This window comes from Corella eumyota, chromosome 7, assembly GCF_963082875.1.
Source record: "Corella eumyota chromosome 7, kaCorEumy4.1, whole genome shotgun sequence".
In the NCBI taxonomy this organism is placed as follows: Eukaryota; Metazoa; Chordata; class Ascidiacea; order Phlebobranchia; family Corellidae; genus Corella; species Corella eumyota.
Window position 1 is genome coordinate 3,940,706 of NC_137496.1, and position 139,367 is coordinate 4,080,072.

The window sequence follows — 139,367 nt, forward strand, 5'->3', positions numbered from 1 at the left end:
ATGTAAAAATGGCGCCAATAAGATATAGCCTACAAAATGGCCGATTTAACATCATACCAATCCATTTGAAATTGCATTTACTACTACACACAATTGAATAAAATTAATAAAAAAGATTTATTGTTCAACCAAAGAAAATTAGTATTAAAAATAAACTTACAAAACTACGAACAATAAAGTGGTTTTAAAAATGGGATTAGAGTGCTGCAAAGTTATTAGGCGCCCGCATTTGTTTATGTAATTTTCTAATTAGGTCGATCCCAATGTTAAACAAGCTTAAGTTAATCTACACACTAAACTATTAGCACATTTTAATATAGCAAAGTTTAATACATTAATGTACACACCATACTATAAATTTTAAGACCATATTTTGAAATGTTTTGGCTTAGTAAATTACGTTTTCTAAGTGAGTTAACAAAAAAGGTAAGTGAATTAAAAAATTTTAAATAAATTTTCATAAACCAAATTTAATCCTTAACTCTGAATCAATTTTTTTGAATTTTTGAACTAATTTTTTTGAACCAAATCCATTCCTAAAAGTAGACCATTTTGATGAAATTTTTGACCCCTTTTTATGAACCAAAATCCAATCCTTAAACGATTTTATCTTTGCAATTTTAAGAATGACGTCATTATGTAAGATTACATCTGACAGGAATTAAATAAGTATTTAAGATGTATCTTAAGCATATAAACACTCGTGTTTTATTCGAGGTATTAGGTCTTGATTGCTCATAAACAACGGCCTACCAGACCTTAACTCCAAAAGGCGATTTATGTTATCAATAAAACATACTGTACATTAATGCCAGTTCAATGACTGGGCTATAAAAGCGAAGTCGTAAAGTCGTATAAGCACCTTTAGTGCCGTTGTACGAACCTTATTATTAAGGTAAGTATAAACGGGCGTTGACAGCAAAGCAATCAAAAACGGCTTAATCATGGGCATAAGGCGACAGAGTCTTAACGCCGCTTTCTGTTTACTGAAACGTCGAAAACGGCGATAAGCCAAAAGTAACGCCATTATTATTAAAATGTTCGCCCGTATCTTGTTATGCATCGCAGCCAGCTTTACTTCGTTTCTGATAAAACTTAATAAGATCGAGCGGTTTACGGCATTAGCGAGCTGTGTATCTCTTGTTTGTTTAAATGAACTGGGTTACAACCAAATTAAATTGAAAGTTTTTTAATCAATCATCTGTCAAGCAACTTTGCACAATCTTTATGCGCACATATATGCATCAAACAAGCCTTTACGTCTTTAAACGAGAGTCCAGCTCACAAAATAAATACATGTAACTATGCCACGAAGAGCTATGTTATCAAAACTCAATTTTGAAGCCAGTTGAAAATTATTCTGATGAAGGTTGTTGGTTTAATAACATGTTAATTAAACTAATTATAGGGTTACTTAGTTCTCTTGTCGAATTTATAAGCTTACTTTAAACAATGTAAACAAAAACACAAATGTCGGCAAGTTATCTGATCAAGTTTAAATTAAATCTTGTAATCTAATAAACAAACATAAGTTGTGAAGACTTAAACTTTAATTGTTCGTTTATAGAAAACATGATAATACTAATTTAAAAATTTGTAATCAGTTTGAAAGTGAAATTACAATTATGAACGGGTTTGTTTTTATCGAAAAAACAAATACTTATAAAAATATTTTTTTTTACATAATTATTAAATAAAAAAAACATTTTTTTACCCATAGAAAACTGGGATTTTTTTAATGCTTTGCACAAATACTGTTTATAATAACATAATACTGTCTTAAACCAAGCTTTAAAGGAAATATACTTATAAATAAAAACAAAATCTGTCATCAGTTCACATTGAATATCTTGTATTTTAGTTGCCATATCCGATATCAGAAAAAGTAATTCTTTAAACCGTTGAAAGCTGCCTTTGATGGTATAAGTTATTTATAACTGACGTAAATCATATGAAAACCACGTTTTATTACAATAAGCTAAAATACAAACAATCAAATACATTGGACAAACCTATGACAAAGGTTATAGGTTACGTTACCCAAAAACGTAATCCAACAGTATTCAAATTTTGCTTAACTATCTAAATTAATATCTTTCCGCATATTAATCTACAACCGCACGAGGTACGTAAATATAAATATTTCAAAACCTTAAACAAGACTTAATTTGCCAAATAAAGAAGCGTTGTAAGACTTAGTCTAAATTTTGAAAAATCTATAAAGAACACTATATATTATTATTTAACGTGATTTAAGTAGTGGATTAAATTTTTAACAGGCCAGACCACATAAATACAAAAGTACTTTTAATATAAACAAATTGGCATTTGAGTCTTGTAGACTTAAGCACCGTTACATTGCCATAATTGGACGAGGTGACGTCATGAATTTTCGATAAAAGGAGTATCAAATAAAAAGCAGATACTTAGAAATACGTAAACTATTTATAGAATCATTTAGTTAAATTTTTATTTGTTAAAAAATATTTGGTTTACAATTTTGTATTTTATGAAAAGTTGCTCAAGGCATCGAACTTAGGACCGGAGGGTTTCGGGTTCAAGCCCCATTGTTCGCCCTTAAACCTGGCGTGTACATGCTCTATTAGCACACCTTTTCCACCAAATAAACTTAAAACACCAAAAACATTGTAAAAACAATCAAGATCAAAAGTTGAATAAAAATTATTTGAACCCTAATGCACTACAATTTGAATTTGTCGTTATAACATAAACACTTAACGAACATCTTAGGTTTATGCTGTAATCATATGAGCACAACAAACAGATTAAAAATGTAATAAGATATAACAGTTTTGTTGTAATATGATATGAATATAACTAAGAAATTAAATAATCCGAATTAGAAATTACATACACAATGTCGACATAAATTTTTTTAAATTGTTTTTTAATACCTTTTACGTAGGTATGTTATGCAACTATTTTATCTCCAATAACGTACGAATACGTCAAGCATTTTGTTTAAGATAAAAATCTACAATATCAGAAAAATTTTGTAAGTTGAAGGTATTTTGTAAGAAGACATGTTAAGACATTAAACATAGGCAACACGTTTTGCATTTATTGCTTATAATTGGATTACATGATTTTAGTCTTACGTTATCGTTGGGTATACAGATGCGTAACGTGATCGGACAAAAATTTATTGAATAAAAAATCTACAAGGTTATATATAAATGTCTTCATTACCAAAACTATTTAATGATATAGTTTTTTTAAATAACTTTATAATGTAATATTTGCATTTAATTATGACGTCATTTTGACATCTGACGTCACCGCTGTTTTAGTATTTACTCCTGTGTTAAGATCAAACTAATTTGTGTTTGACTACAAATAGCAAATATATCGTGACGTCATTTTACATTTTCTTATCGGGAAAATGACGTCACTGATTCAGTGTATCCCCCAACAAAAGGTAGGCTTCAAAAACCGAACTACCTAAGTTATATATTTGAATTTTATGATTTTCAGTGGAAAATAGTAAATATTTTTGATTATTTTTTTATTTTGACACTGCATTTTAACGCAAAGCATAATCACAAAAGCAAAAAAAATATTGCAAAGAACATGAAAAGCAAAAAATTTTAACAAATTCTGAAAATGCAACGATGGTGTAGTGGTTTGACTACAAGTAACGTGAATTTTTTGTCTATACGACGTATAAAAATACAGAAATTTTTCAGAATGTATAAAAAATGTAAAAATATTTATATTAAAAGGAAAAAATTATATTCCAAAGCCAGAAAAAATTTTAATTAAATAATATATATTTTTAAATAACAAAATAAATTATTTTTAATTATCGTTTAAAATTTTCGCAAAAGAATAAAAATTTCTTAAGTTGTACAAATAATTTTAATGAGATTTTAGGTTATCAAAATTAGCCTAATTAATTAACAGCCAAAAACATATAACCAATTAATTAAAACTGCTAGTCTTTTATATATATATATAAAAAAATTACCAAAAACTATAAAAATGCTGATTTGAAATGCAACTTTTGATCAAAACTTATATTTTAATTCAGACAGCTTGTGATAAAAAATGTTTAAATGTTTGGTATTATGAAGCACCTCCCATACAAAACATATTTAAGTTCATATTTCGCCATCGACCCCTCTGCCTTTTTTGCTTTAACTCCGTCGCGTCTTTACCAGTCTGCCAAGACAGGACTGAACCGTTGGGACTCTGACTTTTAAGCCGACCTTTTGTACCCCAATAACTAGGCCTTAACTCCCCTTTGACTGGGCCTGGCATTAGAGAAGCCGGTGATTGAATACAAGAAAGAATACTGAATTTTAAAGGAGTACATTTCGTAAGTGATGATAGACGATCACTTTTATCGTAGTTGTTAGTATCCTTGCGACCTCCTGGGTCTGACTTAGTGGAGTTTAAATTAGCGGGAAGACATCTGGCCGACGGTCTGAGCGATATCGAAGAGTTTCGCTTCGATTTAGCCTCCTGGGAGTTAGATCTTTTCGACTTTGATATCTCCAATTCGCGGTACAACTTTTTGTGTCGTCTTTTCTTGCGCGGCGAGAGTTTGGATTTCTTCTTCGACGTTTTAGGGTAGTTTTCATCGCACAAAGACGGTGTACGCGATGACGATATAGAGTCCGTGCTCCACGAATCACAACGCGTTATTCTGCGTTTAATATTTTGTAATGGATTATAAGGTCTGTCCGATAACCTGTCGAATTCCGAAGTGCCGTCATTCCGCGGAAACAGTTCTCCTTTTCTTAAGCTGAATTCGTTCGATTTAACTTTCTTGCGCGGCACAAAGTCAGGCTTGCGTCGCGACGAAGTCTTGACAATCACGCTGGAACAATCTGATTCATATGAGCTCGTTTCTTTCGTATCACTTAACGACGACTTCCTACTGTGCGCAATTAACTTGTGCTTTTTTGCGGGAGAAATTTGCTTTTTAGTGAGAGCGTCGATCAATTTTCGCTTTCGACCTTTCTGAGTGGCTTGAGCTTCCAAAGCGGGCGATCGGGCTGTCGGCCGTGGCAATCTATGTTTATCGTACGGTGCTTTCGACTTTGATTTAAGTTGTTTATTTGTAATATCGTGGCTGTTTTGGCGACTTTCTCTCGCGGTTGATGACAGTTTCTCGAACGATACTTCCCGCATGAACGAGCCAAAGGTTGCCGCGCTATTTGAGTGCATATTATCCGATAAAACTGTCGTTTGTGGTTGGCAATTTTGCGGTAAAAACCTAAATTCGGCAGGCTTTGATTTGCCGGCAACGAATCCCAACGGCGCCTTGCTCATGATCTGTGAAGAAATTGATGCGCACTCACCCGTATCCTGGCTTTGTGACATCACGCTTAATCTCCTCGGTTTAGCCGTGATGTCATCTGCTCCCTTGCCTTGCCCGCTGAACGTGAAAGTTGCCTTCTTGATTCGAAAACCAGGCTTAGGAGACGGCGCGCGAGGTACTCGCTCGGAAGTAATGCGATAATCTGTTACCTTTGTTGAACTTAGATCGCTCAGATCGTTTTTGTTGAAATTGAAATACTTTTGATCTTTTGCAGATTTGGAGGTCTGGAATGCGGGCGTGGTGAAACCGAACTTGGTATGCGACTTGTTACAAGAAATCGCACTTTTATTGGGTAAAGAAAATTTGGGCTTACTAAGTATAAACGATGGTTTCTTAAGGTAAGTATCTTGTGACTTTTCCTCAATAAGTTCCAAATTGTTTTGACGCTCTTCTTCTTGAGTAATATTTTCTTCCTCTTCTTCATCGCTTTCACTTGAGTATTCACTGCTCAAATCTGACTCGATGGCGTAATCTTCTTGGTCGGAGTCGCCAATGGACTCAGTTGATGACTCATCTTGAGTTAAAGAATTTCGATACAAGTTTGAGTGGAGTTTGGACTTCGAGCGATCCTTGCTTGGGGGCTTTGACTCTTTAATTATATTTTCAATGGAGTTTGCCTTTTGTAATTGTTTCGATGGTTTTGGTTTACTGTCTTGTTTAACTGAATAGGTATTTAATACAAGCGTTTTATTATTTGTGTTTTTAAGCGACGATGTTTGTTTGTTATGTTCTCCAAAATTACTTTTCTTAAACTCGGCTTCTGAGTTTTTTACTAAGTCGCTATTTTCAGAGACGCCATTTTTGTTTTTAACATCAGACATCGTATTTTGTTTGGCGGAAATTTGAGGCTCGTTTTCCGGTAGAATTGTTTGTGGTAACAGCGGTGTAGGTTGGTCCAAAGACTGTGCAAATTTTCGGCAAAACGCTTTTTTGAAGTGAAACTTATTAGCAACATCATCCTTGACAGGGGTTAGAGGTATGTCCTTAACGTCACTGTTTTCATATTGGTTACCCTGTAAGATATTATCACTCATGCTAGTTAAACGTGGTGTTGAGGTGTAAGAATTGTGATTTTCACTTACAACTGGAATTGAATTTTGCGTTTTAAATTCATAAGACTTAAACGCTTCCTTGGATAATGTTTTGGAACTATTGTTATTATCGTTATGTGCAGCGGTACTATCTGTATGAAAGATTCCTTCGCTTAAATCAAGTAATGCCTCTGCAGCGTCAGAAGCTCCAAATTTGCTTATATCATGACTAGCTACAAAACTTAAATCATTACGAGAAGGTGTTTTTTCAATTTGCTGTAATGTTTTGAAGGCCTTGCAACTTTGAGTGAAGCGCTCTTTGGAAGTTGTGCTACGGCTTTCAACTGACTCAAAAGCTTTGTTTAGGTTCTTGACAGGACCTTCAAAACTTTTTCGAAGATCAATATAATCTTCTTTTTGCAAATTTTGTGCAGATTTTTGATTTTGGGATCCGCCATTTTGTGAATAATTGTTCTGCTTAGAAAAAACATTTGATGATGAAGGATTGATTGTTATTGGATAGTACGAGTTTGTGGGCAGGACCTTGGCTAAAAATCCAGAATTTTCCCGTTTTTCATCTAAATCAGGTTGTGTTTTATTAAGTAAATCTGTTGTATTAGCTGAAATACCATTCGATAATGGATTACTAATATGTGGCCCATCAATGCTATGTAATTTCCTACGCTTTGGAGATACATGTAGACCTGCTACTGGCCAGTTAGTTCTGACCTCAGAATGCATACATCCACCATTAGTACAATTAAGACAGTCTGGACTGTATACCGTATCTGGGCTCGAAGCCAACGGTGCATACGGTTGTGAGGTGGTAGATAATGGACTAAATCCAGTACGTCCTTGGCTTAGCCTATCAAGTGAGTCTGGGGAACAACTACTAGTGTGACGTTCGATGTCGCTTAACTCGTCATTGAATCTTCCGACCTCGGGAGAAGCGCGCTGCAGTTGACGGGGGTTTGAGTACGAGTTGCAGGCGGTGGCGAGACTCCAAAGGCCGATCTCACCAGCTTCAAAGCTTGTCGCCATATTTGATTCCTAGTACATTGTCAGATGAAGTAATAATCCAAATTTAATACGATCCAAAGGTAATAATGTCACTTTGACACAAAGATTTATAACAAAATCTGCAAATAAAATAACAATGCGTCAAATATTGCCAAAACTTTTATTCGCCACATCAAAATTCTTAGCCATCACTGAAAACTATTAAAAAATCATAACACTTATAAAAACTAACAATTTTTTAAACTCTTCTACGTTACTTACGTTTATATAATCTCAATGAGAAAAAATTATAAGTTCATTAAGAACATGTGCCAGTTTAAGCCGAGGCGAATGCCACTATAAACAGTGCGTCTTGCTGATCCGTGCGTGTTTGTTTATTATTTATTTCGTGACGCAAAGTGCAAAATTCCCACTTGGCCAGTCGTGTAAGATACTAATGTGATATTTATAAACGAAACAAGAGCGCGTACTTTCATATCTCGGAGTTTATGGCAAAAATTAAATTAATCAGAAGCGATTCTTTCGTTCAAATCACCGCAAGAGGAGGCGATTTTTACCAGGCCAAAAAGGTAGGGACGAAATTTGTGCAATAATGACAAATGCAGGTAATCATTGGCCGTTTTTATCGCATTAACGAACCATAAACAACGCTGCATCTCGAATTACGGCAAAATGCCACACAAAGCACCCGGCCCAATAAATCTCAATCTGACACGAGTGACGTCACGCCCGGGATGACAGATGACGTCATTAACGGCGCCTTTATTAAGCTTCGCACTTCGCTATCATGTGCGCCGATCGTGTTTGCAAAAGCACTCTGCGGTGCTATTTCGGGTATGACGTCACGACACGGGGTTTTACGTCATAATCTAAGCATCGGAGCGTGTAGAAAACGTGACCGAACTTGTTTTTGTTTTGTCTTAGCATTCAAGTTTTATCTTTAAACCACGTGACTACTTAAAAAGGGCAAACGTTATCTTAATGTAATTTTGAACGATGTTTTTAATTAAAAAGTTCACATTTCTTATTTTAAACTCATTAAAAAAATTTTAAATTAAAAATATTATATTTAGCCTATGCAATATTTAATTTTTTACTGATCTTTGGTCTTTTTGGGGGGGTTAACGAGAAGCATATATGCTTTATATAATCCCTAATCCAAATAATCATTCGTCTTATGTTATAATCTTGTCATTCTGAGAAATCGAACTTTAATTCGAACACGCTTTCGCGAGTAAAAAACTTATAAATTATGTATTTTATTTATTATTACGGCTCGAATCGATTAGTCAAAGGCCCTCCACGGTGTAAATATACGTCTTACAAACTAAACAGATAAGAAAAATTAGGCGCCCTTACACTGCTGCGCAGAGAATAATAATTCAAGTGAAAGATGCTTAAGAAATTACAGCGTATTAACCAAATAAACAACATGAATATTTAAAGAACTTACCCTCATATAGGTTTAAATATGTATTCCACGAAACTTTGGTGTATATCCAACTTTTAAAATGAGGTTTCCTGTTTGTTATTATTATTATTACTTTCTACAAAAATACAAAATCGTATTTAAAGTTTATTAAAATAAAATACCTAATCACAAATCTTTTGTGCTATCTTGTCCCTGAATATATATTTTTTAATAAAAAATACAGAAATGTATTCCTCCGCCATTTTAACGTCTAATATTATCTTAAAAACAATACTGTCTTTGAACTTTTCTTTATCTTTCAACTTTATTCGAATATAAACAACGATGGAGAATCAATTCATAACTGCCAACAATAGACCGAAGCCACACAGTTTCAATCGTAAACAACAGAACTACGTAGCGCGTAAATAACAAGCGACTCGATGTGTGCGCGATGTTTAGTCGCAGCTGTATTCGAGAATATAAAAACTCGCAATAAACCTCTCGGCTGAGACTGACGTGAATGAAATAGTGAAATTACGATTCTCTCCGCTGGGAGAGCAATAGGAGAGAGAAACAAGGAGAATCGGAAGCCGGGAGAGAAGGCAAGAGAAAGAGACTCCTCTCTCTTCTTTCTGGTAAGTCGATAAAAAAGAGAGAATTCAATCGCACGCGACAGGGCAAATCCTGTTTGCACGTGACTTAACGGCGGCTTTTGATTGGCCGTGCATCGATAAGTAATAAATCCTCGAAGATATCGGCTTACCGTCGCCTGTCGAGATTTGAAAAAGAAAATTAACCCACTATGAGCCTGCGATCCTTTTGTCAGCAAAAAAGGAAAAACAATATGGCCGACTTACAACTTTCACTCAAAGTAATGCGCGATTTCTGTTCCAGACAAGAAACACGAATTTAACTAAGCACAATCTATAGCTACGCCATGCATAAACTACAAATTTATTAAGGATAATTATTGATTAAATTTTTACCAAAAAAAAAGAGTAAAAATACCAGCTAATAATATTTTTTTAACTGACCCATATTTTAACAATTTTTAAAAAAAAAAGTTTAAAAAAAATTTATGAATTTACACTGTTCCTTATATTACATCCATATATAAAAACTCGTAAAACTATTTATTCCGAACTGGCATCCTCTTTTTATATAGTAGACAGACGCCCACACCAAATGAACTAAGGTTATTGACTTGTCGTTAAACCAATATTGCAGAATTTATAATCCATATCCGTTATAAAAGAGCGCACACATTAATTTTAAAAACAAAATCACAAATGAAACGAATTTAAATAAAGTACAAGCAATTTGAATACAACAAAATGTTTATCCAAAAAAATTTGGAATAATTTTATAATTTAAGTGACTTTTTAGTTAGCCCAACAATTAAACCACACATACTTAAATTTTTCCAATTTACTGGAAAAAGTTATAAATATTTTGTGTTTTTTAAATAATTATACAATAATTTACCATAACTTTGTATCACAACAGTTAGAAATTGTAAATGCGTAACACTCTATATGTAAAACCATTAGGAAAAATTTATTCAGCCAAAAATTAAGTCCTCGGCTCGCAATTTATCGATGCAAACTTCATTTTGTGTGACGGAAAGCCTAGATTAACCTAATTGAAGTTTGACTAATAAAACTCACGCAGTGAAGTCAAAAAAGGTTTTTTACTTAAGCCCATGTTTAAACAAAGAAAAGACAATCTTGGATAAATTATAAAGTTAAACAAATGCAAAAATTATAAGGTTGAACTGATGTGTATATTATAAAATACAATTACTTATATTTAACTGCATGTAAGCATATATTACAATGCGACGTTGTATTCAGACAGTGGCTAAGCCGTAATTCATACAAACTAAAGACAATCATAAAACAATTAAGTAACAAACTAACGGTCAAAACAATTTGATAATAGCAACAGTATTTACGAAAAACTTTAACAACTTGTTTGACCCAAGCAAACAGTGGCCTTATAAGCATGTAATATTTACAGCAAATTTACACATTTAATACAGCATATTTTTTTGGTTTATTAAAAATGCAAAACAATAGCCCTAATTGGCCAAGACAAGCTGCAAAACACTAATTATATTTATTGGCAATTAGTCGTCAATTTAACAGTGAATGCGTAAAAGATGAAATTTGTGTGATCTTGAGAAACAGCTTTACAGTTTGCATATATGGCCCTTAAGTAGTGTGATATTTTATCAATAACAAGCAATATACCTAATGTTATAACACAAATTAATTAAAAAAGAATTCTCATTTAGGAATATCAAGTTATATCTAACAACAAACATTTGCGGTTTTAACATCAAAGCGGTTTTAACATTTTTAGCACATTGTAGTGTCTTAGAGTGGATATGGAGGTTATTATAAATAAGTTTTAAGTGTCTGAGACCATTACAAACTTTATAACATAAACAACCTCGCCTTATATTCACTTTGTAAAGTAAGTTTAACATGAAACGTATTAATTATTAAATATAAATCAAAGCATTGTTATGTATATGCTCGCATTGCTTCAAAACCTATTTTGAGATACAAAAAAACGCTTAAAATTAATAAAAAGTTAAACTACCCAAGTATAACATAAAATCTGCTGAAAAATAAATAATTAGAAACTTTGAAAATTGTTATAGATTGCTCATAAAAGGGAGTAAAAATGAAATGTAACATTTTCCCAGGCAATCTGTTATCGAGCGAACGGTATTAAAGCTGTTATGGCTATATAGAAAACTCTTTAACACAACAACAAGTTAATTGTATTCAAAATCCGAAGCATAAATTTTTTTTTTTACAATCATAATCAAAAAAAATTGTGAAATTTTTTTGTGAGTTAATTGAAATAAAAATAAATTTGAATAGAAATCAAAAAAAAAATTAAATAGCTCATTATGTTTTTGTTTTTTTTTATATTACATCATGCCTAAAAATGTGCAATCGAAGCACATAACCTAATATGTATGTCATTGTAAATGCCTTTTTTAAATATTTTTTGCTTAAAAATAAATTTATTTAACGTAGAACTCAATCGCTTAAGTATTTACTTTTGTTAGGATGCAGTTTATAATCCGAAACAAAATCAACTTTTGTAACAAAATATAAACTGAGGCCCGCGGGGCTACAAGCACTTTGTACTTACGAGTAAATATCTTAAAATTACGCTCTAAGTAAACAAAAATTCGCAATGAATTATTTTCGATTTTTATTTTTATCAAAAAAATAAAAATTCGTCCAACAAAAATAAACAACTATTGACACATAACGGTTTTCAATCTATCATATCTAAATTTAACTTTACGTTTTCGAATGTTACTTCAGAACGAACGCTACAACTTGCAAAACGTTTTTACATACATGATTTAATACAAAAATCGACTCTCATGAAGTAAAAATTTCGTTGACTCGTTATAAAAATATTGGCGAAATAATAACCGTACGTTTGATATTCCTGTGGGATACAGTGACATATATTTCATTGTTTAACGCATATACTAAATTAGAAAACACAATTCTCAATGCATTATAACACAAAAAACATATGCTTTATAATACAATAGATAACCGCAAGCAGAGTGTATTTAAATTCAAGCATTCAAATAATATTTTTAGACATTAACAAAATATATAATCGGACCGCAGTATATAAAATACATTTAAATAAAAAAAAAAAAATTTTTTTTAAATAAAATATTAGCAAAATTGGCATTAAAAGTTTAACATGAAGAATGCCGAAATTAATTTTGATGTTAAGTTTATTTATAAAACATGGAATCTAGCCTGCGATAACAGCAAGATATAACACAACCTAACTTTTACAGACAAAATTCTGTTTTAAGATTATTTCATTAATTATGCACAAATGAATGATCGATTTAAAACAAGTCACTAACTGTAAAACATTTGTGAGAATCCATTTTACCAAATACAAAACAAGTTTACATTTTAGTTTTACAACAAAAAAATAAAATCTTTAAAAAAATCCACAAAAGAATTTAAAAAGTGTCTCATATTAATATGACAATTTAACATCAGGCTTTAGAACCAAAAAATAAATAAAATCTCCATTAAAAATTTACAAACAAATTTAAAAAAGGTTTTATTCTAACATGACATTCTTATAATACTTTAATTTTGAATTTAATTTTTTTTTAAATTTTATTAAGTATTATTTTTTGTAAATTTTATAATTTATGACTTCGACATCACGTAAGTTAAGAGCGCTTTAAAGTCTTTGAACATACCATCAACTTATCATTTAACAATATGAACACCAACATCAAAAGCGAGATACGGCTCAATGCACACCAATGTATTCATCCGCTGTCGAGTGACAGGTCGACAATGAGCGATGACGTCAAAATCCAAATTACTAAAATCAACAACGCTTCGAAAATAGCAACAATCAAATTTCTAAATTAATTTAATCAAATCTATTTTTACTGTGCAAACAGCATACCAGAAGAGCAAGGACAAATACACACATTACCTAATACATTTATATTCGGATATTACGCAGGTCCTTTTTAATTAAAATCGAAATCCTAATCCATTTCCGTTCTTACGCAAATGAAAAACCACGCTTCTTATTCAAATATGTGTAAGCGCTGGTTCAATGGGCCGATTAAAACTAATACAATCCGATAATATCATACCTAGCCTTATATTGAAACTCAAATCACAAGCAAAACTGTACAGTTTGTTTCATTAGCTATAGTTGTACTTACAGCGCGTAAATTGCCTCGTTTTACCGCATAATAACATAGTAGGCTCAGTGACCTTAATGACCTGGCAATTCGCGGTGATGGCGACTTTATATGGTCGAGTATTTATAGAAACTGTCCAAGGCAGAATTTTGTCGAAAACATATTTGACAGACTGCTGGATTTACAAAGTGACGCACCTTAAACAAATATTGAGCTAAAACGCAAAACAAAAAACTTAAAGGTGGCTTCAATTCTTTCTGAATTTGCATTTTATCGCAATAGACAACTGACTTGACGAAACCTTAAAAAATACAAAATAATGTGTTTGCAAAAAAGTTAATTATACTGTGCTTATTAGGTTAAGTTGGTTTCATGTTTAATGCATTTACCTACTAAGAAGCGCATATTGAAAACTGAACCTTACTGAATAAAAAATTCTGCCGTACGTCTGTGTGTCTGGTAAGGCAAACATGCTAAGTCTTAAAAGTAATCTGCAAATCTAAAATCTTGTACTCCATTTTATAAAACGCGCGAAAAAACATCAAACGTTTACGAATATCATCAAATAATTCATTTATATTCCCCAAACACACTCTGCAAGTGGGGGGTACCAATAAAACTGAACAGACCGAATTTGACAGCCTTTTCCGCTCAAGAAAGAGAAAAATAAGCTCAAGACTTTAAGAAAGTAAAAAGCTATCCGCGCTTTTGCGTGAAATAAAAATTTAAAATGGCGGATTGCAGCACCCTAAGTTTTCCACTAACATACTATTAAACAACACAACGTGTAGTACCACAACGCGTAACGTAAATAAATAAAACCAATAATTAATAAATCAATAAGTTGTACATAACGTTGTTCAAAATTTCATAAAATAATATTTAAATATTGTTGAAAATTGTGAACCAAATTATACATCTAAGGCATAACACTTAGCTTACCTATTTAAAGTCAATCTAAACACTTAAATTTACCCTTTATAACATCTAAAACCATACATTACTATTGTGGGCAACTGTACTTTATTATTCCATGCACACTGTACTACTGTGACATCATAATGCCCGACTCTCCATCTCCATTGTTTTCGCCGCGCCGATCGCGATATCGCTTGTGACATCACACAGACCTCGACGCCATTTTCTTTCTTTTTATTTTCAAAGTTAAAATAGTTAAAGTAGTGTAATTTTAACTAAGAATTTAAACCTATTGAAAAGGTATATATTGTTGTATAAATCTTATTATGATTATATCAAATTTTTAGGTTCAACATTTTGTAAAAAAAACGTATACAAAAAAGGTTAAAGCGCACATGCAAACCTGATATATCAATAGAATTGTTTTATTTAAACACTCTATTACCAAAAAAATATGTCTTTAAATATATACGTTAATTATATATTTTGTTGCGCAAGGCACTTTAAACTGTTACAAATATTGACTTGCTTACCAAGCCGGTTTAAGAGGAAGTTGCCATTCTAAATCATTCATTCACTTAATACATCAAAACACAGCCAACATTAAATTGTATTACATAAGAAATTTGCATTTTAATAAATGATTCCATTATGTAACACGATATCAGACTTATGCAATGGTTCAACATAAAATAATTGATCAAACCAATGGCATCAATGACAAACGTATATAAAGTAGTGAGTTCTGAAAAGCAAAATCGAAAATTTTCGGCTTGTTGTATATTTATTCCCCTGGAAGTCGTAATTTGAATTCCAATATATGTAAAAAGCCTTAAAGTAAACAAAGAAGCATTATTATTACCGTGTAGGCTTGTCCCATTGGACTCAAAACCTTTCTTTCAACCCCGTCTAACAACTTATTACGCTACCACATCAGAAAGTAATTCGAATATAATACTGTATATTAAAACATAATGTTTTATCCGTAGGGGCTGCCACGTAAATCAGTTATAGGCTTACCAAAAAGTTGGTATTATGTTAAAATTTTCGAAATTTTCATGCACAAATAACGTACACTACGCTATAAATAAACAATCCAAATGTAGAGGAAGTTATAAAAGAGTTCATTCCAAACTCTAGTAAGTTATAACTGCAACCTAAACAACGGCAAAAAAATTGATTTAGTAACTAATTGGAAATTTGTAATTTTGAACCACTAATTTTTATATTTTTTACATATATCCACCAAAAAAAGTTACTTGTGCATTTGTACCACCATTATGTTTATTGTAGTCTTCGATTGCGATAAAGCTTACGCGAGCAAATAAGTCTCCGTGTTAGCAAGATTACACTCTGATTAAAGTTTGTGTTTCTCCGAAGCTTTAAACTGCGGCGCCGTTCTGTCTGTATTGCAACGGCTTAGCAATTTTCCTCCTATAAACACTTTTACGGCTGAATTAAGGTTAAAATGATATGGAATTCGAGATGGAAACAACATCGCAAGTGAAAGTGTAATGTGAAAACATATTTTTATACCGCGGTTTATGCGAAGTTTATGTATATCTGTTATCAAATCGCGTAATGCCTTTGCAAAATTTGGTAAGCGGTGAAAAATATTGGGTCTGAGATCGGTAATTACAGCAACATTGTCTGAATGGTGATCAGTAGTGAAATATGTTAAAATATGGGGTTGCTTTATTTCGCCTTATGTTTGAGGTCTGTATATTTCGGGACTCAAAACCAGTTTATCAGGAAGAGAAAACGATTCAAAAGCAAACAAAGATGAAAAAATCAAACAAGGAAAGAGAACAGAACCGATCAATAACCCATCGAAGCGAAAAGGAATGTTTAAGTGCTTTGCCCGAGCGCTCGCTTTTGCGGTAAGAGGATTTCGTCAGCTAGTATTTACGATGTTTATAGAAAGCCTCAAGTCATAAACAACAATATTAGAAACCAGACATGGGCGCACTTTTATTAAAAACTTACGCAAATATAACAATGTAGAATTGCCAAGATATTAAGTCGCTTAAGTTTGAGTAAATATGAAGTGAAGTGTAGATATCCAAGGCTTGTTAATTATTAGCTGTATTTGGGTTAGATCTATGATGTAATAGCTAGAAGTGAACGAATTTTTAACACGCCATTAACATGGAATGAGCTTGTCACAAACGCAATCTATTTTACAAGCTCGTTTAGACTTAGACAAATACAGTCTAGTCAGATTAAATGTACTTTTACGACGGAGATAGGATATCCGTATTTGCTTTTTCATGTAACCCCTAATAGCTAATTACCAGTAACTTGATAGTTATTGCTTTCGAGTTTCGCACTATCAGACTATGATCCAAAAAAACACGAAATTCGAGTGAAACAGTTCAGCAAATGCTATGTTATGGATTGGATATTACAGGTCGCAAAAGATGTAAATTTTTAAGTGCAAAATAATCCTCTCAAAATTAGTAAGCACAGAAAATGAGGAAATTCTAAATAGTAGTTGATGACCGCCCGAGGGTATACGACGTAATGTTATATTTTGCTCTTATCGTACAAACAATCACAGGGGCCAACATAAGGAAGGCATTTAGTTTCTTGTCGATACAAATTTTTTTAAAAGGGAATTTGCTAAAACTTTTAAAAAAAATCAAACAGATTTTTATAGATTTTTATGCCAAAAATTACCTTTTTAGATGTAATTTTGTATATTAACATTCGTACCACTTTTATTTAAAAATCGTATGTAAAAATTAATATACTTTATAATAAAAAGTAAACGGACTCAGTGCACATTTAAAAAGTATATAATTTAGATAGATTTGGCGTCCCCCTAATTATTTAAAAATAAAGCAGAATTTGTTAAATAAAATTTTCTCAGTCATTTATAAATAAACAAACAACAAACAAAGTTTTTCAATTTTAACGACTTAATTTTATTCCAAAAACGTATAACTTAAACACAGAATTCTACTTTTTTGGGCATATTTGAAGCATTTTTTTATATTTTACTAAATTTTATTTTGTTAAATTTAATATTCTGTAAAAAACATTTAATTTTTTACATTTAGCATTAACTTTTTATATTTTATGTAAAAAAATAGCTTAAAATGATCAAAATAATTAAGTCCTTCACAACAACAACAACAACTGCTTGAAGAAATACAAGTGGATATTATAATTTTAAAAGGTAAATTACGTTGAAATGTATACTACTTTATAATAACTGAAATTGAATTTTAATAGCTTATGTTTTTAGACTAAAACTCCAATAAAACATTTAAAACTAGCATTTCATTGCTAAGTAACAAAATACAATTATTACAAAATGAAAGCATAGTCAAACTAAATAGAAGACAATTTTTATAATCACGTTGGCCTCTTGTGAATAATTTATAAGCGTGTAACGTGATTGTAGGCTAATGTACTAAAACTACTTTTTAAGCTGATTTACCATTTCAAAATTGACGAAAATTGTTCAAGTATTGACCGATAAGATATTTTAAATGTTAAAGTTTGCAAAAGTTCGTAAAACACCGTTTAATTTATAGAATATACAAATTTTGTTATGTAAAGTTAGTAATTTATCTTAAATATTGTATTTATGATATAGATATCATGTAGTGTTTTGTACCTTCAAAAACATTAAAAATGCGATTATTGAATGTGTTTCTTGACATTGCCTGTTGCATTTGTTAATTAAATAATTGTAAAAATCCAACTAGACATTAACTGTAACAACCACATATCTTTATTGTGCACTTTTCCACACTGGTCATACTGAAATTACTTTTTGAGATAAATTTGAAGTTACAGGTATATAAGTTGGCGTTTTAAGCGATATAATAGGCTGTTAAAATTAAGTCCCCATTAAGCCAAACAGTAACAAAGTAGTTGACCGTAAAGGTTAGTTCTGTGTCGTGTGAATGGTGACTCTTAATACCTTGTTGTTTTAGTGGAAAAGCTGAAAAACAAAGGCATGCCCAGGGTCGTGGGTTTTTGTCACGCAACTTTACTATGTTTCGTCAAATGTTAAATTTCGATAAACTAACTAAAACTTTTAAAAAATTCGGCAAAATTTTTGTCGTTTATTGATCATGTTAAAAAAAGTAGATGCAGATACCTTGTTACTGATGGTTTAAATTCAAGCAATACAATAATTACAATTCGTGAATAAAATATATACCCGTTTAAATTTTGTAAAAATTTAGCGTATTCTTAATTTAATAACAATAAGTACATAACTTCCAGTGTGCTTCAATTTTTTAAAATTAATCTTTAGAGCGTTGTTTATTGGAAGTTATGTCCAATATTTAGCGTCCACCATTTTGTTAAGCGCTAAACTTAACTTCAGGTTATTGCTGGTGTTTACTTTTTATTGTAATCAACGAATAAATATTTTCTTTTAATAAATGTCAAGTAGGGTGATATCAAAATTCCTGAATACGGATGTTATGGAAAAATTTAGAAAAAGAGTCAAACCAAAGTTTCCAACAAAAGAATAAAACAGAATACCGATATTTTTCGACAACGTTGTGAAAGGTTTAAATATTTAATTTAAAACCGCATAACAAAATTCTAAAAACCTTTTTTTTATTAATATAAGTTCACCAACAGTTTGATATCATTGACTAACGCAAATATTTTTCGCTTTGCTCATATCGAGATTACACATTTTTTTGTGTATTAACCTTCGAAAGGTAGGCTTGGTTATACGAAATTATTGGATTATAATTTATTGAATAGTAAACACAGCGTGCGTCATAAAAGTTGCTACAGTACCATAATTAACCTTGCAAAGTAAATTGGTATGACAGAAAAATTTATGTTCGCTAACCTATGGCACAGTAAAACATAGTTAAACAAAGGTATCGTCGCCAAAATGAAAATTTTGAATTTCCCCCAAAAATAATAAAAAAATTCCCCAAACTTTTTATTTATCACATTTTAAACCCTATTATATATAATGTTGTGACGTGTTTTGTCTAAAAATTATTGTGCCCCCAAAAAAATATTTACTTTTCTAAAAAATTTAAAAATTTTGCTTATTTTTCTCATCGTTATAGGAAAACCGTAATATATATTTGGGCAACAATTTAACTAGAGTATTATAGCTCGTAAAGTGATTTTATGATGATATTAAACTTAATATTTTAAACTTTTCAGATTACTTAAATAACCGGGCAACCAAAATTTTAATTTATATTTGCAAAAGTTGCAAACTTTTAAAAAGACCAATAAAATTCAATTCCAAAAAAAATTTGATTTATATTTGGAAAAGCTGCAACATTTATTATACCAACAATATTTAAATGTAAATTATTTTTTAATTTTCTCAACTCAAAAATTTTTTTTCAAATCTTTATTTTCAAAATTCTGACAAAATTTTTTGAAATCTGTTTTTTCAAAATTTTTTCTAGAAAATGTCGGCCATTATGACGTAACATTCCACTAAACCGGGATTATTAATCGGGTCACACAGACGAAATCGGAGCTCTCTATTTTTGGAAATGATTAATCGTGACATCATTTCCGGTTGGAAGCACAAAGTGTTTGCGTGAGTAAATTGTTGTCAACTAAACCTAATGAGCACAACGTATAGTAAAAACCCACCACAACAAGAGTTATAAACACCTAAACAATTTTATTTGTGCGAAATTCTGCTAGTTAGGGATAAGGAAAGGTTTGCAAAAACTAAAAGTGGTTTCGGTAGAGTCTTTTTCCGAATCCCTTGAAAATTTTTGGTTTTTGTTAAACTGTTGTTACTTTACGGTGTGCATTTATAATATATTTACTTTGTTTAAAGTATATTTGCTTAATTGGTAAATACAAAGTCTTAAACATTTTAAGAACGCAGCTACAGGCTTAAGGCTTGTGTAAAATATTACATTTTTCTCAGTGCATTTAACCTAACAAATCGTGTGGTATAACTATTATAACAACCAACCTTCTTAAGATATTATTTTAAGGATTTTTTTCCAAACTAGCATTTTTGCAACACTAACAATATTATAGAACTAAAAATTTTAAACATATCAAGTTTGTGATTTAAAATTCCAAGGCTTATGTGATTAAACAAATTTTAAAAACATAGGGATAGAAAAGAAGTATATATATCAAAAAGTTACTAGTTACATTAGGTCAAATTAATATTGGTTGGCGCATATGGTTTATAAGTATTGGTTTGATATCGTCTTCTATTTCAAAGAACATTTTAAAATTACTATGTTAAAGTACTTAAACTTCTATAATTTAGTGCTTATCTGTGGATAGTATTTGGTTTGGTTTGTTTATTATTAGAACCAGTAAAATTGCAGTAAAGTGTTAACATATATATAGAAGAACCTTTTTCTGTTTGTTTTTTTTTTGTGTGGCGATTTATTAACAAATTGAGTTTTAAAAAATGACAATTTGAAAATTATTTTATTAATTTTGGTTTGAAATTGTAAAAATGTTGTTTAAAATTTTCCTAATTCTGTTTAAAAACTAAACCCTTTTATGTATCTGCTATAAAAAAAACTATTTTGTAGTGTGTCAAATTTTGTTGTAATTTAAATTAACAAAATAATATTTAGATATTTATTTTTTCACTATTTAAAGTTGAACAAAATGGGCGTAAAAAAATAGCCACAAACCTAGTATCTTAAAAAGCAAAATTTTACTAAAAATTGCAACGTTTGCATTTCAGACTAACCCAAACAAAAATTTCAATATTTTGTCCAAATCGCAAAGCAATTGCATTTATTAATAACTACACACCAAGGGGTCACTCCAATTTGTTATTAATTGAACAAGTTTGTGTTTAAATATAACTTATTCGCGTGCAGAGTATTATTATTACTGTACGATATTGGATTTTAAAAATAGATTTTTAAATGCCCTCGGCAGTAATTGAACTGTTGTTAACATTTTTTTTCTAATTATTCTGAGAAATGGTGTGCGAATTAATAAAAGGGGTTAAATTTTTAAGACAAATTCGTTTATATATTAAACAGATTTCTAAAAACTTCACAAAATGTTTATAGAACATAATATTTACAAAAGTTTAACAAATTTAATGACAAAAATTTAACAAATTTAATGAAAAAAATCTAACAAATATTATGACGAAAATTTAACAAATGTCATGACGAAAATTTAACATGTGAACATTAAACCAAATGACATAAAACATAAATTTCTGAATAAAAACAAACAAAAATCAGCTTATTGCAACTAGAACTACTTGGCCAATATTCCGGTATGTCAAATTCTATTACCAACAACGCAGAAAAACTCGATATACCAGCACACGGTATTTGTTTTATCAGGCCGTTGTCCGTATCGATTTCCGAGTTGAAATTATGTCCAGCTAAGTTGTTAAAGGTCTGGATAATCTCATTAAAGCGTGGTGCACTTGTTTTGGTAACGCACAGAGGATGAATACCACGGGCAAATGCTTTTTTTGTTATATACTTGGTAGGTTAAAAATAAGTATGTCAAAAAATTTATGGAATCAATACAACCAATCTATGAAGTTCTTTTTACTACATTTTTTTCAAAAGATAAAGCAATTTAAATGAAACAAAGTAGATGCACTTTAAAAAAACTGCAAATACAAATTAATAGATTAAAACCGACTATATTTAATATTTTACACAGGTCGTTATTTTAAATACCGGTTTGGTCAAAAAGTTTAGGTTTAATTATTTTTCATTACCAACTAACTTAACCTTGCCGAATTAATAAAACATCCCATCAAGACTCGGATTACCAAAATTCACGATACGAAGGTAATTATCATAAATCAAAACTTGAGTTTGGTAATTATTTACTAATTTAACCTGGCCTACTTGGGTAGGCTCATTTGTAAAAACAACTAGGGTTTAGACACAATTTCAAGATCTCGTCTAAGCTATATGTTGAGTTTTACATTTTGAAAAATCCAAATTAAATAAAAAAAATTATTACAAAAAATTTAAAAAAAAATTTATTAAAAACTTGCAAACAAAAAATTAATATTTGATTTAATTTTAATTAATTACACTCAAAATGAAGTAAGCACGTTTCATTTGCAAACATAAACCATTTTAACTAATCACGGGTCGGAAACGGGGTGAAAGGTCAAATTAGGGACCTCTAACGACGAACTTTTTTGTTTGTCGATATCAAGTTAATAAATTCCTAACCCTTTCGCAACCGGGGGTCAACTTTTAAAGCCGATGGGAGGTAACGTTGCCCAGTGATTGGTTGTAAAGTCAACTTTTTCGTATTGTAGGAAAAAGTAGAACAAAAAAATAAACATTGTTTATTAGTAAAACATACAAATAACACAAAGTCTTAAAACTTTTAAAATCTAACTAAAAAATATTAAAAAATATTATATTTCATTGTTCAGTTCGTCTTAAGATTACGAATAAATGTTCTTCTTTAAAAATAAATTAGGCAGTGCTTTAAAAAAATATATTTATATACTGCGAACATTATGAACAAAAGCGTTATTATATAAGGTTTATTTAAAGCAAATACACATGCGCGGTTTTAAGTTGAGCCGAACTTTAATTGAAAACTTCTCATAAATATTTTAGGCCATAATAACGGGTTTTATTAAATTGATGAACGAGCCAAAAAAATTAAGAAATTATCTGACAAGTTATATTGATAACGCTACGGATTAAATTACTAATATTTATTAAAAAACGTTTTATTTAAAAGGATCGTTAAATATCTCATTCATTAGCAGTTATTACCAATTTCATGGATATAAAATTTAAATCACAAAAATATAAAATTTAAACCTTTAAAATTATAAATACTTAGAAATTTTTTAATATTTAATGATTAATATTATTTTTTTTTCATATTGAAAATTAAAAATCTTTTTTTTTAATCTAAATAAAGCATATAAAAAAGGGTTCACCTGGACTTAACAAAAACGTCCTTTGTCCCTTCTTTGAGCGAGAATTTTATTCACAAAACGGGCAGTTAATTTGTTCGGCAAATAACCAGATTTAATTATTCGCCTTTATTTGCAATTACTCGCGAGCAGACCAAAAAATCATTCATCATATTTTTGACTTTTTTCATAAAAAATATTTACCTAATGTTGTGAATAGACGCAAAGGTCGAATATTTATTAAATGTATACGTTGTGAAATGACTCACAGATTTTGACATCATTTCAACACAAAATAAATATACAATATTTAAAAAACTTCAAGTTAAAACACAGAATCCCAAAACTGTAATGACTTAAAAAAACTTTTAACTTTACCATTTATTCTATATTTAATACATTTCTGAATTACAACTTTTAAAATAAATTTAAAGCCACAATGTACTATTTATAAATTAGTACGTACATACTTTTTAATTAGTAGGCGTTGTATATTTGCTATCAAATAAGACATTAGTACAATTCCAAGAAACATTTACTTTTTCTAAACGCCACGATTTGAGTAATATTTTTTGTTTGTTCTATATATTTTATAAATACTATTTGGCTGATTATGGTAAACTGAGTGTTCTATTTAAGTGGTTAATGTTTAAGTTATTTGTTTCTGCATTCGATAAATATTTACGCCATTTTGTTTTTTCTTTGTAGGGAGAATGCAAATATTTAATTAGTATTACTTGAAAATTTATGGATTAAAATTTTAAATATGTTATAAGCCTTGTAAAAGTTAGAACAAATTATTTACGAAAATAGGAATTTTAAAAACATTGGAAAAATTATCTTTAAACACTGGATAAGGCTAAGCAATACTACGTTAAGCAACTTACTGCATTAAAAAACAGATTCTGTGAAAAACTATAAAATTTTTTAAAGGCTAATATAATATAAATTTTACAATAACTTAACCTGAATTTACAAAATTAATTATTTTTTTACAGACAGTCAGGGAAATCGACAAGACACTGCACATAAATGGGCCAATTTTTTCGACAAAATCTACAGTATTTTTTCTGACTAATTTACAATCTTTTTTATTTTATGTATTGTATATGTTTAGCTATTTTGATATTAAGTTAATATAATATAAGTTTTACAATCACTATAACTTTACTGGTAATACCAAAATTTATTATTTTTTTACAGACATCAAGTGGAATGGGGAATATAATGCACCAAAATTAATGAAAATTTTTACATAAAATCTACAGTATTTTTTCTGAATAATTCACATCATATCTTATTTTGTGTAAAGTATTTGTTTAGCTATTTTAATATTGACTTTTTGTGTCTGTAGAAATAAAAATAAAATTTTTGGCAATATTTTCAAATAAATAAATACAAGCTTACCTGTCAAAATGTCACACAAAACAAAATTTTTAATTTAAAATTATGTCGAAACTAATACCCGTGAAATTACAATAGATAAATATAAACAAACCAAGTTACCGAAAGTTATTGAAATTAAAACTTGTAAGAATTATGAGCAGGTTTAGATAAATCATATCTAAAAAAGAAACATTCCTTTACAAATATACAAAAATTTAATATTGGGCTAATATGCTCTTGGCAATAAAATAAGATACGGCTAATTTTAAAAGTTAAATGAAAAGCCATCCATCAAAACAGAGTAATAGGACAAGGTTAGCCAACTGTATACACAAACTACTTAAGTCAAGCCACTTAAAATGGATGTATTTAAACGAGAACGTTATCACCCGATCTTTATTTTATGCTCGGCCTTGCAAACGAAAACATTTTAGGCTCGGGTGAAAATTTAAAATATCTGGAAAGTCAAAAACAATAATAAAATTACCATGAGGGTTAAAATTTACAACATTTTAAAACTGAATATTTAGCAATTTAATTCTTTATTAGGGAAAATTTTCACAGGAGCACGCTATATCATTTAAATTTAATATACCGGGTTAGAATATTTAAAATGCTCTATCTAAACGATCTGTTCTAGTCCTGGGGGGTTATCGTCATTTGTTTTAATAGGGCAGGGTTGTAACCATGGCTTTGGTTACGGGTCAAGGCACGTCGTGTCACATTGCGGCGACAACGCTTGTTTGCTTAAGATTAGTGAGCCAACGGCGTGACTAATCCAGGCGTTTCCTTATTTCTAAGTTTTACTTAAATCTTATTCCAAGATCTTAAACTTGATATGCGAGTTGTTTTATTAAGGTATCTGATAGCCTAAGCAAACGACTGTAATAGTTGTTGTTGGTTCGATATCTTGCCGTATAATAATTTGAGCAATTGTGGATATTTCACGTGTGCAAATAATAAATAAAACACGCCTAATTGGAAACGACAACAAACACAAAACTTAATTTAAACAAGGCTATAATTTTCCCCAATTATTACTAAAGGAAGTTAAGGTACCAAACAATTTTCTGTTAAATAAATTTTTTTGCAATAATTTGACTCCAGAAATTGAAAACAACAAATTAATAAAGCCTTCTTTGACAAGTTTTAGGGTTTATTGAAACTTTAAACACAGAATTTTTAATGAAAAAATATTTAACAAAAAATAGAACAAGTTAGCAAGCAAGCAGCTGCATGCAATTTAAAACAAAAACTTAAATTTTCTACAATTTTTCCACTTAAAATTGTTTAAATAATTTTCATGATTAAGATGACCCTTCTGCGACACAAAATCAAATAAATATATTTTGTGAACTTTAACGAGCACCGAAAAGAAATCGTTTTTAGAAAAAATTGTTCAGATCCAAGTTAGTGTGATGCTACCTAGTCGTTGTGGCATCATCTTTGCTAGCTGGCATCTGCACAATTTTATAAAAACATTTATTACAAAAACTATACACGACTTAAACAAATATTCTTATTAGTCATTTAAACAAAAAATTTTATTGACGAAAATATTTAAAAGAATAATTTGCTATATAAATACACAAGCTTTTACTACAGTTAAGTTTTTATCTGATGCAGTTAATATAGTTCTGTTAACCTTTAGGTTTTATCTTTCATCTTTAATTTTGTCTGACTTGAGTTAGGTCTATCCATTGTTTTTTCAATGTTTGCATTGTTTATTGTACATCTATACAGTCCTGGATAAATTTTCTTCTTGAATCAAACTGCATCAATAATATAAATTCCAAAATAATATCATAACTTTTTATTATAAGCTATCTCTTATTATTTCTTCATAATCTTTTACTTTGTAATGAATCTGTTACTCACTGAAAAACTTCTACTAACATTTTTACTTCCATTACTTTTCCTCTGCTTCTATTACAGGTGTAGCAGGGATCTTTATTAAAATGGTTTTAACTGAGTGATTAATTCCACACTAACTAAATAGTTACTTCTATATATATATTTATTATAAATCAATTTCACAAAAATGAAATTATTCTACAAAATTTTAGTTTCTTTTTTGTTTAATTTGTCTTATAATGAAACATTAAACAACGAGATACAACACCAATTATACAGAATCTTACAACCTTTTTAGCTCAAATATCCATTTCCGTGCAATATTAAGTTTGCCAGTAAAATAATAAAAAAAACTTTTTATATAATAATTTATCAATGACGAAAAATAGCAACCTTACTAAAATTTTTGGATTTTGCAAAAATACAAGTATAAAAGCTGTTTTCTACAATTACTTTTAAGAAACTAAGAACAATATACTACCCTTAACCAAACCTTTAAATAAACCACCAAATTTCACTTACTTGGACTGAGATATTGTTTCTGATGACGGCGTTCCTCACAATCAGGGCTCTAGTGCGATGCAAGTATTCCTTTCCTACCTCCATTGTCTTTGAAAATGTCAAACTTCGGTGATCTGTCTCCCTAGAGTGTAGAATCTAACAGAAACTAGTATTATTACATGTCACTTAAAAAAAGGTAACTATAAGCCTTGGTAATTAATAAAAGGTTATCTATGATAGGACTAGGCAGCCTGGCTTTAAAAGTTAAAAGTTTTAACCTTGTTTTGTGAATCGATTCTGGCCTGAATTTGTCCACTCAGAATAAGCGGCATCAATTCGTCCTCCAGCTCAGTAACCGAACAGTTGAAAGCGCTTGCCATTTTGTGCATGTCAGCTAGTTTGTAGGGACTAAAATACTATAGAAATATAACAATAGTTGACATAAGAATTTGAATAAAGCTATAGCCTATTTAGAAATGAATTGGTTAATTTTTTAAAAAGTGGCCTTCTTTAATAGAAGAAAAATAAATATCTTAAAAAATAGTAAAAAAGAATAAAACCTGAACCAAAGCTCTTGATCTGATCTGGGCATAAAGTTTGTTGAGATGTGGGGATAAATACAAGTCTAGCAGAGAGTTACTGTGCATGTCTTGCAACATTTTTAAACATTTTCCATACTGGGATTTGTAAAATGCAAACACCACTTCCCGTATTGTAGGCTCAAGCTCCAGCAACAATTTAAAAGAACTAAATAAAAAGATTTATAAATATCGATTGGAGATCATCTACTTTACGTTTTTAAAACAGCAATTACTACTACCTGCTGGTTATTAATTGTGTTTCCAATTCTTGTCTGTTAAAGGTAGCCAAAGCACACAATCCACCATAAATGGCAACACTGTTGGGACAAATTATCTGTAAAAATAAACTAAAATAAACTCATTGTTTCAATGTAAACCGAATTTCATACGTAAAATTAAAGTAGAAATATAGCTAAATTAGAAAATATATTTTAAAAGTCACGACAAAATGGCCGACCTCAGAAAAGTCACAATGATCTACAGATACTAGCAAAAAACTTTTGGCAGCAGCTCGATATTTCTTGGTAGCCAGCAAAGCCAATCCCGAAGCACATCTACAAATAAAAAAAAAACATAACTATCAAATTATACCCATTAACACATTGCCTAAAAATGTTATAGAAAAACACTTACTTTAATTTATTGAAAGTGACAAGATTCTGATTATCTCGATCCTTCTCGGTCAAATCACAAGAGTTTTCAGCCTTGTTCACGTAGGTTAGCACATGTGTCCAATTACCAAGATAAACACAAACCTTAAAGACCAAACTTACATGATTTAATATTGATTACATATATTGGAAATTTTGCTAATAACAAATGCTAATAAATTTTTCCAAACCTCTTAAACTATAAGGAACTGTTTAATACACCTTATTTTAGTAATATTACCTTGATAACATTTAGACACATGTTGACAATATGTTTAGGCGAGGTGCAGTAGTCTCTTGCTCTGCTGTAACACTTCAAAGCATTATTCAGATCACCCATGTTTAAATAGTGGCATCCTATATCGTCAAACCCTCTCCTAAATTATAAGAAAACTTATATAGATTTTTTTTAAATTCAACTTTTTTAAACATATTTTATTTTTAGGCTGTAGCCTGTGAGGTCTGCTAGCTTACATTAAGAACTAATAAATATAAAAACAATATTTTTAAACAGAAAGCAATAGTTTTACCTTATGCTTTCCTTAATAGAATTTCCCTTATAGTTCCTCAAGTCAATATCAAGTTTTTCCAAGAGTGTGTTAGCATGCTTAGTGGTTTGTTCCACCCATGTTGTATCTAGTGGTGGAATTTGGTTTGTAATGCCAGCTATTGCATCAGGTAAGACTGAAGATGCTCTATGCACGACAATGTATTAAATATAGCAATATTATTAGATTTAGTATTTAAAAATAGTCAGTTTAAACACAAGACAAAATGACTTAAAAATAGAATTTATTTTTATGGCAACAATGGTTTTACCTTATTGCTTCTACTAATCTTTCGTGGATGTCCTGATAGTAAGTAACATTCAAAGTTTTCTTAGCATACTTCATTGCCATTCTAAACAAACACATGAATTTTTATTTAAACATCGTTATTAACTCTTAGCTTAGAAAGCCAAGTATATAAGCCCTGTCATAAGGTAACAATTAATGGTCTATTGCCCGAACATAATAATCTGCTGTTTGTTTTTTGTTGATGAAAGCAGAAAATATTTTTAGCACCCTACTTGAAGAGGTTTTGCATAGAAAGCAGATCATTATGTGAAAGACCACAATTTTTTTCAATTTCAATTAAAATAAATTGAAAATAAAAATATACTTTAAGGCTTCAACTCGAAGTGAAGGGGCATGAGCAGCAACAAACAACAATCTGTCGATTCTCATCAGGCCAGTGTATCCCATAATACCAGGGTGCATGTCTAAGTCCTAAAATAAAAGCATTTCAAGTGTTAAAAACAATTTTAAAACTTATAACAATTTTTGTATGTCAAAATAAGTTAAATAAAATTTCCCTAAAAGAAATGTAAGACTTTTTAAGCAACATCCAAAATTGATGCAACAATTTTTCATGCAAAAACAATTAATAAATATTCTAATTTAAGTCTTTAAAACAAATATCGTAATTTATTTATGGCTTGCCACAAAAATTATTTAAACAAGATAGATTAATTATTCTTACCAAGTTAGGATTGTCAACAGTGAAGTTCCTTTCAATAACATGTTGATCAACATCATTGTCCTGTGGATCAGCATCTATTTGCATTGGTTCGATTACCTTTCATATAAAATGCCACATTATTAATACAGTTTTGATTTTTTGGAACACAAATAATATTTTAATAAAGAATAAAAAGTTCACCGGCATTGAGGCTGATTGAAAGATTCCAAGAGAGGGTAAAGGCATAATCAAAAGTTAAAAAAACCCTTCTAATATTTTACTTTCTTACAATTTCTTTACTTATTTTTTATTTACGTCGTGTAACTTTCGCTTTCTGTACAACGTGTTATGCAAACTGTGACATATTTGTGCTTAAACAAGACGTAATTGCCTCGTTAAACCATTTATTTAAAACCTATCATTTAACAGGAAAAACACTATAAAACATGCCTTAAATTATATAAAAAAATTAAAATAAGTTTTCTTAATAAATTTATTAGTGAATATGATCTCTGAGTTTGCTATGAGTAAGTTTTTGAGACAAGGAAATGAATAAAGATTATGCTTTTTACATTTCTTGTACCGGGATTTAAAGGCACATTGCAGTGAAAACTTTAATTTTGTCGTCAGAACCATAATACGAAAATGAAAACTGGGTTGCAATATTATAAACACGTTTAGATAAGTAATATTCTAAGACAAAAAGAAGTTTTTTTTGTACAATTTGTAGCTACTCAACAAAGATAATAAACCACTTTTATTACACCAAATAACCTGGGAAATGTGTAGTTGTTAAGAGCAAGGCAGAAGGCTTAACTGCATAGACAGATAGAGTGTAGTGGCATTCGTGGATTCAATTTTCATTTTCTACTGGTTCTTTCTTTTATTTTTTTAACTAAGGTATAAAACAACTCGAGACAGGTAGCATAATTGTTATTAAAGTTTCTTAAACAGCAGTTTTATGACTAAAACAAAATTCACTTTTATTTTTTAGCTATCTTTAAGATTAACTTACAAAAATAAAACAAGCATCATAGCGTTACACAATAGCGGGGCAGTTTGGGTGAAAACAAGGGGCAAAGATGCCTGTCAAGTACCCAAATGGACCCACAGTGGTGCGTGGGATACAGGACCCCATGTTTGATTCAGAGTTTGAGGCAAATTCCTATTTGCTGAAACTGGAGAGAGGAAACATGATGGTCAAGTTTTCCATGAAACGAAAACCAGAACAAAGAACATTTCAAGTAATATTTCGTGACTTTTGTTTTAAACTTTATAATAAATTTTCACTTTTGATATAAACATCAAATATATACACTAAAATATAAATACTTATTAAATGTTGAATTAAACAAAAATATACAAGTATTTTTATATATTATTTTAATTTATTTTTCCAAGGTTAAAAAAGACACAAGGCAACTGGTTTGGATGAGAAATTTCAATGTTGAAGGATCCAGTGAGTTTTTTTTATATATATCTCATTTGTTTAATTTAAATTTAAATCAGGTAAAGGTTATAATCGAAAATTTACAAATAAAAATTAAATCTTCTAATCGAAACTATGAAATTTTATGTAACTGTTTCGTTAGGAAATTATTTCTTATTAAACTTTGCAAAGCCCTTAAATTCCCAATTTTATTTATAAATATATCACATTTGTTTAAATAAAAACTTATTATACAATAAAAATTCAACTGTTTAATCAGAAACTTACAAATAAAATTTAACTGTTTCGTTAACAAATCATGTCTTATTAAACTTTTGCAAAGACCTTAAATTAACAATTTGTAATATTATTTAGTTGACATAAGCGAGATAAAAGAAATAAGACCGGGCAAAAATTCAAAGGATTTTGATCGCATGCTGGATGAAGCGAGAAGATTGGATTCAATGGTCTGCTTTACAATCTTATACGGAAGTGAATTTAATCTGAAAATTTTATCCATAGCAGGTATAATTACTTTTTAAAAATGGTAAAAATGTATTTACTCACCATTTACCTAAAGGAACAGCTTTAAAAGCCTATAAATTGAGTTCATAATCCTAAAAAAATATTTCAATTCTTGTTAAAAAGTGGTAAGGTAATATTTTTTTTGTTATCTTGTTGTTAATCAATAACAAACTAAGTGACTTGTGTTTTAAAAAATAGGAGGATGTAAGTACAAAGAAATTAAACTAGGTGTACAACATCCTGTCTCTATACCGTGTACCGCACCAAGCACTTACTACTAGTTTCCTTTAAAATAATAAAGTGCAAATATATATAGAAACATTTTTTTAGTTAAATTTTGTTGAATACAAAATTTTTAATTTATTTGCAATGATATGTCGAAAAAAATTTAGACAAATATTGTTTGATTAATTTCAATCAATTTAAACAACCATTAAAATGTTAAATTGATAATTACAGCGTGTTAAAAAGTCGCACACATGTTATTAAACAGTCTATATTGACTTGTAATCAAATGAACTTCCCGAGCCAGATAAAAAATCATGTTGAAAGATTATTATGCAACCAATCAAAACCTAGTAATGTAACCAAATCAAATAAAATATTGACTTTTAAATTAATATTAATATCACACACAAAAATATTAAAATATTTTTTTATATATATTGGGTTATTTTATGATAATTTTTTTTTCTTTAGCTAAACAACCGAATGAAAGGGAAGTATGGATTAGAGGCCTTTCTTACCTTGTTATCGATACCTTAAAATCACATTACCCTTTGCAAATCAACCGGTATGTTATCAGTTCTAATACATTATTGATTTGTATGTTTTCTTGAACAAAAACCCAAATACCATCCCAATGTCTTTTCAATTGATTTATGCTTTTTAGCAAATTCAATTTTTCTTTGTACTATTTATTAGATTTGTTATATCCTGTGTGGATTGATGGTATCCTTACATGTTATTGGTTCATGTATATACCATTTACATTATTTATATCACTTGGAATAAATTTTATTTTTTTAAATAACAGATGGCTTAAAAAAGAATTCGATCAGATCTCGAGAAGAAACCAGTAAGTAAAAAATAAACAAAAACACAAATAAAAATAATTTTTCATGATCTTTTATACAAAAATTTCCAGTTTGCTTTTATAGTTTGATTAAGTATGGTAGATAAGCATGTATTTTTAAACCTAATAAAATAGGAATTAAAAACAAAGTCTTACTGAAATATTAAGCAAAACTTGAAAAGCGAAATATTTTTTTCATTCTACTCCACTTTTATTTAATTTTTCTATTTTATTTTTATTACATATTCACTTAAATAATTTTGTATACAAAATATTTTTAAACTATATGTATCAGTTAATTTTTTAACCTTTCATGAACATTTTAAACAAAAAAATTTGCAAAAAAAGTACTTTTAGTCTATTATTTTTCACCATCACTCTAAGTTAGTTGCATGTTATTTGATTTTATTTGCAAAGGAGACGCAGTAATTCAGACAATGACGAACCAAGGTAAGAGCTTTTGTTTGTTTGTTTGTCAGAAATTTTGTAGTTTGTTTTCTATGTTATAAAAGTGTTATATGGTTTGTAATTTAACAGTTGGTTTCTAATTTAATACATGATTTTTTGTTTAAAAATTAACAAATACTTTTATCACTAATTGTTTTGCTTGTCACTTAATTGCATGCTATATTCATTGTTTTTTTCATTATCAAGCATTATTTCATTACACATTAAATGAAATAATTATTAATTTTCCTTTTTGGTGATTAACTATATTTAAATGTGCAATTTTTTTACAGAATAAACTTAAGAACAACTAAAGCTTGGCTTCCAAATGTTAACATGAAACCTCCCACAACTGCCAAACTAAGAGAAATATTTCAAGTTAGTTGCTAAAAAAACAAACATAAATATAATGAGCTAATCCATGTCCAAAAAATTATTCATTTTGGATTAAAATTTTATTTTTTATAGGAGGTAGATGGTAGAAAAAAAGGAGACATCGGTTTTAACCAATTTGTTCAGTTTTATTATTCACTTATGTTCCACAGCCAGAAGTCAATTTCTTCTTTTGTAGAAGTGTATTCGACAGCTACCAACAAGTAGGACAAATAATTATAAACAATATTATCTAATGACCATATTTAAACTATATTTTTTGCTGATATATTTTGGTAATCTTTATCATACGATTAAAAAATGATTTTAGTTAGAATATTGTCTGTTTCAGATTAAGATATTCATCAAGGGATTTCCAAAACTTTTTACTACAAGAACAAAAGGTATTGTATTAATAATGTCTGCAAAACTTAGATCTATTTTAACCTAGTTAATATTATGACACATCACCAATTAATAATCACAAAGTAAAAAGGAACCAGTTTGTCTTATAAGTGAAATTTAACATGCTTTATATGTACAATATGCCAAATTAACTTGATGTATTATCAATAAAAATACAAGAAATTTCTAAGGAAGTCCTGTATGTTATCTATTACCACTTTTATTCAGTAAACTTAAGGCATAAATGGCAACGCGTGCTTTTATTACAAAAAAAAAAAACATAAAAAAATTGACCAAAACAAAGTATTTTGCTGCGGAATTAAAGGTTTTAAATCACTTTAATTTTGTCCATATATGTCCTGGCCTCCTGCGTAAAGTGATTGCCCCAATATTAACCTTATTGAAATTCACTTGTATCCTGTTTCTATGTGTCAAGTGCCTGCATATTCAGCGCATAAGAGAAGCAAAACAAAAGCATGGCAATATCATGTCAGATTTTTGCATTAAACACATTCCAGCATGACACACTATTTTATACAACCCTGACTTTTGTGCATAGTCTTTGAAAAACCATATAAAACACTTTTAAAAAATTTTGCTGATTAAGTTGACATTGTTGTTTTATTTGCAGGAAAATTGGGCAAGGGATTTGGGTACCGTGCAATCTTTCATGGTCGATTATCTGTCAGACAAAAACCGAAGCGACAACAGCGTTTACTTTGATAACAAAGAAGTAATTTTGTGTTTTTTATCCTTTTTAATTTAAGACGAATATTGTAAATAACAACCCTAAAAATTTGCATAAAAACAGTAAATATTTATGGCCCCTAAATTTTATTTCTGCAGATGTTGGCGTATTTATTCTCGAAGGAGAACTCAATTTGGGATGAGAAGTTTAACAATATTCCTAATGGGATGCTTGATCATCCGATGTCCCATTACTGGATCTCCTCATCTCATAACACGTAAGTTTTAATTTAAATAAGTCCAAACATTAAAAAAAATTAAAGTATGAAATATACATAAAAAATTGAAGCTTTTTAAAAACAACCGCCTTTTAACTTTGATTGTCATTTAAAATATTATTTTTAAAAAAGGGTTTAAAAATCATTTAAAATTAGTAAATCTTTTTTTTTCTGACCAAATTTTGTATTTTTATACTCTATTTTGGCTGATAATTATAGAATTAAAAATAAGGTATCGGCGTCGTAATCTAATAAACATAACCTTCCGACATCTTGGCTACAAACCATCTTATTAAATATTTATAAACATAATAAGCATTGATTTTCCAAGCCTAAATCAATAACATTACATCAACAGGAGAGGCTTTGAAAATACCGGCAAAAAATTTCCAAAATTGACATTTTTTGTGTATTGTGTTTGCAGGTATCTGACTGGTGATCAGATAAGCAGTGATTCATCTTGCGAGGCTTATGCTCGTGCTTTAAGAATGGGATGTAGGTGTATTGAATGTAAGTAATTTCGTAATAGTGTTTACAAAATTTTATTTTAACAAATTGCATAAAAACACAAAAAAAATAAAAAAACGACATTTAATGGTTAAAAAAAATTAATAATTGGTCAGAATAATGGTTATTAATTGGTTAAAATAATATTTAAATAATTGGTCAAAACAATGTTTATTGATTGGTTAAAACAATGTTTAATAATTTGTTAAAACAATGTTTAATAACTGGTTAAAATAATATTTAAATAATTGGTCAAAACAATGTTGATGAATGGTTAAAACAATGTTTAATAATTGGTTAAAACGATGTTGATGAATGGTTAAAACAATGTTTAATAATTGGTTAAAACCATGTTGATGAATGGTTAAAACAATGTTTAATAATTGGTTAAAACGATGTTGATGAATGGTTAAAACAATGTTTAATAATTGGTTAAAACGATGTTGATGAATGGTTAAAACAATATTTAATAATTGGTTAAAACGATGTTGATGAATGGTTAAAACAATGTTTAATAATTGGTTAAAACGATGTTGATGAATGGTTAAAACAATGTTTAATAATTGGTTAAAACGATGTTGATGAATGGTTAAAATAATGTTTAATAATTTGTTAAAACAATGTTTAATAATTGGTTAAAATAATATTTAAATAATTGGTCAAAACAATGTTGATGAATGGTTAAAACAATGTTGATGAATGGTTAAAACAATGTTTAATAATTGGTTAAAACGATGTTGATGAATGGTTAAAACAATGTTTAATAATTGGTTAAAACGATGTTGATGAATGGTTAAAACAATGTTTAATAATTGGTTAAAACGATGTTGATGAATGGTTAAAACAATGTTTAATAATTGGTCAAAACAATGTTTAATGATTGGTTAAATCAATGTTTTTTAATTAGTCAAAATTTTGTTTATAAATTGGTTAAATCAGTGTTTATTAGTTGGTTAAAACAATGTTTGTTAATTGGTCAAAATCAAAATTGTAAGTAAACCATACAAATTATAAAAAGACCATAAAATGTAATTTAGCATCATAAACAAATTCTTTTTGCCAATGAACAATGTATTATAAATATAAATTAAAACAATCGCATTTGTTTTGCATTTAACATAAAGTTGAGTCACGGTGAAACTCTTCAAACCAGGGTGACTCACATGAAGTGAAACTAGGCCTGAATAGAGAAACTCACTTTCCAAATTTAATGCAATTTAGGAATTTTTATTGTGTATATAAGGACAACTAAACATGGAAAATTTACACCCAGTTTCCTTGTATATTTATTGTAATGTATAAAAGTGTTGCAGTACCTACTAATCAAGAATCTTATTTATTTCTTATACCAACTAACTGTATAATGTATTTGTTAAACCTGATTTTTACAAAGCGATTGGTGTTGTAACATATTGAGCTATTAGAATAACATATAAGGTGCTTATTCAATCATTGTAAACCTATGTTACCTGTGCTATATAAATAAACAACCTTTTTAATTGATTATTTTACTACAGGAATTAGCTTACCAGATGTTATAAGAAAATTAAACTTGAATTGTAACAGTTTTTATAGCTTAAATAAACACTTTTTTTTTTTTGCTTATTAAAATTCTTTTTTTTTTGCTTATTAAAAATTTTTAACTTTTAATTAACAGTGGACTGCTGGGATGGGCCTGATTGTATGCCAATTATTTACCATGGACATACCTTGACCTCAAAAATTAAATTTCTTGACGTGTTGAAGACTATTCGAGATCATGCTTTTGTGGTATCAGAGTAAGCTTTCTTTCATATACTAAAAAAATATAAGTATCGCAATTCAAAACCTATTCTTGGCTATATACACTAACAGTAGTTTTGAAAACACTTGCAATAATGTACTTGAATTATTTTAAGGCTAATTTTAATATTTTCAATAAAAATTTAAAATTTTGTTTTTAGTTTGCCGCTGATATTGTCAATAGAAAATCACTGTAAGGTTGCACAGCAAAGACACATGGCCACAATGTTTGTTGATGTATTCGGAGGTAAGAACTAACTTAATACAGATAAATAATGTCACAGTATTCATATATACAAGGTTGATTGACTGTCTGCCTTCAACTAACATATACTTGTGTGTGATATATATATATTTTTTTTGTTTATATCCTTATCCTCGATGTGGGAAGGTCAAATACGTGACCTAAACATAGAGTAACATTGGTTACTCCGACTCAGTCTTGAGTTGCCTTTAGCAGTTTGGTATATTATAGATTATAATTGCCTGGTGATTATGCTACTGATTAACTGCTGGCTTAGCAGGAGTTTACACAGTTTATAGCGCCTTATTCATGGGGACTACAGCCTGAGAACAGTGGGAATTGAACCCACGATCTCATGGTGGTGTAGCAAGTGTTCTTACCACTACTGCTTGTGATATATTAAGCACTTAACACAATTTGCATTTTTTTTATTGTAAAAGCCTTTAAATTAAACATACATGTACATATCTTTTACAAAGTTTTAATATTTATAAATTGATTTACTTAAAGATAGGCACTAAGTGTTGTTAAACATCTTTGTTTCCACAGACATGTTAGTAAAAAGCGTTGTTTCTAATGATGACAAAAACTTACCCACACCCAACCAACTTAGAAGAAAAATAATCATTAAAGTAAATAAAAAATCACTTTTATATAACTTTAAACTACATTTATATATGCTTGGTTTTTAATTTTATACCAGCAGCTTGGTGTAGTGGTAAGAACACTTGCTACACCACACATGAGGTCGTGGGTTCAATCCCCACTGATCTCATGCTGTAGCTCCCTTGAGTAAGGCGCTATAAACGGGAAGAACTCCTGCTGAGCCAGCACTTAATCAGCAGCATAATTATCGGGCAATTATAATCTATAATATCCCGAACTGCCACAGGCAACTCGAGACTGGGTCGGAGTAACTAATGTTACTCTATGTTTAAGTCGCGCATTCCACTTTCCCACATCGAGGATAAAAATATATACAAAAAAAAAATTATTTAATTTTATTATTTGTTGGGCTTTAATTTATATCGAGTGTTTTAATGTGAATTTTTAGCACAAAAAGTTAAGTGAACAAAACAGACAGACTGAAGAATTTACCGAAGCCTCTCCCTCAGGTAAAGTAAATTAAATCTAAACATTTTATTTTTGATCTATTATCTTAGCATAGGCTACATTTAAATACTAATAACCTTTCTATGTAGTTAATTTTTAGCTTTGTTTTATACAGAGGTAGCCATGGATATTAGTAATTCAGTAAGGAATGGAATGATGTATTTCGAGGACCCTACGTTCAAGGTAAATTCAGCAAATTTCCTTTGGTTTTATTTCTTAAAAGTAACCCAATTAGTGCACTTAACATTTTTTGGTTTTAGCATTATGTTCTTTTGAAAAAATGTTTTTTTGGTTCATAGGACATTCAGTAATATTGGTTATTCGTTATTGGTTGAAATATTGGTCATAATTTTAAAATATTGGTTATTACTAAAAATGGTTATTTGTTATTGGTTGAAATAATGGTTATAATTTTAAAATATTGGTTATTAGTAAGAATGGTTATTTGATATTGGTAAAAATTATTGGTTATAATTTTTTTCAAAATGGTTATTAGTAAATTGGTTTTGGTAAAAATCGTTTCTTGTTGTTAGTAAATTTTGATCATAATAAAAAAAAATGGTTACTTAGCAAAATGGTTTTTAGAAGGATTTTACCTCACAGAAATCAATACCAAACTTTTCAATAAATCTATCTTATTCAGAATTTAATTTGTATTTCAGGAGTGGAATTTACATTATTTTGTGTTAACGGACAACAAGTTAGTCTACACAGAGGAGAGACATTCAAATCCCAACGAAGATGACAGCGAATCTGAACCGGAGAACAACAATGAAGCAAAAGAAGCTGTAAGAAGTTTACTCGGCAAACCAATTTTTTAACTCCTTAAAAAGATCACAGTTAACATATCATTTTCACATACAAGTTACAATTTGTATTCACAAAACTGTCATAACTGTTAAATACTTTTCTACTTGTCTGTAATACATTTACAAATTCAGTTTTGGGTTTGTAGCTGGACCATATTATAACTAAAAAACAAATTTTTGGGAAAAAAAGTCCTACTAAAACCTAGGGTCTTCCCATTTCGATAAGGCAACAGCTATGATCGAACCCAAGACCTTATGCACCGTTTATGTTTTCTAGGTAACGGATACCACAGAATTACATTATGGTGAAAAGTGGTTTCATGGGTGCATGACAAGAGACGAATCAGAGAAAATATTGAGAGAATACAAAGGTCCTAATGGATCTTTTCTTGTGAGATATTCAGGCACTTTTGTGGGCAGCTGCAGCCTGTCTTTCATGTAAGTTATTTTTCGGTTGACTAAAAAGTTAGGAATCATGTGTAGTTTATTGTGCTCTTTTAGGTTTGTAGAAGCAATAAGATGTAAGATGTAAGATTTGTAGAAACAACGTGATTTAATGCAATTATAAAATAGTGACAACCTATTATTAGGTATACAAGTTCATACCCTATGATTGGGATTTTAATCAATGTAAAATAGTTGCAGCTTTTAAAGTCATATATTAGCAATATTTTTATACTTAAAAATTAATAAAGTTAGTGTCATTGAACACAAAAATGATTTTAACTTTAAATAACTTTACCTACTTTTTAAGTTATAAAACTTAAAAAAAAAAAATTAAAATTAGTTAAAAATAAACAGAAAAGGGAAGCCCTGTTTTTGATGAAGTAGAAAGTACTAGCTTGTATACATTTACTACGCTACTTGGGTACTTTCTACGTCACATAAAAAACTATGGTAACCTGATTTTTTTTATGTTATTCATTTTCCAGTATTTTTCAAAAATAAATTGTAAGTACCACAGACATTTTTTTTAAGGTTCTAAAGGCATTTTGTGATTCATTGTCAACCATACTAATGTGCTATATATACATCACTTTAAAATTGCAAAACTCTGTAACATAACACTTTAACTAAGGTTTGCTCACAACAATTTACCGACGTACCACAAAAAACATATTTTTTATATTGAAGAGCTCTATAAATTGAACCGATATACATATATATATATATTGTCCCATAAGTTTCGTTATTATTTAACAGTTACTTAGAATAAGTGTAAAATAAAAGAAATTTAGTGCAGACGGGTTTACAAGTTATTTAGAGGACTGTAAGCTACACATGTTTCAAAATATGGTAAATTAAAAAAAAAATTTAAAATATTTTTAATTTATTTAGAAATAATAATCGGGTCAACCACTGTAGAATCCACTCGGAACATGGCAACGGCCACGTCTATTATTACCTCATCAACAACTTGCACTTTGACAGTTTATATAGCCTTATATCACACTACAGACAGTGCCCACTTAAAAATGAAAGAATGGCGTTTGAACTGCAACTAACCGAAGCTGTCCCGCAACCTAATGCCCACGAGCAAAAAGAGTACGAAATTTTAAACATGTTTTATGTAATTTTGGCTTATTTTTAAACACTTATTAGTAAGGTTTAAATTTTATTTTTTAAGTAATATGTATAAATTTTTTTTTTAAGTAATATGTATAAAAAAAAAATTTAAGTAATATGTATAAATTTTAAATTTAACTTATTTTCATTTTATACCAGAATTTTTTAATTTTTTCTTTCTAGGTGGTACCATGAAAGAATGACGAGAACTGAAGCAGAAAATATTTTAATTCGGATTCCCAGAGATGGAGCTTTTCTTGTTCGAAAATGTAGTGACACCAACACAAACGGATCCATGTTCGCCATATCATTCAGGTATGTTGCTAGTCTATAAAAAAAAAACATTTATAACTTCACATAAACCTGTCAGCAGATTAAGTTTAAATAATTCATATATAATAGAACTTAGTTGACAATTTATATATGTATGTCTAATTTATAGGCCTTTGAAAAAATAAAACTATTATTTGTGGTGGTAGGGTGAATAAAACAATTAAAATCTAGACCATAAGGCAGGTTGTCGACTAGAGTGGTCAATAATATCAAAATATTTTAAAGGCAATTTGAGCCTAGGTTGGGGAGGGGCAGTTACACTAAGTTTAGGGTTGTGATAGCCTTAGATTAAATAAATATAAATCTATATATAAGCCCAGTTTGCTTAGGAAAAATTTTTGTTAAATCTTTTCTAGATCTGAAGGTAAAATTAAGCATTGTCGAATCAAACAAGACGACCGGTTGTTTGTGATCGGCAACGCAACATTCGAATCGTTGTGTGACGTGATTTCTTTCTACGAGAAAAACACGTTGTATCGAAAGATGAAGTTAAAGTACCCAGCCACTTCAGAGCAAATAAGAAATATTTTACAGGTAAAGTTTGGAGGTTTAACTTTGTTTTGATATAATAATACTTGTTTAAGTCTTTTTTTTTAATATTTAGGGTCTTATACAATGTTGTATTAAAAACTATTGCAGAAATAAAAAATTTAAAGAATAAAAAAAACATTAAAAAATTGTTTTTTTTAAATTACCAGCATTTAAAATTTATTTTACCCTACAGCACCCTGATTTTTATTCCCAAGAGGTAGACCCCAGCGAGGGGCCCTCTTACGTCCCCCCCAATTTTATGACAGTGACAGTAAAGGCATTGTATGATTACAAAGCAGTAAGAGAGGATGAATTATCTTTCTGCAAACATGCAATTATTTCCAATGTCACTAAACAGGATGGAGGATGGTAAGAAAATCAAAAATATTTTATTTTAAGTTCCAATTTTAACTCTGTTTTATTTATTTCTTGTAAATTTTATATATTTATTTATCCTTGATGTGGAAAGGTCGACTTCACCACCTAAACATTCAGTAACATTAGTAAATTCGACCCACTCTTGAGTTGATTTCAGTAGTTTGAGATATTATTGGTCATATTTGCTGCAGATTGTGTTTTAAGTCCTAAAAGGTTCATATTGTTTAAAATGCCTTTGTTTTGGCTGATGCAGTGCATGGAATCAGTAAGGATCAAACCCAGGACTTCATGTACTATGTATAAAAGTAAAGTATTCTAACCATTACATTATGCTGCAGGCTTTCTATATTTTATACTTTTTAACCTCTTTAAAAACTATAACAATTATTACCTATTATTGTATTTTATGTAAATTTTTTTTTTACTTGAATCCAGGTGGCGTGGGGATTACGGGGGCAAAAAGAATCTTTATTTACCAAGTAATTATGTGGAAGAATTTGATCCGGCTAATAACAAAGAAGATACCGTAAGTTTATTAAAATTTAAAACCTATTTGTATTAAGTCAACCACAACACCAAATTTTTAATTTATTTACAGAAAGTTTTTGCTAACAACCTACTTGGTGAGATGCAGAAAGGAATCATCGATTTAACAAACTGCACGATCGGTTTGTAATTTTTTTTTAAAGATTCACAGTTACTAAAATTGCATAAAAATCTAAATATATTATTTCGGGTATAAATAAGTGATGTGCCTATCGCCGTTTTTTTTTGTGGAAATCGTCTCGTAATTGTATTTATTAGTTTCAATCAGATCTGGATCGCGATTTGATCACTTGCCCCCTCCCCCCAAAAAAACGTTAACTTTATCTTCATTAAATTACCATAAAAATGACCGTTATTGTTAAAAACTTCCTCTAACTTAATTACACCTATAGAAAATTGTATAGTTTATGCTTATTAACTAAAATCATATAGTTTATGCATATTTTTATTTTTATTATTAATTGGGTGTTTGCAAAATACCTTTAAAAATTCGCATTTTATGACACTTATTTTAATCGCCACATCACCCAATTCTGCCTACACCTAAACAGAAATGTCAAAATTTAATTTTTTTTAACAGAGTTATTGCCGCATGGGTCTGGAGGGCATCAAAGCAATTCATTCAGAATACGAAAACCGAACGGAGAGTCATTACACTTAGCAACAGAGGGCAAGGATGATATGGTGGACTGGCTCACAAGTCTTAAACAGGCCATTGACAAACAGGACAACCAGGTAGATATAGCCAAGCCTTAATAACTTTTTAGAGGATTTTTAGCAAATTTTTCTGGTAGTATTATTTGTACAAGTTCTCAGTTAGTCTAGTAGTTTGGTTTTGGTTCTGGCTTTATATTACGAGCCAAAAGGTTTCAGGTTTAAGCCTTATCAATTTCAGATTTTTATCTTTTAACTTGGCATTAACAGATAGCTCAAACACATTGCAACACCTTTTTCAAATAAATAAAAGATAATTACTTTATGAAAGAAATAAAACAAAACATTCTTAATGGATAATTTTATGTATATTTTTCTAGGCAAAAAAATGGAAAGATATTGAAAGATTAAAGAAAATTGCCGTCGAACTTTCTGACTTGGTTGTGTACTGCAGACCTGTCCAATTCAGAGAAGACAACACAAGTAAATACAAAAATAAAATATATATTCTAAAAAATTATAGGTTAACAATGCAAGTGTTACTAAATTATGTAGATATTTATGTAAAATAAACCTATGCCGTTTGGCATTATTTTTTATTTTTTTAAATAACCTCCTAAAGCAATACTGTCCTTTTGTCAATTCATGTAATGGAGCTTAGTGGGCAATAAATATGTTTAATTAATAGGCTTTTAAATAAGAAGTACCCAGCCTCATTGGTGAAATTAGATAGAAAAGTAGGTAGTAAAAGGGTATTTACTAGCATGTCTAATTTGATTACTTTGTTTTGTAGGGGGGCATTGTTTTGAAATGTCATCTTTTCCCGAATCAAAAGCTGAAAGGTTTGCTTGTAGGGATAAAGCTAGTTTCTTTTTGCAATACAACACCAGGCAATTTTCAAGAATCTATCCAAAGGTAACTGCTTTATTTTTCACAAACTTAAAACAAAAATCATAAAAAATTAAAGACGCTATTGGAAAATTAATTCTGATTTCGCCTGTCTAAAAAAAAAATTAACTCTTTAAGTATTATATTTAATTATGAGAAACTTTTTACAGGGCTCTAGAGTAGAGTCTTCAAACTACAACCCAATTCCTTTTTGGAATTGTGGCTCTCAACTTGTTGCTATCAACTTTCAAACTGGTGGTAAGGGTTAACCTTTTAAATATTACAATAAATTAATTATATTATACTGGTAGCATGGTGTATTTGTTAGAACACTTTTACGCTGCATGAATTCGAGAAATTGATCGCCACAGCTTTCATGCTGTAGTGCTTGAGTAAGGCACCATAAATGGTTAAACTCCTGTTGAGCCAGCACTTAATCAGCAGATGAATTATCATGCAATTATATTGTATAATATCCCAAACTGACAAGGGCAACTCGAGACTGGGCCGGGGTAACAGTTGTTTCTCTATGTTTAGGTCGTAAAGTCGACCTTCTCACGTCAAGAAAAATATATATAAAAACATACAAAACGCTTAAAATTCATGCTATAATAAATTAACAAAAACGAAAACAAAAACGTATATGACCAAGTATATGTAATTAATCACTTTTTAGTACCACTATAAATTCCTCAAAAACCGACAATAAAGACTGTGTATAAGTAGTTAAGTAGTAAAACTTTTGTTTGATTAATTAAATTTATGACCCGGTCTTAGATCGCGCAATGCAGTTAAATGAGGCAAGGTTTGAGATGTACAATAGATGTGGTTTTGTGTTAAAACCGGGATGTCAACGGGATAATATGTACCATCCTTACAATAAGAACGCACTGCCAGGTGTTGAACCAATCATAATGAATATACAGGTGCTTAAACACTGCTTTTTTTGACCATTTATAAATAATGCCTAACTATATAAATTTAACAGATATGCATTTGGGGCTATTATAAAATTAAGAACACTAGTCAATAGCCTGCCCTATGGCCGACATTTTAATTGTCATAATATGGTCACAACACTTAACTAAAATTTACCTGTGATAATTTACTCACGCACCACAAATGGCAGTTGTACTTATGTTGTAGGCCCTTAAAAATTGGACATACGTATATATATATAAATTGTCTACTAAGCTCTATCATATATAAATTACAACTTGTATATTTTAAATAAGTCTTTTTTTTTAGATAATTGCTGCAAGACACTTACCAAAGTCCGGCAGAGGTCTAACTTGTCCATTTGTTGAAGTTGAAATTATCGGATGTGAATTTGATGATGGAAAAGTTAAAACTCCAAAAAAAGGTAAAAAATATAGTTTAATATTTTTTTATATATGTATCTTTATATGATGTGGGAAGGTCGACTTCGTGACCTAAACATAGAGTAACATCAGTTACCCCGACCCAGTCTTAAGTTACCTAAGATATTATTAATTAAAATTGTTCGATAATTAAGCTGCTGATTGTGCTGGCTCAGCAGGAGTTCATACGTATATAGTGGTTTACTCAAGGGAGCTACAGCATAAAAGCAGTAGGGATCGAACCCACGACCTTCATGTAGGGTAGCAAGTGTTCTGACTACTACACCATGCTGGCAGTTAATAAATTCAAACTGCTTTATCTATATATTTGTTCTCTTTGTTTAAATAAGAATTTTTTATGTCAGATGACAATGGGTTTAACCCTGTATGGGAAAACAGTAGCAACCGTAACACCGACAGTTCGTTTGACTTTGACATCAACTGCCCAGACACAGCATTTATCAAGTTTACCGTCTACGATCAAGACATGTTTGGCGATCCTAATTTTCTTGCCTTAGCTACTTTCCCTGTTACATGTGTAAAAACAGGTAGGTAGCCTAACCAGAAATTATATTGTCATTTTAGCGATTAATAACTCTTTAAAATGTGTTTACTTTTTTTAGGATTAAGATCTGTGCCTTTAAAAAACATCTACAGCGAAGATATACCGCTTTCAAGTTTGCTGGTTCACTTAGATATCAGAAATGCAAAGGTATTTATTGTTAACCATAGATTACTATGACAAACTTGTTTGTTTAACTGAAGTGAAAGGAGTTTTATAAGCGTACCGACTGGTGCCATGAAATAGCTCGTAATTTAAAAACTTAATAAATTTAGGGTGATTTTAATAAACTAAATGTGTGATATAATATATAAGTCTTGGTTATTTAAAAATGGTACCCTGGCGAATAAAAGAAAAATTGTAAATCAAAAAAAAAAATTTTTTAAAATGCACATCTAATATTTAAACTTAAATGTGTTTTTTTTTTTGGAAGGACGAAGATGCAGGACTCTATGATTCCATCCAGATGCTGAGAGACCAAACCAAAGATCTGCAAAGTAAGATAAGCATGATGGACCTCAACCAAACTGAGTCAGCGAGGTATCATCAGCAGTTAACCGAAACTCAGATTGCGCTTTTCATGCAAAATGAACAGAGAAGAGAAAGGTAATAGAATAAATTTTGAACTTTAAAAAAAAAATTTACTGAATTGAACTTTGTTTTTAAAAAGCCCTACAGGTTTGTGGTGAGATATATATGTGTATATTTTATGTAAGTTTTTTGCTTATTTAAATGTCATTGGGTCTTTAGTTTAATATGTCAACCGGCAGCGTGGTGTAGTGGTGAGAACACTTGCTACACCACACATGAGGTCGTGGGTTCAATCCCCACTGCTCTCATGCTGTAGTGCCCTTGAGTAAGGCGCTATAAACGGTATAAACTCCTGCTGAGCCAGCACTTAATCAGCAGCATAATTTTTGAGCAATTATAATCTATATAATATCCCAAACTGCCACAGGCAACTCGAGACTGGGTCGGAGTAACTAATGTTACTCTATGTTTAAGTCGCGCATTCGACTTTCCCACATCGAGGATAAAGATATACAAAAAAAAATGTCCATGAATATGTATGTCAAATTAAAAGACCCTTAAGTTATAAAAACTAACATTTGTATTCTGCAGATAAATTATCACAGACCGATATTAGTTAGAATTGCAACCATATTATAGCAATAAAAAGGCAGCCTGTAAAAAAATTGTTATAGATTCAATTGACTAGTTTTACAATGTAAAATTTATTTTTAAGGAATATTCAAAGAATGAAGCAAAATCGAGGGGCAAACGGATAATTTCTCATCAAGTGCTATAACCTTCCAGTGTAAAATTCTTCAAGATTTTCCTTCTACTAACTTGCCTGTCATCAGGCCTTTATCTTTCCCTGAACACTGTCAGATGGTGACTAATATCTGTATCTGGTATTGCTGTATCACATCAAACCACTGTACTGAACATTTCTCATGAGACAGGTGGAATGTTGAATTGATCAAAAAAGGTAACAACTTTTTGTGCTATTTTTAAAGTTCTTGCTCGATCAACATAGTGTTTCAAGCTTATATTGGACAAAAAATTGTAAATATATTAACAAATTCATCCTAATGAAATTTCTTTAAAATGGTTTTAACAAATCACAAAAATTCACAAATTTTGTTATTTTTTTACTCGTTTAATTATTTTTCCATACTTCATTTGGTGCTGAACAAAAAACGCAACGATAACAGTTCGTTTTAAATTAAAACTGAATGTAGTAAATCATATCGCAATTGATAGAATAGGTTAAAAGGGAAAAGAATGTAAAATCGTAATTTTATCATTTTTTATCGAAAAAAAATTCGTTAAGAAAATTTTACCAAAATCTAACTCGTTTAAAATATTTAACACTGTTCTATTAAATGCACTCTTACTATTATAACAAAACGGGCATAAATTATGTTTTTAATTTTGTAGGATATTCAAATTATTATTTTCTTTAAAATTCTTGCCTTTTATAAACTAGTAGTAAAATGTAATTTTCGAACACCGTTGATATAAAAGCACTCCGCATGCCAAAAACATTTTCCTAAACCATTTTTACCTTAATCACTTTTTTTCACAAACTATTTTTTAAAGTTTGATTCAGTTTAAAATTTTTGATATATGTACTATTTATCAAAACTGTATTTAATCAAGAATTTGACATTTTTTTAATGTTTTTTTAAGTCTAATATAACTCTAATGTGCAGTATGAAAAAAAGACTAGCTATGCCTTATCGGCGTTAAAACCTTTTCGTCTCTAAAATTTTTATAAAATTAGCAATCAAATTAAGTTGTGCAATAAGTATCTACATTCAAAAAATTCTCGCTAACTAAAAATTCATTTTCTTGTTCTAAAAAATTAAAACTTGCTTTTTTTTCTTTTAAAACCCCTTAGTCAACAAGAGTTAAATTTCAAGTGTATTTTTACAATTTTTTTCCATTTTTCATTATTTTTGTTTGTACCCTCGTTTAATATTAGCACTATAAAATATAAGTGGGTAAATCTGCAAATTTTGTTTCATTTTTTTAATTCAAAAAAATTTTCAATATTTTTTCCTGCCGCTATCTTAGTTAAAGAAAGGTTAACACAGTGTTTTTAAAAATAGAAAAGTGCAATATTTTTAGCCGGTGATGCGATTTTAAATTTAGATTTTCAGGTATATTTTAAGCCAAAGCTTTGGTACATTGTGTTTGATGTTTGAAAAGTAAACATAGTACGTTGTTTGCCATTCACAGACTAAGTAAGCAATAGGCAGAGCACAAAATTCCTTTATTTCAATCAACCATAATGTATTATGCTTCACTTGTTTAAGAGCATACATAAAGTTTACAACTTGATTCACTTTAAATGGGTTTCAGAATACTGTGTTTTGTTTATAAGCCTATTGAGAGAAATAGATTGTGTTAATGCTATTGTGTAGTTAAGAGTTTCTATAATGTCAATAGTGCGTAGTAAAACAGGAAATAGCAAGATAAGCTTAGGCTGTAGAAGATTTAGTTCCGTATACTGGGTAGTTAACCCTAGAATTGGCATTAGGCTTTTTCATTGCTCAGTAAAAACAAGCTTAGGGTATAAAAATAGGTATTTAATAAAATAATTCCATAAAGTAGTTGAAAAAAAAATTTTTTAATAGGTTACACTACAGGAAAGGATACAACAGTTAGCTTCTACTGAAAAAAATAAAATAAAAACTCTAAATTTGAATTTTTTTAGTCTGTGTTGTTACAAAACAGTAAGCGAGATGTCTTTTAAACATAAATCTGGCCCAGGGTCCGTTCGGGGCATTCAGGACCCCAAATTTCAATCGGAATCCGAGTTAAATACATGTTTAAAAAAACTAGAAGCTGGGAGCATGTTGCGAAAATTCGGAATCAAAAAAAGAGTGCCAGAAAAACGAACCTTCAACGTAAGTCAAAAACGTTCCTAATTTTTTTAATAAATTGCTTTAAAATTTTATTTAAATTGATTTTAAAGGATTAGTTTATTTTTCTAAAAACCTATTTTTTATATTAACTAAATGGTTTATTCGTTCAGGTAAAACTGGATACAAGAGAGTTAGTTTGGATGAAGAATTTTCTTGTGGAAGGAACTAGTAAATATATTTTCTTATAAGATTTCAATTTTTGACTCAATAAAAAATTAACTTAAAGGTGAACTGTATTTACATTTACTGTTTTATTTTCTAGTTGACATTTCCAAAATCAAGGAGATCAGGCCGGGAAAAAGCTCAAAAGATTTCGATCAAAATCAAGTGGAAGCTAATAAATTGGACTCCCACGTTTGCTTCACCATTTTTCATGGAGATGAATTTAATCTTAAGTCAATATCAATAGCAGGTAAGTAATTAAATAAATGTAAGCGTGGTGTAGTGGTCAGAACACTTGGCTTTACTACATAAGTTCCTGGGTTTGATTCCCACTGCTCTTATGCTGTAGTGTTCTTAAGTAAGGTGCTATAAACAGTATAAACTTCTGCTGAGCCAGTACTTAAACAACAGCTAAATTATCGGGCAATTACAAATCTACAACGCAACTTGGGACTGGGTTTGGGTAACTAATGTTACTGTATGTTTATTCACTTTTGTGGAATTGCATTATCTATTTGGGTAATTTGCAGACTTTTATACATAAAAGCCTTTAAAAGTGATAACAAGAAAGTAAATGATAAACTTTTTCGTCATTTGAGACAAAAAATATAATCATCAATTTTAGATCAGTATAGATATCATAAACATTCTAGCTTATTTTCTTAAAAGAAATCAATTGTTTAAGTGTTCGAGTTACCTATAAATAAATAATAGAACTACTTTCAATATAATGTGTGCACAGTGTGATATTAATGTTTACATACAGATTTACTTGAGTATCGTTTTACAAATGTACTTATTAAAAATCTGTTTTAAAATGATTTAGATTAAAAAAAAAAAATCTTTCGTTCTAGTGATTTATTTTATTTATTTTTTTAGCTATGTCGCCAAATGAAAGAGATGTTTGGATTAGAGGCCTTTCCTACTTAGTTATTGACACATTAAAATCACATTACCCCTCACAAATTAACAGGTACCTGATAGACTAATAAATTTTTAGTCAATGATTACTAATGTCTAGCATGATTTGCATTGTAAATTTAACACTACATATAAGCTTTGATATAAAGCGTTGGGGTTTTTTTAATTTAGAATATTATTGTAAATTACAACTGGAAAAGCGATTTTGATCATCTTGTACTTTTTATGTTTTTTACAGATGGCTAACAAAAGAATTTAGCAAAATAGCAAAGAAAAATTTGTAAGTTTTTTTTGTTGTATATATCTTTATCCTCGATGTGGGAAAGTCGAATGCGCGACTTAAACATAGAGTAACATCATTTACTCAGACCCAGTCTCGAGTCGCCTGTGGCACTTTGGGATAATATAAATTATAATTGCCCAAGAATTATACTGCTGATTAAGTGCTGGCTCAGCAGGAGTTCATACCGTTTATAGCACCTTACTCAAGAGCGCTACAGCATGAGGTCAGTGGGGATTGAACCCACGACCTCATGTGTGGTGTAGCAAGCATTCTTACCACTAGACCACGCTGCCGGTGAATTACATTTAACAGATTCGCTATTACATAAAATAATTTGTTACAAATTGTAAACATAAAAATATAAATTTAAAAAACTATTAAACAATAAACATAAGGTTAAATACATAAGCATAATTTTTCAATTTTTTTAATTAAATATTTTTTAATAAAAACAAAATAATTTTAAGTATAAATCAACGAATAGCAAAAATTTGGCTTCAAAACGTGAACATCGGAAAATCGATAATTTCTCAATCTAAGTTAAAAGATATGTTTCAGGTAATTAAAAAAAAATTTATTTTTTAAAATTCGAAATTTGATTTTTAATGTTGCATTTTTTTTTTTTTAGAAAGTGGATACTAGAAGAAAAGGAGATATTGATTTTAAACAATTTGTTCAACTCTATTATTTGCTTATGTTAAACAGCCAAAAAGCAGTTTTTTCTTTTGTGGAAGTCTACTCTTCAGACAAGTAAGACTGCATTTAACTTAATTCTAGAAAAACGGCTTTGGTCTACAATAATAAAACTTTGCTATTTAACTAATTTTGGCAGCTTGTTGTAGTGGTCAGAACACTTGGTTTCACTACATGAGGTTCTGAGTTTGATCCCCACTGCTTTTATGCTGCATTTTGCTGAAGCAATACTTAATTAGCAGTTGAATTATCAGACAATTATTTTCTAAAATATTCCAAACTGCCAAAGGTAACTCAAGACTGGGTTGGGGAAACTGATGTCACTCTATATTAACTGATGTCACTCTTATGTTCAGGCTGTAAAGTCGACTTTCCCATTTTGTGGACGAATAAATATAACAAAAGTTCATCTTTTTAATCTCGTTTTTTTAGGGTAAAATTTACAGCTAGGGACTTTCAAAAGTTTTTGGTACAAGAACAGCAGGTATTAAATATTTCACTAATTTTTTTTATTTTGTACTAGATTTTTTTTTTTAAATTTGGTTACTATGCTATAATTTGCCCTAAAAATTTTGTGTAAAAAATCTATAAAATTCATTTAGATATTTCTCAAACTGTATTGCAACATTGGTTATACCATTCAATATGCTGCAGTTATTTTCACATAAAAAAAATTAAAATCAACAATGGTTAAATTATCTATTTGTTTTTTTTTAAGGAAACTTGGGCTAAAGATTTAAAAGCAGTTACAACTTTTATGGTCAACTATTTAGGAGATCCCAACCGAAAAGCTAACAATGTTTACTTTGATAACAAAGAGGTAACAGTTTCCTTGTCAATAAACGAGTACTAAAAAATACAAGTTAACCATAGTGTAGCCTCATTGCTAAAGATCTGTTAGAATTGCCATAAGCTTAGGTATTGATAGGCAATGCCTTAACAATGGGGCTACAATGCCGGTTATTCTTTTTAAATACTACAAATGCATTGACAGTTTAAACTGGCAAAGAAATTGCAAAATTTGATCTGAATAATTGATGTAAGTTTACGTGAAAGCTTTTAGCATTATCATATTAAGAATAGTCAATATAAAATATATTTCTCGCAGATGTTGGCATATTTGTTCTCAAAAGAGAATTCGATCTGGGATGATAAGTACAATGAGATTCCTAACGGGATGCTTGATCATCCGATGTCCCATTACTGGATTTCCTCATCTCATAACACGTAAGTTTTAACCAAACTTACAACAAAATGTACGTTTAATTATCAATTTTAATTATTTTTTGGAAAGGTATCTGACTGGTGACCAGATAAGGAGTGAATCTTCGTGCGAGGCTTATGCTCGTGCTTTAAGAATGGGATGTAGGTGTATTGAATGTAAGTTTAATAAAAATTAAATAGTTTTTCTGAGAACAGACCACCTGTTTGTAGTCAATAATTTAACTATAATTTCAGAGATGACAATTTCTTTTTTAATATTTATTTATCTTCGATGTGGAAAGGTCGATTTCACAACCTAAACATAGAACAACATTAGTTACCCCGACCCAGTCTTTAGTTGCCTTTGGTAGTTTAGAATATTATATATTTAAATTGCCCAATAAATGAGCTGCTGATTAATTCTTAGCTTAGCAGGAGTTTATATCGTTTAAAGTGCCTTACTTGAGGGTTCTACAGCGTGAGAGCAGTGGGGATCAAACCATGGACTTCAAGTAGTAAAACCTAGTGTTCTAACCACTTTACCACGCTGATAGTAAAAAATGAAAAAATGGGTAAATTAAAAAAAAATTGCAAAATTTATTTTTAGTGGATTGCTGGGATGGACCAGACAGTCAACCAATTATTTATCACGGTTTGACTCTAACCTCAAAGATCAAATTTCTTGACGTAATCAAAACTATTCGAGATCATGCTTTTGTTGTATCTGAGTACGTACAAAAAACTTTAAAAAAATTCTATCTGCAGAAAAATTTATTGTGTGGTTTCTGTTGCTTGATATATTGAATTATTGAAATAATTCAATTTTTATACATTGTTTTTAAACTTTGCATTTCAGTTTGCCAGTAATTTTAAGCATAGAAGACCACTGTGCCCTTTCTCAACAAAGAGTAATGGCCTCTTTATTTACACAAGTTTTCGGAGGTAAAAATTTTTTTTTTAGAATTTGGTGACCTATTTAAAATAAACTCTAAAACTATTTTATTAGGTTTTGTCATTTTTTTCCATACCCTTTAATCAATAGGTTTTATATTTTTAATTAGGAACAGTGTGATATTGTGGTGTGTTTGAGCTATTTGTAATCAATGGCTCAAGGGCGAATAGTATGGCAATAGTGTGCTCAAACCTAAAACCTTTTGAGTTTTGACTCATAGTTTGAAGCCATGATCAGTATACCACACTACTGGCATTTTGTCATTAAATTTAAATCTATATATAAAAGAGATAATTGGACATTATGTAGGTGTATGTGTTATTTATATGCCTATAAAATAAATAAAACTGCCATTTGTGGTCTTATTTTATTAATGATTTTATTATCAAATAGCATTTATATTGTGCTTCTAGATATGATTGTGCAACAGCAAGTAGGATCAGATGCTGGTCAACTACCAAGTCCCAACCAACTAAAATGCAAAATTATTATTAAGGTAACAATAGTTTAATATTTTATTTTTTTTTTAAATTCACAGTTTTTTTGTTGGATTTTAGCACAAGAAATTGTCGGAATTAAATCGGAAAACGGAGGATTTTATCGACTGTAAGGTTAAAGGTAGGAAAAATGTTTAGATCACGGAAAACTTTTTAACTTTTTGATTATTCGGCAGCATGGTGTTGTTAGTGGTTAGAACACTTGGCTTCACTACATGAGGTCTTTGGTTAGATCCCCACTGCTCTCATGCTGAGGTGCCTTTAAGTAAGGTGCTATAAACAGTATAAACTCCTGCTGAGCCAGCACTTAATCAGCAGCATAAATATCGGGCAATTATATTTAATATAACTCGAAACTGCCAAAGGCAACTTGAGACTGGGCCGGGGTAACTGATGTTACTCTATATTTGGGTTGTAAAGTTGTCCTTCCCACATTGGGGATAAAAAATATATAAATAATTCTAGTTATTTATTTTATACAGATGGCGAAATGGACATTAGTAATTCTATTCATAATGGAGCTATGTATCTTGAAGATCCAACATTCAAGGTACTATAGCAATTTTATTAAATTTTTTCACTGGTCATCAACTCATAAGGTTCTTGGTTTGATTCTATCCTAGAGCAATACCATATACCAATTGGTGGATTTGTGATGAGCCAATATTATCAGGTCATTAATATCTAAAACTGGCAAAGGCAACTTGGGACTTATAAATAAACTTTATGTTTAGGCTGTTAAGTCAGCCTTTGTACATTGAGTAGAGATAACAGTGTATACAAATTGAGTAACTGTTGTTATTACCTTTAGGAATGGAACCTTCACTACTTCGTCTTAACTGAAAACAAGTTAGTTTACACTGGAGAGGGACTTCTTGATCAAAAAGATGAAGACAGGGCTTCATTATCATCTGCTAGCTCACTTGATACTAAGGAGATTGTAAGTCATCAATTGGTGTTATATTCGTTTTTTTTAATTGATTTTTTCCTAATGTTGCATTTTTATTCTGTAATGTTGGGCCTCATTTACTGCCGGTTTGTTAAGTAAAGGCCTGTTCATACGGCGTACGCAGCGCAGCGTAATAACGTAATGCAGGGTTGCGCAACCATTAAAAATGGAGAGTCATTCACATGTCTGAAGTTTTGCGAAAGTTTCATAAGATTTCGTGAAATTTTGTGGCTGGAGAGAAATTTAAGCAAGATTTTGTAAGCGGTATACTTTTATTAGATATTTTTTACTAAAATAAAAAAAAAAATCCCTAAAACTCGTAAACTTACGTAATGCAACGCAACGTTACCCTGTCGCGTGAACAGAAAAAAAAAAGAAAATCAAACTTAGGACCTAACTTTTTGCATACACTGTTACTTACTAATAAGCTTCTAAAATGCTTTCAAATCCCTTTAAATACTAGATATTTTTTTCAGCAAGCAGACTTAGCCAATTTACATGTCAAGCAAAAATGGTTTCACGGCGAGATGTCATCCAAAGAAGCCGAGTTCCTGATCAGATCAGATCCAGATGCACCGGACGGTTCATTTCTGATTAGAATCGGTTCAAATGGAGGATATTGTTTGAGTTTTATGTAAGTTTAAGAGGCGAAAAATTATGCAAATATTTTTAAGGACAATAAAAAAAGTTTTTAAAATCATAAATTTAACGCACTTTTACTAAAAAATTTTGTGTGATTTATTATATTTATCCTTGATGTGGAAAGGTTGACTTTACGACCTAAACATAAAGTAACATCGGTTACTCTGACCCAGTATCAAGTTGCCTTTGACAATTTAGGATATTATAGATCATAATTGCCTAATAATTAGCCTGCTGATTAAGTATTGGCTCAATAGAAGTTTTTTTTTTTTTTTGTATATATCTTTATCCTCGATGTGGGAAAGTCGAATGCGCGACTTAAACATAGAGTAACATAAGTTACTCAGACCCAGTCTCGAGTTGCCTGTGGCAGTTTGGGATATTATAGAGACTATAATTGCCCGGTAATTATGCTGCTGATTAAGTGCTGGCTTAGCAGGAGTTCATACCGTTTATAGCGCCTTACTCAAGGACGCTACAGCATGCGATCAGTGGGGATTGAACCCACGACCTCTTGTATGGTGTAGCAAGAGTTCTTACCACTACACCATGCTGCCGGTTTATATGCCTTACATAAGGGCGCTTTAGAATAAGAGCAGTGAGGGTTGAACCTAGGACCTTATGTAGTGAAGCCAAGTAATCTGACCACTACACCACGCTGCCAGCTTATAAAAACAAATATTTTTTTTTTAGGTCCAGTGGTATGGTGCAACATTGCCGCTTGCACACTAAGGAAAGAAGAGGTGAATTGTTTTATTATCTTATTGACGGTATAGAGTTTGATAGCGTTTACAGTCTCGTTTCTTATTATGAAAACTCGCCATTAAAAAGCGATCAAATGGGGTTTCAGCTTTTACTAACTGATCCAATACCAGCCAAAAAGCTTCATGAGAAAGAAGAGTAAGTTACAACTAAGATTTTTTATTGTATTTAGTTTTTATTTATCCTTATTATAGAAAGGCTGACTTTAAAGTCTTTAGGGTAGCATTTGTTATTTTGTCCCAGTCTTAAGTTGCCTTTATTTTTGGATATTATTGATCATATCGCCTTATAGTTAACCAGTTCTTTGATTTTTGAAAACAGCAGAATGGAAGCAGTGGGGATTGAACCCAGGATCTCGCATAATAATCCAAAGTGTTCAAAACACTACACCACATTGCCAGACCTTAATATCATTTTATATTGCAATATTAACAATGTAAATATTTTAGGTGGTTTTATAAAGACATGGAAAGAGATGAGGCTATACATGTTTTATTGTGCATTCCAAGAGATGGAGCTTTCCTTGTAAGAAGTGGAGTAGAGAAGGGGACAAATATACCCAAATATGCAATCTCTTTCAGGTATTTTTAGATGTTTTTTTTTATCTGTCAAATGCAGCTAAGCAATTAAGCACAGAAAAATAAACTGTTTGTGGTGCAATTCAATTACTTGCCCTGTGGGCTTCATTTTACTTGTCATAAGTTGAATCTTGTAACTAATATTTGCCCCTGATAATTTACCCATGCACCACGAACATCATTTTTTTTTTAATTATAAGTTTTTAAATTTGACATAAATTTTATATCATTTACTAAACTTCAAGCGTCGGACTACAAGCCGAAAGGTTTCGGGTGCGAGCTGCACCAACGTCACACTATTCGCCTTTGAGCCCGGCGTTTACGGATAGCTCAAAACACGTCACAGCAGCACACCCTTCCCTAAAAACCTATTACCTTAAGGTGATATGGGAAAAAAAATCAACATGCCATGATTTACCAAAAATAGTACAATTTATTTTAACATGGCCACTATCTATATTTAAGACCATTAGACTAAGGGCAACTGTTATTTAGGTTTCTAAAAATTGTTATTTATTATTTTTTTGTTGTAGATTTGAAGGTGAAGTGAAACACTGCAAGGTTAAGCACGAAGATGACTCGTATATTATTGGCAACGCTGTTTTCGATTCTTTGGTCGAGGTGATTTCCTTTTACGGAAAACATACTTTATACAGAAAAATGAAGCTAAGCTATCCAGTAACTGCAAGTCAAATGAAGGCAATTCAAATGGTAAGGCAATTAGTGTAAAATTAAAACTAATTTGTCAGTGTAGTAGTTTGACTGCATTACGTGAGGTCCTGGGTTTGATCCTTACTAGGCCTATATTTTTGTATTTATTTATCCTTTATATGGAAAAAGTGACTTTATTGCCTAAAGCACTTAGTGAATTATTTCAATAATTTAGCTATTTTAGACTGCGCCAAAGTAACAACACTTGAAAAAAATCACTAATGGATTTTAGTTACATATTCTGGCCAAAAATTTTAAATACGATAATTACTTAATTTACCTAAAACAAACATGTTTTCAGAACCCATCTATCTATTTACCACACTACGACACTGACGATCAGCCCTCCTATGTGACAGCTAATTTTGGTGGTGATCCCAGCATCTCAGTGAAAGCCTTGTACGACTATCAAGCTCAGAATAACGACGAGTTGTCATTCTGCCGGGGAGACGTTATTAAAAATGTAACAAAAGTGGAAAACGGATGGTACGTACTGTCAAACTAAAAATATTAATTAAAAGTGATAAATAAAGTAATTTTTTGGGTGATATGCATAACCCGGCAGCGTTGTGTAGTGTTAAGAACACTTGCTACACCACACAAGTGGTCGTGGGTTCAATCCCCACTGATTTCATGCTGTAGTGCCCTTGAGTAAGGTGCTATAAACAGTATAAACTCCTGCTGAGTCAGCACTTAATCATCAGCATAATTATCGGGCAATTATAATCTATAATATCTTAAACTGCCAAAGACAACTCGAGATTGGGTCGGAGTAACTGATGTTACTCTATGTTTAAGTTGTGCATTCGACTTTCCCACATCAACGATAAAGTTATACACAGAAAAAAAGCCTTAGTCGTATTTGTTAAGTTAGGAAAAAAGTATCTAAGTTTAATTATAAAATGCTTTTTTGGTATATTTTAAGGTGGAAAGGGGATTTTGGACCTAAACTGAATTCATTTTTTCCGAGTAATTTTGTTGAAGAAATTCAAAACAAACCGGTGATCACAGATGTAAAGGATGAAGGGGTAAATTAAATAAAACATTTTTCAATTTAAATATAACACTTTAATAAGTGCTAAATCTTTTTTTAATTAGCTATATTTTCTTTCTTATTATATAAAAGGCAATTTTCCGGTCTAAACATAAAGTAACATTTTTTACTCTGGACCAGGAATATTATTGATTATAATTGCACGATAATAAGCCTGACAATTAGTTTTTGGCCCAGCATAAGTTTATACCACTTATACCAATACAGCATAGAAGCAGTTGGAATCGAACCCAAGGCCTCATGTAGTGACTCTAAGTGTTCTAACCGTTACTTCAATGTGGCAATAAAAGTATAGGGTAGTCTATGTAAAGTACCTGGTGTATACTTAATTGCTTAACTTTATTTACAGAAAGTTCTTGCAAATACTCTTCTTGGAGAAATGCAACAAGGAGTTTTTGATTTAACCAACTGTACAATAGGTTTGTCTGAAAGTTTTTTAAATTCTATTTTACTTTTTACTATACCTTAATCATATCAGACCGGCAGCGTGGTGTAGTGATAAGAACACTTGCTACATCATTTATGAGGTTGTGGGTTCAATCTCCACTGATCTCATGCTGTAGAGGCCTTGAGTAAGGTGCTATAAACGGTATGAACTCCTGCTAAGCCAGCACTTAATCAGCAATATAATTATCGGCCAGTTATAGTCTCTATAATATCCCAAACTGCCACAGGCAACTTGAGACTGGGTCGGAGTAACTGCTGTAAATAAAAAGAAATAAATAAAAAAAAGGCAATTTTTTTGGTTTAAAACATGCTATGAATATTACACGTGGTTTTGCTATATTTTATGATTAGGTTACAAAATCAAATATTACTTGTTTAAATTCACCCAAATTTTACATTTCTTGACAGAGTTAATTCCACCTCAGTCCCTAACTCGGCAAAACACTTTCGGTATTCGCAAACCAAATGGAGATATCAATCATTTCTCTACAACCCGTAAAGAGGACATGGTTGAGTGGATCACCAAGCTTAAAACAGCACTTGACCAGAAGGATCAAAGGGTAACTATATGCACTTATAGTATATCATTAATCAGACCTAATTTCTAACATAGCAAAGCTTCAATGGAGTAGAATTTAGAACGCTTGGCTTAATCATATTACATGCATGGTTCGATCTTACTGTTACCATGCCAATGCGACATTAAGTGAAGTGTTATAGTACATATGTATGCAGTGTTAAAACCAATCAGAAAATTATTATTTTTTTTTGTATATATCTTTATCCTCGATGTGGGAAAGTCGAATGCGGGACTTAAACATAGAGTAGCATTAGTTACTCCGACCCAGTCTCGAGTTGCCTTTGGCAGTTTGGGATAATATATAAATTATAATTGCCCGGTAATTATGCTGCTGATTAAGTGCTGGCTCAGCAGAAGTTTATACCGTTTTTAGTGCCTTACTCAAGGGCGCTACAGCATGAGATCAGTGGGGATTGAATCCATGACCTCATGGTGGTGTAGCAAGTGTTCTTACCACTACGCCACGCTGCCAGTTAAGTTATTGATTAAATATAAACAAAAGTTTTCCAAACTGACAAAGTCTACTCGAGTCTATGTCCTTTATGTCAGCAACCTGACCATGGTATATATGGTATATAATTCTTGAGTTACTTTTGCCAGTTTTAAACTATTGACTTTGTTTCTATACTCAATATAAAAACATCTACTTAGCATCATTTTTAAAGTATTTATTTGCTGTCAAAGTAACGTGCACCATTTTGTTTAGAAAAAGGAAACCAAGAAGATTAAAAACATGGAACAAAAAAAGAAAATAGCGGTGGAACTTTCGGATTTGATTTTCTACTGTCGATCTGTTCCATTCCAGGAGGGCAAAAGTAAAAAAAAATTTTGTCTTAAAGAAAAAGTTGATTTTATAAAAGCTGAATGCCAAATTATTATTTTTTATTTTTTTGTATATATCTTTATCCTCAATGTGGGAAAGTCGAATGCGCGACTTAAACATAGAGTAACATCAGTTACTCCGACCCAGTCTCGAGTTGCCTGTGGCAGTTTGGGATATTATAGATTATAATTGCCCGATAATTATACTGCTGATCAAGTGGTGGCTCAGCAGGAGTTCACACCGTTTATAGCGCCTTACTCAAGGGCGCTACAGCATGAGAACAGTGGGGATTGAACCCACGACCTCATGTATGGTGTAGCAAGTGTTCTTACCACTACACCACGCTGCCGATCTGGGCTTTAAGACTAAATTTTCTATGATGGTCCAAGTAAAAATGGGCGTATCTTATAAAATATTTTTTTAAATGGGAATTAAAGTTAAAATAATATAAATTATATAAAATTTTAGGGGGGGAATGTTACGAGATGTCGTCCTTTCCTGAAACTAAAGCTGAGTTTTACTCGAGCCAAGATAAGTCACCGTTTTTTAACCAATACAACACTCGACAATTCTCAAGAGTTTATCCAAAAGTAAATACAAATTGTTTTTAACAAAATCTTCAAATTTAACTAAATAGAAACAGAAGCATGTAGTACTTAGATTATTGCTACATTTTTTGTATAAAATAGCACTTTGCTATTACAAGTTCTTGTTTTGCTAGGGTGGAAGAGTGGACTCTTCCAACTACAACCCAGTTGCTTTATGGAATAGTGGATCTCAGCTATGTGCTCTTAACTTTCAAACTGGAGGTTAGATTTATAAAAAGAAAAATACTTTTTAAATGTTATAAAATTAAATGCTATAGTGAAGCTATATAGACCAGTAGTGCGGTGTAGTAGTAAGAACACTTGGCTTTACCGCCTAAGGTCCTAGGTTTGATCTTCACTGCTTCCATGCTGTAGTAACCTTGAGTAAGCCAGTATGAAACTTCTGCTAAGCCTAAAAAACAATAAGCAAGTATCAGCCTATTACAACCATTAATATCCAAAATTACTAAAGTCAACCTAAGTTGGGGTCAGGGCAAATGTTACTCTATATATGGGGCAAATAATTGACCTTCTCGCATCAAGAATAAAAAAATACGAAAAATAATAATTTGGTTCTTATTTTGCAGATCTTCCAATGCAGTTAAATGAGGCAAGGTTTGAGATGTATAATCGATGTGGTTTTGTATTAAAACCAAGTTGTATGCAGGATAGTCAATATCACCCCTACTATAAAACTAAACTGAAAGGGGTGGAACCCATCATATTAAACATCCAGGTATATCAATCATTTTTAACCAAATTTAAACAAAAAAAAATCTTTCTCCAAAAAATTTATACAATTTAAAAAAAATTTAAAATCAAAAAATGGACATTTCGTTGATGTGGAAAGGCTTAACCATTGACTTTTTATTTGAGAGAATAAATGTTATATATTTCATAGATAATGGCGGCAAGACATCTTCCCAAATCTGGTAAAGGGTTAACTTGTCCCTTTGTTGAAGTTGAGATTATTGGTTGTGAGTACGATATTGGAAAAGTTAAGACACCGAAAAAAGGTAAACTTTAAGCTTACAAAGTATTACTGCCTGCAAATAACAAAGCCACATTACTCCTACTTTAGTGCTTTTCCGCTTTAAAAAAAAATTAAAAAACAATTCGATTAAACCTCAAATTAGAATTTTACCGGCAGCGTGGTGTAGTGGTAAGAACACTTGCTACACCACACATGAGGTCGTGGGTTTAATCCCCACTGATCTCATGCTGTAGCGCCCTTTAGTAAGGCGCTATAAACGGTATAAGCTTCTGCTGAGCCAGCACTTAATCAGAAGCCTAATTATTGGGCAATTATAATCTATAATCCCAAACTGCTACAGGCAACTCGAGACTGGGTCGGAGTAACTGATGTTACTCTATGTTTAAGTCGCACATTCGACTTTTCCACATTAAGGATAAAAATACATACAAAAAAATTTAAATTTTGTTATTAAATAGATGACAATGGTTTAAACCCTGTATGGGAAACTGGTCTCTCCAACGCTGAGAGTTCATTTGATTTCGACATTAACTGTCCTGAAACAGCATTTATAAAATTCACTGTCTATGATCAAGATATGTTTGGAGACCCCAATTTTGTGGCACTGGCCACATACCCTCTTTCATGCATTAAAACAGGTAAGAGAATAGGAAAACAATGTCATTTTTACTTTTCAAGGCCCTGAGTTCGATTTTATCTGCTTCCATGATGTTGTGTTTTGAGTTTGGTGCTTAAAGTCTTTAACATTAAGAATAAATGAATTAAAATTTTTATATATTCCAGGTTTGCGATCCATTCCACTTAAGAACAATTTCAGCGAAGATATTTTACTTGCCTCCATCTTAGTTCACTTAGACATTAGACCTGTTAAGGTAGGTGTTTTTGGTTGCATTTTCACATAAAATATTCTGAACAAAGTACCTGCAGCGGGGTATAGTGGTCAGAACTTTGGCTTTACTACATTAGGTCCTGGGTTTGATCCCCACCGCTCTTATGCTGTAGTGCCCTTGAGTAAGGTGCTAACAATGGTATACACTGCTGAGCAAATGCCTAATCAGCAGCTTTATTATTAGGAAATTATAATTTATAATATCCCAAACTGCCAAAGGCAACTTGAGACTGGTTCGAATCAATTGATGTTACTCTATGTTTGGGTCCTAAGGTCAACCTCACCACATTCAAGACAAAAATAAATAAACAACTGTAAAACCCAAGGCATTTGCAGCTACATGCACAAACTGATTATTTTAAATTGATTCAGGATGAAGATGCTGATGTGTATGATTCCATCCAAATGTTGAGAAACCAAACCAGGGAAATTCAAAGTAAAATGGCAGGTCTAAATGCCCAAGATGCAGCAATGTATCATCAGCAGTTACGAGAAACCCAAATTGCACTTTTTGTGCAAAACGACCAAAGAAAAGAAAGGTAGTTATAATGTAGTAATTAAACCAGTCTAAAGGCGTGGTCTGATCACTTGACTTCACTACATGAGGTCCAAGGTTTGATACCATGTGTACCTATGCTACAGTACTCTTGCGTAAAGAGCTATCAATGGTATGAACACTGGTTAGCCAAAAGCAGCAGAATAGGTATTAACTGGCAATTATAATCAATAATATACCAAACTACCAAAGGCAATTGAAGGCTTGATCAGGATAAAAAATGTAACTTTTTTTCTCGAATAAAAAAAAAAAAAAAAAAGGTTTTTTATGTCTATAAAAATTAAATTTCCTTTTTTCCTTTAGAAATATGCAACGTCAAAAGAGATCAAGAGGAATGCCTTAGACTGGTTTGCTATGCCATTTCTTTTTAAAATTTTACGCTGCTTTAAATTAATATAGCTAAAAAGGTTTAATTTAATTTTTTAGAATTCTAAATTTTAATTTATCTTTATACTTAAAGCTCACTGTATTATAAAATTTCATTTTATGATTGATTGGTGTTATTTAAGCTGTACCTCTGTAATTTAGTTTTACCACAAATCATAATATTATAAGTGTTGACTATTGTGCCATTTGTCGTTATGTGTTATGTTGTTTTAAATTAGCTTTAAACAATTTTTCGATATATCATATTAAGGCAATGAAAAGTTATTTAAAAACTTCATGTAACAGAACTGAATTATAACCAACTTCTATATACAAAGTATTAGCAAAATAAATATATTATTAAATAAAAAAAAATTTTATAATCATATGTTAATCAAATGGAAATGATAAATAAACCCAGCTGAATTTAAATTATTAATTTAATCACAAAGTAATTTAAAACTGGGTTCGTTTATATAATAATCTAAAGTTTGGTTAAATGAAGGTACAGCATTTTCTCGAACACCTTTTAGCATTACAGTTGCTTTAGAATTTAGTCCAGTAACCCATTCTTCAAACTTGGAAAAATAAATCGATAATTCTTTATTTAAATCTACAAGTTCTTTTATTATGGAAGCGACCTTGTCTTCCAAATTGTCAGGTAAGCATGGGTAATCAAACACACTACGCTCTAAATTTTTTTCTCCTACAATATGGAACATAAAACTGGGAGTACAAAAAATCGGCATTTCCATTGCTAATGAAATGTTTTGATAAGCATCATCACCAAATGTATAGGATTTATACAGTGGCCTAGAAATTGACAAGTCCCAAATCGGAACAAATTCGTCACCAATTTTTGTTTTAAACAAATAATTTTCTTTACTTCCCAGAAATAATTCCACCTCTTCATTTATCATGCTGCTAAGTATATCAAATAAATTGGTTTGGTCTGCGACTAAGTCACATATTAAGATGCTTGCGTTATTTGAAGCAATTTTTTGCTTCTCCGTCAATGTTTGAGCATACAATAAAGCCTGTTTAGTCAAAAGGACTATTTTTTGTTTGTTTTTTTCAACTGTATTGTTGAATTCTTGGATTTCGCTAATCATTAAATTCAGTTTAGTTTGTAGAGTTAGTTTGACGTCCACTTCAGCTTGTAATTCCTGCACCGATAATTGCAAAGAATTTTTATAAGCTTGTAAACCCATCATCTTTACAGCATCTTGGAATTCCGGTCTTGAAAATTTCTCAGGGTCAGATTTTAATAAAGCATTTATTTGGTCGTTGTTAGACTGTGTTTGTTTTTCACATAATGCTATTTTGTTATAGTCGTCAGCAGACTTTTCATAATTTAACTGTAGAAGACAGGTCATTGTATCCAACGGTATTTCCAATATTTGATTATCAACGTCATTTACCTCAAAAGAAAAACTTTTTAAAATTTTTAAAATCTCCTCGTTTTTGCCTACATTTTCTCTTACAGAATCATTCAACAATTTTGTCTGCCCCTCTGTTACATTTATCCAGGTATCTTTGATAGTAGAAGCAGAGTACTTATTCAAGACTTCGTTTAAATTTTTCCACATTGCTTTTAGCTCAGCATTTTGTTTTGCTTTACCATTTAGACCGTTATCGATTTGCGCAGAAATTTTTTTTAAAATAGAAATTAGTTCAGATTTACAGGACATTGATTCAAAACCTTGCTGAATTTGATCGGAGTTTTTTGACCTTTTGTCAATTTTATTTTGAATTGCTTCCAAATATGTCTTTTCTTCATTAACAGTTGATATTTTATCATCTACGATAAGTTTATGAGCTTCTAGTGAGCAAGATTTGGCCTCAGTTATATCTAACTCTCTTTGGAGCTCTGAATTCTGAAGTTCAATATCGTAACACTCAGTTTTTCGACTTTTTAGTTTTTCTTTTAACTGTTGAATTTCCAACTGCGATGAGTTTAATTTTTGCTGCTTTTCCATATTTTTATTTAAAATTTCCTCATGTTTTGTTAATATTTCAGCTACAGCAATCGAGTTTTTTGCGTTTTCGACAAAATTTTCATTTTTAACATTGACAAGTGCAAACTTCCAAAACTTGCTCAGCTCATTGCCTTTGCACATGTGAATAAATTCATAAAACACAGGTTTTCCATCGTTTCTTTTAGCAGAAGGTAGCTGTAATTCTTTACTTGCCCATTGAACCACTTCTTCAGCCAGCCGTTTATTGTCAGAAGTTGTCATCTTTAGCAAAATACAGTTCCTATGGAAAAAGGGGAAGGCAGAATATTAGATTAAAGGGGTTTAAATAGACCCTAACAACTGTTAATCTATGTTAAGTACAGAAAAGTTTGCAAACAATTTGAAAAAACGCGGGAGGGCAAATAGGCGGAGATTACCGGGAAAAAAATTTGCGGTCATTTTTAGAAAACTGCGAAATTGGTCAAAATAGGCGGAATAGGAATAAAAAATAAATGGAAATGTGTTTTAACACATAAAAACATCAAAGTTAGAAAGATTATGCAAATTTGTTATTAATAACTTTTAATTGATGCAATTAAAACAAATTTTATTAAATATTTGTAAATAATTCTAATTTTTTTTTTAAATTTTTTACATTTGGCAACTCTGTATATACTAACTTGTTATTGTCTTCAGAAACATGTGTTTTTTAATAAAAATTTGTTTATGGTAGTTGTAAAAAAACTAATTACTATTTTTTATCGTTATTAATCTAAAAAAATAGGTTGTTAGTAATGTAACAAGTTTGCTTTGAGAAAAAGACATTTGGATATACAGATTTAGCGAAGTGAGAATTGCCATTTTGGACTTTTGATTTGAAGATTGAAAAGGTAATTACAATTTATTTATTTTTACATGCTACTTTATACGTTAAAATATTAAAATATTTGTAGGAAACATTATATATGCACACTTAGACAAGTTTTAATATGTTAAAAATCTGTACTTTGTTATTTAGGTACACACAATTGCAAAAATAAATTTGTGGCTAATTTTGCAGTTTTGTTAATTTTTTTTTGTATACATCTTTATCCTCAATGTGGAAAAGTCGAATGCTCAACTTAAACATAGATTAACATAAGTTACTCTGACCCAGTCTCGAGTTGCCTGTGGCAGTTTGAAATATTATAGATTATAATTGCCCGATAATTATACTGCTGATTAAGTGCTGGCTCAAATATATATATATATAATTTATTTTTATTAAATTTCTTTTTTTAAACGTATGTACTGATATTATTGAAACTATGCTAGTGCTAGAAAATCTATGAAACATTTTGAGAAAATCCAGAAATTGAAGATTTTTAAAGCATAATTTCTTTCTCGGATTCTGGCAAAGTAAGTTTTTTTAATATAAAGCTACTGACATATATATTCATGTTTTTATAATATTATTACACATTATAAACAGAATAACAAACTATGGCATGTTTATAACCATAATATTGTTATTGTTTTATTTACTTCTTGCATTTGTTTATTGTATGATTTACGCTGGTACAATTTTTGGTGCTTAAAATATTAAAAAATGTTTACATTTATATATAATAATTTAGATAACCCATCCTCTAATATTAAAGAATTAACAGTCGCAGAAGGTATTTACGACCAAGCAAATGTGAAAATTGCCAAAAACATTCCGACTCCGAACTACATGTTCAATCACTAACCAAAACTGAATGGACGCAACAAGTTAGTAAAGAATTATAATTGTTCTAGAGATGTTTAAGAGTTTTAAAATATTTGTTTTATTATTGCAAAAACATATTACTTTAGTTTTACAAGCTTGTAGTCGTTTATACTATTTATATTTTGCCAAATAACTGTACAAATATTCTTACTATATGTAATGTTAAAGTTTTTTTCTTGTTCTTTTTAAATTAACTTTATTCTCAAATTATTTTTGTATATTTCTATTTTGTAGTTATTACAACAAATGGAGCCAATTGTCAAGACATCGAACTACAAGTTTTTTGGAATAGTTAACTACTCCGGATGAAGAAAGTACGTCACAACGACTTGCAGTGCTGTCAATTTTTGCTCTTCGTGTTATTTTGTTCTGCTGTGTTGTATCGTGTTGAAAATGTGTGCCTTGTATTTATTTATCGTCGATGTGGAAGGTCAATTTGACAACATTATCAAACTGTGGTAACTCGTGTCAGTTTTGGATATTATTACCTAGGAATTATTTGCCATTAGGTTAGACAGCAGTAAGTTTAGTTCGGTTAGAGAAAAGTTAGTGAGTCAGTAACTCATTACTAGTTAGTAATGTAGTGTCGAAGACCCATCTTGGTATGCTGATATCCAATAGTTTGGGATGGACTGGAAATACAAATTGGAACGAAATTATCTTAATCCCCACGTTTTACCTGTGCATCTCGATTTAAACCCCTTTGAATCACTCTAATAAGACTTAGAATACAGCACCCATCGTATTATAGTCTATTACTTAGACCCCATTAACAAGGCACTCTTTTTGTACTACTCTTTAAACCCCCATTTAAATTTATACACCTTTTACCCCATTTGCTGCAAAAGCCTTAACATTCCCTTTATTAAACCACCCTTAACATGTATGCTCTGTAGTAATTGCTTTGATTTCACCCCAAACAGTTTAACCTATTTATTAAAAAAAACTATCTATTTGACCTTTTTCTATGCACCCATCGATGTAAACCCATTCTTTTTAACCTCTTTTATTCGAATCATTCAGATATTAACGCCGTATACTAACACAACAATGCAGCTTTATTAATTTAAATAAATATCATGTACAGCATTTTGTTTAAATAATTTTTTTGTAATACAAATATATAACAAATTGCATTTAAACTTTTAAAAACGTATCAGAATTCCGGTTTTCCGCGTTTTATTTATAAAATCCCTATATAATAAGACGACGCTATTTCCGCGTTTTTAATATTCCGCTATCTCTTTTTTTGCTTTCCTTCATTTTCCGGTTTCCTCAATTTTTGTCCCTTTATTTTCTGTTCCTTGATTTTCCGGTTCTTTCATTTTCCAGTTTCTTTATTTTTCGCCCCTTCTTTATTTTTAGTTGTTTCTTGACCGCTTTAAATCCACGTACCTTTCCTAAACTACCAAGCTATTATTAAAAGATAAACAGGGTAATAAAATTTAATCATTTAAATTCCTATGCTTATTGTATGTTAATATATTCAGTAAATAGTAACGTTTTACGGGGTTAATTGAAAGTAAAACTAGTAATAAATCAATAAACTCAGGCTAATAAATATTTTAACATTAATGTTGTCGTATTTTTGCTTTACCAAGATTGATTTAAATCAGAATTAACCGTGTATTATATATTGCACAAGTTTACACATTTTTTCATAAATCAATATTATTATGCACTTTTTTAATATTATTAATAGCGCTTTATATTGTGATTTAACTGCGTACAAATCAATACAAAATTTAGGGCGGTATGAACGCACGAATTTTTTTTGACAAAAAACGAACGCGAAAATTTCGTCGAAAAAAAAACTCTCACGGTAATTAATAACGTCATCATATTTCCGAAAAAGTGCTGTAAAATCTTTATTTTACAGATTTATGAGTTTTTTTTTTGGACAATCGATTTTGCATGCCTGTGTAGTTCTGCGCTGTATATTTCAGATTTTTTTATTCGAAAAAAAATTTTAGAATTTTGAAAAAATTTGCTTGCAAAAAATACCCGTCGAAATTTTTTTTCCAAAATTTCAAAAAATTTTTGGCCCCAATTTTACTGAAACTTTGTCAGAATGTGTATTGGAGGGTGCTGAGTCCTAAAAACTTGGTTTCGTCGCGCTATCTTTTGTAGCTTTTGAGTAAATTGATATTTTGTGCAAAAATGAGGATAAAAAACGCTAAAAACACCATTTTTTGGCCTTTTTTTCGAAATTTATAATAAAATCACGATTTTTGACTTTTGATTTTCGCGAAAAATAAAATACTTTCATTCCGCTGATTTTTCTCCGCATTCGCGTAAGAAGTTTTTCCGCCTTTGTAAGATGGGATCAGCGGGTTTTGAACATGAAACATACGATACAGTAGAAGGTCATGCGAATACAACAGAATAACGACAGTACTAACTGAAGAGCTATAAGAAAAGCTAAAATTTGATTACGAATCCTAATACTTATCTTACCAAATACGACCCTTTATTTAATAAAAAGTGTATTTGCGGTACCTCGAACCTGGAACCTTTGGCATTCCAAACGGGAGACATACCACTGAGCCACGTAGCTTCTTTGTTTCTTGCTGCAAAAATGCATACATACATACCAAATCCTAGGACTTGAAAAAAAATTAAATCGTCGCATGTAATTACTGTGTACTATATACTACAGTGCACTAGCGCGCTTAAGTTTAAATAAGTTTAAATAAAAATTAGTTAAAATAAAATTTAGTTAAAAATAAAAAATAAATTAAAATAATAAATATAGGTATACGTATATAAAAGCGCCACGCTTTTGTTCTGCGACTCTAAAGCATTTATTTGCCACCTTTCTACTTCTAAAGCTTGGATACCATTTCACGTCGTCTACAAAGTATATACATTAATTTAGAATAAATCTCTTTTTTAACAAATAATTAAACTTTTGCTTAAGTTACAACCAATGTAATGTTCAATATGTTTAACTTAAACATCCGCCGCGGTAGCCGAGTGGGTTAGTCGGTAGGCCTGATGATGCGGAGTCGTGAGATCGATTCCCAGGTAGGGAACTGCGAAAGAATAATATTCTTTAAGGTAATATAATTTTTAATAACTATTTAAACGTGTGTTTACAATATAACCTACGTACCCTTAGAATTGTAATGCTGTTATCACCGACACGATAGCTCATCGGAATAGACGGCTACGGAATGTCGTGAAGTTACGGGGTTCGAATCCCAGCAAGCCCAAAGCGCCTTAGAAGTGTCCGAAAGGTACTTACGTTTTCGACGAATATTTAAACGTTACAAATAACATATATGTACTAGAATTAGTAGTACTAAAAGTGCCGCCCCGGTAGCAGAGTGGGATAGTCGACGTGACAACGTTCGGCGAGGTAGTGGGTTCGATCCCCACTGCTCGGCAGAGACAGTGTCGTCTCAAAAGCACGGGTTCGATTCCCATCGATTGAAATAAAAAATTTATCTCAATCGAAAATAGAAGGGGGGAGGGTAGACAGCCCCCTGGGAAGAAAACAGGCGGGTTTGCTGAATTTTTTTCCGAAAAAACTACAGCTGTATAAAATGAAGAGAAAATTTCAGTAAACCCCCCCGTTTTCTTCCCAGAGGGTTGTCTACCCTCCCCCCTTCTATTTTCGATTAAGATAAATTTTTTATATCAATCGACGGGAATCGAACCCGTGCTTTTGAGACGACACTGTCCCTGCCGAGCAGTGGGGATCGAACCCACTACCACGCCAAACGTTGTCACGTCGACTATCCCACTCTGCTACGGGGGCGGCACTTTTAGTACTGCTAATTCTAGGATATATATGTTAGTTGTAACGTTTAAATATTCGTCAAAAACGTAAGTACCTTTTGGACACTTCTAAGTCGGTTTGAGCTTGCTGGGATTCGAGCAGTTGGGATCGAACCTACTACCTCGCCAAACGTTGTCATGTCGACTATCCCACTCTGCTACCGGGTCTGCGATTTCAGTATTACTAATTCGAAGGTATATAGGTTGTAACGTAAACACATGTTTAAATATTTATTAAAATTATTTTACCTTTAAGAATACTTGTCATTATCCTTATTTTCGCTGGGAATCGAACCTACGACACATCGAGGACAGGTCTGTCGACTTACCGCTTGAGCTACGCTGGTTGCTCTTCAAGACATGAATTTTTAAACGTACATTTCTTGTAAGGTTAACCTGCATATCAAATTTATTAAAATTATGATTTTACCAGATTTGTTAATACTTACCAAGCGTGGATTCGAACCCGAGCAATCTGCCCAGCAGTCAAGAGCCTTAACCGTTCAGCTAACGAGGACGATGCGAAGCTATGCTTTTCTGAAAATATATACAATTAGTGTGATACGTTCAACAAAAAAAAATAAACACAAAATTGTTATAAAAAATTATTAAAACAACATATTATCAGTTTTTGTTTAGTACAATCGATTTTGCATGCCTATGTAATTCTGCACTGTAAATTTCAGATTTTTTTATTCGAAAAAAAATTTAAGAATTAAAAAAAAATTTGCTTGCAAATACCCGTCGAAATTTTTTTCCGAAATTTCAAAATTTTTTTGACCCCAATTTTACTAAAACTTTGTCAGAATATGTATTGGAGGGTGCTGAGTCCAACAAACTTGGTTTCATCGCGCTATCTTTTGTAGTTTTTGAGTAAATTAATATTTTGTGCAAAAATGAGGATAAAAAACGCTAAAAACACCACTTTTTAACCTTTTTTTCAAATTTTTTAAAAAAATCACGATTTTTGACTTTTGATTTTCGCGAAAAATAAAATATTTTTTTTCCGCATTCGCGTAAGAAGATTTTCCGCCTTTGTAAGACGGGATCAGCGGGGTTTGAACATGAAACATACGATACAGTAGAAGGTAATGCGAATACAAAAGAATAACGACAGTACTAACTGAAGAGCTATGAGAGAAGTTAAAATTTGATTACGAATCCTAATACTTATCTTACCAAAGACGACCCTTTATTTAATAAAAAGTGTATTTGCGGTACCTCGAACCTGGAACCTTTGGCATTCCAAACGGGAGACATACCACCGAGATACGTAGCTTCTTTGTTTTTTGCTGCAAAAATGCATACATACATACCAAATCCTAGGACTTGAAAAGAAATTAAATCGTCGCATGTAATTACTGTGTACTATATACTACAGTGCACTAGCGCGCTTAAGACGCGGTATTTTACGTTTGTTTTATTATAGAGAGGATTGTCGCAAAGCTCTCTTTTTCGATTTAGGTCGTTTTAAAGAATGCAGTACAAATCATATTGAACCAGAGTTTATTTTTCACAAATACGTTTAAAATAAAATGTATTTTAATTAAATGCGACGAAATAATCAAATTATATAATAAAATATAAATAAATTAATGTAATAAAAAATAAGTTTAAATAAAAATTAGTTAAAATAAAATTTAGTTTAAATAAAAAATAAATCAAAATAATAAATATAGGTATACGTATATAAAAGCGCCACGCTTTTGTTCTGCGACTATAAAATATTTATTTGACACCTTTGTACTTCTAAAGCTTGGATTCCATTTTAGATCTACAAAGTATAAACATTAATATAAAATAAATATATTTTTTAACAAATAATTAAACTTTTGTTAAATTTACAAACAATGTAATGTTCAATATGTTTAACTTAAACATCCGCCGCGATAGCCGAGTTGGTTAATCGGTAGACCTGATGTTGCGGAGTCGTGAGTTCGATTCCCAGGTAGGCAACTTCGAAAGAAAAATATTCTTTAAGGTAATATAGTTTTTAATAACTATTTAAACGTGTGTTTACAATATAACCTACGTACCCTTAGAATTGTAATGCTGATATCACCGCCACGATAGCTCATCGGAATAGACGGCTACGGAATGTCGTGAAGGTACGGGGTTCGAATCCCAGCAAGCCCAAAGCGACTTAGAAGTGTCCGAAAGGTACTTACGTTTTTGACGAATATTTAAACGTTACAACTAACATATATACTAGAATTAGTAGTACTAAAAGTGCCGCCCCAGTAGCAGAGTGGGATAGTCGACGTGACAACGTTCGGCGAGGTAGTGGGTTCGATCCCCACTCGATTCCCGTCGATTAAAATAAAAAATTTATCTTAATAGAAGGGGGGAGGGTAGACAGCCCCCTGGGAAGAAAACAGGGGGGTTTGCTGAATTTTTTTCTGAAATAACTACAGCTGTATAAAATAAAAAGAAAATTTCAGCAAACCCGTCCCATTTTCTTCCCAGGGGGCTGTCTACCCTTTCCCCTTCTATTTTCGATTGAGATAAATTTTTTATTTCAATCGACGGGAATCGAACCCGTGCTATCGAGACGACACTGTCTCTGCCGAGCAGTGGGGATCGAACCCACTACCTCGCCGAACGTTGTCACGTCGACTATCCCACTCTGCTACCGGGGCGGCACTTTTAGTACTACTAATTCTAGGATATATATGTTAGTTGTAACGTTTAAATATTCGTCAAAAACGTAAGTACCTTTTGGACACTTCAAAGTCGGTTTGAGCTTGCTGGGATTCGAGCAGTGGGAATCGAACAGTCCACTACCTCGCCGAACGTTGTCGCGCAATCTAAGCAACTCTGCTATCTTGGCGGCGATTTCAGTAATACTAATTCGAGAATATATAGATTGTAAAGTAAACACATGTTTAAATATTTATTAAAATTTTTTTACCTTTCTTTATCCTTTTTGTCGCTGGGAATCGAACCTACGACTCATCGAGGACATGTTCGTCGACTTACCGCTTGAGCTACGATGGTTGCTCTTCAAGACCTGGATTTTTAAACGTACATTTCTTGTAAGGTTAACCTGCATATCAAATTTATTAAAATTATGATTTTACCAGACTTATTAAAACTTACCAAGCGTGGATTCGAACCCGAGCAATCTGCCTAGCAGTCAAGAGCCTTCACCGTTCAGCTAACGAGGACGATGCGAAGTTTCGCTTTTCTGAAAATATATACAACTAGTGTGATACGTTCAACAAAAAAAAAATAAACACAAAATTGTTATAAAAAATTATTAAAACAACATATTATCATATGGAATAAGTTGTATAGGGTTAGGGTTATGTGTCAATATATGTCATATAGTGATATTTCAGGTTACAGGAACAGCAACAATATTTTGGCAGATATTAATGACATTGGCCTAATATAAAAAATTGAAATAAAATCAATTTACAAATAGTGTTTGCAACTAGCAGTATATTGTTTACATGTTATATAGCCCTTATGTTAATTTGCCGGCTTGATAAAAATATACACAGTCTAAATCGGTTTATCATGTCAGAAATTAAAATGACGTCGTTCAAATTTCAAACGTACATATTACATTAATGAAGAATTACACACAATCTATTTCCGTAGTAAGTGATAGATTGGGAGCTTCCTGCGACAGGTAAAAATGTTCAGGGCGTTGGTGCCGCACACTTTGTCCAGCTTTACCCCAGAGAAGTAAGAATAGTTGAGTGGATTTAACAAATTTTGTAAAAAAGGAAAAGACAGATATACACAACAGGTAGGTAAAGCTTAAAGTGGTCAAAAGATTAAAAGAAAATTTTTGTGTAATAATTTTTTATTGTTATTTTTTTAAAGTGTTAGTTAACTTTGACAGACCCTTAGAGCGGTTAACTACACATCAATTATCAGTAATTCCCAGTTTTAAATATGAATGCCTAACTTTTAGACTTAATAAATACAACATTCATCTTTGCAGAAATACGTAAAAGCAAATATGAAGTACTGGTACTTAGATGAAGTTAATATAATTGCGATATGTATAGGTTGGCTAGCGTTTATTTGCAACGTTTGCGCTCTGGCGACTCCAGTATGGATCCATTCTCCAAACGGAGTAACTTTTGGCCTGTTTTCTATTTGTAATTCGGTAGGATGCGAATATTACCACAGTAAGTTTAAAAAATTAAACTAATTATTTTCAATATTAGGGCGAGCTTCAATTTAAACCCAAAATCCATATGCAGATTAAATAATAAAATGTTAAGCTTTTCTTTAAAAATTTTACATATTCCTTTTTTGTTTTAGATTACATGGCCTTCTTTCAAGCGGTCAGAGCCTTCATGGTTATATCTTGTATTGTAATCGGAATTGCTTGTATTATTATGACTTACTCACAAGCTACTAAACAACATGACGAAATCCATCTGTCGGGAACTACAACTCTCTTGGTCGGAGGTAAGTTCAAATGGTTTTACTTTAGTTAAGTTTACATAGGCATATCAGATTTTAATGGCAACTAGTAATTAGAACTAAAAGATAACAGAAATGGTAATATTGATTCTACAAACCCTTTGCATACGTTTTGACACACATAATTAATTTTCCATTTTTAGCAATTTTTGCCATGATCGGAGCCTCAATCTTTACCGCCCGTTTCAGCGGCTCAAATGCAAACGGAACAACGAGTTGGGGCCATAGCTTTGTGTTTGCATGGTTGACCTTCTGCCTAGCATTCTTTGCTGCTATTGTTAGCCAACTGACCACCATGTTTATATTGGAAATGTAAGAACAAGATTTAAATAATATCCATATTGGACCATAAAGTCACCCCAGCATTTGTACACTAAAATTCTAAAACAAATATTGCAGATATGAGAAAGGAGACATTGAAGCCAAAAAGGAAGAAGGAATTCCACCAATAGAGGGAGGAAATGTGATCGTCGTCGAAGGAGAGCCAGCTGATGAAGTAGTTGTTGTTGATGAAGAAGAAGGAGCTCCAGTAGTCGTCGTTGATGAGGAGGTAGTTGAAGAGGGATCTCATAAAGGTTAATTTGAGTTTATATATTTTTTATGTAATTTATAACCTGGTTTTTGTATAGTTTAGTAATATTATTTATCTTGATGTAAAAAGGCCAAAGTTATTGGTTTACTAAAGAGCTTTTTTGAAAATTTTAAGGAAAAAAAAATTGTATAAATTATTTGGCAACACTATGGAATTTTATAATTTGGCAACACTGCGTTTTTTTTCCAGAATCTTCGTCGTCTTCGTCTTCCTCGTCCTCTGAAGATGAGGAGACGACCGTGAAAACTGTTCAGACCGTTACCACGACAACAACAGTAACCGAGGTCGTCGAAGTCGAACCCGCCGATGACGTAGTTGTCGAGGACGAAACTCCAGAGGTCGTGGTCGAAGGCGGAGATGACGTAGTCGTCGTCGAAAATGCCTAGAATGCACAAGAGAGAGAGAATGAGAGAGAAAAAAGGGGAAAAAGAGAGAAAAACTTGTACATATTTCATTAGCTTGTTATTATCTAAGACTTTTTATTTGAAACTTTACGTAAATTTGTAAACACGTGACCGTTTTTTTGCCATTCTAAATGTCAGTTATTGACGTATAATCATCAAATAGTATTAGCTTGTTTAACAGACTAAAATCACTTTGCCCTAGCAGTTCTTTAACTAAAGATTGGGTAACACATTACACGTTTGGGATATCAGGGAATTCTTACTTTAAGCACAATATAGCTATATTTTAAATTAATTTGGGACTACTTCTTGTACTTCTCCATTTAACTTCATTTCTTATTTTTTTTAAGTTAAAATTCCTTAATGTTTGCAGGGGTAAACCTATTATGAAACTAAGTTAATAAAATGTATGTTGTATATAATGTTTTGTAAGTTAAGTTAAAAACTAAAAAATTACATCGATTATTCTGCACTTTTTCGGCGAAAAATTCTAACCGCGAGTTGGCGTGCGCGAGTCGACCTAAAATCACGGCGAAAAGTGTGACGTCGTTGTTGACTAAACACGCACAAACTCGGTCGTGTAAACACGCAGTCTAGTCAGTTTTGTCTGCGAAGCAAAGAGGTTGCGAAGAAAAAACAAAAATATCATCGAATAATGGATATATGTACGACGATTTATTCTTATCACGGGGCAGGGGCAGATGAGGTAAAATTATACGTTAAAATTAGGTTTACTTAAAATACAAAATCAGACAATAGCTATTATATAACAATTAATAAGTAAGGCTTAGATTATTTTTTAACGTCGTTTTAACAAAGAAAAATATTTTTGTACGAGAAAAACCTAAGATTTTCAAGTACTAGTGTATGAAATAACATAAACGCTTTAAATGACTGTGTGTTATTAGTACGTTAAAAAAATAACAACAAAATTGTTATATAGACAAGAAACAATTTATGACTAGCTGTCAATTTAAAAACTAGTTTAACAACTTTTAATAAATGCCCTAATATTACTATGTATATAATTATTTTATTAGAGGGGTTGTTTTTATAAATTGGAATTTATTTTTTAAATAAAAATGGAAAATCATTTTTTTTTCATTTTTGATTAAATTTTTTTTTTAGGTTACTACTTTATCGTTCGAAGCGGGTGAAACGGTTTCACTTTTATTCTCTGGGGACGGGGGATGGTGGGAAGGGGAAAAAGATGGACAGCGGGGGTGGTTCCCCGCTTCTTATGTGACAAAATGTAATGTAAGTAAACCCAAGTGATTTTTCAAAATTTTGAAATCAGAGGGCAAAAATATTGGATTGAATTTATAATAAATTAACTTCATTCGCTTTAAATTGTTAGTTAACCAATGCTATTTTAGGTACAAATATCTTCTATTTACCTATTGTTTTTTAGGACTTACCTTATTGAATTTGTTAATTATCGAATGTTTTTAATTTTTAGGGTGAATTGGCAAGTGAGAAAGATCTGTGGAGAGAAGTGACAACTTTAGATGGAGAAACTTATTATGTAAACACTAAAACAAATGGTAAATACTTTAAATTTATAATAAATTAATAGTAAATACTTAAAAACAGCAAGTAAAACAGATTTTGTATTGATATACCTTTTGTTAGGCAAATAAATGGGTTTCAAAATTTTGTTGGCGCTGTAAAAAAAATGGCATAGTTAGTTAAAATTTTTCAAGTATCCCATATGAATATCACTAATTTTTAAAGTAATCTTTTAATACTTTGGGTTGATAATTAAACTAGACATGTAAAAAAGCTTTTAAATTTACCAGTTGATAAGCTGTCATTTATAAAAAGATGTCAAAATCTGCGACACTGTAAAATAAATGGCATCTTTAATTTAGTTTTGTAAGGTGTCATAATGATATAAGCAATTTTGTAAATCAATAACTGTATAATATGTAAAAAGTCCAGTTACCTATATATACTTAATAAACAAAAAATTATTCTTACATAGAAACATCATGGGAAATTCCAGTGCAACAGAATCATACTGAATCAATGAACAAAACTTCAAATAATGGAGTTGGTAAGCAATTCTGTAATAACGGAAGTCGTTTTTATGTTATTACGTACTATTAGGGAATTATTTATTAAGTTAAACTGCCAGTTCCGTTAACTAGTTTATTATATGACAAAATTACATGAAAATGGATTATGATCTACGTAAAGGAATACTTTAAAATTAGGTTAAGATTCTAGGTTATATTAATAAGCAATTGTCATTTTAATATTACTAACATATATTTATTTCAGTTAAAATTGTGTTAAAATTTAATATATTTTGAATTCCCTTAATAAAAAAGGAGCCTACTACTTAGTTTTTATATTATTTAACAACAGACCAAGTTTTTGTTTTGTATTTTTCAATATCTTGCAAATTGTACCAAATTCTGTGTCATCAGCTAAAAGAAAATGCAATAAAAAAAAGAATTGTTTTATATATATTGCTAATACAGTTTTTACTGTCTGATATTTTTAACTTAATTATTTATTTTAGCAAATGGATTACATTTGGATTTACATAAAGCACATTCAGAAGACAACATATTAAAAAATCAGGTAAATATATATATATATATATATATATACATTTTTTGTTATTAAAATATTTATCCTTGATGTGGGAAGGTCGAATGTGCAACCTAAACATAGAGTAACATCAGTTATCCCAACCCAGTCCCAGGTTGCATTTACCAGTTTGGGATGTTATAGATTATATTGGCCGATAACTATGCTGCTGATTAAGTGCTGGCTCAGTAAGAGTTTATATGGTTTATAGCACTTTCCTCAAGGGAGCTACAGCATACCAGCAGTAGGAATTAAACTCACAACTTCATGTGGTGTAGCAAGTGTTCTTATCACTACACAACGTTGCTGATTTAAATTATAATAAAGTAATTTGGGTGCAAATACATTTACTTAGTATCTGAATGTGTAATTTCTTGGCAAAATAAATAAGTCTCAAGACCTCTTAACCTATAAGTTAAAAATATTCATGATATATTTAAGTTACCAGAGTTAAAAATAGAAAAAAAATATTTAAATTTGGTGGTAATTACCTCTAATATAAGAAATGCATGTCTGACTTTCCTGATATATATTTCACTGCATGATAGCTGATCATGACAGCTTTTGGCAGCAAACTAAGATCACAAGATATCATATCAGTTTTAACAAAAAATATTATTAGATTTTTTTTAAGAAGTTTTTAAAAATTAAAAACAAAAATTTAAATGTTTTATCAGGTGATTACTGAAATCCCTAAACTCCAAATTAACACCCCCGAATCGGAACCCACCACCCCAAAATCAACCCAATCCTTACCCTGTGTGTTATCAAAACCCTCACCAAACAACACCCATCAGACAAGGTCATCAAGGTCGTCACCCCGAAGCCCAAGGTCGTTGAAATTGTCAACCCCGACAACTCCAAATGGGGGACCGATGAGCCCCAAAACTCCAAGAGTTAGAATTGTAAGTTTCTGGAACGAAAATATTTTTTTTATTTAATTAAAATAAATTTATTAAAGAATTTTTAGTATTTAGTTACTTCAATTTTTTTTTAAATTAACAAGTCCTTTAAAAAATGCTGATTTATTCTTAGGTTAATGGAATATCGTTTCCCCATGACAAAGAAGCAAAAGAACAAAGTTTATTACAACCAGGAAAATTCAGTTATTGCGATTATTTTTGGGTAATTACTATTTTATATATTTTTGTTTAAAATTAATTTTAACAACACCTACCCATTAACTAATATTACACACTTATATTGCTATAGGATTTATATTACAATTATTCCTTTTTTAATATGCCTTTAAACTAAGTAATTTAAAATTAATTTTAATTACAGAGTGACCAAGTCGACAGCAATAACTTTCACAGTGGATTTTTTATCTTATATCAAAAAGCATTAAAAGGAAAACAAGTTTGCAAAGAAATGGCAGATTTACTAAAAGCAAGGTACAAAAAAAACCAAACATTTTTCGAAGCCAATTAATTGACAAATATAAAAACAATGACCTATTATTTTACTTATCTAATAAAAAGGAGTGGTTTTTAGTAACAAGATTGTAAAATAATGGATCTTATATGTATACAGGGAAGCATTGGAGATTCAATATGCTAAAGGTTTAGCTGCCATTGCCAATGGAACACAGGCATTACAAGCAACTGGGTAAATAAAATTAAAAAAAAAAAATTAAGAAATTTAAATTAACCAAAATATTTTTAATAAATTTTATTATTTTGACATTTGGTAAACAAAAATTTTCTATTAGTAAGACTTTTAATTTGATTACATCATAGGGCAAATAAACATGATATGTAAATAGACATAGTAACGTACGAACTCAATTTAATTGTTTACTTAATTCGATCGGGAAAATAAGATGTTTAACAAGAAAATGACGTCAAAAATTACAACCGCAATGTTTCTAAATACCTTTACCTGATTTATCTACATTTTTTAAATAAAAACAAACTTTTAAATTATTAAATAAGCTGCTAAGTAACTAATATTGAGTATATGAACTTATTAACACATGCAGTCAACTGTAGTTAAATTGTTTACCTACTGTCTATATAAAAAAAGATATAAAAATGATTTATGAGTTGAAGTTTTGTGGTTATGGGTGGTCTTATAGTAGTCTCAAATTGCTATTAATATTATTCTAACTATTCTAAAAAAAGGCTGTAAATTTTTATAGCTATTTTAAAGCCATTAAATGTGAAAATATTAAGTTAGAAATGCCACAATCCAAAATAAATATCTTTAGAGAAAAAATAAAATAAATTTTTTTGTGATTTTAAATTTTTTCGCGCAAAAATGTTTTCGAAATTAAATTTACATTTTTTTTTAAGTACTTTGGGTGACAGTTGGAAACAAATAAAGGAAGCAACGATGCAAGAATCAAAATTACATCTCCAACTAGCGAACCAAGTATTTAAATTTATAACTCATGTAACTAAATTAAGAAGTGACCGTATATAAAGTAATAGCATTAACAATAAAATGCCTACTACACCATTTTAAAAAGGTATTCAATTTTAAAACTTTTTTTAATTATGATTTTTTCTATTGTTATTTAAAATGCCTAACTGTCAAAATCGAAAATTTTGTTATGTCAAAAATAGGGCTGCGTAGTCAAAAAACATAAAACTAATCCAAAAAAATATGCAGTCAGCATTATTTTAAATATATATATATATACACTAAGTATATTGCATATTCTTAACAAAGGATTTGTGTATAAACATAATAATAGTAGAGTAGATATATATATGTGCCTATTACATTTACATAATGATATGTTTTCAATATCTAATTTAAAATACAAAAAAATGGTTGTTATGTAATATAAGGTACACATTTATATATATATATATTCTAAAGTTGGGATTTTTTAAGTGTCATTTTATGTTATGTGTGTATGAATTGGTTGTGAAAGCCATTTTGTGGGTTTTGCTGTTGACATTTGCTGAGGAATTTAAATGAACATAAATGGGTATTTGAACAGTAAAAACATTGTGTTCGCTGTAATGTTATAGGTATCTGAAAATTCTAAAACAACTTTTGAAACTTTTACAGAAAATTGTAAAATATCAAAAAAATATATATATATTTAAAATATCATATACCTTTTATCAATAGTATAAGATATCCAAAATTTACAGAAACAAAATTTTTACAGAAACCAAGTTAATCAATTTCTTTTTGGTTGTTTTTAGATAAGAACCCAAGTTGAGAAACCGCTTTTAGACGAAAAAGAAAGAGAAAAAAAAGAGCTCAAAAAATTGGAAGCTTCAATAAGCGATTTAAGAAAACAAGTCCTACTCAAGTAAATATTGACAATAATAATATTATAATATATTTATGGTTTTAATAATTTAAAAACTGAACCACACTACATCATTTTAAACTAAGGGTAATGAGAATATAAAAACCATTAGCTAAAATAGGTATCTACAATAGCTTAAGGGTAGTATATTTCAAACCATAATCCAACCTAACTTGTTATAATTATAAGCTATTAAAATACAGATAAACCTTATATACAACCTATGTTACCTTAAATTAATTCTCAATAGTATATGTTAAAAGTAAGTACACAGCAAAAACCCAAAGACTAAATGTCATGCTGTTATGATTCATCTTAGTGATGCAATTAGGTATTTACTGAGATACAAAATCGGATAAACTGGAAAGTTTTCAAGCGAGGTCGTCAGGCGCTTTCAACATTTTAAATCTGACGTAATTCAACGTGTTTAGAATTCGCCGGTTCAAATTTTTTTTTAATTTGAAAAAAATTAAAAATTGTAAAAAATTGTGCAGACTGCATTTGTTAACGTTTTGTAACTCATAACAGCCCTTAAAATCGAAAATAAAAATCGTGTATAGCGTAATATAACCTATAGTTACCTACAATATACCGTACAACATAGGTGTATATATTAAACGCAGTTTAAAAAGCGAAATTAGGCAAAAATTCGACATATGTTTTCTTACACTTAAATTAATATTCGAAAACTGGCAAAGGCAACTCGAGACTGGGTCGGGGTAACAACTGTTACTCTATGTTTAGGCTGTAAAGTCGTCCTTTCCACATCAAAGATAAATAAACATAAAAAAATATTTAATTTTAATTTTAATTTTTATTTTTAAAGGTACCAGTCAGCTGAACGGTCAAAACAATTATTAATCGAACGAACAAGAGACTTGGACAATAAAACTAACTCACCAAAACACGTAAGTTTCGACATTTTTATAATCAATTTATCAACATTTTGCGACCATTTTTTCAATATAAACTAATGAAAAAAATAATTATTTTATTAAAATAATTACTATTCCTCTTTTTCTTTTTTAATGGGTATTTTTTTTTAAAGTTGTGTGCCATTTAAATAAAGTTTAAAGTCTATAAGTCGTATTTGCAGACGGTTAACGACGCATGTTATTAACACATCAAGTGATTAATGTATTTTTGATTGCCCTTTGCTACAAAGCATGCAAAGTATTCAACCTTATTTTCAACGAAAATTTTTCAAAATTTTTAAATTATTTGGCCAAAAAAAAATTAATATTCTTATTTTTTTTCAGACAAAAGAAGACGTGCAAAAGGCGCGACGAAAATCAGTCAAACAAGGTAATTTAATGACGTAATAGGTTAATTACGTAACACTAATTAAAAAAAAAAACGAGTCCAGACATGATATGAGTGACGTCATGCGTTGATTACGTCATTTAGTTGAACTTTTAAAACAACGCCTTGATAATACGCTGTGATCGAAAGTAAAAAAATTAATGTTTTGAGGTAATGTCTGGTCTCTAGGTGTCATTTAAGATCGTGACGTCATAAATCGTGTATAGTAGTTAGGGCGGGCCACAGACACTTCTATTTTTAGGTTTAAGTCCTTTTGGACTTTGGTATTAAGACTAATGTAACTTATTCGAATCTAAACGTGATTTGATTTACAAAAAAATTCTGCATTTAATGCACGCTGTCTAGCATCAAGTGTCGTAACCGAATTGTGAACAACTATCTGGCCATTTAGGGGGGTTAAATAAGGGTTTACGTTAAATAAGCCCCTTACCCAACTCTTGAGTAAAATGTACAATGGGGCCCCACTAAAAAAAAGCAAATATCGTTACGCAAAATATCGCGAACAAATTTCTACGAATTTTACAATGACTTATCAAGTGTAACTAACTATAGCGTAAGTAGTATAGGGTTCTAAATACACAGAGTTACCATATTTTTAAGCGTCCTTGTAAAGCTTATTCAAAAATACAATTACATCTGTAACAGTCTATCTGTCGAACGTAAAAACGCCCCCGGCTATTCAAATTCGATTTAACCTTATAGTTTTCCTACGAAATACGAGTACACTTAACAGGTATTGAAATATAATGATTGTACGTAAACTGATGCACTAAAATGCTCTAAAAATGTCAAGTTTAAATTTTTTTTTATCCATTTTTGCTGTTTTTTTGGGTTATCAGCAGTTTGTTAACACAATCTTAGGCTGCGTATAATTCGCAATTTTTCTCAGCCACCCGAGAACTTAATCGACCTGGTCACGTGACTTGAGATTACCTGTCGTGCGCACCGATCCGCGACGGTTGTCAGACAACGAAAGTCGAAAAAATGAGCGCCGCCGTTTTTTACTTGTAGCGTGTGTTTATGCTTTTTATTTCGGCTCTGTGGGTTTTCTTTACATTTGAAACACAATTCATTTCCTTATTGAAATATTTAGTTACGGCCCAGTAGGTTTTACTTTATATAAAAAATGTACAGCGACGATTATTACATAACATTTCATAAAATATTGTAAATTTTTAAAATACAAAATGCCCATAAATTCCACGCTATGGTTTTAATAGATAATCATACAAATACACAAAGCTATTGCTAAGCCAGCGTTAATTATAATATCAATTTGAAACAATACAACATCCATGTAAAGCCACTTACTGTAACATTAAGCGAAATACGATACATTATATGGTATAAATGAATTAGAATTAAGGTTATATTGAATTACAGTGGTATAGAAGGGTATATAGTATGGTTTAAGTCTTTAAATAGGTTGTTTACCTTAGGTAAAGTGTGGTTGAAATCTGTAAAAGGGCGATTGTTTTTTTGTAAATAAGCGAGTATTAAATTACTAATGTAGCGGCCTGGCCTTAAGAAACGACTAAAATAATAACAGAATTTAAAAGGACTTTCGAATATGTCTAATAGCGTTGTGTAGGGTTATCAAAATCTGACCTTCGAGTCAGTATTAAATACTATACACTTATAAAAGGAGAAAAAAAATCATTTAAAAAAAATTATTTTTCCTTTTTTCCCTAGGTGAAGAATTAACGCATTCGGTCGAAGCGTATAACCACACGAGGCAGCAGTGGTTCGAGGACATGGTGACGTCATCACTCGTGCTGGAGAAACACGAAGTGGACAGAATAGAAGCGGTCAAGAAAGCTTTTACGAAATTTTCGACTTTAAATCGAGATGCCTCCGCCAAAACAAAACAGGTAACAATTTTTTTGCAACAAAATCCTAGTCAAGTTTTTATGCAGTAACTGAACTTAAAAAAAACAATATAGTAACAAAATAGGTACAATAATATGACCCTGTTGTCACAAATCGGTCATAACTCCTAATCACATAAGCGACGTAAAAAATTTCTCAAAATCCAAAAATTTACTCACAAAAAAGCTAAATAAAACCCATGTTTACCATGACACCCATCTCGAATGCGTAACACTTATTTTCGCGGCCTCGTACGTCATTACGCAAATAACTACGTCACAGGAGCAGCGTAAGCGAGGGAGAAAGGGGACATTGTTTAGTGTTTACACTTGTGTTCTATAAGAGGGTCGCGCAAGTGCAGGTTGTCACAAATAACAATTGAAATACCTGGAGATTATTATTAGATGTCACTTATGCTAGTTATCTATTCAATTCCACTTTCGCTTAAAATTAAAGGGTGTAAAAATGCTGTAAACACCCAAAACATGGCCCCAAAAAATTATTAAAAAAACAATTAAAAGTTTTTCTTTTTTTTTGGGGGGGGGGGGGGGGGGGTTCGCACATTGATAAAAGTAAATAATAAATATGATATACAATTAATATTACAACAATGCGACGGGAAAAAATGACAAAATCAATTTAACGATTTAAAACATTTCTAAAATTTTAACTTAGTGATTTTAAAAATCCTTTTTTATCCATCCACCTTTATGCTTTATTTTTACCTATGGTAATCATATTCGGAACAAAATTGAGTAATATTAAAGTGCGCTTTTTTAACGTTACAGATATACGATGTAGTCGACAAGCACATAACAGCCACTGATGCGGACAAAGACAGAGAGTTGTGGGTTCGCAAAAACGCTACGGGGAAAATAAAACCAGTGGACCTCGCACTGTGATCTCTGCTAACATCTGGTGGTTGGAATCGGCCCAGATTTCAGTCGCAAGTTGGCGCAACGGGGCAAAATGTTACACATTTCAAAATGAGCTCAAATTTTTTGAGCTCAAATTTTTTTAGGATTTTAAACAAAGCACTGGTCTTTAAATAAACGCGCCATTTTTTTAATTCAAATTTTTTTTTTTACGACACTTAATTTTATTTTAAATTTTTTTTTGCAAAGTGTTAAATTACTAACACACAAAATAGCCATATACGGTATAATAGTAACAACTTTAACACATATAGTAGGTACTTAATATGCCACATAAGCAATTTAAATGACTCGATTTTTTAGATACCACATTTAGCAAAATTAAAAATTGTACAAACTTTAAGGGCTGTATGTATATTCTATGCTTAGCATGTTAAATATAGAAATAAACTGCCGGTATTATTCTAAAGTGTTTTAGACATTGGACTTATCATTTTTTTTAACTTTTTTATTGTAAAAAAATATTTTTTGCCATTTACTAATGCTTCTCTAATTAAAATTGTAATGTTATATGTTATGTGCCTTTGTAGTATTAATTGTTGATCGATTAGTACGTCTTTAAGGGTAGCCATCCTATCTATCTAATATTAATATTACTATTACACTTACAAGAAGCTTCTATTTTATTGAAAAATTAATTGTATATTTTCAGCATTTTTTTTCGAAATTGTACAGATTTTTTTCCTATTGCTTTTTATGCACCGCTTCTGTGTTTATATGTTTATATATATACTTGTATTTGCGCTCATTTTTGTAGCATGGGTTAAGGGCCAGCACCGCAATGCATTATTATTATTCTTATTGTTATATGCGTGCCTTATCATTGTGAGATATTTTCACGAAAATCTTTTTTTTTTTTGTATTTATCTGCGTTTTCACGAGAAAAAATTAAATGTGTAATGCTTAATTGAGGTATTTTTAATATTTTAGGCTTATATGCGCCAAGAAAATTACAAATTTAAGACCAATACTCATTTTTTTACGTTTCAAAACAGGGTTACAACATTTTTTCCTTAATTTTGTAAAAAAATTTAAGGTAGCATTTTGTTCCAAAAACTTAAAATTATAACCCTTTTCACTACACCTAAAACATAAGCGAAAGTTACTCTTTAAAACACACAGATGTAGTTTTAACAAAACATACAAATTCGCAAAGTTTTTACGAGCAGACCGCTATATACTTTCAATCCCATACCTAATCGGTATTTTTCTATCCCGTAACTATAACGACGGCCAACGCCGATTATTGACTTATACCCGGTCACGTGACATATTTCGTTTGCTTAGTAAACATAACCGACAATACGCTGCGTAAATAGGCGAGGGCGTTAGTTACAATAAAACGATATCGAGCCCGGACGGAGCCTGTGTTATTCTGCGGGTTTATTTTAAAGTGTAACCAGTACAACAAGAGCCCTTAGAGTAATTAGGCCTTGTAGCTAGTTTGAGTAACAGCTTAAAAGCGAGTCGCGTAACCTGATCGCGCTGAAGTGATTCGATTTGATACAGGAAATTTTCAGGGTCGTTTGGCTTTGAAAGGCGGCGCAAAAACTGAAGCCGCCCTGTTTGAGAGTTTAATTTAGTCGAACAAAGAACAAACTAACCTGATATCGGAAGGTGGAGGATTTAGGATGAAGAGCAGAACGTCATCTTCTTCTTCTTCGTCGTCGTCGTCGAGTGGAAGCGAGGCTGGTGACCGCGATGTGACATCCGATGAAAAATTGTTACAAAAGAGGAGTAGATCTTCATCAGCATCCTCCTCCGACTCGAATCACTCAGGATCAGGTTTGGATCCATAACTAAACAAAATTAAATTATTTTTAGTACGTGTAATAACATAGGCCATACTTACTTTAAATGGGTGCTTGTGTTACCCTATGTTATAGCATTTACACATGAAAAAATGCCGCCCATCAAAACAATAAATTTGATTTAGATATTAGTGACGTCAACAGTTACAAAAATATATCAGATTTCATTTAATGAAGTAATTATGTTATTAATACATTTTCTTTTATTCTGCTTGGCGCGTGTATTTAATTAAGGAATCGGAAGGCTAGTTAAAGGTCGACCTATCTAGGTTACTTGATATATTAAAAAGTAAAAACATCCCTGATTTAGTATAAGAGAAACAGACAGAAGTATTTAAGAATTTAAAATATAATTTGGGTAATTCAATTAAGATTAAACTTTTAATAAGAGAGAATTGTTTGAAAAAAAAATATTAATTTGTTGCGATAACATAGAGTAACATACACCCAGAATTTTTAATAACTTTTCAAAAAAATCAGATTTTAAACCTTACTACTAGTTTAATCTGTTCATTTCAGCAGTAAGTTGTGTTAAAGCCCCATTGTAACGAGTTTAAAAGGCAATTTTGGCGTTTACGACAATGAGAAGGCGGAATTAAATTCCAGGGTTGTTTATTTAAAAACAAGTAAGTGAATGGGAAAAGTTAGCGCAGAAAGCCGTGGTGCTTTAAAGCCCGGGCGATAGATTTAAAGTGACAAGCCTACGACATGATGTATTAAAAGTAATTTTAAATGGAAAAAATCAGCAAAAATCACAAAGTTATTTAAATGCCCTTTAGTTCAAATTTAGGTTAAAAGTTAGGCCAGACTTCACAGAAAATCTCTTTATAATAACCCTAAATTTAAGAGATTTTACAAAAATATTTAACATAAGGTAGTAATAGCAGTCCATGCAGCTATATATATACAAAATTTCCAATATTAATTCGATAAGTTATTTTAAAGAGTTAAGTTCAAATGCTGCTGATAAATTATAGTTTTTAAATTCAAGCACCCACTTCAGACAGGTATAAAGGCGTCCAGTAATTAATTAAAGCTTTAATGATAACAACCACAAGCACTAACCTCTCACGAGATACTAAAAACCTAGTAAAATCACGCTAATTTTTAAGCACAAGCAAAGAACGCAGCTAATTTTACACATACACTTATATCCTACAGATATTCTTATATTTTTTAACTTCAAATTTATCGAAAAAAAATAAATTTTACTTTGAACTAATTTAATAAGCACGCAAGGAACAGATATCTATAATAAGAAGATACCTAGTTTGGTAATGCGTTAAAGTGCCTATATATATATTGATATATATATATATATATATATATATATATATACTTGGTAGGTATTTTATGTATCTGTTAACGTGCTAAATTGTCATTTAATTTAACTTACAGATTCGGAAAAGGAAAATAAAGATCTCGGATCTAGAGGACGACTGCCCTCCTTAACATCTTCCTTGTCATCAAAATCAAGTAAATCACCCCCTCAGTCCCCCAAAACACCCCCCAAAAGTGTGACCCCAACTAAATCACCCAGTCCAACTCCTTCAAGTAAATCAGAGGCTCATTCAGTTAAATCTGAAAGCTCCTCCCATAAAAGTGTTACACCACCCCCTAAAAGTGCTACCCCAACCCCTAGAAGTGTTACCCCTCCACTTAAGACCCCCACACCACCCCCTAAAAGTGCTACACTGCCCCCAAAAACTCCAGAAGCTAGTCAAAGGGTAAGTTAAAAATAATATATCTATAGTTATAAACAAAATCTAAAAAATTTTACTTCTTTTTATTCTTAGCCATCTTCCAGATCTTCCCAATCCTCCAGCAGCAGCAGCAGCAGCAGCAGTTCTGAGTCTGAAAAAGAAGAACCAACCAAGGAAGAGAAACGTGAGATCCCAAAAATTGTCATCCCAAGTACGAAAGAAACAAAAACTCCGATATCTTCTCCGAACAGAAAGCTAAGCAAACCAGGAAGTTCAGATCGATTAAAAGTTAATTCGAAAATGAAATCGCCAAGTCCATTAAATGGTAAAACCCTCAAAAAAAGATTTTAATATTAGCTTTTATAAGACGAAATTTATAAAAAAACAAATTTTTTTATAGTTAAATAAATTTATAGAACATAACTTAAATTTATACAACATAAATATCCGACAGCGTGGTGTAGTGGTAAGAACACTTGCTACACCACACATGAGGTCGTGAGTTCAATTCCCACTGATCTCATGCTGTAGCACCCTTGAGTAAGGAGCTATAAACGGTATGAACTCCTGCTGAGCCAGCACTTAATCAGCAGCAATTATAGTCTCTATAATATCCCAAACTGCCACAGGCAACTCGAGACTGGGTCGGAGTAACTTATGTTACTCTATGTTTAAGTCGCGCATTCGACTTTCCCACATCGAGGATAAAGATATAAAAAAAAAAAAAATTAAACTTAAAAAAACTTGCAAAAAAATTTAATTTTCTTTAAGATGATGTTTTTGATTCCAATACGCGAGCGAACTCAAGAACACCAAAAAGTGCCAGATTTAAACCATCCCAGAGCTCAGAAGAACCAGTTGAAAGCGAACTACATATTATGAAATATAGGTAAGTCAATTACAAAGAAATATTTTCAATTTTTAATAGAATATTTAATGTATGCCTTATAAAACTTGGTTAAATATACTTAGTGATATATTTGTTTAACAGAGTATTTTGTAAATTGAAAGTTAAGGTAATTCTTACCAAACAAATAAACACACTTTAAAGCACAAGCCCTTTAATCAAATATTAACTTACTTACATACTAAATAAATTCTACCACAAATAATAATTTGAATAAATTATCTTACAGAAATACCCGCTCTGCCCCAGCCCGACCTCGTGGTTTCTATGCAGAAAGTTCAAACCTAGCTTTTCTTAAAAGAGAATGTGACAAGATAGAAAGAAGTATGAAAAGGACGGCAAAAACTAGCCTAGGAAGGAGACCAAAAATGTAAAAACAATTTAACAAGCTGTTTCATAAATTTATCAATTTAAAAAATTTTTTCCCCAAAAAATTTAAAATTTTTTAACCTAACATTTTTTTATTTATTTTTAATTAGAAAACCTTACAAACCGTTTACCTGGAACAGCTTGGCCCCCTATTACAACACAGATACACTTCGTTACATGATCCACATGCCTGTAACAGTAAGAAGAGGATATAACACAAGAGCTACAGCTTCTGGGATGGTAGACCCTGAAGTTTCATGGAAAATGGATCAGTAAGAGAATCACTTGACTTAAAAATAGAAAAGAATTACGAAATAATAATGATTGTAATTTTGTGTTTATACAGTTGCTTAACACCTATGACACCGTCGAGACCAGAATTATATAGACAACATTACTCTAAACGCAGGTAGAATATATATGTTATTGTGTAAATCATCAAAATCTGGCAAATCCCCTCTCAGTCTCCTAACCCCCCCCCCCCCTTAGAAGTGTGACTCCAACAAAATCACAAGGTCCGACTCTTTAAGTGAATCTAATGCTTGTTATGTAAAATCAGAAAGCTCCTATGATAAAAGTATTAAACCGCCCCCTAAAAGAACTCGATCAGTAATTTACCTTAACAAAAAGCATATTTTTAAAAAGACAATCAGTTTTAATAAATACACATCTTAAATTAACATAGCAATCGAAAAGTAATAAATGTTCAAGTACTTACCTTGTTTTTAATGGGATTGTATTTTTGATAGAACGCAATCTGCAATGCCACGTTTAACTTCTGAACAAAACGTTTTGACTCCCCGCTTCCCAAAGGTCACTCCAGCGGCTTTTGAAGAACCAAAAAGGTAATATATTAAAAAAAATAAAATTATTTTTATCATAAATATTTATAAGCTAATGTGGCAAAAATATTTCAAACTGTCAAAGCAAACTCGAAACTGGGTTGGTGTAACTAAAGTTTAGGCCATAATTTCAGCCTTTTCACATTAGGTAAAAACATATACAATAAATCTAAACTTGGCTCATTTACTTTTAGGAAAAATAGTGGCAGAAATTCAAGTTTAAAGAAAGTAGATCCGGTATGCTGATTATATTGTAGTTTAAATCGTACTGCACTTATTATTACTGTCAACTTTTGTTGTAATATGCATTTATATATCGCTTTTAATAAAAGTTTATTATAGTTTTTGCTAAAAAAAATTTCAAATATTTTAACTTAAAAAATATATATTTAAATATTTTTGCTTTAAAAAATATTTTAGATATAAAGTTTAACAAAAATTTAAATAGGATATCTAAAAAATACTACTGCAACATATATAACACAGTGACAAAAAAATAACAGTGATTTAAAAATCTCAACTTAAAAAAATGAAATAACATGTGCTATAAAATAAAAATACAGTGTTTCCATTAACATAAAATAAAACAGACTGCATGCAGTACAAACTAAAAACTGATAAGGCAAGTTAAAATAATGATAAATAATAAAAAAGTGCGCTAACATAAAAAAACTAAACTGAAATATATGATGCTATAAAAAAACTAAAAAAAATAATAATAAAATCACTACAAATAATAATAACTACAATAACAATTGTGTGTTTACTGTTCAACTTCGTTGTTTTCTTGTTGTTGTTGTGGTGGTTGAGGTTTTTGTTTAAAAACAGCTGCCCCTGAGGAGATGAGTTTGTTGTCAGATGAAAAGGAACAGGTCGAAGCAAGGTCGGTTTTCGCTGCCAGAACTTTAATACAACTGCCGTCGAAAACATTCCATAGTCGAACCTAACAAAAAATTAAAGTCATTTTTTTAAAATTAAAAATAAAAATTAACTTGAAATCTTAGCTAAAGTTAAAGGTTTAATTACTACACACTTAAAAGTTCGGTAATGTGATCTAATGGTTATGGCATCAGACTACAAGCCAAAGGATTTTAAGTTTAAGCCACACCAATGCCACACTATTTGCCTTTGAGCCAGGCTTTTACAGATTGCTTAAAACATGTCACAACTGCATATCCTCACCCAAGAAAAAAAAGGTAAAAAACTATACATTTAAATGCCTAGTATAGTAAAGTCTTATAATATAGGCTTTACTACTAACAAACTTTTGACTTTGAATATAATCTGAATAAGTAAACTAACTGTATCATCATCTGCGTTCGAAGCAAGTTGTCTTGAATCATGTGAAAAAGTGACAGATTTAACCCACCCAGTGTGACCCTGAAATTTTCTAATTATAACCCCTCTTTCTGGGTTCCATAATATCACTGTTTTGTCCCAGGACCCAGAAGCCTATAAATAAAAAAAACATTTGTACATTTAATACTAAATTATATTTGTTACAAAACTTATAATAAAAAGTTTATTTTACATTTACTTAGCCTTAATGTGGAAAGGTCAACTTTACAACTTAAACATACAGTAACATCACTAACCCTGATCAAGTCTTAAGTTACCTATGGCAGTCTTAGATAATAAATTATATTTAATATAGCCCTTATTACTGGGGGCTACAGCATGAGAGCGGCGGAGATCAAACCCAGGACCTCATGTCCTTACAAAGTCACAAAGCCAATCTTTTAATTATACATTTTTTAACATTTAATAGTTAGTGAGATATAAGAGTTTAAAGTTAGAAAGTCACTGACTGGAATGTGTGGTTTAATGATTCCTTTAACTTTTTTATAAAACAAAAATCTTCAATATACAACTGACTTACCAATAGACCAACTTTGGAAAAAGCCACTGTTTGAACGTTACCAGTATGTCCTTTTAAAGCTACAACATACACATTATAACCTGGGATCTTTTCATGTTTTCTAAGCAGCCATTTTGAATTGTCGCAAGTTTCTAAAACAATTAAAACATCATTTAAAGTCAATTTAATTTCTTTATTTTTAAGAGAATGAGTACCATTACAGCCAACTTGTCAATAGTCCGCTCAAGCAGAAATCTGATGGTGAAATATTAAAAAACTAAACCACATTTACCTTTGGCAGTTGGTTTCAGGTTCCATACTTTAACATTATAATCCCATCCTCCACTGGCAATATGTTGATCGTTGAAAGAAAAACAACAAGTCTTAACACAAGATTGGTGGCCCTCCAATTTGTACAGCATTTCTCCTGACTGGGTAAATGAAAATATAAGTAAAGATTTAAATAGAAAAAAAAAGTTTAAATTTTTTATTTGAGAATGGTAAAATGTTGTGCCAACCTTGGTGGTCCATACGATAAGGGTTTTATCCCATGATGTGGAACATAAAAGGTCTCCGTTGTGAGAAAATCGAACACATTCTACACATTTCTTATGTCCTAACGACATTCAAAATAAATTACTTTAAAAATTAAATTAAAAAAAAACAAACAGAAAATTAATATAGATTTAATTATAGCCCCATATTTTAACTTTTTAACTCATCAATGACATCATTGACAGCAACAATTTAAACAATAAAATTAGCAACATAATGTATTAAAATATAATATGATAATTAAACATTTTTCCTTGAACTTACCCAATAATACCTTTACACATCTTACTGCAGACGTTTCCCATAGCCTTTAAAAAATAAATTTGTTAAAAAAACATTTACTTTTAACTTGCAAAATGTCCTGAAAAAATTAATTTTTTTACCTTACTGTTGTGTCATAAGAACCACTTGCCAAATATTTACAATCAGGGGTAAAAGAACAAGAATTGACCGGTCCACCATGGCCCACCAGTTCACATAACCTTTTCTGTTTTGCAACATTCCAAACAATTAATCTCCAGTCATCTGAGGCCGTCACTAGAAGCTGATAATCCTCAGAAAATGCGCAAGCATTGACCTAAAATAACATAAGACCAATTAAAAGGTGCCAAAAAAAATTAATATACCGAAAAAAAGTCCTTAAATATCCTGTCATGAAAAATTACTATATTAATATAACAGTTCAGTAGTGTGGTATACTGGTCAAGGCATCAAACTACAAGCCGTAAGGTATCGTGTTCAAGCCGCACCATAGCCACACTATTAACCCTCGAGCCCTGCACTACTAATAGCTTTAAAAACACACCCAGATTGTAAACCCTCCTACCCAAAAAAATTTAAAACCTATCACTATAAGTTTATATGGATAAAAAAATAAAAAGGGTAGTGTTACACCACAAAAAATACAACCTTACCTCCCCCTTGTGGCCGGCATAAATCTTCACATTTATGTCATCATCCTTATTTTCATCCATTTTAATTCCAATATTATCGATGATGACATAAATTTAAACACAATTAAAACACCTTAACACCTGCACAATCAAAAACATGATCAAAAAAAATCATTTAAATGAGTCACAAAAAATGCATTAACAATTCAATAACACAACTTTTTTCGCAAACTTTGAGTAAAATTGACAATTAACCATCATTTTTAAAAATTTTACACCAATAAAAAAACACATTAATAACTAGCAGCAATCTATTATATGCAGCATGGCACAAAAAAAGTTTAAAAATGATCTAGAAATTTTGCTACTGTTAGCACCATTTGGCAGTGGATAATGATTTTAATTGTGCATTTTTAACTGAAAAATTTTAAATTTTAGAGAATGTCAGTTTATCTTTTGCCTCTTCTACCACGAGTGAAAACCGTCTTTTTTCCCCCCTTTCCACCTTTTACTTTTTTCGATGACCCCTTCTTTTGACTTGATTTACTAAAAAAAGTCAAGTTTTAGTTATTTTTCACAATTTTTTTCACTTATATATATATATAAACATATTATCTAAGGCAAAAAATATAAGTTTCTTTGTTAAAACTCACCTGGTATTTTGAGTTTTGTTTTCTTTATTTACAGCCTACAAAAAAGTAAACAAATAGAATAAAATTTCTTAAAAAAAATCTAAAAATTTGTAAAACATTTAAAATAAACAGTACTACTGTAACTTAATTTCTATACCTTATTAACATCCATTTTAGGAGTTTTCTTGAAAAGTCGATTTAAAATTTCTAACTGTTGAGATTTTTCGTTTTTGTTCCCGATGACAGGTTGAAACTAAAAGAAAATAAAAATTAAAAAAAGTCCAATTCTGAACAGCATACTTTCTTTTCCATTTATTCCACTTACCTTTCGTTTCTTTCCTTCTCTTTTGATTAAATCTTCATTTTTCTAAAAAATAATTTTAAAACAATAAGGCTAAAGAAAATAACGTATAGTAACAACCAATAAGAATTAAAATTTAAACTTACTAAATTTCCTTCAAATCTTCCCAGAGAAGCAGTTGATCGTTTGGCTAAGTTAAAAGCTGAATCAAGCTAAAATACAAAAACTATTGTAAATATTAATAAAAACTCCAAAAAGTTTATTTTAAATGAAACATAAGATTTACTAGAAGCGGCAATACACTTAACAATTGCGCAAGTTTATTAAGACTGCTTTAAAATAGGTACAGCTAACTTTTAATAACTATTTGCAGTTACAAATCATTATATAATGGAGCTTAGTGGATGATATGTCCAGTTTATAGCCCTACAAATAAATAAAACTGCCTATTGTAGAGCACAGGTAAACTATCACAGGCAATTATTAGTTGAGAGTTGTAACCATCTTTCAACAAATAAAATCCCATTGACAGGACCATTAACTAGATGTTAGTTTAGTTAACCTGCTCATTAGAAGTCTTTGCACCAGGCATTGCAGTGGTTCCAACACCTGGTACTTTCTTTCCTGTTCGTCGAGCGATGTTTCTTAACCTCTGCAACTCATTCTTGGCCACCCTTTCTTTCTTGGCTTTTAATTTCTTCTCAAATTGATCTTCATTTGGATCTAATAAAAAATGAATATTTAATATAAACAATTATATATAGAGTTATGCTTAACAAATAGCTAAGTTATATTTCCCGTAACTAGACAGGCATATTTAAATAAAAATATATATATATACATAATTTTAATTTTATGAGTACTAGATTAAAGACAGAAAAACAAATAAGACTTACCAACATTCTTAGGAACCTCTAGAACCCATTCCTTAGTGTCGTCATTAGCTCGCTTGTAACCCCATCTCGGCTTCCAAGACTACAAAAATTTTTACAATAAAAAGAATAAATCAGGCTACCAAAAATTAATACAAATTTCGCATTTTACTAAAACAAATATAAAATTGACAAAGTACCTGTGATTTGTCATCCCATAACATTTTTGACTTCTTGCGATTCTTTATTCCCTTCAATCTTGCATACTCTTCCCATTTCGACTTTGGTTTTGCTTTTGGAATCATTTTTTCTCGAGGTAAAATGGTTGTAGGTGCCGACAACTAAATTTAAAATAAAATTAATTTTACTCTGCTTTAATTTGTTAGAATATTATTCTTAAATAAACATACCTTGGCAACTACGGTATCTTGAACTCTTTCAATAGGAAGCTAAAAACAACAAAAAAATCATATAAAAAGTCAATAGGCATATTTTTATTTATAAATTTAGAATAGTGAACATTTATTGATATTTTTGTTTTTACCTGCCATATTTGGTTGAATAATAGTTGTGTGTTGTCTCTTGTTAGGGATTTTAAATATTCTGCTTTTGAACTAAAAATAATAAACATTAAAGCTGTTAAACTTACAGTAAATAAGAGACTGACAGTGCAAAAGAAAGTATAGCTATACTACAATAAAATCAAAAAACCCTTAGATAAAAAATTAAAAGATTCAAAAATCCAAAACCACGTGTTTGTATAAAAAATCGGAGAATGGCAATATATTCTTAATTAAAAAAATCTAAAATATAGCCTATTTAACAATTTTATTATAAATTTACGTTAAGTAGTCTACTAGTATGACAGAATTTGCAAATTTTAAAACTGCTAAAACACAAATAAGTTTTGAACAAACCTGTTTAGCTGGTCATCGTTTAACGGATTCGCATCAACAGCCGTTAAATTTCCGACATCAAACTCCAAATCAACGTCTTTATGAACCAATGTCGACTTAATATTCTCCTCTTCTTGCTTCTGAATGTTTTTAAGAATAGTAGCTGCCTTTACAGCCATTTTTATGCGTTAATTAGGTTCTAATTATGACAAAATGGCTTAGGCTAACAACGAAAAATTTTACGAAACCTGAAGTCGTCAACTCGTGTGCTCTACACGTTCATTGTAAAAGTAAGTTAACTTTAACACGATAAGTCGGGAAGTAAAGACGTCAAACTTAAATGGGTAAACCGATTTGTCCTCATACTGTCCAGTCCTACAAATATTGGTAATAAAAAACAATTTTGCACATATATTGGTATTCTTAAATGCTTTTATTACAAAAAAATACAAAACTAAAAGCTATGTCAAATAACTACAACAATCAAAAAGAACATTTAAGGCAAAATATTAAAGAAATAGGCTCTCAACTATTTATAATAATCCGCAGTTAGGAATGTATGCAGCAGTTGAGGTAAAGAATAATCGAAAACAGAACCTTACAAAGTCCCGTAAAAGTGGGAACTTAGGATAAAACAAAAATGATTCAGATTAAACAATAAACTAAGAAATAACTTGCAAAACGCTTTGTTGAAATACCAAGAAGGCTACTGTTAAAAAAAAATTGTTTGATGAAATTTTTATACATCGTCGTCCATTCCAGAGTCAACAACCAGCACCTCTCTGTTCTCATAAGTCCAAAAACCATTTAAATCAATAAGTATATTTGTTACGATTTCACCTTGGCCGCTATTGATAAGGTCCTTAAAGCGAAAAAACAAAAAAAATAAAATGCCTGTTTATAATTCACAAGTAATATTTTTTAACTCTTTCTTAGAAATTACCTGTAATGTAATGTGCAGAGGGTCAGCAGGCTTGATCATATCAAATATTTCATCTTTCACATCAGCAAACGACACCGGCTCTTGACCATGCATTTTCATCATTTCCTAAAAAGTAATACAAAAAAATTAAGACTTAAATTTTATAAAAAAAACGCATTCTATCACATAAATTTACAAAAAACTTTAATGTTAATAAAAACTGACTTGTATAGCTCGGAAGAAGTAGTTTAACGCAAATACATTTAAGTCATATAAATTTACAAAAAATTTTTATGTTAATAAAAACTGACTTGTATAGCTCGGAAGAAGTAGTTTAAGGCAAAAACATTTAAGTATCCACGATTTTGTACATCTAGAAGTTTAAACAGGTATTGTAATGCAGCCGCTTCTTTTCGATTCTCCATTGCAAGCACAAAATCAAGATAGGTTTTGTAATCCATTTCCCCATCGTATGTTAAACATTCCTGTTAAAAAATTGATAAAAAATATTAATATATATTTAAGTAAAATTTTATTTTGCTACTAAATAAAAAACACTGTATATATTTTAATTTTTACACTTAATATAAAGAACTGGTCTAAATCAATATCAATAGAAACCAGTTTATTTGTGGTTGTTTCTTTGACATACTACACACAATATAGGTCATGTTTAAATATAGAACACAACAACAACAACAATACTAATATGTTTACCTGGAATACGCGGTCTAAAAATATCTTGGTCAAAGTGCCAGTTCCATATCTAAAAAAAAATCAAAATAACTTTAAGTTTCTTTTAAATAAAAATCATAAAAAGACTATACAAAAAATAATTAAAAAACCTTTAATATATATATATATATTAAAAATAATAATTTGATTTTTACCTTGACAGTTCTTCTTTGCTTAACATTCCATTGTGATCTCGATCAAGATTTAAATATTGTCCGTAAACTCTTAACGCAGAGGGAGCGGAGAACCAGTTAGCCTCCTGCACATCCTTCGATAGATCTTCATCTCTCAACTCCAGAAGATCATCCAAAAATCCACAGGCAAGGATATCAAGAATCTTAATTTTTCCAGTCCTTAAAGGATCAAGAAAAAAGAAGAACTTTCGAACGCCAGTACAAACATAAAATGAGTAAAATGATCGCTCTAAGCCATCCAGTTGAGGCAAGGTTGGGATTAATTCCAAAATGTAATTTTCCAAATCAGCTTCTCGAAGGTAACCCTGTCCAGCAACGTCATATAAACTTAACCCAATTCTTGTTTGGTGTAACCATACTTTGCGCATCACATAATTAAAAAACTGTAAAATTGATATTCGTCCCAGAGGATCTTTCTGATACAATTTCGCAAAAATGACACTGGTGAAAAAGGGTTGGCATTTTGTGCCCGACTGTTCACCAACTCTTAAATAGTCCTCATAGTTAATCATCTGTTCCTCGTCTCTTAGAGGAGGAGTGTGATGTTTATCGAGTAAAAACCATAGGTTTTGTAGCTCTTCATTGTCGAGTAGTTCTCTGCTTTTTCTTTGTAAGAAAACCGCTCGAGATTCCTCACGCAATTTTTGCAACAACACTTCATCGTCATTGGGCAACCTAATATTAAAAAAATGATTTTTAATTATTTTACTACAAGTTACATAGATTTAAATGCCAAGAATAAAGTGCAAAAGCCTTGGGTTAAATGGTAGGCTTAATATAAAGGCAACGTACCTGTAATAGAATTTTGGAATTTGCTTGTACGTCGAACTTTTTTTCAGTTTTTCGCTGTTCCACTCCTGATAATATTTCTTAAATATTTCCATTTCATCTTGTTTAGGAATTAGTTTTGACCCACTAGCTATACTTAAATTAGGATCAGCGTTGAATTTGCGCAATTTGCTCTTCCAATCCATATTTAAATAATGAAAAAAACGAAAGACAATTCTAATTTCTTAAATTTAAAAATAACCGGTACAAAGTTACAATCCCTGTTTAATAACCAAATAGGGGTTGTGTCAGTTTTGTTGCTAAAATAAATTAGAATTTTAGTTTTTTTAAGACAATCAAAAAACTAATTTAATTTTAAATTAGGCAAGTAGAGTACTGAAATAACTTTTTTTTTATAATTTTTTAAACTATCGACCGCAAGATGATGAGCCAGAGCAATTATTGACAAACAAAGGTGTTGCAACGTAGTTTCATTATTGTTTACCCTTCTGCCTACAGTTTCCACTTATAGGCTGTCTAACAGTGTTTTGTTTAATAGAAATAAACTTTAAATACATAAATTTGAGTAATAAATGTTTTCTTTTGGACGGAAAGCTCGCAAAACTTCAACGCAATTACCCCAGCAGGATAATGAGGACGAAATAGTTGATGGTTTCGTATTATTAGAAAGTGAAAACGAAAAGCAAAACACAGTTAAACCTGGAGATATAAGAAATCAGGATATGCCCCCCATATACAACGTAGGTACAGCTTTACAGTAGGGTATAGTCTATGTTAAATAAAAATATATGTTTATTTATCCTCGATGTGACCTAGCAAGACTACCCAACCCAAACATGGCATAACATTAGTTACTTCAGCCAAGTTTGAAGTTCCCCTTTACAGTTTGGGATATGTTTGACTTAATATCCTGTCTAAGTGTTCCCCAACAACTGTTTTTCCAACTAGCAGCGTAACAAAAGTTAGTACCATACCATTTATAGTACCTAACTCACAAATGATGCCACATGGGAGCAGCTGGAGTTAAACCGAGAATCACACGCATCATGAGTTGTTAAAACTAATAAATTTTTATTTAGGATCTAAACAACCAATCAAGCTCTGGAGTCGACGAACAACTTAACAGAAGTCCCACAAATGAAAGAGTTCAAACCCCAATACCTCCTCTAGATAATAGCCAAGCCACTAACACAACATCTTCAATAGAAATACGAGCAACAGACAATTACACACTAGCATGTGGTGACGTCCCTTTCCAATTTTCCTCTTCTATTAAATCATCATTATTCCATAAAGGTTTAACGCAAAACTCCGGCTTTCAGCTTCCAAACATGATGGAAAATATGACAGAGTTTTATGATTACGATTTTGAATACGAAAAGTTTACTCAAAATAATAGTTAACTGTTGCAATTTTTAATATGTTTTTGTTGCAAAAAATCCTTTTTTATTATCTGAAAGTTATTTCCTACTGTAAAATAGTTTATTTTTGTAATATTTTGGGTTATATTTATATAAATTTAATATAAACACTGTATATAAATATTATTTTTTTTTTAACAAGTTTATATAAATTTAATTCCCTTTTTTATTAAAAAAAACATAATGCTAACTGTAAACCAACAAAAATTAACAATCGATTTTTTAAAAATTTATCAAAGTGTTCCGCAACCAAATGTTTTGTTCCATTCAGAATACAAAACTAAATCTTTTTGTGAAACGCTTGCTTTAACTCTGGTTAAGGCTTTGTAAAAATCCTGCACTTGTATGGGTCGTACGTCATCTTTACTGATTTGACTTATGTCTATAACCTAAAATAATGTTTTTAAATCTTGTTAAAAACTTTTTTTGTAAGTATAATCATGCATTTCAAATTTTTAGTAATATCGCAATTTCACTTTTTTTGTTAATTAATTTGTATTAATAATATATTAGCAAATACTGTTTTACTGAATTGACATTACCTATAAACCATGCTCTAAAATGCCATTTTTACCCTCTGAAAAATGCCTTTTAATTTCTGGGTAACTTTCTGTAAAATCTAATGGCTTTCAAAAAAAGTCCATTAAGTATGGTATTCTTTAAAACACGGGGATACCTGCCCTTAGAATATTGCAAAATTCAACTTTACAAAAGCAATATTTACCTGTAAGCTTCTGATAGGGCCCAGTGCTGCTTCCTTACATAAGTTAGTGACATCGGCACCAGAATACCCATCTGTTTTATCTACAACTGAGTTTATTTCCTTATCAGATAGTTGATAAAGCTGTTGCTCCATCAGTCGAATAACTATCTAAGGAGAATGGTGAATAGTAAAATTTTTATGTTGATTTTTTTTTTTTTTGAGCTGTTTTATTTTTTTAATAAAATATATAGAAACAGATGTTTAAATTGCCTTATTTATATTTTGTACAATAAAAAGCTTACCCTATACTATTGATAAAAGATAATAAACTAAAAAACAAAAAAAGGCAAAATTTCGTTTTTAAAATGGCTGAACTAACAAAAACTTTAAAAAAAATCACTTACCTGTTTTCTTGCTTCCGGATCGGGAAGAGGGATGTAAAGTCTCTTCACAAGTCTCCTCCTTGCAGCCTCATCAATCTCCTGAGGACGGTTGGTTGCCCCGACAACCAGGATTCTGTCTTCCGAAGAAGTTGTAGCCCCATCAAGTTGAACCTTTAAAATTATAATTTTTAAATCTGATTCCAAAATTTAATATTAATTATTTTATTGAAAAAAATGTTTCAAAATTTAACCAGAAATTCAGTTTTAATTCTTCTGGAAGACTCGTGCTCGGTGTCGGACCTTTGTGAAAGAAGAGAATCGATTTCATCAATAAAAATAACTGCAGGTTGATGGAGGTTAGCTACCGCAAACAGGGCTCTAACCTGAACAAAAACAAGATTTAAAAACAACTTTAAAAGCATATTATAAAACTTATAATTAAGAACTTAGTGTTCAGTAAATAGAATTTTCTTTTGAAAATATTATTTATTCTTGATGTTAGACCATTATTACTGATCTAATTCAAAGTTATACTTGTCATTTCTAAAAGATTTTTAACCAAGTTCCATAATGACAATATAATTATGCTTACCATTTTTTCACCCTGTCCAATCCACTTAGAAGTAAGAGACGATGCACTTATACTAAAGAAAGTTGCACAGGACTCGTTTGCGATGCATTTGCCGATTAAAGTCTTGCCAGTACCTGGTGGACCAAATAACAATATTCCCTGCATAATAATACAATTTTTGAGCGTGACTGTGTGTTATTATTAGGTGTTTAAATAAAATATAAATTTACCTTTGGAGGGCCCCTTAATCCTGTGAATATATCGGGTCTTAGCATTGGCCAAATTACAATTTCTTTTATGGTATCTTTGGCATATTGTAGTCCTTAAAAATAGGAAATTTCTTATCTTAGGCAAGAACCACACAACCAGCTTAAATATTAAATTTTTTGCAAAAAAAAATGAAAATTTTAATTTAAGCTAACCAGCAATATCATCCCAATGAATTGGGGCACCGTGATCCATAATCTCACTCATTACCAGTTCAACTAATTGGGGGTCAATGCCCTTTAACCTCGGGTCAAGACCCTGCATATTTTCAGATGTATTATTGTATCTCTACAAAGAATAAAATTCACCTAAGTAACTAGTCTTGTTTTTAATATATCTACATATTGCTTTATACCAGATGTTAGAAGACCAACTTAACACCAAAATAAAAAAAAACTAATGTCACTCAGGTTCAACCTCGATAAGGCTAGGACAGTTTAAGGATTTTATTGACATGTTTAGAAGATGCCTGCATACCTACTTGCCACTTAATTTATGGTCTAGGCAGAAAAATAACTGCACCTGACTCATGGAAAATATGGCAACAGTTTGGCCTGATCATGAGCCTTAACCTCCATAACAATAGATTTTATATTAAATATATCCCAAGCAAAGTTTATACATACCCCACTAGATTCGCCGTTGTTTTCCTTTTGGTCAGATGTTGTAGGAGGCACAAACTTTGCAAAACATTGATTTCTGGGCCTTGAACCCAACGACTTTTTGCCTAAACATAAAAAATTATCAAAAAAAATTGAAAACCTAAAATTTCTGTTTGTTATATTTACCTTGTTGCGGCGACGATTTCTGATATTTTTTATTTTTGTTTAAATCAAATTGTTCTCTGGCAGACTTGAATGCAAATTTGGGCTTAGTTGATTCTACAAAAAGATTAAAAATAGTTACATTATAAACGTAAGCATAAAACCAATATTAATCCTACCAGTATCTATGTCCATGTCTTCATCATCATCTTTTTCAATAATCCTCTGTCTTTTGACTGCATTATTCAGTTCCAAGTTTTTTGAAACAAATTTGTAATTATTTGTTGAATTAGTTTTTCCAACTTCAAGTTTTCTTTGAACAGAGTTGTTTGACGAATTATGAGAATTACCGGGGTTAGTTGATTTATTTTCAGTGTGTTTTGGAGTTGTGCTATTCGATTTATCTTTTACAAGTCTAAGATGCCCATATTTTTCAATCTGTTTTTCCAAAATCAAATCCTCGCTAAAACTTTGATTTTTTATTAAAGCATGCTGTATAGAAGGCAAATTTAATATTTTTTCCATGGTCAATCCACTCTTCCACTTGGCACTCACGTTTCTACACCCTGTTGCTATGGCAACTGCCTCTTCAGCAAAGTTGTTGAGACCTTTCGTCTTGTCAGGTTCTAAAAAAAGTATTATCGAATCAACTTTTTCTAAAGAGTTATTTCAAGAATAAGCTATATGGTATTTAATATAAAAAACAAAGAGTAAATCTTACCATCTACAATTGCATTGTATCTTTTAGTTTCCTTTTTGAGAGCAAATTCCAAAGTTCCTTTATCCAAATTATTAAGAAAACCAGCAGTTTTTAAATGTTCGATATTGTTTCTATGAATCTCAGCAACGTCAGCTGGGGACAATTTTGCTTCAGATTTTAGCACAAAGTTACGATCTTGCCATAGATGTAGATTTTCTTTGTTAGAAGAAGCATCATTTAAACTAGTCATATTTTAAATAAACAATTTTTTTATGTTGACCTAAAGAAAATTAAATGAGCATTATTTTACATCAAATTAAGAGAGACCAATAGTTGGTAATATAGCATAAAGCAATCAAAAAATTCAACAAAGCATTAAAATTTATAGCACAATTATAAACAATTTGAATAAAAACAGTTTTTTGGTTCAAAGTGCTTGGTTACATGTTCAATTCCTTTTTGATTTTTGAACTTAAAAGCATAACAGTGTTTGTTGCTGCTTCTCTTGTTTGAGTGTCGTCATCATGTTCTATGACATCACAAAGCCAGTCTCTTGCATCAAGGATGACATCACAAAGTGTTGTTGTCATAGAGTTTGATGTCATGGCAACCATGGAAACACAGAACACACATGCACGACGAACAAAAGGTTCAATATGACTTCGAATCGGGATGAGAAACTCGAGAAGAGAGAGTGACATTTTTTCACAAATCTTAAAACAAATTAATCGCAAAAATTAAAAAAAAAAAAGCAAAAAAAAACATCCAAGCCTGTGTTTTTTAAATGTATTTATCCTCGATGTGAAGAGGCGATGAGGCATAACACACTTTATACTCTGACCCAGTCTCCACTTGACTTCGGCAATTTAGAATACTATTGGATATAATTTCAAGAAAATTATTCTGCCGATTGATTTATGGCTTAGCAGAAGTTTGTACAGTGTTTTTAGAGCCTTACTCTACAGCATAAAAGCAGTGGGGATTAAACTTCGCCCCTTTTATAGTAAAACTAAGTGTTTTAACCACGCCATCATATAAAAATATACGTAACGTACCATTGAGTTAGATGTAGAGTACAGTATGGTCCCTAATGCATACAACATTCGACCAAGAATAATCGAATCAGTGCCCATCAAATCCAGAGTTCTGATTCTCTTGTCATAATTTGTCATCAGAGGAAAGAAAAAATAGCCTGCAACCGGCCCAAACTGGTCTGGCGTTGGTTCTGGGACTGTTTTTCTTGCCTAAATGTTTAAAAATTATATATGAAAACTAAAAAACTTTATTTTTTCTAATTTTTTTTTATAGTTAATAAAAAATAGATTTTTTGCCTTTCCAAATCTTCTCGTTTTGCTTTCAATTCTTTTTTCCAGAACTTCTTTCCAGTGTAATTGTGTTGATGAGGAAGACACCTTTTCCTCATCTTTAAATTTTTCCTGCTACAGAAATCAAAAAAACAATTTTAATCCCTCCAAAAAATTTTAATTTTATTGATATAAACACATAAGACATGCATTAGCTGAATTATTTTTGTACTTCTACTTTGTTAATGTCGGTTATTTGTTGATTATTTATTCCACTTATTCTTCCAGAAGCCATGACCAATACATCCAACATAACAACTCTTTGCTGGAGATTGTAGTGCTCACTGTAGAACTCTGACACAATATAACTTGAAACCTGTAACAATTAAAAAAATCTATTTTTGATGTAGTTTGTAAATTTCGTAAGCTCTGGAACCTCTAAATAAAACTGGCAGTGTGGCAAAGTAATCAAGCTTTTAAAGACAACAACTTGAGATACTAGGTTTCTTTTTATATAAATAAAAGTGATTACTGCATATGACATTAATTTCTTTAGAAATCGAAATTTAACCAACAGTTTAATTATCCTGCAAAATTAGTCTAACTGATATAACTTTTAAGACATATTCTCTTACTTGTTTAGGATTGAGAGTTAGTAATGATGTTATTGCCTGTTTAACTTTTACATCGAAATTACTAAGTGCATAATTATTTTGAAGGTTTAGCAAAATCTTGCACAGCTCAACTGAAATCTATAAACAAAAAGTTCCAAATTATTAACTTAAGAAATAACATTGAAAAATTTTCTTAAATAAAAAACGAAATTGGTTTTTAGTTCTAGCATTCTACCTCTATTGCAGCAACATTGTCTTTGTTTATTAAATTGTTGAGGCAGTTTAAATAAATTTCCATAGATTCTGCATCTTTATTTTCAATTAAACCAGCCATACAATCTCTTATGTACATGGGTTTTGCTACCTAAACATATAAAAAAAATAAAATGTATGCAGCAATTTTTAAAAGTTTAATTTTACTGGCTTAGTGTGTAATGGCATAAAGTAATTTTGGATATTATCAAACTGATGATACTGCCTGTAGTTAAAAGGTATTACTAACATGTTACTTAAGGGTGTTTTAACATTAAAACAGTAAGGATTGTACTAAGGACCTCAAGTGACAAAGCTAAGATTCATAACCTACCGGCAGCATGGTGTGGTGGTAAGAACACTTGCTACACCACACATGAGGTCGTGGGTTCAATCCCCACTGACCTCATGCTGTAGCGCCCTTGAGTAAGGCGCTATAAACAGTATGAACTCCTGCTGAGCCAGCAATTAATCAGAAGCATAGTTACTGGGCAATTATAATCTATAATATCCCAAACTGCCACAGGCAACTTAAGACTGAGTCGAAGTAACTCAAAAAACCTCTATGGTTTAGAAATAAAAATGTTGTAAATTTATTAAAACTACCTTGGAAAATGTTTCTTCTTTGGGCAAATCATAAGCAAATAAATCCTCATCATCACTCAAATTATCATCACTATCCAGTTGATCATTTTCCAGTTTATTTTGTTGGTATTCATTAATTTCTTTAACCTCGTTCGGTATAGGAATATTTTTTGCCTTCACGATCTTCATAAAAGATTGCTTGTCCGTTGTGTAACTTAATTTATCTTTAATTTGAGTGGGGTTTATAGAAGAGATTTCGGACTTAATATTGCTGAAAAAAACGTGTACATAAATAGGTTGCGAATTAGAAATAAAATATGTTTTTTTACAAAGTACAGTAACAACTTAAATTATTTTTAAATGCTTTACTTGTAAATTACTTCTTGTTCTGAATAGAATTCAGGGTCAGGTACTTGTACATCTTTTGATAATTCCATCAACTTTAAAGCTTCTTTATTGTTATTGTAATCAAATTTAAGCCTACATAAAAAAAAAAAACAGGTTAAGTTAACCATTGTTAAGTTTAGATTTTAAATTCATGGTACATATTGAATGCATAACAATGTTAAAGCCATTTTAGTAATATTACCAATATTACTGCAATTACAAAAAGTTAGGGTATGCGGGGTAGTACATATTTTTAAAGTTAGACCCAATAAAAAAACACCTGCAGTTTATAGCTTAAGTAATAGTGCTTATAATGGTAATATGCAATTCTAAGACACCCTCATGTTTATGATACTATAAAGAATACTGACAAACTTTTAAATATTTAAGGAATATTTACGTTGAGTTATTTTTGGCAGGTAACTTTAGTATTTCAGTTAATTTCTCCCCAACAATCATCCCCAGACATCTCATATTTTCATCAGATGATTCCAAATGATTTTTCATTCCATTCATAAGACTTTCAGTTACATCTCAATATAAAAAACAAAAATTTAAATTAATATTTACCAAAAATTAACATAAAAAAAAACATACAAAATTATGTGATAAATTTTGTACCCAAATAAAATAAAACTTGGTATCTCAACATAAGGTCTATTGTTCGATTACCATTGCTTGCATGTTGTTGTGTCCTTGAATAAGATCATAACATTAATCTCTCTATAAGTCAACTAAAAATATTATTAAAAATTCTTTTTTTTTTACACTTACCATTAGTAAACTTTTGATCCAGTGTTTGGTTTCGTAAATACCGAATACAGATTAAAACAGAGGTTGTGATGTATTTGTGCTGCTCGTAGGAGGTGTGTTTTATGGCGCTGGCACTTGCCCATACACTCAAAAGTTGTGTCAACAACTAAGAAAAATTTAAATAAAAATCTAATTTAATACCACTTTATAAATATATATATATATCAAAATAAGGCAAACTATGACACAACATAACATTGTAAATATACGACAAAACCTTAGCAATAATACCTCTTGTAGTAAGTGTCCCGTATTTGGTAAGCTGTTTAGGTAGCCAATCACATTTTCCGGAACATTGTTGCTTTTAAAATGTTTCATAATAAGAAATTTTCGAAGCAAAATAAATTTGACTTTCGATTTTTTCGCAATAAGATCCCCAAGTATATTACACATACAATGTGGACTAAAAAAAAACAATATCAGAATATTAATATTTGATAAAAAAAACCTAAAAAGCACAACTTACATTAAAGATTGTTGAAACAGGCAAAGCAGTAAGGGTTGTAAACAACGATCAGAAACACCATAAAATATTTTGTTTAAAATTCTTCGCCAGACAAAATTCTTGTGTGTATGTGATATAACTGCTGGCAGTAGAGGTTTAAAAATGTATTCTAAAAAAGCAAGAAATATTAATTAAATACCAAACATAAAAACAAATCTGTTATATTAAGCTAGAAAATTGCAAAGACAGCTTAAAATTGAGCTTCATCAGCTTAGGCCATAAAGTTTAACTTTACTGTTTAGCATATTTAAGAAAGATAATACTGGTATTAACTTATGCCGAGTTTAAAAATTCATTGTCAGAATAATGATTAGCCTGCATCACCAGATCTATAACATCCAAAACTGGCAAAGCAAATTAGATAATATATGCTAAGTGTGAATTGAGAATAAAAAAAAACAATATGCTAGTTGACATTACCTGATTTTCCAATTAGTCCCAATTGCCCAATCACAAGTGATAAAAACTTAGTATTTATCACTTTATCATTATCTTCAGTTTGTAAAAAGTTGACCAGTTCTTTAATCGTTTCAACAATCTCAACCCCCAGAAAAATAAAATATTTTTCGTGATGAAAAAAATTACTAAAAAAGAAATGGTAAATTGGATTGCTGAGTTAAATGTATATTTTTACAGGTTTGAAAACAATAATAGTTATTATGTGATAAACTATGTATAATAAGATTTCACCACAGCTTAGACTATAGCACAGTATATATTACTTATATATACATATAGTTTGGAAAAATAAAAATTTATTTACATACTTTGTTGATAATAATTTGTTCGATGTAAGCTCCGGTAGTGAAGCAATAAAAGTGACAATTTTCGGCCACAGTTCCTGACTTGGTGGGGCTGATGAGCTACATTCCTGCATCAGTAGTTTACGGAATATATTAGATTGGAATAAAAACTGAAGCAAAGAAATAATCACCTCTGACCTTTCTTTAAGTCTAAAAAATATAAAAAAGTCAGCTAAAATTGAAATAAATATATAAAATATAAAATGATGAAAAACAAAATTATTTAGGATTTTTAAATAAATTATAAGACTATTTTTATTTTCAGTCTATTGGGTAAAATTTAAATTATTAATCAATAATCTTGGTCATTAAAATATATTTTAAATATATACTTGGTCTGGTTTAGAAGAGAATAAAAACAAAGCAATGCTGTATCTGGAGGAAGGTGTGAAACAATTTCTTTCAATAAAGTATTGGAATAAGAACTAGATAACCATTCTTTACTTGATTGCAAAATTACTAACTCCAATAAATTGCAATAAACTTGGTAAGAATGGCTGTCAACCGATGACTTTAAAATCTTAAAAAATAAAATAGAAAATAAAGGTTTAGAAAAATTTAAAGTTTTTAAATTTTGTTTTTAGGTTTTAAATTTTCTCCTGACCTGATTTAGTTCAACTAAACATTGAGTTGTTTTACTGTTTTCAAAGTTACATGATCGAAGTTGATTCATCCACTCTCTAACCCATATCCTGCTCTTATCTTCCATACTTTATAATTATCACAACTTTACAAAAATTTAATAAAGACCTAAACATAAAAAAAACAAGAAATAAAAACCAGGTTAAAAATAATTAAAAAATTACAAATATTTAAATAAATATTTTTTAATTTAATTGATTTAATGCATTTTTCTGTGGGAGTCAGTTGTTGGTTGATGTTGCCATTCCTCCCTTTTCAACTTTTGTAGTTCGGCTTTAAGGCAATGAATATTCTCTTCTGCTAACCTGCAATCATAAATACTCAATTCTTTTTGTAATTTTATAAACTCTGGATCGTTAGAAGTAGTATGATAAGAGCTTTCTACATTTTCTTTGACCTCTTGAACCCTTTTTCGGTAGCTTTCAAATTCTGAATCTGTCTCGATAATATCTTTTTGTAACTTTGATATATCTTGTTCTAAACTTTTTTGAGTTTTAATTGAACTTTTAAGTGAGTTTTGCTGATCCATAGCCTTACTTAAATTTGCCTCAGACTCGATTAAGTCGAGTTTTAAGGATTCCAATTTTTTTAATCTTTCTGATTTTCTGAAATCAGAATTTTTACTGCATGGGTCATATTTGTTAGAAAAATCCTGCATTTCTTTTAAAAATTCTACATTTTTTTGCTCCTCCTTTTCTTTTTTACTTTTATTTTCCTCAGAAAGTTTTTTAATCGTCTCCTCCATGTTTTTTTCTTGCGCTTTTAAACTTTGCAACTTATGCGACGCAACTTCCGTCTCGCATTGCTCTTTAAAAAACTTTTCTTTTTCATTTACTAAAACAGTATTTTGTAATTGGTCAATTGCAATTTTAATGGAATTGATTTCACATTCTCCGGCGATAATATCAGCGTTTATTTGAGTAATTTGCGCGTGTCGGTTTTCGGCGTTTTCTTCGGATTGTAAAATTTGCTGAAATAAAGAAGGCAGGTTGCCCTTGTCCGCCATATTTATCTTTTAACAGAATTGGAACTTAATACCTTACAGTTTTATCAACCTAATAAAGTTATTTTTAATCTAATTTAGTGTTATTCATCACGAAAATAAAAAAGCCCGCGTGGAAATGTTGTTAAGTTAAGATTGTGACATATAAATTACAAAGTCACAACTCTTGTTAATCAAATTATTTTTAGTTATCCTCAATATGGGAACTCTACTCTACAACCAAAACATAGTTTTACTACCTTAACAGGGCAAATCTAAATTGCTTTTAGAGGTTTTATATACTAGCTAATAAGCCTTTCAAATTTAACCTAGTAGTTAATATAGTTCTCTGTATGATATGTCCTTTACTTTGCTGTTTAAAAAAATCAGCAATGTATTCATAATTTTTTTTTTCTTATATATCTTTATCCTCGATGTGGGAAAATTAAATGCGCGACTTATACATAGAGTAACATTATGCTGCTGATTAAGTGCTGGCTCAGCAGAATTTCGTACCGTTTATAGCGCCTTACTCAAGGCCGCTACAGCATGAGATCAGTGGGGATTGAACCCATGCCCTCATGTGTGATGCAGCAAGTGTTTTTACCACTACACCATGCTGCCGGTTTTTGGTTGTCGAACCTAATAAGAAGAACCAAGTCCATTAGTCAAACGTAAAAAGTTAAACATATATATTTTACATATAGTAAGTTTTTTTTACAAAAAAAACACAACGAGTTAAGCACAATATTTCATAGTTAGTTAGTATTCGATTATTAAAAAATAAAAACAACATTGCTAGGAAGAACCACTATACTGTTAAAAAAATACCTGATACAAAAATATGGCTGACTACATCTTACAGAAATCGGACTTGAAGAAAAAATATAAAACATCAAAAAGTAACACCCATAAAATTAACACTATTTTTTTGAAGAATTAGAACCATCATCAACAGAAATTGATTTACATTTCCCCATTTATTAACCTAAAAATAGAAATAGTTAATAAGCATTTATGTCACAAATTAGTATAAGTAAGAGTAGGGGGTAGAAAAATTACTATGAACTTAAGCCTTAACGTTTGCCTTCTTACATTAAGAATAAATAAATATTAAAACTATATCTTCTTACCTATAGTAAGAGCCTTTTAGGTCGACCAGACTGTTGTGTGACCCATTTTCAACAATTTGACCATTCTCTATTACAGCAATATTATCACAATTCCTTAAAGTTGAAAGGCGGTGGGCAATTACAATACAGGTTCTGTCCTGCATTGCATTATCCAATGCAGCCTGTACCACCTACAAAAATATACAATTACTTTACAAAACGTTTGAAACAATAAATTTTCTTATCATTTTTTTTCCTAAGTTGGCCAACTTTAGAGCCAAAATAGTTGATTACTTTTGCTGTGTGGGCTCTATTTAGCACTGCAATTGCAAGTATTAATTAAAACTGACCAGGTATATTACCTTATTAATAACTTCAAAATTAGGTACACTACACTTAAAAAATCCAAATACCTTTTCACTTTCTGTATCCAGGGCAGAAGTAGCTTCATCAAGAAGTAAAATTTTAGGTTTCCTAATCAAAGCCCGGGCAATTGCAATTCTCTGTTTTTGTCCACCAGAAAGTTGACTCTCTTGCCCGCCTATCCTAGTTTCATATTTCTAAAAAAATAAACTTCACAGTAAAATCGTCGACCTTCTTACTTAAAGACTTAACAAATATATATTTTTACCTCTGGCAAAGATTCGATAAAATCATGAATATTTGCTAATTTTGCAGCTTCTGTTATCTCCCGATCGCTAATATCTCTTTCACAGTCTCCCAACCTTTATAAATAAAAAAAAACTAAAACTTATTTCAAATAAATTAAAAAAATATTTTTAGTAATAAAATGATTTGTTTAAACTTACATGATGTTCTCCTTTATTGTTTGGTCAAATAAAACTGGTTCTTGGGACACCAGACCAAGTTGAAGTCGCAACCATTTCACATTTAAGTCTGTCACATTAACACCATCTATCAACTAAAAACACAATTTGTTAAAATTACCAAATATAAAACCACACAAACACCATTTTTAAACACTATTTTTTTAGTATTACCAAAAATAAACCCATAAAAACACCAATTTCTAACATTATCAAACATACAACCACACAAAAGCACCATTTTTTAAACACCAATTTTTAATATTACCAACCATAGAACCGTACAGTTATAACCATATAACAACTATACAAAACCTAATTTAACTTTTTTAAATAACTATACTGTTCTTACCAATTGTCCTTTATTGCAATCATAAAATCTCTCAATTAAATTGACGCAAGTCGATTTTCCACATCCAGAATGGCCAACCAGGGCTAGAGTTTGACCTTTGGAAACAGTTAAGTTACAACCTTGTAACACTTCCACTTCTGGTCTATTTGGATAAGTGAAATGGACAGAATTGAAATCAATGACTCCGGTGCAATGAGACTAAAAAATCAAAGTTACAAATTAAAAAAAGGCAAAAAAGTAGTCTCCTGCTGTTACTACGAATGCAAATATATTTATAAAAGAGCAAAGCAACAAAGTTTTTATTTTTTTCCAGCCACCATAAACTCATATAGTAAAGTGCTGTCGGGGATTTTTTTACCAATCAGATAACCTATCCACAGCTTAATTAACAATCAAACAATGTCACCAAGTCAATAATACTCAAAACTGGCAAAGGTAACTCAAGTTTAGGTCAGCAAATCAAAAGTTACCAAAATTTAGACAGTGGCCTCCTTTTTACTACAAGAAATTATAAAGCAAAGTCCTTGGAACTTACAGGATTTTTTCCTTTATCACTCCAAACATCTATTTCTGGAACAGTGTCCAGAAGTTTTAATATTCTCTGTGCGGAGGTCTTGGCTTCGGCAAAATCTGGAATAAACATGCTGTTCTGTCCAGCACATACTGCTCCAAAAAACATGGCCAAAAACACCCTAAAAAAATGTTAAGTAAATATGCCTAGGTAGAAACTAACCAATTTTCAAAAAATATGAATGAAAAATTTTGGTTAAAATATAAATTTAAAATTATTACATTAACCCCTATATTCAGCAAATTGTTTTTAATAATAATAAACTTACGAGAATACAGATTCAAACTCAAGACCTTCATTTAATAAAAGGTAAACTGCTAATCTGAACACAGCAGCAAGCACAAGATTGGGTGTAAGTTGGGAATAACCATAAGCCAAACTTTTGATCACATTTTTTCTGTTTGATGTTCTAAAAATTTTTTATAATTTCTTAACTATATTCTTACTTTAAATTTGCAGTGTAAACATGGGGTAATTTTTGCTACCCTGGCATTGGGTAATTTTCGCTAATTTTTAATTTGACATTAGCTCTATTTATAAATTAAACCTTTGACAATAAGTGACAGTACAATGATTACCTCTCAGTTTCTGCAAGAGATTTCTTATATTTTTTCAACAAATAGTTTTCTTTAGTTGATGATGCCACCAATCTTATGTTGTCTATTCCCTGAGAAGATATTTTGGCTATAAAGGAATAGTGGTAAAGCATTAAATCACAACATACAAAAATAAATAATTGTTAAAACATTTTCAAATAAATAATTTAGAACCAAAAGTATTATAAATTTTATCTATAATTACTTTGTAAATTAAGTTTTTCAAAAATTGAACAAATCACAAAAAATTTAATATTCAAACTAAAAATTTGAAAAAAATAATATGCCATTTAACATTTACTCTTTTACACAACATGTGCTATTATATACCAGCGTCTTCATATTGTTCCTTGACCACTTTATCCTGACCAGTAATTAACCACATATCCACAATCCCACCCAGTAACATGAAAGGAACTAAACCCAACATTAACAAACTCAATTGCCAGCTTAGCATAAATGAGATAATAATTGCAGCACCTGAAATGCAAAAAAAGTTATTTTTAAATTTTTGTTTTTTTGATGAATTGTAAAAAAAAAAATAATGAGACTGGCGACACAAAATTCCATCACCTGAATTTCTGGGTTTGAAACCCACCCTTTATAGTTAATTGTGTACTTAATCAAAAAGCTTATAAATGGTAATAACTTTAGCCAATTTAAGTTCAATTGCAGCGTTCTCACATTGAAATACATTTTTTTTTTAAATATGTTGACCACTATATAGGTAAGGTGTTTTTTGCATATCAAACACCTCTTAAATCTCTATTATTATTTGCTTACCTAATGCACCAAAGTTTTGAAAAATAAGCGACAACCTTGACCCAGTGCAGCCCTGCACTTTAACAGCATCTGTAGATAGTCTGAAAGCAAGAGCACTTGCATTATTATCGGGCTTGTCAAAATAAGAAATATCTTGACGGAGGATCGAGCGGAAAGCTCCTCTGCGAATCCTAACAGTTAATTGTGTTCCTGATTTTCCGAACATCACTTCCTAAAAGTAAAAAAAAGATGAAAAAAAATAAATTTTTTTAAATTAAAATTTTTTTCGAGGTTAAATTATTTTTTCTACTACCTTAATTATGTATGAAATAAAAGTGAGACAACCCAGGAAAAACATGATTAAACTATATTCGGTCGCTTGTTTGCTTTGTAGATCAGCATCATCTTCTGCAAATAGTGATAATGCACTTCCAAATAGGTAACCAAGAACAGGGTCGGCTGATCCGGCAATAACAGAGAAAAACACACCAACTAAAAAAGAAAAATACATCATCAAAAAAACGTTTTTGTAATTAGTATTTATTTATCCTTGATTTAACGGACAGTCAATAAGTTAGTCACAATCTGTTACCACTACCTAGTTATAAGTTAGCTGGTATATTAATAACATGCAAAAGAATCATCTTACTTTACTATACTACAACGAAAGAGCATTTAATTAAACCTATTACCCTAATACTAGCAAAATCAACTTAAGACCTATGTAAGAATATAAGAGTTACCCTATATTTAGCCTGTGAAATTCGCCATCTTAAATTAACTAAAAGTTTAAACCAATTTTAAATAAAATTAATTGAAATAAATATGTTAACATTAACACACCAGCAAGATATATCCACTCAGGCTTATTCATTTGAAAAATCCTCCAAACTGTATCGTCCTTTTTCTTATCATTATCATTACCAGAATTTTGAACCAAAGTGTTTGAGTCGTCTTTGTTTGACAGAAGTTTGGACAAAAAACTTGGCTTCGACTTGGATAGCGAGATTTTGATTTCTGGTAACTCCAAATTTTCTAGAAAAAATGCTTATAAGTTAGAAGAAACCATGGCAGTTGTATACCATAAAATATGAAACATTCTTTTTTTAACAAAACTCACTTTAAAACCAATTTCTTTTTATTGAAAAACTTATTTACAAAAAAAAAAATTTTTTTACCCATAGCATCATACACTTCTAGTTTCTCATCAGAGTATTCCTTTATATCACTACTTTGTGCATTAATAAGATTTCTGTAAACTCCATTTTCAATGTTAATCAAGTCGTTATGATTGCCTTGTTCAACAACTTGTCCATTACTCAAGACAATAATTTTGTCAGCATCTTGAATTGTCGATAATCTATGAGCGATCACTATAGTTGTCAAACCTTAAAATAGTAAAAAAATATTAAAATAAAATTTGGCGGCAGTGGGGATCAAACTTTAGATCCCATGTTGTAATCTACAAATTGTCCACCTTTTGATGCTTTGTCAATGGCATTTTGCACAATTTGTTCACTTTTCCTATCCAGCGCTGAAGTTGCTTCGTCCAAAAGTAAAATGCTCGGATTTCGAACAATAGCTCTTGCGATTGCAATCCTCTGTTTTTGCCCGCCGCTGATTTGTACCCCTCTATCGCCAACCAAAGTCTCAAATTTCTATTTTAAAAATCAAAATTGGTAAAAAAATAATAAATAATAAAAAATTAAATGCTTTACCTTAGGTAAGTCCATGATAAAGTCGTATGCATTCGCTTGCTTAGCTGCATTGACCACTTGTTCATAAGATATATTATCACCTCCCCATTTTATATTTTCACCAATAGTTATATTAAACAAGACTGGCTCCTGACTCACTACTCCAATATGTTGCCTCAGGTATTGGACATTTATCGTCTTGATGTCATGACCGTTAAAGAGAATTTGCCCATTCTAAAGAAAAAAACAGAATTAAAAAAAAGATTTTAAATACTGTAAATGCTGTGATGCAACAGTCAAAACTATTGTTTATCTTTAACTAAGACCTTGGGTTTAATTCCTACTGCTTCTATATCAAAGTATCAATTAGTTAAATGCTTTAAACAAGACTAACTTATAAAATAATTATTAACGCTAGTCGATAGCTGTACGGTCAGGATTTTAATTTACCTAATAAGCTGCAGTTTTTTATTGGCGCACAACAAACAGCAGTTTATGTTAATTTATAGGTATATAAATTCGACATACATATTTATAATCTACTAAGCTCCAATATATTGAGATATAACATACCTTTGGGTCATAAAACCTTTGAAGAAGTTGAACAATTGTACTCTTTCCACTTCCACTTTGACCAACGATTGCTACTTTTTCTCCTGGGTTCACATTTAAACTTAGATTGCTTAAAACCTAAACACCAAAAAGAAAACTTTAAGAAAAAGAAAACATTTTATGTTAGTTTAGCACTTACCTCTACTTCTGGTCTAGAAGGGTAATTGAATGACAAATCTTTTATTTCAATTGATGTCGATTTTAGATCAGGTTTTTTACCCTTATTATCAAACACATCAATTTTTGACTCTGTGTCGATTATTTTAAAAACTTGACTGGCTGCGGTGGTGGCTGCACTAAAGAACTCCAGGTTCTTTGAAATCTAAAAAACAAAGTTCTTACAGTTACTTTAATGCAAAACATAATTAAAGAAACAGATCACTTGTATATCATAAAGATCTTAAAAATTTTAGGAGGTATGAGAGAGAGAATTTAAGAGGACTGTAAAATACAAAAAAGGGAAATTAGTTAGGCCAGTAAGATACGGGAAAGAATTAGTCAGTACTGCAAGGTACAAAAGAGAATTAGCTTAAACAGCAAAGTACAAGGGTTCTAATAAAAACTGTAAAGTACAAGTAATCTGAAGAAACTAGCACAAATTACATAAAACTCTAAAAATCTTCACTTAAATCACTTACCGTTCCCAGTGCAAATGAGGCAAAGATGACAGAAAAAAACGCAGTAATAAAATCCCCAACGTCAATTTCATAATCGATAACCAATATTGAACCATACCAGAACGAAATGCCATACATTCCAAAAACCAGTAATCTCTGGAAACCAATACTTAGCCCGCCGAGCCAGCTTTTTTTCATGCCAACTTTTCTTGCTTCACTCAAGTGCTTGCTATATCTAATTGGAAAAAAAGAGTTTTTACTACAAAATTTATTAATTATAGTTTTATAGTAGAAATTGATAAACGGAAACATATCTTTTTAATTTTTTTATACTATTTCTAACCTTTCTACTTCTTTGTTCTGGCAGCTGAAAGCAGTAATTGTTCTAATTGCTAAAAAGGCTTGTTCAGCAATGGCACCCGCTCTTCCATAGGCTTTTAACTCGGTTTCAGCATAATTACTATGGACCTAAACCAAAATAATTAAATTTTTTTTTCGTAATAACTTTAAACAATAACTAATGCAACACTACTAACCTTTAGTACACAACTAAAGACGATCCCAAGAAATGGAGCAATAGCCAGATTAACTAAAGTTATCTTCCAAGTATAAATAAATGCAACGATTAAACTACCAACAAGTACGCTGAAGTACTGGATTGATATTCCTATTTTATCGCCCATACCTTCTTCAATCTTTTTCATGTGTCTAAAAAATTAGATTTTATTTAGCAACCGTGTTATGTGAAAAGGTTGGCTTTACAACCTAAACATTTGCGTTAGTTGCCATTAATATTTCATTAATTTGATGACATTCCATGATTAAAAAAAAGTAGACTTAACATCATACATTAAGATGCTACAACATGAATTTATATATTTATTTTAACTTACTCTTTAAAACATGAGTTCAGGTGACTGGCTGGGGTAAGATCATGAAACGAAATATCTTGTCTTAAAATCGACTCAAAGTAATGCTGACGAATTTGAGTAGCTTGCCTGTAAACAAAAAAGGTTATCAACAAATTATACAAAATGTACTGATAGGGTTGCAAATTGGTAACAAACAGATAGTATCACCAAATTTGGTCCTTGGTTTGATTCTCAATGATTCTCTATCATAGAATCTTTTAAGTAAGATTGTATTAACAAAACTTTTTAGGCAAGTTCAAAAAATATGTAGATAGACAAAACTCTACTACCTGACAGCAACAAGTGACCAACATGCAACAAAAATCGAGCAAAAAATAAAAACAAGAAGTCCGATTATCACGAAGTAAATGCAAATCTCAATACTCGATTTTTCAAAGTCGTTAATGACATCCTCATCTAACCTAAATGACCGAAAAAATTTGAAACTTTTTTAAAATTTAAAAATCAAAAATCAGGTAATTCATAGCAACAGATTTAATTAAACAAAACTTGTTCGAAAAAAAAAATTGTAGATGATAAATTTATAGATTACACACTTACCCTGCCATTAAAGCACATAGTAAACAATTCTGAAAGAGGCCAAAGTTTGCAAATTTAGTTGTTAGATCTCCGAACAACACAAACAACAGGGGAACACTACAACCAGCTAGTAGACTGGTTATTGTGCCAACCACCATTAAACACCAATCTAAGGTAGTTGCATATCGAAACTGTATATGAGAGTTAAATAATGATGAGCTATCACCACAAATTATTGATGCATTATATTAAATCTTTAGTAGAAACCCAAGGTTTTGCTAAAGAAATCAATGGTACGTGTCTTGTTTTATTAAAATGCTATTTTGTTATTGCTACAGGCTTCTACTAAAGATTGATTTAGATTTCAATTAATTTTTTTTATAGATTTATTTAAAAATTAGTACATGCACAAAATTATATTCGTCATTATTAAACCTTTATAAGTAACAAAAAGTTTATTGAAAGAAAAACTTACTAAAATTCTGTAGGAGACTTCCGGCACTTTTGCAGAAGAGTTGTCAATATTTTTTTGATTGTCCAAGCTCTTAGTTAAACTAATAATACAAAATAATATATATATATATATATATACAATAATTCTAAGTAGGGAATTGCATCATCTGATCATACACACTATTTTACTTACTTTTATAAAAAGGTAAATGCAAATAATAATGTATTTTTCAATTATTTGTTATACCTGACGTTTGCATCTTCATTCGTAGTATGTTGTTCTGATTTATGCTCCTGATCTTGAGCTTCCCTTTTCTTATCTGTATACACTTTATTCTCGTGCAAAAGTTCGGTTCCTTCTTCTTCCATTATTTAATTATCTGACATAAAAAAATGCAGGTATATTTAAATTAATTTAAGCAATTTTTTACGAACGTGCCGACAAATAAACTCTGAAACGGAGACATCTTTACAGTAAATATAATCAGTAAACAAAATTTAATAGCAAATAACACCAGATCTCTATCTGTTTCTAAATAAAGCAACGTTAAACAAGTTAGATTTAAAAGGAAACAATGTACTTACATCGTCGGCAGTTTCTTTGTTAGACCTTGTTATAAAACAATTAAAATTACGCTGCAATTGTCGGAAAACAATTGACCTTCGCGGGCAATTCTTGTTGTTAAGACTGTCGTTTCAAAACAAACAAAAGTCGTAATTGTCAATATTTAACTAAAGTTATCCTCAAAAAGTTGGCAAATATAAATTAAAAAAAAAAGATCTCCAAGGAAACTTTAATGTAACTTCTATTGACAATTATAACAAATAGTCTTGTTAAAATAGGTCCAAAAATGTTTTATTACCTTGAATTTAACTACCCATACGGTTTTACTAAAAGGTAAACATTATAAAGTTCTTTAAGCTACTTCTAAGAACAACACAAAAATATACCAAATCAATCTTATTTTTTATTACCTAAGGATTTCGTTCATTACGATAATTAAGCATTTTAAAAAATGAGATAAGGAAGAGCGAAATAGTTTATTTTGATTAAAAGTAAATACAGTTTATAAATGAAACTTCTTTCTACTGGTGTCCATTTCATGTCTTTTGTGAATCCATTCATATTCCCCAAACTTTGAGTCAAAAAGTCCCTTTTGTAATGAGCGCAACTTTAAGGTAAACCTGGGTCCTATCTCTTGCAGACCCACTCGCTTTTCGTTGCGAAAAATATACCGATGATGTCTGAAAAAAATAAAGTCTCGCTGGTTGTGGAAAGTTGCGACTTGGCGGCCTTTAAAGTGGGGGTCATGTGGATAAAGAGCTGCAATCATTCGACCTACAGAGTGACCAAGTCGAGTTGAGAAATTATTAAGAATAACTTCAGGTTGGTGTTCAGTGGGAGTTGTACTGTTACGAATTTCTTTTCTCACTTTAACATTTGAAAGCTTAAAATGTGCAGTTGGCCCATCCGGTAAATGACACAGTAAGAGTGCATTAGGTGCCTTACGATCTTCATTTATGATCATGATGTCAGTAAAACCTTTATCCATGCACTGCGGGATTACTTTCTTTAGGTCTAAAGCCCTTCTGTAATACACAAATGAGTTAGGCAAACTTTCAGAAAGCTCTTTTAAAAAACGAGTTGTTCTAGATCGAGGCCGATCAGATGTTGTCAATAAAATTTTAGGCAATGTCTTTCTTTTAAAGTAATCCTGCATCTCATCTGTATCTTCATCAAGGAGGACCTCTTTGTCATCCGGAAACACCATCGTGTCTTCTTTTTCTCTCATGTTGTCCAGAGTCTTTTGTGGCTGGATGGGAGGAGCATCTTTGCCAAGTTTCTCCCTCAACTTCTGTCTTTGTTTCCGGAGCTTGATCTTCTCCTTCCGTTGCTCTTTTCTTTGTTTTATGTAAGCAGCCGTCCTTTTTTGTCGGTTTCGAATCTCAGAAATGTTTCTCTCTGGTTTTGGCATCAATAATGAATCGGGATTTTGGTTTTCGGAACCTGTTGACAACACGGATGCCATGTCGCTGAAGATTCCTCCAGAACAAATGCTAAACTGCTCGGAACAGATACTGTGCTGGTCAAAATCAGAGGTTAAACTTCTCTGATCATCCTCTGTTTCCGAGATCAAGCTTTGATCCCCTTCTTCATAATTACTTTTCTCCTCTTCATCATCTTCCTGGAGATTTTCATCTTCAAGCTCTTCTTCTTTATTTGTATCACCTTCAATTTCTTCTGACATAATAAAACTGGATAAATCTGTAAATTAAAGAATGGTTTTCAATATCTACACAAACTGACAAAATCCAAAAGTATTTTAAAGATTATTTCACGCAGGTATTTAAGCTTTTAAAGATTTTTAAACATTGTTTTACTTTAATTCTTTAAAGTTACTTACATTATAATACAACTAATATGTTAAAACGTAGGTAACGCGCAACTGAGCACAGTATTTACACGCCTTACATAAGCGTTTACATTAACAGCCACAAAAAAATTAACACGTGTCTTCTGGAGCAGGGTTTCCATTAAAATTTGTATTGTATTAGCCAATGATTCCATTTAACTAATTTTGTAGTTTGTTTTATATTAAAACTGTTGGCGTGTATTTGTAGGCTTGTAAGCTAAATAATTTATTAAAATTAAACAATTTCCACGCGTTTAGCTGTTACAATTAGTTTTATAACAACGTAATTATCGCGATCAGCTGTTCGTAAATGTAAACATTTGTTTACATAAGTAGCTGTACCTGTAGTACTTTTCCTTGTATTCTTAACAAAACGCTTAATTAAAAGTTTAAGGTAAGTATTGGTATGGTTTGTGTAACTAAGAGATAAGTCCAAAATTCGTTAGGCAACTCACGTTAGAAAGAAAAGTACTAACAAGTTACTGACAAGAGAATATTTTTACCATAGGAAAGCAGGTGCTGTCATTCTGTACAATGAAGGTGTCCAAGCAATTGTTGTATTTTCTGTTGTGTATTTTTATCTGTGGAATATGGACGGGCTTCTTCTGGAGGGGTTCAATGTATACCTCAAACAATTATAGCAGCAGAAAATTGGTTTCTGTTGAAAATTTAAAAAGGTAAACCGGCATTAAATAATATTCGATACATGTTGCTAAATTTTTACTATAATATGGCAATACTTGATATTAGATTGTAATAAATTTTTTTTCTAGAACGTTTCAACCGGGTTTAGGTTCAGAAGACTGCATTCCAAAAAGAAACATATTTTTTATGAAGACTCATAAAACAGCTGGCTCCACGGTACAAAATGTTCTCCTGCGATATTCAGATTTTCACAATTTGCACATTGGCCTTTCAAAGCTTTCAGGACCCAGGTTTTTTTATCAACAAGGGAAAACATTTAATCGACAAATGGTGCGCGATTTTAAGCGAGAAATTAATGTGATATGTCACCATATGAGATTTAACATTAAGGAAGTAAAAGCTGTAATGCCGAATGACACTGTCTTTGTCACTATACTAAGAGAACCAGGATCTCTATTCGAATCCATGTTTGACTATCTGCATGAAGATTGTAGGTCTTTCTCAAGGCTGCCACATAACGAAAGAGGGTTTCGAAAGTTTCTAGATAACACCAATGAGTAAAAATTTTTTTTTTTGTTTTATAATAATGTAAGAATTTTAATTTAAAAATTATTGTTTTTTTTTGTTTTTTTTGTATATATCTTTATCCTCGATGTGGGAAAGTCGCGACTCAAACATAGAGTAACATAAGTTACTCCGACCCAGTCTTGAGTTGCCTGTGGCAGTTTGGGATATTATAGATCATAATTGCCCGGTAATTATGCTGATGATTAAGTGCTGGCTCAGCAGGAGTTTATACCGTTTATAGCGCCTTACTCAAGGGTGCTACAGCATGAGATCAGTGGGGATTGAACCCACGACCTCATGTGTAGTGTAGCAAGTGTTCTTACCACTACACCACGCTGCCTGTTAAGAAGTAATGCATAAGATGATAATGGGAAATATACTTACAGGTATTTTAGAGGTCCTCTCGATGGTCCTTTCTGGTGGTTTGCAAAAAATCCATTGATGTATGATCTAGGTTATGATAACACTAACGACAATGTCGACTACATTGAAGAATCCGTCTCAGAGCTTGAGTCCACATTCGACCTAGTTTTGATATCCGAATATTTCGAGATGTCTTTGGTGCTCCTAAAAAACTTAATGTGCTGGAAATTTGAAGATGTCGCTTATCTGAGAGTTAACGCCAGAGAAAAAAGCCTGATCGAAAATATAACGCCGTTATTGAAAAGCAAAATAACAAACTGGAATAAAGCCGACAGTGTAATGTACGAGGTATTCAACTCAACATTTTGGAAAAAGGTAAAATTGTACGGAATAGAAAAAATGGAGTTGGATGTCAAAAAACTTAACAAAATAAGTGACGCGATGGTCGAAAACTGTTTAGAGGGTGGGGCTGTGTCAAGATCCGACGTCAAAGACCCCAAAAACAAGGTCTACCAACCCCATGGGGTAAGTATGACTGGGTATAACCTAAAGGAAAGTGCAAAAAGAAATCGGACTTGTCATAATATTATTAAAACTGAGGTTCACTGGTTTCAGTATTTGCTTAAAAAAGAAAGTCTACCCAATTTGATAAACTAATATTTTTTAATAACAAAACATCTTTTTTAAACCTTTCAACACATGAAAACCTATAACACACTATTTGTCATTATACAGAATAGCACTTACTGTAAAAAACAAAAATTTTTTTTAATCAAATGTATAACATTTTAGTAGAAATTAAACTGTACCACACTTTATTACTTGCCACTTGCTTTTTCATATGTACAAAAAATCATTTTATATTTTACCTTTATTAACTTAATGCTTTTAATTGCCGTACTTATGCTGTTCAACTATATCGTACATAATAGGTGTTGCAAAGATATATGTAGAAACTTATGTCGCCCTGTGTCAAAAATTGCAGTGTTATATCGTATTATTACACAAACTTCTAGAAGTACAAGTACATACATTTTATATTTTTTTCGAATTGTGAATTTTTATTATTTGTTAATATGAGTTATTGGTATAACGAACCAAAAGGAAGTCAATTTCGAAATAAAAGACAAACGACAAAATGATAATAAATAATTTCAATAAATAACAAGCTTTAGTAATAATACAAAAAAAATGGAAAAACAAACTTAAGTGAGTGAAAAAAATATTTAAGATTAAGTTTCCATTTTTCTAAAAAATTGCTTTTTTTAATTGATATATTTTATGTAAAATGTAAGAAGTAAAAAAGTTTGGTACTGCTGTTGAGGTAGTCTATGTCATTTCGAACATAAAACATACCCTTAATGGAAAAAAATGACCACAGCCCGTTCTATACCTTAAAATAATAGCTGCATAGAAGGGTCGATGAAAAGTTTTAACTAAAGTGTTTTTTGATAAACAACAATAGTACAATGCACAGAAATTTAACTATACGCTACAATTGCCTAGACGATATCTAAATGTACTTAACAATACAATAACACAGAAAAATGACTTTTGTCATGCGTTGGATTGGTGACGTTTGGCTGTGTATAAACCTAGGTTAGATTACAATTTGAAACTTGGGAACTTACACTTGAAAATAAATGCTTTATTAAACAAAGACCCAACTAAAACTTGGGCCACTCTATTTTGGACAGACAAAGAAAGAACGAACGACAAATAAACAGAATTACATTTTATTCACTCTTTCTTCAAGGGCGTTTAATTCTTGTGCTACTTTATCTGGTAAATCGACGTTGACTTGATCGTCGAAATATTTTCGAATGGCTTTGGTTTCATCCTGCCAGAAATCCTTGGGCAATGTAAACAGTCCCTCCATATCAACATTCTCATTTTCCAATCCCTTTAAGTTGATGCTATCCTTGGAAGGGAGGTATCCGATGGCCGATTCCGAGGCACCGCTGAGGTCACCTTGTGGTGTATTTGTTCGGTTAAAAATCCACTCGAGGACGCGAGAGTTTTCGCCGAATCCGGGCCACATAAATTTGCCTTGATCACTCTTTAGTGAAAATAAATTATTTTAAATTAAAAATTTTGCAAAATATTTTGTGCAATGACACATCAATTTTTTTAATATGACATAGCAGGGTACGAATTAACGTTTAAAAAACAATTCGCTAAAAATTAGGTTGCATTTTTAGAGCAATTATTAGGTTCAAGTCATAATCTTCGTTTTTTTGTAAAACTTGACGCGTTGCGTGGCATTTTTAAAATGTAACGTATTGTTAAACAATCGTGAAGAATATTTCGCACAAAAAACGAGACATTTTTAATTCTTTTAAGGCTGTGTTATGCATTTAAAAAATTGCGCAACAACTGAACGATCTCGGGAGCGAAATTTACGCATTGCCAAAACATGGAAAATTAGTGTGAAACCGGTGTAAAATAGATCGTGAAAATATACACGAGAGTTTTATCACTGCCTGAACCTTTTTTGCTTGATTTGCTATTTCTAATATATTTGTAAAAAACGATTCGCCAATTTTAAAAAACGATTCGCTAATTTTAAAAAACGATTCGCTTTTAGCGAATAGCGACCCGTTATTTCGTTCCCTGCATAGCATAGCAAAAGACAAGATTAAGAAACAAACTGGCTAAAAATAAATTAAATCTATATCTACCTTTCTGAACCAATTAACGTGAAATATTTTTGGCATATCCCTTCCTTCCTTATTAACACTAAGCCAATGTGATAAATATTTTCCAAAGTTGTAACCGAAGAAGGGTCTCATGGCAAATGGATCATGCATAATTGACTTTCCTGAAAATCAAGAACTATAATAAATGCATGCTGCAACAATGGTTGTATTTTGCAATACAGATTTATTAATAACATAAAAATGGTTTAATATTTTTAACCTAATGTACCTTTATGCTCAGCAGCCGCAGTAGATTCTGACCTCATAGCGGCTCCGATAAAAACACCATGTTGCCAGTTAAATGATTCATACACTAGAGGGACCCCTATGAAATATTAACAAAAAAATTTTAAATACCAGATAGACAATAACCTTAAAAAAAGATCCAAAAAATAATGTGAAAAGGGGGTTCTACCTTTAGGTCTTCTTCCCCCGAAGATGATAGCATCAATTGGAACTCCATCATGCTTCTCCCAATCAGGATCGATCGTAGGACACTGACTTGCTGGAGCACAGAATCTGGAGTTTGGATGAGCAGCAGGTTTCTTTGAATCTAAAAATAAAAATCAAATTTAAAAAAATAAAATCAATAAAAAATTAAATTTTAAGAGTTTTTTTGATTGGTTACCTAAAGTCCAAGGTTCGTTGAGCCATGACGTGACCTTGACATCTTTTGGGGGGTCATCCATACCCTCCCAATAAACCCCACCATCCGAGGTTTCCCCGACATTTGTGAATACTAAAAAAAAGGAATTTTTAACACAATCTTTGACATGTTTTTTCCCAAAAAAGTTGTCAGAAAATTCAATATCTTTTTCTTACTTGTGTTAGAGTTGCATGCCTTCATTGCATTGGGATTTGTTTTATCTGAGGTACCGGGTGCTACACCGAAGAATCCGTTCTCGGGATTGATTGCCCTTAATTTTCCAGATTCGTCAAATTTCATCCAAGCAATGTCATCCCCAACACATTCAACCTTGAAAAAAAATAAATAACTTTGAAAAATTTAAAAAAATTCTCGACTTTTGATATTTTTTCTGTAGATTGATCAGAAAGTAATGTAGTTAATACTATCAAAATTTGCGATAATAATGGATAATAATTTTTAAAAAAAAGCATTAATTTACCTTCCAGCCAGGTAAAGTAGGTTCCATCATCGCTAGATTGGTTTTTCCACAAGCGCTTGGGAAGGCAGCCGCGATATATTTCTTTTCCCCCTCTGGATTTGTGATACCCAAAATCTGGTTAAATACAAATCAGATTTAATAATAAATTGTTGAAAAATTAAGATGATCCATTCCTAAGGGGCAAAGGCAGCTTAAGACTGGGTGGGGTAAAAATGGACCCCATTTTTAGGCTGCAAAGTTCGAAAGTAAACTTTAGACTGGGTTTGGGTTAAAATAGTTACCCCATGTGTAGCCTGCAAATTAACCTTCGTACATTGAGGATAAAAAACAACAAAAAACTTACGAGCATATGTTCTGCCAACCATCCTTCTCTCTCTGCAATCGTTGATCCAATCCTCAGAGCAAAACATTTTTTACCCAGAATTGAATTACCTCCGTACCCACTTCCATAAGATATGATCTCATTCTTTGCAGGTATGTGGGTGACTAGAACACGCTCTGGGTCACAAGGCCAGTTGCTGACAAGAGGATCTAAAGAGAAAAATAATTATGTAAAAATAAAAGTTAAATTATAGATATATATATTTTTAAATGGCTGCATGTTAGAGCGAATACCTTCAACAGAACATAAAAAAGTAAAAAAATAAAATATAAACGCAACAAAAACTACCTTTTTAGTTGATTTTAACTTTATTACATATAATTTCAGTTGGCCCAACCTGTAATTATCTTAATTTAAGTTTTGCTTACGTTTAAGAGGCTTCGGGCAACCAACAGAATGCAGACACTTGACGTACATATCATTACCAATTAAATCAAAAATACTCGAGCTTATTCTTGTCATTATTCTCATGCTAGATACCACATATCTTGAGTCTGTTAATTGGACCCCATATTTTGAGATCGAGCCTCCAAGTGGACCCATACAATAAGGAATAACATACATGGTTCGACCTGTAATATATTATATAAGTTTAGGTTTTTTTAGATATATTTATCCTCGATTTAAAATGGTCGGTTTTATAGCCCAAACAAAAGGGTAACTTTTGTAACCCCGACCCAGCCTATTGAGTCCCACCCTGAACTAAATAAATGGACCCAGGACCTTATAATATAATTGAACCCTCAACCTTAGTTGGTAATTGAATCCAGGACCTCATATTGTCTTAAAATTTTTTTTATTCAAAAATAAACAAATTTTACCTTTCATGCAGCCTGGAAATCTCTCGGCCAAAGCAACTTCAAGTTTATCTGGTGCCATCCAGTGACCCAAAAGACCTTTTACCCCTTCTTTCGGTTTTGGGATCGTGTCTCTCTCGTTCTCAGTGACAATGACGGTCTTACTCTCAACTCGAGCAACATCTTTGGGATCAGTTCGAGCATACCAACTATGGAAAAAAATATTTTTAATTTTTTTTTAATTAAAAAATTTTTTAAAAAATTTAAATTATTTTTTATTGGATGGATAAAAATATATTTATTCTTGTCTTACCAGTTTTCATATTTAGGTAAAGGTTTAATTTCTCCGTCTTCCTGCATCAGTCTCAACAACTCTTTACTTTCCTCTTCACTTCCATCACAAATATGAACGGCATCGGGCTGACATAATTTTTCTTTCTCTTCTATATAACTCTGTAAAAAAGAAGTTTTAAACTAAAACCAAAAATCGAATAAATTAAGCATAAAGAAAGAGAAGTTTACATATAAAATGTTAAGTGACCTTTTAATATCAAGGTTAAATCTATTAAAAAAAATTTTTTTGATGGACGAAAATATAAAGTAAAACTTAAACAAACCAGTTTTTTAAATTTTGGGTCACTTACCTTGATATGTGATGGTAATTTGTTGATGTCCCCATGTACAACCTTCAGTGATCTCTTCTGCTGATGATTCACACTAAAGGTGGCTGCTGCTTTCGGACCAACACGCTGAAGAAGTAACGAACTTGGCCTGAAAAAAAACAAGAAAAAAATGAAAATAAATTTATTGGAAAATATTTTAGACTTCGAGTTCTTGGGTTAGTTTCTACAGAATATCACCACCTAAGGCCCTGGCTTCGATTCCCGCCGCAGCAAAGCGCAAAGCGGAGTAAAAAACGTTTTATTTACGTCTGTAAACATCGTAGGTCACTTGATTTGTAAAATTAAGGAACAAATCAGAGCATGATTTTTTCCATAAATTAATTAGTCAGTTAATCACAATCAAAACAAACAGCTGATTAAACTAACACACGAATACTTATAATAGTCATCGGTAAACGCATATAGGAAGCACGTAAAAAATCAAGAAACGTGACGTCACTCAAATAACGTAACAACAAAAACGGAATTTATTTAACCACAATAAATTTAAACTTTAAAGATTCCCATTTTTCTAAGGGACAAAAGACTATTTTTAAACAAAAATTTACATAAAGTCTGTCGTTTTTTAGGTAATTGTGACTTGGCAGAAAATAAAATATTAATTGTGACGTCATTTCCCATACGAGAATAGAACATAATTTGGTTGTTAGTCGGGCTAATGATCTGTATTATTTTTAAAACACAAAATATATTTTGTATCCTTATCAATACTATTTGTGTGGCATATATTTTTAATGTTATGCTTTAGTAAGTCGCGTAGCTTATCTAAAAGCGTTTACGTATTTTAATGAAGTAGTCGAATTTTACTTTCGAAAGCTATTACAGTTTAATTTAAAAAAACAAACTAAAAATAAATAGGATTTAACCTATAAAGAAAAATAAATTTTAGAACAAAAAATTTAAAAATCGAATTTTTTTGATGTATGAATTACTATTGAATATATATATATAATTCAAATTTTATTTATTTTTTTTAATTCACTATATATATAATATCTGTTTAAATAAATTTAAACATAAAACTTTAATCAAACTCACATTATTTCTCCCATATTGTTAACCTCTTCGAACTTTACAAATTAAAAAAAAAACGTCTCAAAAAATTTAAACAAAATTTAATCTTAAAATTTTTACTCGCAAAAATTCTGATACTTTCAGTTACATGCTTAGGCTTTTTATACTTTTCCTGACGTCAGCACAGATTTTTTAAAATTAGTCACAACTCGGAGTCACGTGGTATTGCGTGACGTCAGCATAGAAGATATTAGCACGTACAACAAACGGGGTTATTACAAGAGGTAATAACAAATATTTGTATTGGGCAGTGTGTAAACAGTAGTAAAAAAACAAAGGGTTAATTTGCATAAAGAATAGCCAAAAAAACATTAAATTAACAGTAAAGATACCCTTGTAGTCTGGTTAAGAAATATACAGATTGCGTAACTTTTTTACAGGCGAATGAATTTTTAAAAAAGGTGTATTTCCGCATTTTAGAGTAATTGATACCCAGTGTCGACGTGTACAAAATTTGACATTCTAAATTTTTCTCGAAAATCCGGAAAAATAACAAAAAAATTTCGCCACTGATTTCTTATTGGCTAAAAATGGCGACGCCTTTGTCTAACCCACTCTGTCAAGCCTTGTTCGCCTCTGATTGGCTGAAATAAGTGGGCTCGCCCGACACGAAGCAAATTGATGAATCATACGAACAATTTAGGAAGCCGAAATTAGATTTTATTTTTCATCTTATAAATATATAAAGTTTAAATTTGCCATAAGTAAAATATAGGCATTGAAAATATAAAATGCTGTATCATACAGGCTGACTTTATTAACTTTATTTACATTACGTTTTTACAATATAGATGGTTTTAAAAAATAGGACAAGAATTTGGATTCTCATATAAATTTAATTTACCTACAGAAATAAATTTTAATAACCCATTATAATATTCTTGTAAGTGTTTTAATATATCTGTCGCAACAGTCATTTAAATATGGCATAGAATATAACATTAGTTATCGTGAAAGAGCAAAATCGTTAATAGCAAAAAAATCTCAAACCCTTAAAACGTTTTTCTATTTCTAAACTTTATTGCGCAACGAACGTAAAGTTATAACTCCACCGGAAACTACGTCACGGTGCAATAAATACGTCACAATACTTAATATATACAGTATAAATTGATTTTAAAATTAAATGTCAAATTAATTTGTAAAAATATTTTTTGCGAATATTTTTTGCATAATTATTAAAAAAAAACTTTAAAGTATAAAATAATAACGAAATTTTTTTTTTAATTTATATATTTTTTGTTTTTGATTGCAAAATTTGTTTACGGTATTAAGGAACGTTCTAGCAGGTGGACGTGGTCCTTGTACCCTACACTCTGCCCTACGTAATCTCAAATTCCAAATGGTTGCAAAACAAGTTTACGAAATTTTGTTAAACATGGATTATATGTAGTGGTGGTGGTGTGATGGTCACGTGGCCTTATTGTTTTCGGGCAAGGCTGAATCGGCGAAAATAAAGAGATATTTCGCAATTTTAATTACGACATACGGTAGGTACTGTATGTATTGCGTTTTTCTTTGTTAAAATAAACGTAGTTTTTTCATAGTGTTACAAAAGTTTAAACCCATATTTGCTTAGCCAAATAAAAGTTTTTAAACATTTTTACGACATTTACTGCCACAGTTGACAAAACGTATTACAATTTAAATCCCTTATACAATAACTTTCAAAAACTTTTCGATTTTCAATCGTCATTTTACACGGAACTAGTATACAGAGAAAAGCCGGGAAAAAGGGGAGGAGACAAAAGCGCCATTCAATACCATCTATAACGCACGTAAAAGCCGCATCTGATTGGCTTGTTGAAAAGGCGTGCGTTTACGCTTGGTACACATATATTTCGCAATATTTCAAACCGGCCGGCTAACTTACAATGGAAAGGTCATATTTGTAAAGCGTTGTACGATATGCTGACATTATAATGGTCACGTAATATTACTTTCAAAAAAACTTAAAATCTTAAAGTTTAATACCTTTAGAATATATGTCGGTTCGTAAATTATATTTTTTTACATAAATAAATAATAAACCGATTAAAACGGCGTGCAGTACCCTTGTTCTTTTTAATCACATGGGTTTATAATTGTACAATAATAACTTCGTGGGGTTAATAAAAGTCATTTAAACTACAAAACATGAATATAAATCAACCAGTAATAAATTAATAAAGTTATTTCCTTTTTTAAAACAAAACATATTGTTTCCGGACAGACTATTACTCACAAACAGTATGCTATTTTGATTTAGTTATCAAAATTTAACTAATCACAATTTAAACTTTTTTCCAAACGACTAAAAATGATTTTATATAAAATTTAAAATGTTACATAAATGAAATAAGCGTTTACTTACAATCTTAACAGTAGTAATTTGGTGAGTGGCGCCATGGTAACTGTAGTATTTTCATTCAAATTCCAAAAACCTAATTAATATCCTATACCAGTTCGTTAAAATTTCTGAAAAAAATAAAGATTAATTTCATTTTAATCCTGGATTCAAGTAAGAAGTTATCTTACAGCAATTAAACCACTTATATTTAATAGCATTCCTTCTACAGCACGCCTTAACCACTTATAAACTCAAAATTTTAAAACAGGATTTGCTATAAGTGAAATTTTGAATAAAAACTGGTTTAATATTTCGTAATTCATGTTTCCTTCTGCTTGCGTCTAGTCTATAAATCAACACTAGCATAATCAAGTTAATTATTGATAACTAACTACTCTTACAACATATTAAACATCGGAACATTAAACAAATAAAAAGTAAACGGGCTGATTAAAATAACTTTCACTGGTTGGCTACTAGCTTTTTCAGTTGACCTATCTGCCTATTGACCAGTAAAAAGTGCCACACAGTGAACAAACACGATGATAACTAACTGACCAATCAAAAAAACTATTCTTTTATTACTTATTAACTATCGTAATTAAGTTATAGATATTTTAAAGTTCACAATAGTATTTAATTTAACTTTGTTTTATGTAACTTACTCATCAGTATATTACATTACAATTCATTGACAAACCAAGGTTGTTATGCTTAACTAACTAACCGTGACTATACATGTCAGAGCGTTTGTCCCCTTCAACAAATAAAATTTTGGAGATAATATTTTTGCTTTGCTTATTGACTTTTTACAAATTAAAATGCAAAATTACATTGTGAATTGTTAACAGATAAGTATTCTACTGTTATTATTTACGCCCTTTGTTTCTTGTGTCAGTTTGACCTTATTTATTTAAGCTAAACAATGAACCGTTTCATTAACACAAAAACAAACAAAAAAGATAAAAATTACCATCACCTATTAAGTAAAAAAGGTTTGCTACACCAGAAAAAATAAGTATTTTCAATTTTAGGCATAAAAGAGGATAAACGTTAATGTCACGCACTAATTGCAGGCAACAAACCGTAACGAAGGACGCTTTTCTCAACTGGAAAGTAACATTCAAGAGAAAAATATTTAATATCCACCACCTCGGGCATTTTATTTGAAATTTTAACCATGAGTTTTACCAGAGGACAGCAAGGGCCAGAAGCTAGAGCCAGGTAAAATTAAAACAACGACATATTTGTAACATTAGTTTAAAACAAGTGAATTTTTAATTGTAGGAATAACTGATTTGTATTTTTTTGCAAACAATGCAGTTAAAATTGTATTATCGTCATAACAATTAGTACAATGCTATTTTAAACGCCTGAATTATAATATAACAATGACATAACAATAAATACATATTCTCACAGTAACAATAGTTTAGTACTGTCTAACTGTTGACTGTCTAACAGTCTAAACGAATTCTAATACGGTCAACGGTTATTTTATTACAGAATGGCTCAAACCCAGTTTATAGAAGAATCGGTTGACAAGGTTCAAAAATATTTTGGGATGTTATGTAATGAATTTGGGGGTGTGTGTAGAAAAAGTGCAAGACTGAGGGATAAGTATGATACAATGGCAAAGGTAAGGGAATTCTATTTTACTATTTATATATATAAATAAAAAATATATTTCCTAGTCACATATCAGTAATAACCCGCGTTCATTAACAAAGTATACCAAGGCTTATAATATTAAACAACTTTAAAAAATAGGCCAATTTAATTAAATTAAAAATTATATTTTTCAACATAAAATTTCCCTATACTTTTAGGGTATGAACATCATTGTTTTTATTCTACTAGAAGTCATATTAAATAGACTTACGCATACAATTGTTTAAATTATTCTCAAGTAAATAAATTAACAGTACCAAAATGCCTACATATAAATACCAATTTAATATTTATTTTGTAGACTTGCATGGAATACTCTAACGCTGAGCAAGGAATTCTTAAAAATAGTTTATCTGCTTTTGCTGAACATATTTCTGCTATACAAGACTATCGCCAGGCCGAGGTTAAAAAAAATAAAAACTTTTTCATGAAAAAAAAAATAAACATACAAAACTATAATATATAATACAATAGATAACTCAAAATTTATTTGCAATAATTAAAGCTGTATTATAATAAAGTTGAACTAGATAAGCCATATGTCATGTTTAAATAAATTTAATATTTAGATTGAGCGGATTGAGGACAAAGTGGTAGCTCCACTAACTACATATGGAGGGGAATGCAAACATACTAAGGTAAAAATAATAAAACAAAATAAAATATTATTATTGCTACTTAAACATAAAGGACCTATATAATCTCTGTCATTTGTATATGTAATCATATTGATTATTTTATATATAATCCTTATAATCCTGTATACATACATATTGCAGGCTGATCTAAACACTTCTTTTAAAGCGAGAGAGCGAGAATTAAAGCAACAAAATCAAGTTGAAAATCTGAGAAACAAATCACCTAGTGACCGACATACAATTGTAATCTAACTTTGTTTTAATAATAGTATTAGCACATAAACTAAACTTCACCAAAACCTAAATAACTAAGCAAATTTGTATTTTTGTATCCTTCTGCTTTAACCAGCAATATAGCTTTCTAAATAATGAAGTCCAACTAAAAAGTTAGTTCTAAATATTATTACACATTTAGACGCAAGCTGAAGCTGAATTACAGAAGAGGGCAATCGATGTTGCACGTTCGACGCGTTCGCTTGAGGAAACTATCGATAAATTCGAAACGCGAAAAATTCAAGACATTAAGGTTTAACTTACTGTAAAGCGAATCCGACTTTTACAAACTCTATTCAAATTTAGTCTAACCTAACACAAACAATAAACAGTGTTTACTTAATTGACTTTGTTATAGCTTTATTCTATTTCCATTACACACATAACATTCTTCACTATTTCCTATTACTTTGAATAAATCATTTTTAAGCTTGACATTTTACTTTATAGAAATTGTTAAAGGAATTTGTGCGAATCGAGATGTTATTTCATGCTAAAGCGCTAGAGGTTTACTCCAAGGCTTTTCAGGCTTTGGATGAAATTAACGAAGAAGACCATATTGAGGTAACCAGTTAAAATAAACAAAAACCTAAGCAATTTTTTACAACTAAAATTTGCTTTAAAAGTTATATAACAAATATGTTTTTAGCAATTTCGAAATATCCTAAGGCCCGGGGGCAATATGTCGGAGCGGTTAGATTTATTACAAACCACCGCTGGGATGTCAATTAGAGAGGCTACAGGGGAGGAGAACAAGGATCGAACTCCTTCCAATCCAACTGCAAGGCCACGAAATACTGGCAAGACAGTTGCTAGGTAAGTAAATCTCCCATAAATTTTATGTTAGGTTTGTAATAAGCCTTCTATGAGCGTAATAATATCCAAGCACATATATATTGAATTATTTAATGCTTATAATAATGCTGAAAGTAAAATTATTTAAACTACCAAACATGAAAAAAACACAATTACTAATAAAATAGGCAAATTACGGTTTTATGGCATATGTTACAATCTTGATTTAAATATTAGGGATCCACCTTCTTCTGAAGAAGGGGAAGAGGGAGATTGGGAATCAGGGGAAGAGGAGTCAGAGGATTATGAGGATGAAGAAGAGGAGGAGGTAAGATTTAAATATTTAGGATGACAAAAGATACAATATTAAAGCAAATCTAACTTGGTAAACAAAAAAAAACATTGTTCAAAACATAGAAGTAAAGCAACATTTATTTAATTAAGTATTTAAATATTTTCTAAATACGGCATCCCTATTTGCCCATTAATAACTTTATTCAACATTTATAGGAAGAAGATGAAGTGGAACAACTACAACAACCTAGAAGGGCTAGAACCAAACCATGGTAAAAAAA

At 30.8% G+C, this 139,367-nt stretch overlaps 19 protein-coding genes and 2 long non-coding RNA genes across 23 annotated transcripts in view; 10 read left to right on the plus strand and 11 right to left on the minus strand.

Annotated features, from left to right (window-relative positions):
• Positions 1–3,840: 3,840 nt before the first annotated feature.
• LOC145759317 (uncharacterized) lies at positions 3,841–9,059 on the minus strand. Its single transcript, XM_082573122.1, has 2 exons — positions 8,852–9,059; positions 3,841–7,517 (listed from the first exon to the last, which is right to left on the minus strand). The coding sequence occupies exon 2, from the start codon at positions 7,417–7,419 to the stop codon at positions 4,087–4,089; it is 3,333 nt and encodes a 1,110-aa protein (XP_082429248.1). The 5' UTR covers positions 7,420–7,517; positions 8,852–9,059; the 3' UTR covers positions 3,841–4,086.
• Positions 9,060–17,525: 8,466 nt separating this feature from the next.
• LOC145759901 (uncharacterized) lies at positions 17,526–24,614 on the plus strand. Its single transcript, XR_014286552.1, has 3 exons — positions 17,526–17,646; positions 19,877–20,013; positions 24,330–24,614. It is a non-coding gene; the product is annotated as an uncharacterized LOC145759901 (long non-coding RNA).
• Positions 24,615–25,865: 1,251 nt separating this feature from the next.
• LOC145760062 (COP9 signalosome complex subunit 1-like) lies at positions 25,866–30,140 on the minus strand. Its single transcript, XM_082573926.1, has 13 exons — positions 30,005–30,140; positions 29,825–29,920; positions 29,465–29,571; positions 29,123–29,203; positions 28,834–28,998; positions 28,545–28,680; positions 28,287–28,408; positions 28,111–28,207; positions 27,893–27,987; positions 27,633–27,819; positions 27,351–27,488; positions 27,094–27,228; positions 25,866–26,177 (listed from the first exon to the last, which is right to left on the minus strand). The coding sequence occupies exons 1-13, from the start codon at positions 30,047–30,049 to the stop codon at positions 26,139–26,141; spliced, it is 1,443 nt and encodes a 480-aa protein (XP_082430052.1). The 5' UTR covers positions 30,050–30,140; the 3' UTR covers positions 25,866–26,138.
• Positions 30,141–30,802: 662 nt separating this feature from the next.
• On the plus strand, positions 30,803–48,809 carry LOC145759865 (1-phosphatidylinositol 4,5-bisphosphate phosphodiesterase gamma-1-like). The gene is made up of 35 exons (XM_082573721.1): positions 30,803–31,047; positions 31,205–31,262; positions 31,608–31,757; positions 32,457–32,550; positions 32,794–32,835; positions 33,250–33,282; positions 33,573–33,657; positions 33,748–33,875; positions 34,004–34,055; positions 34,688–34,789; positions 34,903–35,021; positions 35,446–35,531; positions 37,186–37,306; positions 37,472–37,557; positions 38,104–38,186; positions 38,609–38,669; positions 38,783–38,850; positions 39,330–39,455; positions 39,754–39,914; positions 40,815–41,021; positions 41,226–41,357; positions 41,732–41,909; positions 42,100–42,275; positions 42,720–42,810; positions 42,883–42,952; positions 43,411–43,565; positions 43,865–43,967; positions 44,278–44,399; positions 44,543–44,630; positions 45,150–45,298; positions 45,621–45,735; positions 46,099–46,281; positions 46,357–46,445; positions 46,729–46,901; positions 47,542–48,809. Exons 1-35 carry the CDS (start codon positions 30,886–30,888, stop codon positions 47,582–47,584), a joined length of 3,891 nt encoding a protein of 1,296 aa, XP_082429847.1. The 5' UTR covers positions 30,803–30,885; the 3' UTR covers positions 47,585–48,809.
• A 665-nt stretch (positions 48,810–49,474) lies between these two features.
• On the plus strand, positions 49,475–64,741 carry LOC145759866 (1-phosphatidylinositol 4,5-bisphosphate phosphodiesterase gamma-1-like). The gene is made up of 34 exons (XM_082573722.1): positions 49,475–49,714; positions 49,843–49,900; positions 49,995–50,144; positions 50,774–50,867; positions 51,054–51,095; positions 51,566–51,656; positions 51,727–51,848; positions 52,224–52,275; positions 52,510–52,611; positions 52,900–53,018; positions 53,086–53,171; positions 53,602–53,722; positions 53,851–53,936; positions 54,360–54,442; positions 54,504–54,564; positions 54,926–54,993; positions 55,255–55,383; positions 55,869–56,026; positions 56,728–56,934; positions 57,246–57,377; positions 57,908–58,085; positions 58,387–58,571; positions 59,011–59,113; positions 59,489–59,558; positions 59,995–60,146; positions 60,873–60,981; positions 61,458–61,579; positions 61,711–61,798; positions 62,164–62,312; positions 62,478–62,592; positions 63,029–63,208; positions 63,354–63,442; positions 63,832–63,998; positions 64,319–64,741. The coding sequence occupies exons 1-34, from the start codon at positions 49,550–49,552 to the stop codon at positions 64,356–64,358; spliced, it is 3,873 nt and encodes a 1,290-aa protein (XP_082429848.1). The 5' UTR covers positions 49,475–49,549; the 3' UTR covers positions 64,359–64,741.
• Positions 64,742–64,821: 80 nt separating this feature from the next.
• Positions 64,822–66,651, minus strand: LOC145759715 (uncharacterized). The gene has a single exon (XM_082573562.1). It carries the CDS (start codon positions 66,619–66,621, stop codon positions 64,822–64,824), a length of 1,800 nt encoding a protein of 599 aa, XP_082429688.1. The 5' UTR covers positions 66,622–66,651.
• Positions 66,652–67,121: 470 nt separating this feature from the next.
• On the plus strand, positions 67,122–69,430 carry LOC145759890 (uncharacterized). The gene is made up of 4 exons (XR_014286549.1): positions 67,122–67,229; positions 67,654–67,737; positions 67,956–68,091; positions 68,324–69,430. It is a non-coding gene; the product is annotated as an uncharacterized LOC145759890 (long non-coding RNA).
• Positions 69,431–75,548: 6,118 nt separating this feature from the next.
• Positions 75,549–77,684, plus strand: LOC145760422 (uncharacterized). The gene is made up of 6 exons (XM_082574308.1): positions 75,549–75,629; positions 75,828–76,017; positions 76,154–76,303; positions 76,462–76,630; positions 76,718–76,893; positions 77,100–77,684. The coding sequence occupies exons 2-6, from the start codon at positions 75,846–75,848 to the stop codon at positions 77,294–77,296; spliced, it is 864 nt and encodes a 287-aa protein (XP_082430434.1). The 5' UTR covers positions 75,549–75,629; positions 75,828–75,845; the 3' UTR covers positions 77,297–77,684.
• Positions 77,685–77,899: 215 nt separating this feature from the next.
• Positions 77,900–88,211, plus strand: LOC145760417 (growth arrest-specific protein 7-like). Its single transcript, XM_082574304.1, has 15 exons — positions 77,900–78,020; positions 78,443–78,571; positions 78,774–78,858; positions 79,299–79,370; positions 79,842–79,903; positions 80,590–80,817; positions 80,948–81,037; positions 81,197–81,306; positions 81,446–81,520; positions 82,207–82,285; positions 83,074–83,183; positions 84,010–84,091; positions 84,443–84,488; positions 86,199–86,377; positions 87,164–88,211. Exons 1-15 carry the CDS (start codon positions 77,970–77,972, stop codon positions 87,275–87,277), a joined length of 1,512 nt encoding a protein of 503 aa, XP_082430430.1. The 5' UTR covers positions 77,900–77,969; the 3' UTR covers positions 87,278–88,211.
• A 639-nt stretch (positions 88,212–88,850) lies between these two features.
• LOC145760418 (uncharacterized) lies at positions 88,851–93,291 on the plus strand. The gene is made up of 9 exons (XM_082574305.1): positions 88,851–89,095; positions 90,520–90,848; positions 90,918–91,149; positions 91,596–91,713; positions 91,961–92,101; positions 92,211–92,372; positions 92,447–92,509; positions 92,850–92,945; positions 93,137–93,291. The coding sequence occupies exons 1-9, from the start codon at positions 88,942–88,944 to the stop codon at positions 93,186–93,188; spliced, it is 1,347 nt and encodes a 448-aa protein (XP_082430431.1). The 5' UTR covers positions 88,851–88,941; the 3' UTR covers positions 93,189–93,291.
• Positions 93,292–93,464: 173 nt separating this feature from the next.
• Positions 93,465–96,405, minus strand: LOC145760419 (uncharacterized). Its single transcript, XM_082574306.1, has 8 exons — positions 96,270–96,405; positions 95,739–95,932; positions 95,620–95,663; positions 95,319–95,416; positions 95,093–95,231; positions 94,822–94,952; positions 94,245–94,394; positions 93,465–93,885 (listed from the first exon to the last, which is right to left on the minus strand). Exons 1-8 carry the CDS (start codon positions 96,327–96,329, stop codon positions 93,706–93,708), a joined length of 996 nt encoding a protein of 331 aa, XP_082430432.1. The 5' UTR covers positions 96,330–96,405; the 3' UTR covers positions 93,465–93,705.
• On the minus strand, positions 96,390–99,210 carry LOC145760420 (ribosome biogenesis regulatory protein homolog). Its single transcript, XM_082574307.1, has 11 exons — positions 98,971–99,210; positions 98,598–98,667; positions 98,464–98,502; positions 98,254–98,394; positions 98,078–98,156; positions 97,744–97,904; positions 97,328–97,393; positions 97,206–97,247; positions 97,038–97,133; positions 96,902–96,936; positions 96,390–96,794 (listed from the first exon to the last, which is right to left on the minus strand). The coding sequence occupies exons 1-11, from the start codon at positions 99,126–99,128 to the stop codon at positions 96,698–96,700; spliced, it is 984 nt and encodes a 327-aa protein (XP_082430433.1). The 5' UTR covers positions 99,129–99,210; the 3' UTR covers positions 96,390–96,697.
• Positions 99,211–99,378: 168 nt separating this feature from the next.
• LOC145759229 (serine/threonine-protein phosphatase 2A regulatory subunit B'' subunit gamma-like) lies at positions 99,379–101,804 on the minus strand. The gene is made up of 6 exons (XM_082573005.1): positions 101,593–101,804; positions 100,762–101,475; positions 100,589–100,637; positions 100,183–100,356; positions 99,893–99,997; positions 99,379–99,811 (listed from the first exon to the last, which is right to left on the minus strand). The coding sequence occupies exons 1-6, from the start codon at positions 101,772–101,774 to the stop codon at positions 99,689–99,691; spliced, it is 1,347 nt and encodes a 448-aa protein (XP_082429131.1). The 5' UTR covers positions 101,775–101,804; the 3' UTR covers positions 99,379–99,688.
• Positions 101,805–102,080: 276 nt separating this feature from the next.
• Positions 102,081–103,926, plus strand: LOC145758954 (uncharacterized). The gene is made up of 2 exons (XM_082572653.1): positions 102,081–102,329; positions 102,669–103,926. Exons 1-2 carry the CDS (start codon positions 102,162–102,164, stop codon positions 102,990–102,992), a joined length of 492 nt encoding a protein of 163 aa, XP_082428779.1. The 5' UTR covers positions 102,081–102,161; the 3' UTR covers positions 102,993–103,926.
• LOC145758953 (fidgetin-like protein 1) lies at positions 103,165–106,679 on the minus strand. The gene is made up of 11 exons (XM_082572652.1): positions 106,420–106,679; positions 105,878–106,324; positions 105,723–105,815; positions 105,561–105,661; positions 105,090–105,222; positions 104,898–104,989; positions 104,689–104,826; positions 104,348–104,479; positions 104,118–104,267; positions 103,735–103,881; positions 103,165–103,399 (listed from the first exon to the last, which is right to left on the minus strand). The coding sequence occupies exons 1-11, from the start codon at positions 106,646–106,648 to the stop codon at positions 103,244–103,246; spliced, it is 1,818 nt and encodes a 605-aa protein (XP_082428778.1). The 5' UTR covers positions 106,649–106,679; the 3' UTR covers positions 103,165–103,243.
• A 159-nt stretch (positions 106,680–106,838) lies between these two features.
• On the minus strand, positions 106,839–112,338 carry LOC145758952 (telomere length regulation protein TEL2 homolog). 2 transcript variants are annotated; one of them, XM_082572651.1, is made up of 16 exons: positions 112,266–112,338; positions 111,994–112,181; positions 111,626–111,811; positions 111,279–111,442; positions 110,820–110,967; positions 110,585–110,756; positions 110,315–110,459; positions 109,941–110,073; positions 109,523–109,633; positions 109,175–109,424; positions 108,552–108,680; positions 108,338–108,454; positions 107,941–108,078; positions 107,730–107,837; positions 107,454–107,642; positions 106,839–107,111 (listed from the first exon to the last, which is right to left on the minus strand). In XM_082572651.1, the coding sequence occupies exons 1-16, from the start codon at positions 112,332–112,334 to the stop codon at positions 106,839–106,841; spliced, it is 2,520 nt and encodes an 839-aa protein (XP_082428777.1). In that variant the 5' UTR covers positions 112,335–112,338. The 2 variants fall into 2 exon arrangements, with proteins under 2 accessions (XP_082428777.1, XP_082428776.1); XM_082572650.1 differs by having other exon boundaries at positions 107,935–108,078.
• A 1,648-nt stretch (positions 112,339–113,986) lies between these two features.
• Positions 113,987–123,014, minus strand: LOC145759204 (ATP-dependent translocase ABCB1-like). Its single transcript, XM_082572972.1, has 27 exons — positions 122,921–123,014; positions 122,583–122,715; positions 122,358–122,436; positions 121,904–122,073; positions 121,633–121,764; positions 121,325–121,429; positions 120,968–121,139; positions 120,775–120,899; positions 120,453–120,666; positions 119,954–120,136; positions 119,776–119,892; positions 119,224–119,436; positions 118,983–119,163; positions 118,684–118,893; positions 118,349–118,540; positions 117,819–117,997; positions 117,527–117,737; positions 117,074–117,223; positions 116,726–116,831; positions 116,416–116,556; positions 116,112–116,268; positions 115,577–115,774; positions 115,207–115,319; positions 115,029–115,122; positions 114,811–114,957; positions 114,419–114,588; positions 113,987–114,273 (listed from the first exon to the last, which is right to left on the minus strand). The coding sequence occupies exons 2-27, from the start codon at positions 122,702–122,704 to the stop codon at positions 114,252–114,254; spliced, it is 3,903 nt and encodes a 1,300-aa protein (XP_082429098.1). The 5' UTR covers positions 122,705–122,715; positions 122,921–123,014; the 3' UTR covers positions 113,987–114,251.
• A 269-nt stretch (positions 123,015–123,283) lies between these two features.
• On the minus strand, positions 123,284–124,840 carry LOC145759258 (ribosome production factor 1-like). Its single transcript, XM_082573035.1, has 2 exons — positions 124,741–124,840; positions 123,284–124,601 (listed from the first exon to the last, which is right to left on the minus strand). Exon 2 carries the CDS (start codon positions 124,582–124,584, stop codon positions 123,403–123,405), a length of 1,182 nt encoding a protein of 393 aa, XP_082429161.1. The 5' UTR covers positions 124,585–124,601; positions 124,741–124,840; the 3' UTR covers positions 123,284–123,402.
• A 96-nt stretch (positions 124,841–124,936) lies between these two features.
• LOC145760141 (galactosylceramide sulfotransferase-like) lies at positions 124,937–127,473 on the plus strand. The gene is made up of 4 exons (XM_082574018.1): positions 124,937–125,143; positions 125,258–125,426; positions 125,523–125,951; positions 126,348–127,473. The coding sequence occupies exons 2-4, from the start codon at positions 125,284–125,286 to the stop codon at positions 126,979–126,981; spliced, it is 1,206 nt and encodes a 401-aa protein (XP_082430144.1). The 5' UTR covers positions 124,937–125,143; positions 125,258–125,283; the 3' UTR covers positions 126,982–127,473.
• LOC145760140 (phosphoenolpyruvate carboxykinase, cytosolic [GTP]-like) lies at positions 127,127–135,545 on the minus strand. 2 transcript variants are annotated; one of them, XM_082574016.1, is made up of 13 exons: positions 135,440–135,545; positions 131,974–132,100; positions 131,643–131,782; positions 131,354–131,538; positions 130,901–131,104; positions 130,494–130,681; positions 130,151–130,264; positions 129,846–129,999; positions 129,652–129,762; positions 129,439–129,576; positions 129,253–129,348; positions 129,006–129,145; positions 127,127–128,383 (listed from the first exon to the last, which is right to left on the minus strand). In XM_082574016.1, the coding sequence occupies exons 1-13, from the start codon at positions 135,472–135,474 to the stop codon at positions 128,054–128,056; spliced, it is 1,962 nt and encodes a 653-aa protein (XP_082430142.1). In that variant the 5' UTR covers positions 135,475–135,545; the 3' UTR covers positions 127,127–128,053. The 2 variants fall into 2 exon arrangements, with proteins under 2 accessions (XP_082430142.1, XP_082430143.1); XM_082574017.1 differs by lacking the exon at positions 135,440–135,545 and adding an exon at positions 133,051–133,153.
• A 992-nt stretch (positions 135,546–136,537) lies between these two features.
• LOC145759392 (CBY1-interacting BAR domain-containing protein 1-B-like) overlaps positions 136,538–139,367 on the plus strand; it is a 3,335-nt gene continuing 505 nt past the window's right edge. Inside the window, exons 1-10 of the mRNA XM_082573212.1 lie at positions 136,538–136,639; positions 136,922–137,054; positions 137,388–137,489; positions 137,656–137,724; positions 137,866–137,967; positions 138,140–138,250; positions 138,448–138,561; positions 138,647–138,813; positions 139,030–139,120; positions 139,303–139,367. The exon at positions 139,303–139,367 is cut by the window's right edge and continues 505 nt beyond it. Coding sequence (XP_082429338.1) covers positions 136,596–136,639; positions 136,922–137,054; positions 137,388–137,489; positions 137,656–137,724; positions 137,866–137,967; positions 138,140–138,250; positions 138,448–138,561; positions 138,647–138,813; positions 139,030–139,120; positions 139,303–139,362 — 993 coding nt within the window. The 5' untranslated portion in view covers positions 136,538–136,595 and the 3' untranslated portion in view covers positions 139,363–139,367. The remainder of the gene's footprint in view (positions 136,640–136,921; positions 137,055–137,387; positions 137,490–137,655; positions 137,725–137,865; positions 137,968–138,139; positions 138,251–138,447; positions 138,562–138,646; positions 138,814–139,029; positions 139,121–139,302) is intronic.

Coding starts and splice junctions, on each gene's coding strand:
- LOC145760418 (XM_082574305.1), top strand. CDS start 88,942: ATGAAGAGCAGAACGTCATCTTCTTCTTCTTCGTCGTCGTCGTCGAGT. Junction 89,096..90,519: donor CTCGAATCACTCAGGATCAG/GTTTGGATCCAT, acceptor TTTAACTTACAG/ATTCGGAAAAGGAAAATAAA. Junction 92,946..93,136: donor GCTTTTGAAGAACCAAAAAG/GTAATATATTAA, acceptor ATTTACTTTTAG/GAAAAATAGTGGCAGAAATT.
- LOC145760420 (XM_082574307.1), bottom strand. CDS start 99,128: ATGGCTGTAAAGGCAGCTACTATTCTTAAAAACATTCAGAAGCAAGAA. Junction 97,248..97,327: donor GAAGATTTGAAGGAAATTTA/GTAAGTTTAAAT, acceptor ATTATTTTTTAG/AAAAATGAAGATTTAATCAA. Junction 97,134..97,205: donor GAGAAGGAAAGAAACGAAAG/GTAAGTGGAATA, acceptor ATTTTCTTTTAG/TTTCAACCTGTCATCGGGAA.
- LOC145759229 (XM_082573005.1), bottom strand. CDS start 101,774: ATGGATTGGAAGAGCAAATTGCGCAAATTCAACGCTGATCCTAATTTA. Junction 101,476..101,592: donor ATTCCAAAATTCTATTACAG/GTACGTTGCCTT, acceptor TTTTAATATTAG/GTTGCCCAATGACGATGAAG. Junction 99,812..99,892: donor CTCTGCACATTACATTACAG/GTAATTTCTAAG, acceptor TTTCGCTTTAAG/GACCTTATCAATAGCGGCCA.
- LOC145759866 (XM_082573722.1), top strand. CDS start 49,550: ATGTCTTTTAAACATAAATCTGGCCCAGGGTCCGTTCGGGGCATTCAG. Junction 60,147..60,872: donor TTGACCAGAAGGATCAAAGG/GTAACTATATGC, acceptor CATTTTGTTTAG/AAAAAGGAAACCAAGAAGAT. Junction 62,593..63,028: donor AGTTAAGACACCGAAAAAAG/GTAAACTTTAAG, acceptor GTTATTAAATAG/ATGACAATGGTTTAAACCCT.
- LOC145758952 (XM_082572650.1), bottom strand. CDS start 112,334: ATGAATCAACTTCGATCATGTAACTTTGAAAACAGTAAAACAACTCAA. Junction 110,757..110,819: donor CTGTTTCAACAATCTTTAAT/GTAAGTTGTGCT, acceptor GTTTTTTTTTAG/TCCACATTGTATGTGTAATA. Junction 109,634..109,940: donor CCTGCCAAAAATAACTCAAC/GTAAATATTCCT, acceptor TTTTTTATGTAG/GCTTAAATTTGATTACAATA.
- LOC145759204 (XM_082572972.1), bottom strand. CDS start 122,704: ATGGAAGAAGAAGGAACCGAACTTTTGCACGAGAATAAAGTGTATACA. Junction 119,164..119,223: donor TTATCATGGACTTACCTAAG/GTAAAGCATTTA, acceptor TTTTTAAAATAG/AAATTTGAGACTTTGGTTGG. Junction 114,958..115,028: donor TTATCGAATCTTTGCCAGAG/GTAAAAATATAT, acceptor TTATTTTTTTAG/AAATATGAAACTAGGATAGG.
- LOC145760062 (XM_082573926.1), bottom strand. CDS start 30,049: ATGCCTTTACCCTCTCTTGGAATCTTTCAATCAGCCTCAATGCCG. Junction 28,681..28,833: donor TCTATTAAGGAAAGCATAAG/GTAAAACTATTG, acceptor CTTATAATTTAG/GAGAGGGTTTGACGATATAG. Junction 27,229..27,350: donor GAATCGATTCACAAAACAAG/GTTAAAACTTTT, acceptor AGTTTCTGTTAG/ATTCTACACTCTAGGGAGAC.
- LOC145760422 (XM_082574308.1), top strand. CDS start 75,846: ATGAAGTACTGGTACTTAGATGAAGTTAATATAATTGCGATATGTATA. Junction 76,631..76,717: donor ACCATGTTTATATTGGAAAT/GTAAGAACAAGA, acceptor CAAATATTGCAG/ATATGAGAAAGGAGACATTG. Junction 76,894..77,099: donor TGAAGAGGGATCTCATAAAG/GTTAATTTGAGT, acceptor TTTTTTTTCCAG/AATCTTCGTCGTCTTCGTCT.
- LOC145759715 (XM_082573562.1), bottom strand. CDS start 66,621: ATGACAACTTCTGACAATAAACGGCTGGCTGAAGAAGTGGTTCAATGG.
- LOC145760141 (XM_082574018.1), top strand. CDS start 125,284: ATGAAGGTGTCCAAGCAATTGTTGTATTTTCTGTTGTGTATTTTTATC. Junction 125,427..125,522: donor TCTGTTGAAAATTTAAAAAG/GTAAACCGGCAT, acceptor TTTTTTTTCTAG/AACGTTTCAACCGGGTTTAG. Junction 125,952..126,347: donor TTTCTAGATAACACCAATGA/GTAAAAATTTTT, acceptor ATATACTTACAG/GTATTTTAGAGGTCCTCTCG.
- LOC145759865 (XM_082573721.1), top strand. CDS start 30,886: ATGCCTGTCAAGTACCCAAATGGACCCACAGTGGTGCGTGGGATACAG. Junction 31,263..31,607: donor TTTCAATGTTGAAGGATCCA/GTGAGTTTTTTT, acceptor AATATTATTTAG/TTGACATAAGCGAGATAAAA. Junction 41,022..41,225: donor AATGCCCACGAGCAAAAAGA/GTACGAAATTTT, acceptor TTTTCTTTCTAG/GTGGTACCATGAAAGAATGA.
- LOC145759258 (XM_082573035.1), bottom strand. CDS start 124,584: ATGTCAGAAGAAATTGAAGGTGATACAAATAAAGAAGAAGAGCTTGAA.
- LOC145760417 (XM_082574304.1), top strand. CDS start 77,970: ATGGATATATGTACGACGATTTATTCTTATCACGGGGCAGGGGCAGAT. Junction 79,371..79,841: donor AACTTCAAATAATGGAGTTG/GTAAGCAATTCT, acceptor TATTTATTTTAG/CAAATGGATTACATTTGGAT. Junction 86,378..87,163: donor CCTCCGCCAAAACAAAACAG/GTAACAATTTTT, acceptor TTAACGTTACAG/ATATACGATGTAGTCGACAA.
- LOC145758954 (XM_082572653.1), top strand. CDS start 102,162: ATGTTTTCTTTTGGACGGAAAGCTCGCAAAACTTCAACGCAATTACCC. Junction 102,330..102,668: donor ATATGCCCCCCATATACAAC/GTAGGTACAGCT, acceptor ATTTTTATTTAG/GATCTAAACAACCAATCAAG.
- LOC145760419 (XM_082574306.1), bottom strand. CDS start 96,329: ATGGATGAAAATAAGGATGATGACATAAATGTGAAGATTTATGCCGGC. Junction 95,933..96,269: donor ATGCCGGCCACAAGGGGGAG/GTAAGGTTGTAT, acceptor ATGTTATTTTAG/GTCAATGCTTGCGCATTTTC. Junction 95,417..95,619: donor ATGTGTAAAGGTATTATTGG/GTAAGTTCAAGG, acceptor GAATGTCGTTAG/GACATAAGAAATGTGTAGAA.
- LOC145758953 (XM_082572652.1), bottom strand. CDS start 106,648: ATGACTAGTTTAAATGATGCTTCTTCTAACAAAGAAAATCTACATCTA. Junction 106,325..106,419: donor ATACAATGCAATTGTAGATG/GTAAGATTTACT, acceptor TACTTTTTTTAG/AACCTGACAAGACGAAAGGT. Junction 105,816..105,877: donor AGACATGGACATAGATACTG/GTAGGATTAATA, acceptor ATCTTTTTGTAG/AATCAACTAAGCCCAAATTT.
- LOC145759317 (XM_082573122.1), bottom strand. CDS start 7,419: ATGGCGACAAGCTTTGAAGCTGGTGAGATCGGCCTTTGGAGTCTCGCC.
- LOC145760140 (XM_082574016.1), bottom strand. CDS start 135,474: ATGGCGCCACTCACCAAATTACTACTGTTAAGATT. Junction 132,101..135,439: donor AAATTACTACTGTTAAGATT/GTAAGTAAACGC, acceptor GTTTTTTTTCAG/GCCAAGTTCGTTACTTCTTC. Junction 130,682..130,900: donor TTGCCCGAAGCCTCTTAAAC/GTAAGCAAAACT, acceptor TTTTCTCTTTAG/ATCCTCTTGTCAGCAACTGG.